This window comes from Macrotis lagotis, chromosome X, assembly GCF_037893015.1.
Source record: "Macrotis lagotis isolate mMagLag1 chromosome X, bilby.v1.9.chrom.fasta, whole genome shotgun sequence".
NCBI classification, from domain to species: domain Eukaryota; kingdom Metazoa; phylum Chordata; class Mammalia; order Peramelemorphia; family Peramelidae; genus Macrotis; species Macrotis lagotis.
In genome coordinates this window covers 386,414,244-386,558,422 of record NC_133666.1, presented here as the reverse complement: position 1 = coordinate 386,558,422, position 144,179 = coordinate 386,414,244, and the positions used below count along the sequence as shown (strand labels likewise).

At 35.2% G+C, this 144,179-nt stretch overlaps 2 protein-coding genes and 1 long non-coding RNA gene across 5 annotated transcripts; 2 read left to right on the top strand and 1 right to left on the bottom strand.

Moving 5' to 3' along the window:
- Window positions 1–53,570: 53,570 nt before the first annotated feature.
- CA3 (carbonic anhydrase 3) lies at window positions 53,571–72,745 on the top strand. The gene is made up of 7 exons (XM_074208713.1): window positions 53,571–53,703; window positions 54,373–54,570; window positions 60,877–60,995; window positions 63,700–63,792; window positions 66,132–66,194; window positions 68,783–68,938; window positions 71,767–72,745. Exons 1-7 carry the CDS (start codon window positions 53,670–53,672, stop codon window positions 71,884–71,886), a joined length of 783 nt encoding a protein of 260 aa, XP_074064814.1. The 5' UTR covers window positions 53,571–53,669; the 3' UTR covers window positions 71,887–72,745.
- A 16,656-nt stretch (window positions 72,746–89,401) lies between these two features.
- Window positions 89,402–101,158, bottom strand: LOC141503343 (uncharacterized). The gene is made up of 3 exons (XR_012472813.1): window positions 101,073–101,158; window positions 91,031–91,175; window positions 89,402–89,513 (listed from the first exon to the last, which is right to left on the bottom strand). It is a non-coding gene; the product is annotated as an uncharacterized LOC141503343 (long non-coding RNA).
- Window positions 101,159–102,951: 1,793 nt separating this feature from the next.
- Window positions 102,952–127,074, top strand: LOC141503342 (carbonic anhydrase 2-like). Of its 3 annotated transcripts, none has more exons than XM_074208572.1 (7): window positions 102,952–103,129; window positions 104,553–104,750; window positions 116,005–116,126; window positions 118,895–118,987; window positions 121,495–121,557; window positions 122,167–122,325; window positions 126,541–127,074. In XM_074208572.1, exons 1-7 carry the CDS (start codon window positions 102,967–102,969, stop codon window positions 126,661–126,663), a joined length of 921 nt encoding a protein of 306 aa, XP_074064673.1. In that variant the 5' UTR covers window positions 102,952–102,966; the 3' UTR covers window positions 126,664–127,074. The 3 variants fall into 3 exon arrangements, with proteins under 3 accessions (XP_074064673.1, XP_074064674.1, XP_074064675.1); XM_074208573.1 differs by lacking the exon at window positions 126,541–127,074 and adding an exon at window positions 123,392–123,456; XM_074208574.1 differs by lacking the exon at window positions 102,952–103,129 and adding an exon at window positions 103,236–103,589.
- Window positions 127,075–144,179: the final 17,105 nt, after the last annotated feature.

Sequence of the window (144,179 nt, the reverse complement as noted above, 5' to 3'; positions counted from 1 at the left end):
TCCAGATGCAGAACTAGCAGAAGCAGGCAAAGTTGTGGAAAGGTAGATTTCAGTTTGACACAAACAAAAAATTTTCTGACAATTAGAATGTCTACAATAAAATGTGCAGCCTTGGAAATCTTGGAGTGGATTCTATCTTTTGTCAGAAATAGTATAAAAATTCGCTCTTCTTTAGGAATAGGTTAAGATGAAGAATTTAGAAAACTTTATAAACTAAAAAGAGTAAAACGATACAAACAGGAGAAAAATAATAATACAGCTTTGAAGTCTTTAAGAACCATGATCAATATAAGAACTATTCATGATTTCCAAAGAACTACAATAATAGCTAATAGCATTTTTAGAATGCTTATTATGTACCTGTCACTATGCCTAGTCTTGCACAAAAAACTATCTCATTTTATTATCACAACCTTGGGAGGTAGATTCTATTATTATTCCAATTTTGCAAAAGAGGAAATTGAATTATACAGAGTTCAGTGACTTACCTGGGGTCTCACAGTAAGAATCTAAGACTGATTTGAATTCAGGTGTTCCTCACCTGTCACCTATCCATGATGCCTGTTGATGAAACATCTTATGTATTATAGTGAAGTGACAGATTTAGGATACAGAATTATATCAATAGCTATGTCATCTACTGTTATATCTATATCTAATCCATGTATACAGCTATTCAGAGAATTTGTTTTGCATTATTAAGCCTCTTTGTTATAAGAAAATTTTCATTCTTTTCCTTTTTTTTCTCTCAGTGAAGTGAAGAGTGGAGGGAGAGAAAAGAAATTCCTATTATTTTCTTTGTGAGGTTGGGAGGGGAAGCTACATATGTGAAATGTTTTATGCACTTTCAGATGAAGTTATGGCATTATTGGTTTTACTTGACTGTTTTACCTTGTTACAGGAGACCTCTCATAAATGGGAGCAATCTGTAAATGTATGTAACATAAAACACATCAATAAAACTTTTTTTTAAAAAAACAGAAAGGTTACTTCCAAATCTGAAATTTTATAATTTTGAAATATTTCTTTCTAGCTGAAAAAGCAAAAAAAATATTAAGGAATGCCAGAATACAATCCTAGCTTAGAAAAGCAGAGATAATTTATACAAACACACATAATGTGCATACACATACATAACACTAATGCCTCTGTATGCCTATGTGTACATATATATATACATATATATATATATGTGTGTGTATATACACACACACACACACACACACACACACACACATATATATATATACATGTTTTTCACTTGTAACCCTGCTTCTACATCCTGGCTCCTGTTTCATTTCTCCTCATCTTCCCTTCTTATTGCAGATGGTTTCAAATTCATGTGAACTTTTTTTTCCCTCATCATCTCTGTCTAGCTCAGAGTCACCTTCTTCAGTTTGTTAATGACAAAGTTTGGATGAGTTACCCAGGATCACTTAGCCTGTATATGTAGGAAACTAGATTTGAACCCAGAACTTCTGGTCATTAAAGCTAATTCTCTATTCACCACTCTACAATGTCTTTTTTATTATTTGTCATGAAATCTCACAGTTGCCAAGACTAATGCTAACCTACAGTCAGTTACCTTGATGAGCTTTCTTAGCAAAATGTGAGAGTGGGCCTATCATTTCCTTCTATAATGACCCTTCAAACTTAGCATTATCTAATCCATAATCTCAATTAAAGCTATCATTATTAATATAGAAGTCATTATTTGAAATTTAAATGTACAATTCCAAACAAAAACAAAAATACAAGAGATTTGACCAAGACACATACAGGATGGAGGCTGGAACATAAATGGTATTATAGTGAGTCCATCCCATAGGGTGTTGTGTTTCTCCTATAGGACTTCTTGTACAATTAACATTGAATTCTTTGGAATTGTCTTTAATAATTGTATTGCTGAGAAGACCTAGTTGACCTAGCTGAGAAGATAGTTGATCACTGCACAATGTAGCTGGCCCTATATATAATGTTCTCCTGGTTCTGTTCACTTCATTTTTCATTAATTCATGTAAGGATTTTTTTCCAGGATTTTTGAATTTTGAATTTTGTAGGATTCCTTTGAAATTCCCCTTTCAAGGGTGGCTGGGTGGCGCAATAGATAGAGCACTGGCCCTGGAGTCAGGAGTACCTGAGTTCAAATCTGGCCTCAGACACTTAATAATTGCCTAATTGAGTGGTCTTAACCCCATTGCCTTGCAAAAACCTAAAAAAAGAAAGAAAGAAATTCCCCTGTTCATCATTTTTTATAGTCAACTAGTATTCCATTACATTCATATATCACAACTTATTCAGGCATTAAATAAGTCTTTGGATAAGGTACTTTTCCAAGTAGTTCTCAAATAATATCATGCTGGTGAACATAGCCCATGAACATGAGAGTCTGCTGCACATGCATAATAAATTTATTGTGTAAATTGTACAGACATAATAAATAATTGAATTGAACTGAAGAAATGAATTTCAGTTGGGTTGATAGTTAGAGTTATTTGAATTTAAATCATTTCTCTAACACTAGATCACAGAGCATAAGCAAGTACTTTAACATCAGAAGAAACTCAGTTTTTTCCATCTATAAAATAGGGAGACCAATAACCTCCTCTCATGAGGTATTTATGGGGGACAAAATTTATAATCATAAAATATTATTGTTGAATTCATATAATCATTAACTATTATGATTATTTTTCCACTTACAAGTGATTGGCCCTGATCAGGCCAGTGACTTCTAAAAGAAATAAAAGGGATTATAGATCCTTTCATTTGTGATCAAAGAACTCATCTTCACCTTTGTTTAAGCAAAAACTGAAGAACTGGGACTCATATCTTTAAAAAAGTTAACAGTATTTTGTTTTTTCCAATTACATGTAAAAACAACTTTAATTTTCATTACATGTGAAATTTTGAGTTCCATATTTTCTCCTTCCTTCCATAAGATGGTAAGTAATTTGATATAGGTTATATGTGCACAACCATGTAAAATATATTTCCATTCAAGTCACCTTGTAAAAGAAAAAAAAACAGAACTTAAAAGAACTATGAAAAAATAAAGTGAAAATAGTGTGTTTCAATCTGGATTCAGATTCCATCAGTTTTTCCCCTCTGGATGTGTATAACATTTTCTATCATGAATCTTTTAGAATTGTCTTGAATCATCATATTACTGAAAGAGTTAAGACAATCATAGTAGATCATTGTGTATTGTTGCTGTTACTCTCTCTCTCTCTCTCTCTCTCTCTCTCTCTCTCTCTCTCTCTCTCTCTATATATATATATATATATATATATATATATATATATAATGATCTCTTGGTTTTGTTCACTTCACTTTTTACTAGTTCTATGTAAGTCTTACCAGATTTTCTGAAATCCTCCTGCTTGTCCATTACATTCCATTTTTCATGTCAGCCATTCCCTAGCTGATAGGTATCCCCTCAGTTTCTAATCCTTTGTCACCAGAAAAATTACTATGAATATTTTTGTATATGTAGGTCCTTTCCTCTTTTTTTTATGATCTCTTTGGGATACAGACCTATCAGTATTGCCTCATATCTTTTTAATGATAACAAATCCAAACATGTAGAATCTCTTCTCTTTTCTTTAATCTAGGATAACACAATTCTGATATCCTGCATGAAGGAGAAGTTTGAAATAATGCTTATCATTTGGCAACTTCTCTTGGTAGAAACTGTCCCTTTTGTGTTTTGCAATGTTTGTTCATTATTATCAGAACACAGTCTTCCTTTAGTAATTTTTATTATGGCCATAAAGAAAAACAATTTTTCCAAGTCATCATTTTTAGTCACCTAAAAATTTTATAATCTTTTCCTTCAGTACTGAAATAGCCTTGTTTATTCATAAATAAGTAGTTTTCATTTTGTTTAATCAATTCAAATGTCAATAAGGCTTCAAATCTTTAAGCCTACTCATGAGATAACTTTTAAAAGTAAGTAGCCACATTCTTTTATTTGTGGTATAACTTTTACAGCTAGTTTCTTGAGAGCAGAAACTGTGACTTATTTATCTTTTATCGCTTCTAATGTCTAGGATAGTGTATATGTGGTAGATGCTTATTAATATTCTTTTAAAAATGAATTGTGAATGAACAAATAACATTAAAAAATAAAAAATAGATATCTTTTTCAGATTTCTCACTTTTCACTGTGGAAAAACTACTTCTACCAAGTCAAGATCTTATGGGAAATAGTAAATTTCCTTTTAGCAAAAAAAAATGTTTTAAAAAATTGTCATATTATGCTTTTTACTTACTAAGTTTTTAAAAAAAATAATAGAATGGAAGCAGCTAGGTGGTGCAGTGGATAGAGCATTGGCCCTGGAGGATCTGAGTTCAAATCAGGTCTCAGACACTTAATAATCACCTAGCTGTGTGATCTTGGGCAAATTACTTAACCTGATTGCCTTGCAAAAAAAAAAAACTAAAACAAAAAATAGAATGGTATCAAATTGTCAAAGAGATAAGGGGAAGAAGTAATATTGGAGACTAGGGGAAAATAGTTATGCTGTTGTACTGTTTTTTGTTTTTTCAAGGTAATGGGGCTAAGTGACTTGCCCAAGGTCACACAGCTAGGTAATTATTATTAAGTGTCTGAGAATGGATTTGAACTCAGGTACTCCTGACTCCAGGGCCGGTGCTCTGTCCACTGCACCACCTAGTCGCCCCATGCTATTATACTGTTAAGAGAACTGCAAACTGATCCAACAATTCTTAAAATGATTTGAAATTATTTGAAAATTCATATTGTTTCATACAGTAAACCTACTACTGGACATTTATCTTTAGTTCAGATAGGAAAAAAAAGTTTCCATGTATGGTAAAACAATCATTGTAGCACTCTTTTTTTTTTTGATGGCAGCATAAAGTGGAAACAAAGTTGATGCCCACCAAATGGAGAAATGTTAAACAAATTATGGTATGTAAATTTTTTAATGGAATAATATTATGCTATAAGAAAGACTAAGGAATTCAGAGAAAACTAGGAAGAATTGTAAAAATCAAAGCAGAGCAAAGAAAAAAGAACCAGGACAAGAGTTTGTACAATTACTTCAATACCATAAATCAAAATGACACAAAAAGTCAGCTAAAATCTACTTAATTTCAATGAAAAATCTTGGTCCTAGAAGAAAGATAAGGAAATCTATTTTTTTCCTTTTTGTAGACTGTCAGGGAACTATAAAAATGGAATGTTGCATATGGTGTTAGACATTAGTTTTGCTTCACTTTTTCTTATTACAGAAAGCACATAATGTTGAAATACATCATGGTGGTATAAAAAGCAAAAGAAATCAATGAAACTTAAAAGTATATTTATTTCTTGATCTCTTTCTCTCCCCCTCTTTCTCACCCTCCTCCCCTTATCTAGCTACCATAGAAATGGATTATCTAAGATATTGTTGTGATGCAAACGTTTTATCTACAGCAAATGTAGATAACCAAGGTCTATGGATCAAAATGTTGTTTTGGAATGCATGTGATCTGGTCAGTATGATCTCCATGGAATATAGATGACTTTAAATTTTTTTGTAGAAAATTCCTAGGAAAGTCTATTAGAAAAAAAATTGACTGACTGAATTTCCTATGTTGTGTATTAAAATTTACTGCTAATTCTGAGTAAAATAGGGCTTGTCAGATGGAATTCCATAGGATTTCATAATCTCAAGGTTTGTGTCTTTTTAGAAGGACATAGGGATGAAGAACTGCAGAATTTGTCCTCAATCACTGACTTGTTTCATGGAGGATCAGGCTGTTCTTTTCTGTGGACTTATCTTTTTGCTTTTCTTTTATGCATACACAACAGCATGATTGCTATCCAAGAAATATCAAGAAATATAATCTACTTGGAACATCTCATGTCTTGATCAAATGCTTTGCTACATGTTCTATGTGTTCCTCCAAAGAATTTGTATTCCTAATTGGTCTGTGGAAGATGATGCCAGTAGATATGATTTGTAGCAATCATGTTTACACTAGGAATCTCCTTATCTGGGTACTCTGTCCCTAGATGCCTTAGCTGTCTCTTGTATTATGTTTCTCAGAAAGTATCATGAGTTTTTCTTTGCATTGGTGGGTTGCCCCAGTACTCTTGGATACTACACCTTAGCCCAAGGAAGCCAGTAAGATCCAGTGATTGAGAAAAACTTGAGTGATGAAAGACCAAGAGGAGGGGGAGGCATAGAAGAGGTAGGGACCTAGTGGGAAGGATAGAAGATACAATCCCAAAAGCCAGGACAGGTGAACTTCTTATATTATTTGCAGAGTACTGAAATTCTAAGGGTTGAAACAAAGGGTTAAAAACATTGTCACATTATTTCAGTATGAGTGAAACTCAAGTTGATTAGGAAGTATCAGGAGTTCACACTTTGTCCAACTCAACCTGATCCTTTAAAAGTTGATGCCCCTTTGGGGAATGGTTTGTGTGTTCTCTGCCTACTGATGCTGACATATGGTCATGGATAGGACTTGCCTTGCCTCTTTCTGAATCATTTTCCCTACTGAGTAGAATCTTTATAACAGGGATCAAAGTTAATATCTGTTCCTGGGGTATGGCCATGTAAGATATCAATGTAATATACCTTTACATTCATATTTGACTTTAACACAACCAAAATCGTTAAGTAGAAGTTTGTTCAGTATATTTTTTGCTTCTTGATTTCTCTCCTCTCTTTTTCCCCCTTTCCTTTTTGCCTTCTCTCCTTTTAGAACCTTTGCTGCCATTGAATCATTTCAGTAATATCTGGCTCTCATTGATGCCATTTGGGGTTTTCTTGGCAGGCAAGAAATTGGAGTGGTTTGCCATTTCCTTTTCCAGTTTATTTTACAATTGAGGAAACAAGATAAAGTAACATAACAAAGGTTGAATAATTAGTTGAGTAATCTAAGATTAAATTTGAACTCAGGTCTTTCTAATTCCAGGCCTGCATTCTATCCACTTCACTACCTAGTTACTTTCCTATTCTGTTTTCAAATTCTTCCTTATTATCAATCTAGAAAAAGTTCTAAGAATATTATTACACAATCAGACCAATGCATTATTAATTCTCCCAGGTAATTTGCATTATACCTTATTGAAGTAAATAAAACTGCATCACTCAATGTTATGTTTTGTGATCAAATCTACTTAAAACAATATTTTTATTAGTTGTATAAAAATTGTTTGGAAAAATGGTTGTGTGATTCAGAGATCTTCCTCTCTCAACCAAGTGTCCTAATTTGACTCAAGAAGTCTGGGTCTTATACATGCTTATCACACTGCTTCAATTAATTAGAAATTACCTCATACCATAGGATTTTCATTAAAGTTACAAATAAAAATACAATGTCAAATGGAAAGACAAGAAAATCAAAATTTTGGTGGCAGATCTTAATAAATATTTTCTTTCAAGTACTGAGATGAGATAAAGATGTTGCAAATCACAGAAATTTAAACAGTAGTTTTAAGAGAACAAGCTAGTTTTTCTGTGGTCATATAAAATGTTAGTAATTTTTTATGTAGCATATTCTAGCTTTTGCATGTGGCCATATTAATTTGATTAATGGTTAGTAGTTTTTTAAACATGGGGAAGGATGAGGTCTAATAAATTTTAGTAAGCCTTATACATTCTTTAATTTAAATTATCTACACATATGAAATTCTAATATTTTGCTTTCACAATCTCTAATTGTGAAATGAAATACTTTTGATGCAGAGATTTGATGCAGAGAATTATAAATATAGGAAATTTGTAATTAGAAACAAATTTTTGTAATTCTTTATATTGTTAAATTTTCCTCTTTGTCTCTGTCTCCAACAGTCTTGCCTAGTCAGTTGTTATGCACTTCTGTCTTCAAAGTGCCTCTTATTTTTCTAGGAGGAGAAAAGTTTTTAATCTATATACTTTGTAAGCCTTCTATAATAAATCCTGAGCAGTTTTAAACCCCAGGGATTATGTGAATTCATTCACTTTTCACTAACTCTCAGGATATATTGAAGACACTGAATCTCCCACAATACTTTCTTGGAATTTCATACAATTACAGGAGAATTACTTTTTAAGAGATTCATTGGAAAGTTTGATAACTTTTCTTTATCTTGAAGTATATTCCTGAAGATAAAATGAACTTAGTTACTTTAGGAAGTCTGAGGGATAAAGTGATTAAGAAAAGATATTAGATTATAATTCCTCCCATACTTTCCCTTCTCTTCCCTTTACTTGAATGCCTTCTCTTTTATCCTTTTGCTCCAAGACTCCCAGAGGTTATAACCTATTCCATTGCTTATCTCCTATCCCTTACACTATCACTCCCTTTTTTTTGTTCACTGTAGGGAATTGTTATTCTTGTATTTATCTATCATCACAATATCAACCTTAAAGAGATAGGCTTTTGGTAGCAATAAGTTATTTTGAATCAATGAAAGTGCTGCAGAAATGGCTTCTCAATTTATACCTCCATTCCTAACTTTTCTCCTGGGTTTCACATCTCACTTTCCAGTCTCTGACTACACATTTCCAACTGGGAGGAGGAAGAGGAAGAAAAGAAGGAAGATAAGTCAGTAACTCTTTGAAGACTCAATCTATGGTTATTATGAGAATTAGGAAAGTGGCCCCAAAAGAAGTACTTCTTTGATACTAGAGATTGATCTATGTTCAAATCAAATTGAATGCTCCCCATTTCCTTAGATAATTTAATTCTATTCAATTCAACAAATTTATTAAGTAGTTTCTATGTGCAAAGCACTGTAGCACATTCTCTAAACACACTACAGTTTCTATGCCACTGGTCATGTTCTATTAAACAAGTGAAAGTTACTTTTCTTCCAAATAATAAGCCTTAGGTTTCAAGTACTAATATTAGAAAAATCTTGGGGAAAGAAATTGCTTCCTGGAAATGGCATCATAGATTTCTGGCCTTTCCCAGAAATTAAAAAGCTCCAAAGACCCTGCTGCCTGGGATGCCCTCTCCCTATTACAGCTTATTGAAATGCTATCTCTCTCTCTTTAAGGTCCAAATCAAATGCCAAGGTCCTCAAGAAACCTTCCCAGTCTCTCCACCTGGAAATAATCTTTCCCTCATCCTACAGTACTTTGCTTTTTTATTCTCCAACTACCCACAGTCTTTATCTCATCTACTAGATTTCAAGCTCCTAGAAGAGAGGAACCCTGTCTTAGCCATTATTATATTCTGAACAGCACATAACACGGTGATTTACACATGGGAGACACTCTTTATAAGTCTTTTTAATGAATGAATGAATTAAGGGTGATCAAATTCCATTAGGAAACCTTTATTAAGTGTTCATTCTTTGTCCTCTGTTAAGTGGAGATAAAGATGAAGGAAAAAAATATCATTTGCCCTCAAGGAATGTTTATTTTTCTGGAGAGAAGCATCACATGCACACAAATTATGCAAAGTTATTTTTAGGGGAAGAGAGTACTAATATTTTGAACTCCTTAATCTCAATGAGAAAGCAATAACTTTATATGAAGTAACCTTAACTTACCTACTAGTAGCTTAGTTAACATCACAGTTATGCATAGTTCATTGGTTGGTTGGTTCTTATCATGTTAGTAGATAGCATATTGCATTTTTGATCAAACATTTATCCCTATGTTGTAAGCAGGATCTATGGAATTTTTTAATTTCTGGGAAAGGACCAGAATTTTTTAGTGCCACTTTCAGGAAGCAATTTCTTTTCCCAAGATTTTTCTAATCTTAGTACCTGAAATCTGAGGCTTTCTATTTGGAAGATAAGTACCTTTCCCTTGTTAATAGATCATAGCTGTAACAGAGATGAGGGTATTGAATTAGCTGAGGCATTAGCTATCCTGTGGTGCCAGTCAGAGGGGGTACAGAAGAAGAGGTGGCATGTCAGCAGGGAGGTGGGTGCTGGACTTTTGGTAGTAACAGCTGTGACTTTGGCATACAGGTCCTCCTCACTCCCTGTTACCAAGGGGTGTCTGGGGCAAAAGAAAATGATCCCTGGTAGCCCAAATGGCAGTAAGGGAAACCAGTTACGACTAGGGATAAGGAAAAAGAAGGACTTAGGACACAGGACCAGGAGCTATCTATACCAGAAATGACTACCTGGTAGGGCATCATTTGGGATTTGCATAGGGGATTGTTTATCTCCAAATTAAATTAATATATCTATTTGGGGAGTACAAGAAAGGGAATTAAAATATTTTGCAATTCTAGAATTGAAATAATTCAGGGAAACTTAAGAGATGTCTCACTCTGTGATAGTTAGACAATTGTTGGGTATCAACAGAGAAACTTTGTCTCAATATTAAAGAATAATGAGAACAGAATTCAGGCAGGCAAAACTTTCCTTGGCCTGATAAACTACAATTAAAAAAAAATCTTGCTTAGATACACCCATCTTCTCTAATGTTATTACTGTAAAAGGAATCTCCTACATTGCAAATTTCGGAACCAAACATGGTAGCCTTGTTACAGTGTTCTGAATCAATATGTGGATAACACTTTTATTTTAAAATTAGCTTTGGAAGAGATTAGTAAATTACTATGTTCTGCTTGTGACTTTATAAACTTGTAGGAAACATTCACAGTTTGGAAATTTGGGATGAAAAATGTTAAGTTTTTGATTTTTTAAAACTTTTTTTTTCCAATTTCATAATCAATTATGCCATTTTCTACACAGCAGCAAAACTGATCATTCTAAAGTCATGAAACCATTTTTTGAAAAAGTTCTCTATTTCCCCTTGGATAAAAGGCAAACTCTTTTTTTTTTTAAACTTTAAACAGCTTTATAATATCTCCAACCTACCTTGAGGTGCTCTCTTTCATTAACCCTATGTTCTAACCAAGGAGGCCTGCTACCTGTTCAAAAACTACATTCCCTTTTCCATCTTTTTGCCTTTGAATAGTCTGATTCCCATGCCCAAAATGAAATCCCTTCTCAACTATTCCTTTTAATAAGATAAGGTTTCCTAAGGGTTTAGCTTAACTACAACTTCTTGTTATATGAGTATGTAAGGTAAGCTACTTTAGGGAAAGGAATGTTTCTTTTTAGTTTTCATATCCCAATTATTTTTTTATAATAGTGTCTGGTCCAGAGAAGGTGCTTAGTCATTCATTGATGTTTTATTTACCCTTGTGAAGGCCAGCACATCAGTTAGATAGCTTTTCTTGTCCTATTTTTATGATTCTATCTTAAATAATGGGAAAATTTGACCTTTACATAAGTCAGGGGTTCTTAACATGGAAATCTATGAACTTGGTTTGTTCCCTATCTTTGTCTCTCTCAAAAAAAAAAGTTTAAGAATAGTTGCCCCAAGTTCATAATTCAGTTTTTGCTGTGGTCTCTACCCATATTGAAAGAATTAAAAATACATGTAATGAAACTGCCAAGGAATTCCAACTTAAATATTCAGGACTTGCTCTCACCAGTCAATTTTAATTTATAAACCGTCACACAAGGATCTCTCCTCAGCAGGAGTAAGACCGTGTTTTTACTCCTTGTGTCAGTCTGGGCCAATTTTCATGATGCTTAGCCAATATTAGAGAGTTTGAATGATGCATTTTCTAGTGGTAAACCTTTTTGGAAGCATGGTTATAAATAAAAGGGTATATTATACAATTTAAATTTTTGTATTTAAATTTCCTTTGAGATAGCAACTTGTAGGCCAGGGCATCTAAATTTGATTTCTGGGTTATTCCACAACCTTGTATCCTTCCTCTGAACTTTTCTCATCCATTTAATTTCTTATTATGAGTGAACTGACCATCATAAACTTGTACACTTCTTTTGGATGCCAATTTAGAATTAGTTATTGACTTTGAAAAGTCTCTATTCTTACTAAGTAGAGAAAAGTGTTCAAGTTTCACCCTAGACAAAGCAATGATGCATTTTGTCTTTAGTCTCCCACCTCTCTCTGACATTTTTCTCCTTCGCCATGGTGCCTTTCATCTCCAGAGACCCAGAGCTATAGTATGCCAGTGATTGCACAGGGCATCATATCTTTCAGTTTACTTAGAGTTAACTTCCCTGGAAAATGATGCAAGTCCTAAGCTTTTCATTCCATCCTACCTATTCCTCCATGCCAATAAAAATGCAGTTATGCTGTGTTCAATTTCTTTAAGGAATATAGTTACTGAGTGTCCCCTGCAAATAATCTTGTAAACAAATTAATGCTAGCATAATGAAGGCTAACTGTTATTCAGAAAGTTGCCTATTCAAATATTTCTAAATATTCAAATTTTCCTAAAATTGTGCCATGATTTATGTCACTCACCTGGCCAAAGACCTCCAGTTACTCCTCTATTTCTTCTAGGATAGGTTACCAACCCTCTGTTTTTTTTAACACTTTCACAGTCTGGTTTAGACATGTTATTCCCCTTCATGTCCTCTACACAGTTCTTCTGACAACTTGCCCTTCTTGATTTCCCTCACACACGGCACCCCCATCCCCCATCCAAGTCTTTGTTTTTTTACATATAATGTATAATGCATTTTCTCCTCCCTGCATATCTCAAAGTTACAAGTTTCCATCAAAGCTCAATTCAAGTAAGCATCTCAGGAAGTCTCTCACAATTGCACCCTCTGCTAGAGGTTCCCCTTTATTACCTAGTACAAGTTGTTTCCCTTGATAAATTTCAAGTCCATTGAAGATAAAAACTGTTTAATTTTTGTTTCTATATCTAGAATCTAACAAAGTGTCTGGCATATACAGGGATCTTAAAAATGTTTGGTGATCAATTGTTCAATTGATTAATTGACTGATATAATTAGAAAGTAAAGAAGACAAAAGATTCATGAATACTGGAGAGCGAATAACTCAGTAGAGGGTAAAAATGAATAAATAGGGAAGGAAGTGAGGTCAATATTTGATAGTTGAGAATATGACAAAATAAGGAAGTACTGAGGCCAGGAAAGTCATAATGAGAATGAAAGTAATTATAAGAAAAATAAAAGTGAAAGAGAATAGAAGAACAAGAGATATGACTACAGAGAAGGAATTTCTAGTTTGAGGTATATATGCCTGAGCTCCTCAGTCCAATATATTATAACAGAAACAGTTAAGCATGTCTAATATAAGTTCTTTAAAATTCACATTCCCTTGCCATTAAAAGGAAACAATTGTATTTAATACTAACACACAAGAGTTTTATTGACTATTCAACATGTTAATCAAGTCTTCTTTTCTAATCTACATTTCATACAAGCAGAAAAGATAACTTTCCCTAGAATATTTTTCTTACTTTATTATCTTTAATGGTTTCTGCAACATTGTGCTGCAAAATGTTTTGGGCTCATTCCTTGTGTCCTTCATTTTTGTCAGAGTTTTCTTTAGTATAGTTTTTATTTTAAAGGTATAGAAGTATCTTTATTTGAATTTTGAATATAAATTAAATATAAACTTCATATGTTTATAAATTGGGGAAATGTCCAAATATATGACTCTATTTAAAGTTTATAATGTGATAAAACACATTACCATGGGAAATTGTTATAACAAATTTTATTTCATTGCCTTTTTTTTCTGGATTTATTTTTCTCTATTTAACCCATTTCTTTTACTTTCTTATGGTACTTTAGCAAAAAATTATTTCATTTTGTCAGCTTCTTATTGAGATTCTGATTTTAATAAAGTTTTAAAAAATTTTAAAAGGCATGAAAAATAGTTGAAAAGTAAACGTATCTAGAGAATATTCAAACTGGATGAGCCCTTATGAAAGTGAGAACTATAATACTTTGTGAATATCTTCCTGTGTCTGGCACCCTGGAAAGAGTATGGAATGAATAATCAGAAAGTATGTGTTTGAGCTCCAGGTCTGCTAGTTGCTTGTTTAGTGATCTTGAACAAGCAATTTACCTTCCCTGAAGGTTAGTGCTCTTATTTATAAAAAGAAATAATTATTTTTTTAGGCACAGTGGATAGAGCATGAAATCTGGAATCAGGACTACAAAATATGACCACAGAAGCTTACTGACTTTGTGACTTTTTGCCTCAGTTTCCTCATCTGTAAAAATGATCTGGAGACTATAATGGCAAACCATTTCAGTATCTTTGCCAAGAAAACTTCAAAAGGGGTCACAAAGAGTCAGACAGAACTGAAAAATTGACTAAAGAAAAATAATAAAACTTTTGTGGTAAAAAGAGTGATTTAGAAACTTTCAAGCATTACATATTTAATCTAATTCATAATTGTACCAGTTAAGAAGTATAATGTGAAATTATATTTTAAAAGTTGATATAATCCTATGAAAATCTAAGTATTCTCTATTAAACTGAAGAGAAATGAGAATATTGAAAGTCAGGCTTCCAAATAACTCTCACTATTCTAATTTTGACAGCTAACAATCCTTCACTTGTTTTCTAGAATTTGCTCTTAAATATAGTGCTATAACTCTGAAGAAAGGTTTCACACTGGATTATTCTTTTTAATGCACATTGTGAAGATCCATTTGTGACTATCACTCAAAATACAGGAGACTTAATGGAGAGTTTTAAAATCCTTATTGTGGATGATGACATTTCTCTCTGAAGACTTATGACTCCATCTGAAATTTAAGTCAAGCTTCTAATTAAACATGACAACCAGTATCACATGTCTTTCTCTTTCTTGTACCCTAAGAATTTTAGAATATTAAAAAATTATATTTGGGATTTACTTAAAACTCAAGGAAAGAAGAACTAAAAGTAATTGATTAAATTTATTTCAATAGAAAAAGTGGATTGAGGTAACCCAAAAGATAATTTTTAATAGATTTTGCCCTTTTCTATTTAAAGGGTTATAAATTCTTAGTCACTTTCATTGCTATCAGCTACTGTCAACATCTTCGTGACATGATCAGGAGAGGGGTTGCATAAAATAGTGATTACATGCCAGAATGGGAGTAATAGAAATGATGCCAAGATATCTGTGTATGTGTGTGTGTGTGTATCTGTGTGTCTATTTTGTTGAAATATAGTTTGCAGATATAATATTTAATTTAGAATGAAATCTTTCAACAAGAAGTATCAACTTTAGGGCGTCTAGGTGCTGTAGTGGATAAAGCACTGGCCCTGGAGTCAGGAGTGCCTGGGTTCAAATCTAGTCTCAGACACTTAATAATTACCTAGCTGTGTGGCCTTGGGCAAGCCACTTAACCCCATTTGCCTTATAAAAAAACCTAAAAAAAAAAAAAGAAGTATGAACTTTGAAAGATGAAATTCAATGAATTCTGATTTTGTTCATTTGAAAATCCAATTATTTTCATGTAATTCTCTATTTCTAACATGTTCAAAGATTTTGAAGTAATCATACTTATTACTATTTGAATCTGAGCCTATGGTTTTATCATATAGAAAATTACTAGTAGGAAAAAAGTTATTTTTGTTCAAATGATGTAATTAATCCATAAGTTATAGTGTTATAGAGCTTCCTAGGGCATTGAGAATTAAGCGACCTGCCCATGGTCAAGAATTTGTTTCAGACTTAAGATTTAAATTTATCTCTTTCTGACTCAAGGTTAGTCCTCTGATCCACTGTACCATGCCTTCCCTATTTTGTTACTTCACTTGAAAATGAAATATGGAATATTACTTATATAAATTAATATGTCCTTGTATTTAGTTGCAAAATATATAAAGAGTATGAAGTATATATGTGTGTGTGTGTGTGTGTATACACACAGATAAAGAATAATGAAATACTGAAAGAATTAAGCACAATTATTTGGAACTTCCAAAGGTTTTCACAATAGGAATGGGACAGAAACTCCAGAGAGGTTAGCACAAACAGGACCTACCCAAATGATCCAAGAGTGAAGGAGGGAGGGAAGTCTAACCCCAGCAAAAAAATTCCAGTTCAAGAACTAAGACTGCAGAGATGAGTAAACAGAAGAAAACTTTTAAAAATATGAAGAAATATTGTGAGGTAAGACAAATCCAAGGTAATTAGAACAGCAAAAGAGAATACCTCCACAGCAATCCCTAAAGATTCAAAGAAAGCCTTGGAGAAATTACAAGATGGAAAAAAGGAAATTAGAGTGATACTGGTAAATAAATTAGAAGTCAACAATCATTTATTAAACACTTACTATATATTTGGCACCATGCTAAATACTGAGAAGAAAAATATGAGGAAGAAAAATTGACCCTGCCCACAATGAACTTACATTCTAATGGGAGAAGACAAACATTTGCATAATATATATATATATATATATATATATATATATATATATATGAAAATTGAAAGGGGGAGAGTGGACAGTCATGGGATGGAATGCTAGATAAAGTCAAGAGAATCAGGAATGAATACTGGAAAGGAATAAAGGTAGGACAGGCTTGGATATTTTTCTTACAACAGAGGTTCTGGAAGGAACAAGACAATCAAAGAAAAGGTACAAAGAAATTTTGTGGCACAGTGGATAGAACACTGGCCATGATATCAGTAGGACCTGAGTTCAAATCCAATTTCAGACACTAACTGGGCAAGTCATTTGTTTACTTAAGTTTCCTCCTCTGTAGAATGAGCTATAGAAGGAAATGGCAAGTCATTCCAGTAACTTTGCAAGAAAACCTAAAATGAAGTCATGGAGAGTCAGATATCACTGAAAAGATGCAACAAAAACAACATAAAGAAACTTAGAATAGAAAGTAGAAAATCTAGTAGTAGATTTTCTATAACTAGAATATAAAAAACAAAATGCAATAATTCCATTAGATAACAAAGGACAGAAAATCAAATATATAAAGTATCTATAATCAAAAATAGATAGGAAAAAATGGCAAGGAGCTATAATCAGAGTATTAGTGGACTTTCTAAAACCCACAAACAAATAAAAAAAGACTTGGATGCCATTTTTTAAATCAGTCACCAAAAAAACTGGCCGGATCCTTTAGGAGCAGACAACAAAATACAAAGAGACAAAATCTTGAACCCTCTTGAAAGAAACTCCAAACCAAAATCATTTAGGAATGTCATAGTCAAAATTCAGAACTTTCAGGTCAAAGAAATTATTTCAAGGATTCTGGAAAAAAAGAATTCACCTATCAAGTATTCAGTCAGTTTCATTCAGACTATATTGCAATTGCTTTAAGGAAGACAAATTCATGGAATACAATATTCCAAAATGCAAAACAGAAAGGCTTACAAAACTGAATATAACCCCAAAGGGAAAAGTGGAATATGAGCCTTTCAGTCATTCTTTTTAAAAAATTTATGTATTAAGGGTGGCTAGGTGGCATAGTGGATAAAGCACCGGCCCTGGAGTCAGGAGTACCTGGGTTCAAATCCGGTCTCAGACACTTAGTAATTACCTAGCTGTGTGGCCTTGGGCAAGCCACTTAACCCTATTTGCCTTGCAAAAACCTAAAAAAAAATAAAATTTTTTATGTATTTATGTAATAAATCAAGCCTTTTTCATATAATAAATTATAATAAAAAAGATGATTGCACATGAAATTGCCAATTTATTATGTACACCTTGCTATTACTTTTAAATATATAATAAAGTTTCATGGAAATTTCTTTTTTTCCTTTTTGCCCCACCCCGAGATAGCTATATTAGACAAATATATATATTTGTGTGTGTGTGTGTGTGTGTACGTGTGTATACACATACACACATATATGTGTATGTGTGCATATTTAAAATCATTCTTAGTATACTTCAATTTATTAGTTCTTTCTCTGGATACAGATAGTGTCTTCCTTCATGTGTCCTTTATAGTTAACAAGCATTTTTAAGTCAAATTGACTTATTCACTCAAAATGTTCTTTAAAAAATATTGAAATATTGCTATTACCTCATACAATGTTCTTTTGGTTCTGCTTAATTTGCTCTTCATTATTTCATACAGTTATATCCATGTTTTTTCTAAGATGAGTGAGCTCATCATTTCTTATAGTATAGTAGTCTTCCTTCTTAATTGTATATCACAACTTGTTCAACCATTCCCCAATTTATGGTGTCCTCTGCAATTTCAAATTCTTTGCCACTACAGAGATAGCTGCTGTAAGTTTTTAATTTAATTCTTCATTAAGAGATGGGATCTAGGTAGAGTCTTTGAAATACAAATATAGAAGACAATAGTAACTGACATAAGTAAATTCATTTGAGCAATTAGTTTATTGAAAATGAAATGTTTATATTATAATAGAAGAAATATGTCATTTTAGAATCCCACTATATCAAGGGTTGTAAGTGAACTACTGAGAACAGTTTTGTTTCATATCATTGGTTTTAAGAAAGGAAATAAGATAGAGGGGAAAAATAATTCCCTATAGAAGAAAGGGAAGTAATTTACTATTTTTCATAATTGGGGTACATAGGAAGAATATAGAAATACAGAAAAAAAATAGGGGAAGAGAAAGTATGGATTTCAAGTACCCAGTCTCATTTGAATGAAGCAAGAATTTAATACATAAAAAGAGCTTGGCAAAGAATTGTACTAAATTCAACAAGAAAACAAGCAGAGAAAGGGAGAAAATAGCAGAGGAAGATTAAGGGGGAAATCATTCAGGATAGCCAAAGACATAGAACATAAGCTTCCTTATCCAAAGGAGTCAGGGCTAGCCCAACATAATCATTTCCCAAGAGATAAATGGTCAAATGTTATGAACACAATATTCTCAGAAGAATTATTTTCTATTAACAATCATATAATGGTGGCTAGGTTGCGCAGTGGAGAGAGCACTGGCCCTGGAGTCAGGAGTACCTGAGTTCAAGTCTGACCTCAGAGACTTAATAATTACCTAGCTGTGTGGCCTTGGGCAAGCCACTTAACCCCATTGCCTTGCAAAAAAAATATCACTTGTTATGTAAGATGACTCTCTGGGAGAGCATGAAGAGGGATATCGATGAAATTGAGACAATACAAAAAGTAAAGAACATAGTAAAAAATTTTTAAAATAAATTAATCATAGAAAATACAAAATATTTGGAACTCTGACTATGAGTCCAAACCTAAGAACAAATATACAATACAAATATACACTATATATAAATAAAGACAAACCTAAATAATAAGGGAAACATTAATTATTCATGATCAGGAGGTAATATATACCAAATAACAACATATTTAATTTAATATATTTATCCAGTGGCATATTACTGGAGAATAATTTTATAAAGTAAGGAAAATATAAATAACATTCACTTGGAAGAATGAAAGTTCAAAATAAAGATGACAAAAAAAGGAAGATTATATTTGTTGGAGGTTCTATGGGAAAAAAGATTGAACCATTGGTAGAGCTGTGAATTGCTCAACAATTTCTGGAAAGCTATTTGGCAACATAAGCCCAAATTTCATTGAATTTTTATGCCTTTTGACAATACTTTTTCCTACCTTGAGATACTACTATGAGGTTAATATAATTTTGAAAAACTTTAGGACTCTGATAAACACAGTGATTTGCCATAATTCCAAAGGACTCATGATGAAATATGCTGCTAAGAGAGAGATGATAGACTCAGAGTACATACATTTTTAGATTTGGACAATGCAGGAATTTGTTCTGCTTGACTATGTATATTGGTTAAAAGGTTTTGTTTTTCTTTTTTTTAATGTTGGGTGTAGGTGACAGGGAGTAAAAAGGAATTTATTATTTAATAAAATAAAAACTGAACAAAAAAAGAAATAAAAAAAGAATGGATAGACTTTCAGAGAAATGGGAAGATTTTTAGGAATTGATATGGAGTGAAGTGAGCAGAACTAGGAGGACAATGTATAGAATAATAGCATCAATATAAACACAAACCACTTTGAAAGACACAAGAACTATAATAATTGCAATGTCCAGCAATGATTTCAGATTACTGATGATGAAGAATGTTACCACCTCTTTATCTTGAGATGATAGTCCCAAGATGTATAAGAGACATATATAGCAATCTGATTTATTGCTATAAAACCTAAGCAAATCATTTTGAGCAAAGGCAAAAACAAATCCACAAGATGGAAGAAGCAAAGCTGAAAATGGCACCAGGTTCTATAGTGAATGAATGGACAAGCTACAGGTACAGCATACTTCCACAGGATACTTACAAAAAAGATAGAGCGAATAGCAAATCTTTAGGATACAACCCATGCAGAGCAAAAGAAATAATAACAATAATGAGAATTTATATGGTATTTAATCAAGAAGACCAGGTATTGTGCTATGTGATTTAGAATTATTACCTCATTTGATCCTTACAATAACCCTGGGAATGCTACTAAGGCAAAAAGTCATTAAATTTCATGCCCATGATCATCTGGTTAGTAAATGTCTGAGTTCAGATTTGAACTCAAATCTTCCTGACTCCAGAACTCTTTCTACTCACCTATTTAGTTGTATAGATGGATACATCAGAGGAAATATATTTAAATAAAATCTCTGCCACTTCTAGTCATATGTAGATTGGTTGAAGGAAATGAAAATGTTTAATCTAGATAAGAGTACTTGACAAATTATCACATTAAGGAGGGATTTATGACCTTTTTTGTTTGCCCACAGAAGGAAGAATCAAGAAAGATAGAAGATGCAAAGAAACAAACTTAGCTTTGGTATCAGGAAAAACTTACTAATTCATACAACTTCCCATTAAGTAGGATATATCATTTTGGGTTGAACTTCATGGTAGCTTCATCCAAGAAAGACTCCAAGCAAAGGCAAATCGATCACTCAGTAAGTGTATTTTAGTTGATATTCTATTGGGGGCATGGATTAGAATTAGAATGGATTAGAATTCTCTTGCCATTCTGAAATTGTCATTTTCTGTCATTTCATAAATTCTGTTATTCTGTATGTGTAATGTATATACCCCACTATGATAGAGGATAAAAGTAATTTTGGATTCAGAAGATTTGATTAAAACCCTAGATTCTTTCATTTACTACTTGTGCAATCTTGGCATATCATTTAACCTCTCTGTTCCTCAATTTCTTTATATGTAAAAAGGGAAGGAGGCTTGAACTAGATGATATTGAAGTTCTCTTCCATCCCTAAATTTGTGATCTGATGACTTTCTAGTTTCTCAACCTGAGTGTCCTCATCTGTGAAAGGGGGATATTTGGCTAGATAATTTTTGGAACTTCTCTCATCTATGATCTTAAGATACAATAAGTAGTCATTTAAAGGTAAAAGTAAAATGCTGTGATGCCTAAATTTAGAATGGAAAGGATCATTGAAATATCTATTTTATTCACTGTACATATGTCTGTTCTGGCACTTTGAGAATTTGTGTTTAGTCTAACTTTTTAATTTACATTTCAGGATAATTATTACATAGTGTTTTTGCAGCTATCATAATCAGCACCAATTTTGTTTTCATGAACCATATGTATTTCCACATGTCATATCCTTTTTCTTCTTCCATTCTAGGAGAGACCATCTTAACACCAGAAATATACCTCTATATGAAGAGACTAAATATACCATCAAGCTCAATTCCATAAAAGCATCAGTTTATCTACTTCCTTTCCATCCAGTTTCCCCCAGTCCTATTGTCTGTCATTCATCTTTTCTAATTCCATGTTTTCGTGTTGTCCTGGATATCTCATAAAAATAAAGAGGAATGGGATTAGATAAATGAATGAGAGTTATATTTAAGATGAGTGGTGAATGAACAGAGTCATGGAAGAGAGGGAAAGAAGGATGTGAAATAAAGAAGCGAGGTCTTTTGAGATTTCAGCTTTGAATTGGAGATATGAATTTCTATTAACAGGAGTGACTGTGCTGAAGCATTTAAATTGACCTTATTGATTGTCCTTCATTTCAAATATGACCAATGAGGTTGAGGGGTGATGTCCTGACTTCATCATGAATTGGATTTAAGTGAGTTAGAGTTGCACAAAGTTGTCAGGCTCCATTTCTCTTCTAGATTCTGGGGACTCAGTAGATGATCTTGATGTCTAACCAAGCTCTAGGCACTCCAAAGCCCCTACTTTAACTGCCTTTGTGGCATTTAGAACAAATTGTTCACATCTGCTCATTCTCTGAGGACTACTAATTACCCTCAACTTGTCTTATCTTGTCTGTCAAGATGGTTTTACCAGAGTGTGTCCAATGCTCATGCTACAGTTTCTTGGAGCTACTGGTAAGTGTTGAGTGAAGGTGAACATCAAAAGTTGATGAGCAATCCTGAAAAGGGTAAGCCCTTACATCAGAGGTCCTAGTACTACCTTAACAGTCCATTATACTCCAAATTGACCTTTTGGCTTTATAATTGTTTGTGTGTGTGTGTGTGTGTGTGTGTGTGTGTGTGTGTGTGTGTGTGTGTGTGTGTGTGTGTGTGTGTGTGGAGAGGGGGGAGTGGGGGAGAATAGAGAGAGTAATAAACAGATGATCTTGCAAAGGAGCTATAAAAGTAGTAGGAGAATCAGGAAACAGGAGTGTCACAAAACCATTAAGAGGAGAGAATACTCAGGAGAAGCTGGTCATCAACAGTTTCAAATATAAGAGCTGAGAGAAGACCATCAAATTTAGATATTAAGAGATCACTGATCACTTTAAAGAAACTATCTTTCAATAGTGATGAGAAAAAATGAGAATAAGGTGAGATAAAAGGAGACTAATCAGCTCCCCCCCCCCCCCAGGGGTCTGACTTTGAAAGGAAAAGAGATAAAAGTGATGATAGCTTGAGGGGATGATAAGGTCAAGAGTTTTCCAAGGATGTGGAATATCTAAGTTTGTAAACAGTAGTGAAGGAGTCATAAATTCATTAAAAAAGAATTTATTATGTGCCTACTCTGTGTTGGACATTGTTATCTTCTAAGGAACACAATGGAACACAAATCAAAACAAAACAAAGAGCCCTTACTTTCAGGTGTTCAGTCCAATGAGGGAGACAACACTCAAATATGATGTATAAGCATGATATAAGTAGGCTTAATTGGAGATAATCAACAGAGAACTAATATAAAGGAAATTCAGAAAAGACTTCTTGTAGAACACTGCATTCTAGATGGGACTTGATGATCAGGGAGACCAGAAGAATATGAAGAGGGAGAGAATTCCAGGCATGGGGGTCAGGTGGGAAAATTACTTGATTGGGCAATGGGAGGAGCAAGAGACCAATGTCCTTGGAGATCACAAGGTATGTTAGTGGGATAAGGGGGAAGGGTTATAGTAAGACTGGATACACTGAAGAGAGCAAGGTTTAAAAGAATTTGAACATCAAACAGAATTTTTAAATTGCATCTTGGAGATGATTCAGAGTCACTGGAAATGATTGGACAGGGAAATGAATTAGTCAGACTTGCACTTTAGAAGGCCAACTTGATAGCTGAGTAGGGGGACAAACAAGAAGTCAGTTGCAATGGAGAGACTGAGGATTAGAGAGATTTGGGGTAGGTTACTGGGACAAGTTCTAAAAGAAGACAGGTGAAGATGGGATCAAGAGGACATGTAGTGAGGTAAGAAATTTCATCAATGAATTGGAATGAGATGAATATTGAGATCACTTCCAACTTTTAACTAATTTGCTATATGTATAGAATTAGAAAGATCAGACTTCAAAGGTTAAGCTTTCTTCTAAAGTAGTTTGCAAAGAGTGTGCTGGGCATAAAGAAACAGGCGTGTACTCTAGGAAGCATCCCTGCACAGTGGATCCAAGAGACTTCAAGAATAACTACTTGGAAAAGGACTGAAGCTGCCAGTACTGGAGAATATTCAGAACGAACCTCAGCAGGTTGCCAAAGTCTGAGTAGATTTTCAACAATAGCACTGCTGGAGAAAAAAGTAGCAGAGAGAATCATCCAACTGTGCTGATGCCTGGCCACAAGAGATCCTGTGAATTGAGGACACGGTCCTTCCTGAGGCACATCATGCTGAATAGGAGGGCTCCTAGCAAATGAGAATGATATAATTTTAATCAGTTCTCTTTTTACTAACATTACAGTGAAAAATAGGTCAGATCTAAAAAACTATAATGATCCAAGTGATTCTGGTGAAAAAAAAGAAACCACTATTATTTCATCAAACCATATTATCATAAGAATACGTTTGGTACAGTGGATGGAGTTACAGAATCAGAGAATTTGAATTGGAAAGGACTTCTGCAGTTTGCCCCAAAAATCCCATTGTAACTTATTCTGGTCTTTGCTTGAAGACTTCCAGTGATGCTGAACTCCTCCAAACAGCCCATCTCAATTTTAGGAAGCTCTAATTGTCAATAAGTTTGTCCAGACACTGAGCTTCAATACTTTTCCTTGCAATTTCTACTGGTTCTTAATTTTGTCCTTTGTTTAAATTGTTGTTTTTGTCCTTTGTTCTTGAAAAGGACCAATGATGTCCTGAAAAGGACCAAAGGGTGAGGACTTGCATATGAATGGGATTTGAGAGAAGCAGAGCTGTTCAAAGTCATTAGCCCTACTCTCTTTAGAGTCCTGTGGCAAGACAAAGGTCAAGATGACCCAGAAGCTGTCTCTTGAACTTTTTAAACACCACACTGCTAAATTCCTTTTACAACACAAATATGATGCTGATACCTAAACAAGAAACCAGAGCAATCGGAGAAAGAGAATAGACCAATTTCCTGAGTGAATATTCCGCAAAGTCTTTAAAAAAAACACTAGCAAGGAAATTTCAGCAATTTATTACAAAATCATGGAATTTATATTAGAAATGCAAGGCTGGTTCAGTATTAGAAAAACTATCAGCATAATTGATTATATCAATAACCAAACTAATTAATTGAATTATTTTCTTTCACAACATAACTAATACAGAAAAGCTTTGCATGATTGCACATGTATAATCTATATCATGTTAGTTGCCATCTCAGGGAGGGGGAAGGGGACAGAAAGTAGGAAAGAATTTGGAAATCAAAATAAAAAAATGTTAAAATTGTTTTCATGCAATTAGAAAAAATAAAATATTGTTTAGAAAAAGAAATAATAGAGAATATCTGGGAAATGTATTCTTATAAACCCTTTTCAGAGTTTTATAGATTGATATATGTTGTAAAAGATAACTTGTATTAATTATAAAATTGTGTCCAAATATTTTCATTAATTATTATAATTGATAATTCAGGAACTTACAGATAATAGGCAGGCAGATAACATATATTTATTAAGACCTTGTTATGTGTCAGGCACTATACTAAATGTGGGATAAAGAGAGAAACAAATAACAGCCTTTGTCCTCAGGGAGCTTACAATCTAATGGTGGGGGGAGAAGATGGAGGTAACCATGCAAGTAAATGCAGGGATGTATTGGGAAATCAGAAACACAGCTGGTAGTGATTTAGGAATTTTGTTAAATTGCACTGGTATATATTACACTGTATTATAGTGAATGGATAATAAACATCCTTTGGGAATGTGTAATTATATTTATCTAGCATTATAGGATCCTAGGATTTCAAAAATGGAAGGGGCATTAGAATACAATAAATCAACAAGTTTTATTATGTGCATCTTAGGGTGCAGACACTAAGTCAGAAGTAATATAGTCTCTGCCTTCAAAGAACTTACTGTGTTCTATTTGGGGATGTAATAAGTTTACAGATAAGTAAATATAAAATGAGAACAAAGTGAAAACAATATGATTTGTAGGGGGGGGAGAAGAAGAACTAACACCTTGGGCAATGAAGAAAGGGCACCTCGAAAGAGGTCCCATTTGAGTTGAATCTAGAATAAGGCTAATGTTCCAAGAAGAACAAGCCCCTACTTAATAGAAAGTGGGTACACAGTCCCTCTTCAATATTTCTGACATGAAGTCAGTGAACATTTACTTTAAGACACTGGTGATGGAAGTTCACTTGATATCTGAGGCATCCAATTCAACTTCTCAACACTTCTAATTGTTAGGTTTCCCCTTGATTCCATCTGAAATTTACTTTTCTACAATTTCCATCAACTTTCTTCATTTTATTCTCCAAGATCAAGCAAAGCATTACCAAATCTAGACTAAATCTCTAGTTCTTTAAAACAACATTAAATCATAGAATTTTAGATTAAAATAATTGAAAATGCTTCCTGTTTTTGTTGTCTTTCTTTGTATATATTCCCCCATATAGATGAATGTCTTTCTCAAACTATGACACCTAAGAAACAAACACAATAATCCAGATGTCCTGACAAGGGCACAGGTCAGGACAGTTTTCACCCCTGCCATTCTGAATATTAAATCACTTTATATACAACCTAAGATTTTATATGTTTTCTGATTGCCATGACAAGTTGTGAGCTTATAGTCTTTTAAAGCCTTCAAGTCTTCATATTGATTGATGTTGAACAACATTATTCTCAGTGATTAATCTTTTAAGGATTTAAAAATATATTTTCATGCCCCTCTCTTTTTAGAAAAATAAAAAATTATCACTTTGCTACCTCACCCCTTTAACCCTGAGAAACAAAGTGGGAAAGAGCCCTTGAAATAAATAAGTGCAGTCAAGCAATATGAATCCACCCAGTGACCATATCCAAAAAATGTTTGGATTTTTCCAAACCATATATTCATTAGTTTTCTATCAGGAGATGGACAACATTTTATCATGACTTTTCTGGAGACCCAGTTAGCTATTGCATTGATCAGAAAAAAAAGCTGTTTTTCTTTGCCATAGTTCTATCATCACATAAATTATTTTCTTTCTCTATATATTATTTTTCCTTCATTACATGTTAAGAAAGTTATTTTTAATTTCTTTTTTAAAAAAAAATTTAAGTTCCAAAATTCTATTCCTCTCATCTTTCTTCCCTGAGATGGTAAGTAATCAGATATAGGTCATACATGTTAAAAATATTTCCATATTAGTCATATTATGAAAGAAGAACCAAAACAAATGGGGGAAAACAATGAGAGGGAAAACATAAAGCACAAAATGCATTTTAAAAATTGAAAATAGTCTGTTTTGGTCAACCTTCACACTCCATAGTTCCATCTCTGCATGTGGATGGTATTTTCCATCACAAGTCCTTTAGTCTTTGATCATTGTACTGCTGAGAACATGTCCATCATGGCTGGTCATCATACAATGTTGTTGTTAATGTGTACAATGTTCCTCTGGCTCTATTCACTTCACTCCCATCAGCTCATGCAGGTCTTTCTAGGCTTTTCTGAAGTCTGATTGATTATGATAACTTAAAGAACAATAGCACTCCTTTACATTCATATGCAACAATTTGTTCAGCCATTCCCCGACTGATGGACATTCTCTCAATTTCCAATTCTTTGCTACTACAAAAAGAGCTACTGTAAATATTTTTGCATATATGGGTCTTTTCCCCTCGTTTTTTTTTTTAATCTCTGGGTTACAGATCTGGAAATGGTATTGCTGGATCAAAGAGTTTGCAAAGTTTTCTTGCCCTTTAGGCATAGTTCCAAATTGCTCTCCAGAATGATTGGCTCAGTTTACAACTCCACCAACAATTCATTGGTGTCTCAGTTTTCCTCACATCTTCTCCAATATTAATCATTTTCCTTTTTTGTCCTATCCAATCTGATAGATATGAGGTGATACATCAGTGTTATTTTAATTTACATTTCTTTATAGGTTTTTGCAAGGCAAACAGGGTTAAGTGGCTTTCCCAAGGCCACACAGCTAGGTAATTATTAAGTGTCTGAGGTCAGATTTGAGCTCAGGGACTCCTGACTCCAGGGCAGATGCTCTATCCACTGTGCCACCTAGCTGCCCAATTTACATTTTTCTAATCAATAATGATTTGAAGTATTTTTTGTGACTATGGATAGCTTTAATTTCTGCATCCAAAACCTACCTTTTCACATCCTTTAACCATTTATAAAATGAGTAATTAATTCCTAAAGAGCTTTTAATTGGTTTTTAATCTCTTGCTTCATTTTTTTATGCAATCCTTATGGAAATTCATATTTACTTTGTGTCTTTGCTAGGAAATGTTTTAGAGTTACTTTTGCTTTTGGAGGAATCTTAATATTAGCAGTAATTTTTGATACTGGTCAGTTTTTTCTTTGATTTACTCATCTCTTTGGCTTTATTTCTGGAATCTTGGAGCTCCTAAATGGCTGGGCTATTGATGTTTGAATCTTGCCATGTTGTACTTGTCACCACTTCTTCCCAGCAATGCCACCATGAATTTATAAGCTTCCTGTGACATTCTCTGAGGAATCCTGTCTTTTGTAGATTCCAGATAGACTGTCTTGCAAGCTACCTATGTTTCTGTTCCATTCTTTGGTTCCTGGGAGTATTTGCCTATACTGACATTGATTTTTCTAATGGCTTCCTTTCCTTTTGCTGGTGGACTACTGACTGACTTTTTTATAGTTCTGGTGTAGAAGAAGTAATTGTAGTTTGTCTCTGGATTTCTGGATCAATATTTGATTTGTTGTCTGCCTTTGTTGTCTGCCTTGACTGGAAATTCTTAAGAATGAATATTGAACTATAAAGGACAAAATACAGATCAGTAGTAGGGAGTTGAAACCAAAGGTAATCGGAGAGATAATCTGAATGGCAAGGAGACAGATGTCTTTGCTGAGTTCATGTCACTAGTCCTAGATGTCATATATTCCTAGGTAATGAAAGTATAGGCAAATGTGACTATTTTTTTAGATTTTTTGCAAGGCAATGGGGTTAAGTGGCTTGCCCAAGGCCACACAGCTAGGTAATTATTAAGTCTCTGAGGCCAGATTTGAACTCAAGTACTCCTGACTCCAGGGCCGGTGCTGTATCTACTGTGCCATCTAGCCGCCCTAAAATGTGACTTCTTTTTTTTTTTAATTAAAGATATTATTTGAGTTTTACAATTTCCCCCTAATCTTACTTCCCTGCCCCCACCCCAGAAAGCAATCTGTCAGTCTTTACTTTGAAAATGTGACTTCTAAAGTAATTTCAGAGCTTTTTGAAATTTTGTGGAGAAAAGCATCAGGAAGATAGCTGAATGCTATCCTACATTCTTCCACACACATCTAGAAAATGTGCCAGATCAAGTCCTAACTCAAGGAAAAAAAATCACATTGAGTCATTTTTCCAGTATAGGTTGGCATTGGAAGACAAAGAGACCTGCCGGTATTGTGGACAGGGTGTCGTCAGGAATTTTTGTGCAGAGCATTCTGGTGCATAAAGAAGTAAGACACAAAGTCAAGAAGTGGCCCCACATTCGGTATAAAGGGACTTGATGTTGTGCATGATACAGGGACAGGTGGAACATGGTAACTATTTCTTGCTCCAGCAGATCCAGAGTACTGAGGGATGGGATTCCAGGGCTGAGAGGAGTCACAGACCCAAGGCTATGTTCAGAACAAGATGAAATTCAGAAGCAAGTAGTATCTGTGTGACTCTGACCTCAGCAAGGTCTCAGTTTTAGCCTCTAGTCCAGCCTGAAACCAGAGTAGAAATCTCATATCAAAAGGGAGCATATAGTTCTAAACTAGAAGATGTTTCCAGCTGGCTGATAGTGACTGAGCCCAGGAATCATCTATAGGAACTCCATCTAGATTTTATTCTGGATCAGGAAGCAAAGTTTGTAGGTCCCCAAATCGAGCTATTCCTAAGTTCCTGGGAAAAAAAATCAATACTTAGGCATCCCTTGATTAAGTGTACTGAACCTAAGCCAAATATCAAGTCCAAAATTTAGAAGTAGAATAAAGAACAAATAAACAATAACTAAAAAGGAATCCCACCATAACCATCTGGTGATGGTTAAGATATTTAAGACACAAATCCAGAAAAAGAAAATTACTCCAAAAATAAGCAAAGAGTCAAAGAAAAACACAGCTTGGGCAGAAACTCAACTAGAAGCAAGAATTTTATTCTCTTAAGAGCTAAATTGTTTTTTTAATAAGTAAAATGACAGTTCTGGGGGTGGGAGTGAGGAATGGATATTAGAACTCTGGAAGAAAGAATTAGAAAGGGAATTTGCAACTTGTACAAAAATAGTATAAAACTTATCCAAGAAACAAACTATTTAAAAATTAGAATGGACCAAGTATAAACCAATGACTTTCTAGAATAGTCCATTTACCCTCTTGTGTCCTTAACCAATTTTTTAAACCTATATATTCTTATTCTGGTTTACAAAACTACATACTTAGCAGGTCCTTTCAGAACTGCAATTGTATAATATTTCAAATCGAACTTCTTTTCTTGTCCTTTCTAGGTTAGGAGAGAAGTTTCTGGAAATAAATTTTCACCTAGAAGAATGAAAGGGTGGATGCTTTTTTTTTAAACTCTTGTAAGTCAACCTGAGTGGAAGCTCTCTCTAGCTAAATTTAAGCCAGACAAGGGGAATCCTGGAAGCACAATGGAATTTTTTCCATCTTAAAAAAGCAATTAGGAAATGGAGTATATCTGAATTTCCAGCTAAGTGAATATTCCTGGGAGTAAAACAAAGAATGGTAAGCCTGAATGCTTTAAACCATGAGTAAGGCCTATAATTGAAACTCTGATTTCATGGCAGCTGGGAAGAGAGGTGTGGCAGGGAGCTGAGTTTCAAAAGAATACTGCACATTCCTTTTGTCTCAGGATACACCTCTATAATTTAAGCTGAGTGGCTATCAGTCCCATAGAATTGAGCTAAGGTAATAGGGAAAAAAGTCTTGGATTAAAAATGAATTGTGAAGAGCTTAATATAAATCAATAAAGATAATGTTTTAGACTGATGACCAGAAAAATCTTTTAAAGGGCTTTGAGCTAAAGCTTCATTGGATCCTCCAAACCATTCTTTGAATATTCCACCCACTATAGCCATGTTAAATGCTACAAGGTTTTGCAACAGATAATTCCCAAATCTTGTGTTAAGTATTTTTAATAACCAAAATAAGTCTAATAGTTGAAATATAAATAGCATGTTAAGGTTTCTAAAATGCTTTATATACCTAGTCCTTCTGTACATAACATCCTTATGAGTTAAATAGCACATTTTCAATCTATTTTAAAGATGAGGAACCTGAGGTTCAAAAATGTTATTGTCTTTTTTGACACATCTAATAGATACCATAGGCAGGATTTGAATCCACTATTCTACCATTCTAAGATTACCAAACACTCTATCTGTTATAGCACACTATCTCTGTTGTTTGGTAGGAACCATGATTCATTGGTAGAGGATTGCTTTTTTTAAAAACATGTTAAGAATTACTAGGGAAATTGAGAAATTTGATGATAAATGTTAGAATGGATGTGAGAAAACTGGGTCACTAATGTACTGTTGGTGATTTGTGAATTAATCCGACCATTTTGGAGAATAATTTGGAACTTAGCTCAAAGGACTATAAAACTATGCATATCCTTTGATTCTACAGCACTACTATTAGATCTTATCCCAAAGAGATCATAAAAAAGGGGGAAAGGCCTACATGTTCAAAAATATTCAACGTAAATTTTTGTGTTGGCAAAGAAAATTGAAATTTGAGAGGTGCCCATCAATTGGGGAATGACTGAACAGCTTGTGATCTATGAATGCAATGGAATATTATTGTTCTATAAGAGATGATGAATAGAAAGACTGAAAAGAATTAGATGAACTGATGCTAAGTGAAGTGAACCGAACCAGGAGAATATTGTACACAGAGAGGGCACCACTGTGTGATGATCAAGTATGATAGACTTAATTAGCAATGTAGTGATCAAAGACAATTCTAAAAGACATGTGATGGAAAATGTCATCTACATTCAAAGAAAGAACTGTGTAGTATGAATGCATTTCAAAACATACTCTTCACTTTTTTAAATTTGTTTTTTCCTTCTCATAATTTTTCCCCTTTTGTTCTGATTCTTTCACAGTGTGATTAATAAGGAAATATGAGTAATATGACTTTGCAAGTATAATCTGATTCACATTACTTGCTATCTTAGAGTGGAGGAAGGAAAAAAATAGTAGGAGGGAGAAAAAGTTATAAAAAGTTTACAATTTAAATTGAGATATTTGAGGTATATGTTCTTGAACATCATATATTTTAAAAAACTATACTTCTAACTTCAGACTTTTGTACCAATAATCCAAATGCCCCCCAAATCTGTGACCTACCTCCCCCTACTGTTAGCAGTGGCACACTTTTTACTACTACTACTACTACTACTACTACTACTACTACTACTACTACTACTACTACTACTACTACTATACTACTACTACTACTATTACTACCCCAAAGTGGGTAATTCCATTAGATATACTGTTCTTTTTATATGTGACATTGAGAATATTTCCAAGTCTCTGGTTGAGCACATGACTCTCTCAATATTTCGCTCAAGTCAAGTAATTATTTTAAGCTCCCACAATAAGAAATTCTGAGGGCACAAAGATGAAAAATCATTCTGACTCTAATGTCAAAGAATATATATAATTGTTGCAAATTTAATGTGCTATTTAATTCCAAATAGTTACACAATTTTCTTTTAGTTTCTATTTTGTGTGCAGGGTGTATACTTTTAGTATCTAGTAGGAGTCATGATTCACTGGTAAGGGCATCCTTTACTTATAAAGACAGAGGTTACTGGACACAGATAGCCCTGGAGGAGAAAGTGAGGCTGGTGACTTAGCTTAGTATCCCTACTCCTCCACTCAAATCCAATTCATGTGCATGTCATGGTATCACCTCCCTGATGTTAGGGTCTTTTTCAAGAAGGAAGGGCAAACATCAATCATCATCAGGTAAATATCATCATTTTGTAAATAGACTGGACTGGGAGTCCAAAAGACCTGAGTTCAAAATCCTGGACAATTTTTTAAACTCTTTCAACCTCATTTTCCTTATCTATAAATTGAGGATAATAAATCCATGTGTTTCCTAGGGTAATTGTGAGGATGAAATGGGATGACAAATTGTGTTTCACAAGTTTGTAAATGTTATTTAAATGCTGACTATTCCTACATTGATAAACTATAATTGTTAATAGGAGTTTCCAGCCGTTTTTCTAGGTATGATTATTTATTGTATTTAACCACACACCCTGTTTTGCTAATCCTTTTTCTATCCAAAGGCATATATCTGTGAGATTCAAGAATCACATAGAACATAGAATTGCAAAGGAACTAAGAGATTTCCATTTTTCTGGGAACGAACAGCAATTTGTGCTTATATAGGAATCTCAGCTATAATGCCCCTCTCCCCTAGAGTGGTCACATAAGTTTTATCTGAAGACATCTAAGGAAGGACAATCATATATCATATCTCTTGAAGCAACTAATGCTACTTCTGAATATTATAAAAATTTTCTCTGTATCATGTTTAAATTTGCCGTTTTATAACTTTACTGATTACTCCTAATTTTGTTCTCTAGGGATAAACACAATGAATCTAATCCTTCTTTGACAAAAGAGTTCTCCAAATTTCTAACAACCATCATACCCCCCCCTGATTCTTCAAATGAGTCAGGTATAACACTAACTCCAAGTCATTCAATTTATCTTCCATTACCAAGGGAATTCTTAAGTGTCTCTGTGTGTGTGTGTTTGTGTTTGTGTGTGTGTGTGTGTGTGTGTGTGTGTGTGTGTGTGTGTGTGTATGTGTGTGAGAGAGAGAGATAAATGGTTCTCTATGGACCCCTATCTCAGAAGAATGATTTTAAAAGTATAAAATGTCAGATTAAAAAGGAGCCTAATTATGTTGCAATATACTTTTCAAAATGTGTATTAGATTAATAAAACAAAAAAATTAATGTTCTCTGTGTCTGAACCCCTGATCAATGCTTTTTCAGCTCATCAACTACCTTAAAACTCAATGTTCAGGGCGGCTAGGTGGTGCAGTGGATAGAGCACCGGCCTTGGAGTCAGGAGTACCTGGGTTCAAATCCGACATCAGACACTTAAGAATTACCTAGCCGTGTGGCCTTGGGCAAGCCACTTAACCCCATTGCCTTGAAAAATCTAAAAAGAAAACCCAAAAAACAAAAACTCAGTGTTGCTCATAGTAGTCTGTATATGTTCACACCAGGTCAGTTGACAGAATGTCTATGATTTTCCTAATCCTGGGCTCTCTACCTCTCCAGTAGGGGGCTAAAATATTGTTTGTGGCTTTTGAATATAAAATTAACTGTTTTCTCTGCCTCCAACCAATTGAGGTGATTGGCCCAAACCAGTTTTATAAGTGCATATTGTCATCTCATGTTTGGGGAGCCACCCTTCACCAGGACACATCACACTAAATTGTTGATGAAATAGTACAAGTCCATCCTGTCTTGTCACTAGGGTGTTACCCACCCACTTGCTAATTTGCTACATTTTTCTATCTAGGTTTCCAAAGGGATTTGAAGTGATACTGAAATTAAAAGTGTCAAGGAGCTTTTTTTTTTTAGTGAGGCTCACAAACAAAACCTATTCTACATTTCTGGAGATTTCTGTCTTATTCTTTCTCATCTCAATAAGTTCCATCTATATTTAAGTTGAAATGACTATTTTCAAATAATCTGTCCAATTATGCTAATGAGCTATTTATTCTTTCACTTTTTCACAGAATAACAGAATTTCAGATGCTTAATGGATCCACCAGATTTCAAGACTCTCTTTTGGCCTTTGAAGCTCTTTAGTCAGGTAGACCCCACTACTTCCTAACGCAGTCTATCCTTTTTTTTTTTTGGCAAGGAAGTGGGGTTAAGTGACTTGCCCAAGGTCATACAGTTAGTTAATTGTTAAGCATCTGAGCCCACATTTGAACTCAAGTCCTCCTGACTCCAGGGCAGGGGCTCTATCCATTGTGCCACCTCTCTGTCCTAAGAGTCTATTCTTTTTTTGAAAACCTCTACTCATTTGGATTATATGAAATCTAAATGTATTTTAAAAACAAACAAAATGCAATAACAAAAAACACTTCTACACTTTGCCCTTAGTTCTACTTTCTGAGAGCAAATAAAACAACTCATCATTCTTCCATATAATAAGCCTTTCAATATTTGAACATTGCCATTGTCTTCTCTGAATTTTTTCCAGGATAAAAATTTCCAGATCCTTTAATAAATCTTCTGATATCATGTTCTTTAGACTCTGAACCATTGTTCTTTTCTAGATATTTACCTTTTTCATCATTATCCTTCCTAAATGGGACTTCATTAAGAACTTATACATCCAAATAAATAAAACATAGATCAAATACATATCTACTTGTGTTGGGTTCTGAGAATTTAAAAGTTCTTGATCTCATGGAACTTACATTCTAACAGAATTGTTAAATGAGGGACTAAGTTATAATAAAATCAAATGTGATAGAAGTAGAACAGTATAAACCAAATAATAAGAGATTGGAGGAAGGAGAGATTCTTTCTTGCTGGCACAGGTAAGGCTTCTTGGAAGGAGTAGCACCTAAAGTTTTACAGGATGGGAAGAATTTCCACAGGGGGAGATAGTTTATTTCAAGCATGAGAGTCATTGTGACAACGTACAGAGATGGGAAAAAAAGAGAGAATTAGAAATAGTGTAACTTGGTTTGACCTTAGAGTAGGTAAAGGAGAATAATGTGAGATAAGCCCAGCAGGCAAATTGGAGCCAGATAGAAGAGGGCCTTGCAAGTTAAGGATAAGTAGTTGGACCTTATTTAGTATGTAATGAGGAACCATTTGCAGATTCTTTTTTTTTAGTAGTAAACTAACATATATGCAAGAGGTTATTCTAATCATGTTGTCTATAATGCATTGACAACCAGTTAAAAAATAATGAAACAGCACAAATGAGATGTTAACGAGGATGTGAACTTACGTTATTTAAGTAAGAAAGTAAAAGAAGATGCGAGAGATGTTTTTTATATCAATAGAATATAATTGACTATTGGAGGTAAGGTAGAAAGGAGTCAAATGTTTCTAACTTGGATGACAGAGAACCATGTGTGGCTATCCACAAGGAAAGATGAAATTCAAGGGAAGAGTTGGTTTGAGAGAAAGAGGAATTCAACTTTGTGTAGAAGACAAATGGTTCAGGAGAGTAAATTGAGTAGGTCCAAGTACCTCAAGTAGAGGAAATTCCTGAGAGGACAGGTTTCTATCAGAAGGTACTCATGATATAAGTCAATACCTTTAAGAAGTAAAGGTCATTTGGAATAGCAAATGTCTTTCATGTTGGTAGAGCACATATTCCATAATAAACTCAGTGGAAAGATATTTGATGCAGCTTGGAAACAGGCCAAGTATTCATAGAGGTGTTTGATTTGGAGGAAGAGTGAACAAGAGAAACAAGAATGTTTTATATAGTGCATGGGAACAGGTGCTGGCTGTCAAAGAAAGAAATGGAAAGGGTAGAGGCACAAATGGGAATGAGAAAAGACTGGGTATGCAAATATCCCTAGGAGTTACCAAAATTAAGAAAGAAAAACATGAAGTTTGATAAGATCCAAGAATTTATACTCTTTCCATTATGACATATTGCTTTTTCACACACACACACACACACACACACACACACACACACACACACCCATGAAAAAGAGTGTACGAGTATGATTTCTCAAAAGACCTACTAATAGAAAAATTCCTCTTTATACACCAAAACTGTCAGTCAACTAGCATTTATTAAACTCTTACTTTGTGCCAGTCACTATACTAAGGTCTGAAGATACAAAGAGAATGAACCACAACTTTCCCCATGCCTTCAAAACACACACACACACACACACACACACACACACATATATACATATATCTTCACTCTCAAATTCATATTCTAATAAAAACAACACCCAAAAAACTATGTACATAAGTGATGTGGTAGCTAGAATGCTGAGCCTGGGGTCACAAAGACTTGAGTTTAAATCTGATTTCAGATTCAAGCTATGTGACCCTGAAGAAGTCACTTAATCTTTCTTTGCCTAAGTTTTTTCATCTATAAAATAGGAAAAACTATGGTACCTATCCTCCAGGATTGTTGTGAATATGAAAAAATAATTGTAAAATGCTTAATAGAGGATCTGGAGTACAGTTGTGTCATCTAAATTTTAACTATTAAAAATGCAGATGAATCAGTGGCACAGTGGGGGCACATAGGTGGCACAGTGTGGGCATCTGGATGACACAGTGTGGGTATCTAGATGACACAGTGAGAGACATCTAGGTGGCAAAGTGGGGGCAGTTAGGTGGCAAAGTGGGGGCAGCTAGGTGACACAGTAGGGGGCAGTTAGGTGATGCCAGTCTTGAAATCAGAAGGATCTGTATACAAATCTGGCTTCAGAACCATGGCTTTAATTAGCTATATGGCCCTGGCAAAGTCACTCAACCTCCCCCCCACACACACATACACACTGAACAACCAAAATACATATATGATTTGTACATGTATAATCTAGATCAAATTACTCTCCACAAGGGGAGGGAGGGAGGGAGAAAAATGTGGACCACAAAGTTTTACCAAAAATGGATGTTGAAAATTATCTTTATATGTAATTGGAAAAAAAAGAAAGAAAAATAATTTATGCATGCATACACATATATGCATACATACATACATACATACAAATGGAAAATGGAAGGTAAATTTCAGAGAGAAACCACTTTTATATTATTATTATTTTTTTAGATTTTTCAAGGCAATGGGGTTAAGTGGCTTGCCCAAGGCCACACGGCTAGGTAATTATTAGGTGTCTGAGGTCGGATTTGAACCCAGGATTTGAACTCCTGACTCCAAGGCCGGTGCTCTATTCACTGCACCACCTAGCCACCCCTCCACTTTTATATTATTAAAAATAATTTATTGACTTGGTAGCACAGTGGATACTGTAGCAGCCCTGGAGTCAGAAGGGCCTGAGTTCAAATCCAGGCTCAGCCACTTAATATTTACTTAGCTGTGTAAACTTGGGCAAGTTACTTAACCCTATTGACTGGTAAATCCCCCCTTCCCCCCAAAAAATAGATCAAGAATTCATCTAGAAAGAAAAAAGATATAATTCAGGATATATATATAACTGAAAAAAGATTAGACTTGAAAACAAATTTAAAGATCAGTTAGTCTGACTTAGGTGAAGAAGTTGAGGCCCAGATATGTTCATCTCAAGTAGATGAGCTAGGATGTGATGCAGAGTCCTCTAAGCCTAAATCTCACTTTTTTTTTCTTGCTTCACCACAATGTCTGATGAACTTGTGTTGTAGGGAGAATGAGAGACTCCAAGCCACCTGGAATACTTGAGATATTGATGAGGCAGAGGGAGACCTCTAAGAGGAGACCCTTTTTTAGAAACTTACAGAAAAGTACAGAAAAGAATTGAAGAGAATAAAAAATCATAGTTAGCTGGCATTAAGGTAGTGCTTTAAGATTTGCAAAGTGATGTACATATGATCCTTACAGCAAGTTTGGGAATTAGGGGCTATTTTTATCTTTGAGGAAAACCATTCTGAACAATGACTTGCCCAGAGTCACATGGGGCATGTGTGAGGTAGGATTTAAACTCAGGTCTTCCTCACTTCAAATTCAGCACTCTTACCCTCCATTGCCATAAGTACAGAGGGCTTGTGATCCATGCTGGTGATCCATGCTACATCTGTGAGATCACAAATTCAACCAGGTATTTAGGTCAGGATTTTCTTTAATTAGAGATGATAGACATAACCAAAGAGTAATACAAAAGAGAAGCACTTTTGAGTAAGACAAGAAGAATCAAGCGATACCCTAAAAATATTCTCAGAACTAAAAAAAAGAGCTTTACAGCCATGATCAGAGAAAGAAGACTAAGAAAGGGATAGGTTCATGGGCTTGGAGCATCAGTGTAATGGGCAGAAATGACAGAAAAAAGGAGAAATATTCAATATATTTATCTGATCACATGATTTTTTAAATTGGAAAAACTAAAGCAAATAAAGAGGAATTTGAATCTTGAGATGGGAAGAAGAGCTAATGAATAAATTCTTAGATGCTTTCCATGAGTTTGAGTCTTCAAACTCAGATGAATCTTATCTAATCTTATCTAAGATCATAGAACCATTGGTAGTCTTTGAGAAGTAAAGGAGAAGAAGAAGAAGAAAGTGTTAGACAACTAGAGATGGGCATATATTTCAATGTTCAAAATGCCAGGAAAAAAGTAGAATTCAGAACTTTACACACTGAAGAATTGGCATAGTTCTGACAAAATTCAAGAATATAAATTAAACAGGTTATTTGTGAGAACGTAAAGAAGCAGAACTAGAAGTCAGTAAAAATTTTTTGAAGAATGACTCCAACCTCCAAATTCCTTACATTCCTTAAAGCCTGTGACCTATATACCTTTGTTATATACAAGAATGGGTGTTGCTACCCACCAATGCTCTACTACCCTACTTATCCCATGTCAAACTTCAGATTTTCCTTACCCCTGTTTGCTTTAGCCTTTCCATCCTCTTTATTATTTTGTGCAATCCTTTTCTCTGCCTTTCTGTAACTATTTTCCAAAGAAGCCTTCCATTAGAGGCCTTTTTATTTTCCCCTTTTTTTCTTTTTCTCATGTCTTCTAGGTTCACCTAGACTAGAGTCTCTCCTTCTTTCTACAGATTGAGATCATCAGAGTAGGATGAGTACCTGAGTACTCTTTCCTTATTCTTCAATCTCAACCCATAGTAAGCCATTTTAACACTCATCTATCCTGTGCTTTTAAATCCCCTTCTTACTTATCTCAGTCCTTTTCAGGGATACTCATCTGCCTTTGGGGACCACTTGTCACTTATGTCTCAAGAAGTTGTAGCATGTTCAGTAGCTACATTTTGGTAAACCATCTTGATAGATGGTCTAAATAAAGTTGAAGATACCCAACAGGCCTCCAACCCATCAGTGAAATACCCCAAGAATATGAAGACTTTCCTCAGTGGACTGTTTGTATAAGACAATTTGTTCCAATGATATGAAGACAGCTAAAACAAGGACTTGGAGTGCTTAGAGCCAGGTTAGACATTGAAGATGCCAAGGTCATCCAATGCATCCCAAGGCATTGCCAGTCATCTTGACTTTTGTCCTAATCACAATGACTCAGGAAGAGAGAGTGAGACTGATGACTTCATTCTGACTCATTGAAATCTAATTAACAAGGGAATCAAGACATCACTCCAGGATGTTATTGGTCCTCGTTAAAAACGAAGGACAAACAACAATGATCAACATTTAGACTGGAGCTGCTTAAGCATTGGCATGGTCTCCCACAATTAACTCTCTCTCACATTAGAAGCAAAGACTAGATTTCCTTCAACCAGGGATATTATGGAAGGAATTCCCAAATTAGGCATTGCATTGAACTAGATGGTCTCTAAAATATTTTCTAATGCTGAAGTTCTATGATTATATATTCTACAGCTCTAACATGATAGAAAATCTGAATATTGCTATTCTCTATGAATATCAATTGATATGAAACAAAGCATTCTTTGGACATTCCCCTTTGTTCTATGTGAATTTGAATGTGACAGACAGTTTTTTTAAGGCAATGGGATTCATTTTCCATCTACTTGGAGTCATTCTTTTGTATAATAAATGTTAAATATGTAACATATATATCTATTGAATTGATGATGTTTGTCCTTTGTTCTCAAAGAAGCCATGACATCAGGGAGGTGATGCCATGACAAGTATAAAAATAGGATTTGAGTGGGAGGTACTGTGCTATATCACCAGTCTCACAATCTCCTCCAGAGCCATCTGAATCCAGTGGCCATATATGAATCAGGATGACTAGAGACAACCTTTGATGCAAAGCAGTTAGGGTTAAGTGACTTGCCCATAGATAGGGCAAGTAAGTAAGGGCACATAGATAGTAAGTATTAAATGTCTGAGGCTAAATTTGAACTCCCATCTTCCTCACTCCAAGGCCAGTACTCTATCCACTGCACCATCTGATTGCCCCTAGTTATGGAATTATCAAAAATCTGAATATTCAAAGTCAAAATGATTTGTGGCCTCATGAAGAGTAAATGACTGTTGAATGTAATTTCAGGATAGACACATTCAGTGTTTATAAAAGCAAACGGCTTAGCACACATTTTCATTCTTGGATTATTTTAAGCAAGGTAGTGCCAGAATATATAAAAGCAGATAACTTGGTTTCAGATTTTCATTCCTGAATATGAGATTCAAAATTCATGCCATGTAGGCAGTTGCCTGTGAAAAAACAAGAATAGCAAGTCACTTATAAGAACTACTATTATGTCTGTTGACATATAAGAATATTATTTTGAACACCTTGTCAATTTTCCTTGTATCTATTGTTTCTATGAAAATATATACTTGTGAACCTATTGGCTGGACTACAGTAGCACAACTCTAATTGGAATTCCATTACCACATTTAAAATTTTGAAAGTTAGATCTTCATTTTCAATAACTCTTACCTTGGTTATGGTGGCAAAGTCTGAATGTAAGCTCTGGCATTCAGCACACAAACACACATACATACACACACACACATCACAGACACACAGACACACAGACACAGACACACACACACACACACACACACACACAAAGACACTGACCTGACCTGTATGCAATGTCAATGGGCTTACATAGAAGCCTTTGGAGTTCACTTCCAGATTTCAAGCACTGCCAATAAGCAATAGTAAAGAGTATTTTTGGAATAGTGTGCTTATGATGATAAACATATTTATGAGTACAATGAAAAGTATCACATTATCCACATCATCAAATTAACTACAGCTACTGTTTTAGGGAAGAATGCCAAGAAAGTATCATTCAAGACTGTACTGATAACTGTTGAAGCAAAATATTTAATTCTTAATGGATGAAATCTGTCTTCCACTAAAGAAAGATCCCTCACAGGCTCACCATGTTGCAGAAGTATTCCTGGGTTGTCAATCCTGGGTTGAAGTTCGTGCAGGTCCTACCAAGTTGAAAGACTTTGAAACCAATAATGAACTATGTGTGTATATACATATATATATATATATATATATGTATATACACACATGGTTTACACAAGGTCAAAACAGTTAATAACTAATAGATTAGCCATCGGGTAATGATATGTATATATTCATATATATACTATGTACATATTTATATATATATATATATTTAATAGTTATTCATAATCACCTTGAAGTAATAAAGATATTTCAGTCTGAATTAATGGGAGGAGTATTCATTAATACATTATAGAATCATGGATTTTTAAAAGTATTTACAATATTAACAAAGATAAGAGAATTAGGGAAAGTACTTGAGAGGTTACTGCTCTTTATCCTCACTTTCCTCTCAAACAGGAGAAATTATCTCCCCCTCCTCCCCAACCCGACTGAAACAAACAGATTTCTAACATATTAATTCTGAAAGTTCTCATTAGTTTTGCCTCTTCCCCCAAATATAAGTAGAAATTCAACTCGATATATACAGATATCTTCATATGAAAGTTACAACTTTTTGAGATTTTACATTGCTTCAGCAGAATTATTATTGAAAAATATAATAATTTAATTGGAAAGCCAATTGGAAAATGGATTTCAGGTTCTGCACAGTTTTTCACATTGTAGTTTTACAGTCTCGAAAATAAATGGCATTTTTCTATATATGATGCCTAGGAATAGTAAGTTAGATGTGTTGTTGAATAAGAAGAAATGCATTTGTGCACAATGATGACCTAAAAACCATGAGCTGCATGAAATGGAATGTGACTATCTCAGTTGTTTCTGCCTGTCAGTAAGTGATAAAGAAGCCATTTCTGAGGGATTAACACTTGTGCTAAGGTTTATGAATTAAAGTTTCCACAAGTGTCAGTGATCAACATCTTTCATAAAAGAATGAATTGAGAAGGAATATTTCAAAAATGGAACTTCACATGATAAATACTAGCAAGTCCTTTATAAGTTTTAAATTGCCACATAAATGTGATTTATCATCATCACTGTGTCATAGTCAATTATTCACTAAAAAGAAAAACATTTCTCTGTTTTAAAAAATTTGCAAATTTAAAACCAGATCCAATCAAATAATTCAGTCTACATTTTTTTAACTCTGTCTTTCCTAACAGACCAATGAAATTATTTAAAGGTCACCCAATACTGAGTACTCCCTAGGCAAACAGTGTCAATCTATTTCTAAATTCTTCTAAATAATGAACATTCTAAAGGGCAAGAGAGATGTATAAGAGTCAAAAGCTCACCAGTGTGGAAACCATGAGGTAATGGTTACTCTTGAACCATGAAACTCAACTTTAAGTATTCTTTTTAAGTAGACCTTGTTACCCTTTAAGGATGGTCAGGGAAGGCATGTGCAATGTCAGAATGACACCATGGAGTATCATGTATTTCTTTTGTCATACTCTCCCCCACACTAGCCATGCTGCTAGTTGCAATCTGAGTCTTCAGCTTGGGTCAACAATGCCCATTACTCATCCTCTCAATCAAACATCAATGTAGGAAGTTTGTGACTTAGGCCAAAGATGAAAGGATCTGAACAGCTGTTCCTCTTGGGCTCAGCAATGATCCCAGTGTGAAAAAAAAAAGTAAATGCTTTGGAAAAGTAATTGCAACTCTGCATGCTATAGGCGCCAAATTTGAAGCATTTACCCCCTCTGTTTATTTTGGAAGAGTTATATACACCAGTCTGGCTGTGAGTAAGGTATTCATATCTCTGCTTTTGCCCAACATGGACTGTGAAGTTAGTCCATCCGTCTTGTTCAAATAAGGATATCTCTGTTAAAGGTTTTTATATTCCATTTACCTCATCAGCTGCCTCATAGAAGAATGAACTACCAGTGATACCTTTGATGTCAATAATAGATGTCTAGCATAATAAATTAATAGCGCTATGATAAAAACAAATGGCGAACCTTAAGTCTTTTCTGGATGCCATGCCATGAGGGCTAATAGAGGTTAGAGTAGGGATAGGAAATAATTTTAGAATAAATGACCATTGTGCAATGTTGCCCTAGTTTTCTATCACCCAAAGCATAATGGTTGGATAGATTGAGAGTAGAATTAAAATAGTGTCTAACTCTTGATATTGATCAATTCAGAATGATCCTATATTTACTTCCCTTTTAGTTTTTGTCATTTGAATTCAGGCAAAACTGCTTTTAGGATATAGGAGCAAAAATCTTTTATCTGCAGAAAACAAAACTAGAGTTTTTCTGAACTCAAAGAAGAGAGTAGAACTCATTTGTTCTTAACTGAACATGCAATCAACATCAAACATATAAAAAATACAAACATATTCCTAGAAAGATTTTTTGTTTAAATGTTAATAATTTTAAGAGATCATAATAATATGAAGCATATTGAAATTACCTATTTTATGAGGTTTTTTTAGGCTTTTGCAAGGCAAATGGGGTTAAGTGGCTTGCCCAAGGCCACACAGCTCGGTAATTATTAAATGTCTGAGACTGGATTTGAACCCAGGTACTCCTGACTCCAAGGCTGGTGCTTTATCCACTATGCCACCTAGATGCCCCTTATTTTATGAGATTTTAAAATTACATTTTGCCATTTGGAAATGCCAGGTGTTGAAGAATTCAAACATTCAACAAACATTTACTAAATGTCCACTATATACCAGTCCCTGGAGATTTTAAAAAATAGAATCTATGATTTCTCCATTCTAGGTAGTGCCCAGGCAAGAATTTTCTGTAAAATTACAGAACAGCATGAGAATAGCGGTTGGAAAGACAAGGGACTCGGGGTGGGACACTGAGGGGTTAAGTTATTTGTTGAGAGTCACAGAGCTAATACATGCGATCTGGAACCCAAACTGTCCTGATTCCAAGGTCAGTTCTTATTCATTATTCTACATTGCTTCTTAAGGAGCTCATGTTTTACTGGAGGGAGAGCACATGAAGACAAGTAAGCTAATGCAGAACGTATTTGAAGTAAATGCATAAATCCAAAAATAAAAAAAACTTTTCTGTCAAATTTTCTAGGAAAGAAAAATGAGTGAACATTTTAGGGATGTAAATTTCATTACTGTGAGCATTTCTGAACTTAATTCTCAATTTGTTGACAGTGACTCTTCATATTTCTCATTCAGTCTCAAAGTAGACTATAAATTTTGGAACTTTTAAAGTCTTTAGTCTTAGTAACTGTAACACACATCTGTTCATCTATAACACAAAAGATTTTAAATGGGTGACTTCTATACAAAGCTTGTTCCAGTTCCATTCCACTTTTGACTTATCAGCTTGATCTAGGTCTTTAAAAGTTCAAGGCCTATCCCCCTCCCCTGCATCCAAGGTCATCCCCAGGCATGTTGATCCATATTTGGACCCAGATGTCTCTGGAGGAGAAAGCAGGCTTTGTGATTTTGCACAGTACCCCTTCCCCCCTCACTTAAATCCAATTTACTTGCATACCATAGCATCATCTCCCTAATGTCATGGTCCTCTTTGAGAGTGAAGAACAAACATCATCAAAGTGTCCCAGATATTTTCCTTTCTCCTTTGAGTTTCTATCTGATCTAGATCTTCTTAGGGCTGTAAAGACCACGAATTGGGTAACTTTTCCACTTTTTCATTTTTGAAGATCAATGGCATCATTGGTTAATGTCTTGACTCATACATAAATTGAATTTCAGTGAATCAAAGTTGCCCAGAGTCATTAGCATCACTCTCTCTTTCAGATTCATATAAGTCCAATAAGTCAAGAAAATGATGATGGCTCTGATTCAGTGGATAACTTTGACATCTTCGGTGTCAGACTAAGCTGTTTCAGTTGCTTTTATGACTATTGGAACAAAGTGTTCTATTCACTCTTTCTCATTGGTGGGTTTGATGCTTATTGGTTACCTTCATTTGGTTTAACCCATCTGCCAATGTGGTTTCTCAAGGTATGGTTGAGTATCCTATAGTTCTTGAGCTACAAGTGAGAATTGGGTAACAGATAAGACACCCCAAGTGGTAGCCCTAAAAAAGGAACTCAGTTATAGGGGGTGTTCATGGAGGGTTACGCACCTCTGACAATGTTAGGGCTTGCAGAGCCCTTTTCAGACTGCTCATCTACTTTGTAAAAATCTAATTAAATGTTAAGAGATAACAACATCCTAGATGTTTTGATCTAAATTTTTTACTGAAAAAATTTTTAAATATTAAAAAGCATGTAATATCCCTTCAGCTCCATTATCTTCTGTATGACATTCTAAGATAAATATATATATTAAAAATCAGTATTTTAATTTCTGTATAATGATTTTTACAATCTTTTTTTACCATTTCATAGGATTGTGTATTGAACCTACACATAAATGTGATTGCTCGTAGAATCTTAAGTTTCTCAGTTCTCTCAAATTCATTTGATGTTTCTGGGGTGATGAGAAAAAAATCCTGACATGAGCTTTTAGCATTGAGTCCCTATGAATGACTTGTTCTGACTTGTTTATATAGTAGCCAGACAGGGTTGTTTTAGACAGCATTATAACCATAACTACTGTAGGAGATGATCCAATTCACTTGCTTTTATCAATTGATAACATCACACTTGATATGACTGCCATCTGAGGGCATGTGTATTTAGTAAACCTTATGATTTTCAAGGTCACTGGGAGGTTGGGGGGAAAAAGCAATCAAATGTATACCCCAGTCAAGAAGAGAATTTCAAAGCATATACATTCAAAGGATTTTCTTTATCACTGTTACTTATTACAAGAGACATTTTCAATATGCAAACATTTGCTAATTTGCATCACGTATTCCTTCCATTTCTTCTAATTAAATGAAACCTGGGTTTTGTCATTTTGCCTTCATAGTTCCTGAATTTAACAGTTTTCTTTTAGCTCTAATTCCATGTGCAACAGGATGATTATACCTTATATCACACAAAATGTGCTCCAAGTTATTGGAAATTTCTCTTAATGACCAAAATTTACTGATCTTCTTTTCCTCTTATTTTCTTACTCTACTTGTCACACTAATAAATCTTTAAAGGTAATTTTTCTTTACCATATTGTAATCTTTGTATAAATTATTCTTCTGATTTTGTTCACTTCACTCTGTATCAGTTTTTATAAAGCTTTTCAAGTTTCATTGAATCTATTCCCTTTGTCATTTCTTATGGCACATTAGTATTGTATCATATTTATATACCATAATTTGTTCTTCCATCCTTCAGTTCAATCCCCACTATAAGCAATCTCCCCTTCTTTGCTACTTCAAAAAGAGCTATAAATACGCATGTGCATTCTAGGAGTTTCTTTTGTTTAGAACTAATCCCTTTTGCAATGTACCATCCCTTTAATTTCCTCTTCTTTCTTCTCCCAATGACCTCCTATTTCCCTGTTAAGTGAAATTTGTTTTTGTATGAAACTCTTTGTGAGTATATTCTTTCCTCCTTTGACCAGGTCAAATAAAAATGAAGTTTTATTGTCAGTTGTCTTTGTGCATGCCCTGTTTATATGAAATCATTTCCTCTCATTGTTCCCCCTTCCCTTATTATATTCCTCTTCCTTTCTCTTTATATTTCTTTCATCAAGACCTAATAGAACCCACTTCTCATATCTTCTGTCTAGTTAAGATCCCTCTATGATTCCTGATAATGATAGAATACACAAAAACTACAATGTATCATTTCTTCATATTAGAAAGTAAGCTGTTTACCTTGTTCAGGCTTTTATCATCATTCATTTGTTTTTACCTTTTTATCTTTTTTCTTAATTCCTACATTTGAACTAAATGTTTTTACATAGATCTGGATTTTTCATCAGAAATTCTTGGGTGTCCTCTAATTTATTAAAAATTCACTTTCTACCCAGTAGGCTTATTTTCAGTTTTTCTGGATAAGCAATTCCAGTAAGTAAGATCTATAGCTTTTGCCTTCAGGAATATAACACTCCAAGCTCTGCACTACTTTATAATGCCAAGTCTTATGTGATTCTAACTTTGGCTTTTCAGTATTTAAATTCTTTATTTCTGGCTGCTTGCAATATTTTTTCTATAACCTGGAAACTCCAGATTTTGGCTATAATATTTCTGGAAGTTCTCACTTTAAAATTTCTTTCAGGGGTCAACTATTGGAGTCTTTTGAAGTCTTTGTATTTAAACTTTGCCCTCTGGTTCTAAGAGATCCAGGCAACTATCTTTTTTTTTTTTTTTTTTTTTTTTTTTTTTTTAGGTTTTTGCAAGGCAGTGGGGTTAAGTGGCTTGGCCAAGGACACACAGCTAGGTAATTACTAAGTGTCTGAGGCCACATTTGAACTCAGGTCCTCCAGACTTCAGGGCCAGTGCTGCATCCACTGTGCCACCTAGCCTCCCCACCAGGCAACTCTCTTGAAAGATTTATTGAATTATAATGTTTAGTCTCTTGTTTTTAAGTCATGGCATTTAAATGACTATTAAATTTTTTTTCCCTCAAAAATTTTTTTCTTGCTTGATCTTGAACAAAACCAAAATCAGTTACTTTGACTATGAGATACTTTACATTTTCTTCTTTTCAGTCTTTTGACTTTAATATTCCTTGCTCTCTTATGGAGTCCTTGACTTTTATTTAATCTGTTCTAATTTTCAAATAGTTCATTGTTTGCACAAAGTTTTATACTCTTGTGTCAAACTTTAAATTTCTTTCTAATTCTTTCTTTGTGGGAAAAAGTCAAAATGGTGAAGTAGAGGAAGTACTTCTCTGATCTCTTTCAAAATTCTGCTCCAAAGAACTCTAAAATAGTGACTAAATTAAAAATCTGGAATGGTAGAATCAACAAAAGATTAGGATGACATTCTTCCAGCCTGATACAATTTAAAGGGTTAGGAAGAGAGTTCTGTGACACAGCAGAAAAGACTAATCTAGACTTTCCATGGATGCAAAACCAATGGTCAGGTTAGGTATTGAGGACAGAAGTAGCAGCAAACTTGGGATCTCTCAAGTGAGAGATAGAAAGAGGACCTGGCAACAGGTCAGAAAGAGATTATAGGGGAATCATATGCCAACAATGGAACAGGCCTAGAGGCTGCTTGGCAACTCTATTGCCTATACCAACTTCTGGGTTATAGTTCAAGGACTAAGAGAATTACTTTAGTCAATAGGCAGCAGCAGCCCGGAAAAGCAATATTGCTTCTGATTCCAAGGGAACAGTGACCCTGAGAAACAGTATTAATTTCCAAACCCCCAAAACTAGCTCTGAAAACCACAAAGGAAAAAAGGCTGAAGTTTGGGATAGCTTTCTCCATTTCCCTCCTCTATACTGGAAATAGAACCCAACTTTAACATAAATAAAGATAAATAAATAGGTTAAAAAGAAAATAAACAAAGCAAAATTAGAACATATTCATAAAAAAGCTGGTGACAGAGAAGATTAAGACACAAATTTAGAAGACAATGAAGTCAAAACAGGTACAAACAAAGCCTCGAAGGGAAAAGAAATCAAATAGGGCATAAGCTCAAGAATTCCTAATCCCTTTTGCAATGTACCATCCCTTTAATTTAATTTAATTAATATACCTAATCAAATTGGGCATAAGTTCAAGAATTCCTAGAACTAGATTTTCAAAATCAAATAAAGAAAATAACTCTAGGAAAAGCAAAGTTGGCCAAATGGGGGGAAAAAAGGTACAAAAGCTCACTGAAGAAAATAATTTTTTAAAAATTAGGGGGTGTCTTGGTGGAAGCTAGGTGGTCCAGTGGATAGAGCACTGGCCCTGGAGTCAGGAGTACCTGAGTTCAAATCCGACATCAGACACTTAATAATTACCTAGCTGTGTGGCCTTGGGCAAGCCACTTAACCCCATTTGCCTTGCAAAAACTTAAAAAAAATTAGAACTGAGCAAGTGAAAGCTAGCAATTGCATGAGACATCAAGAAACAATAAAACAATCAAAAGAAGAAAAAGAAGAAGAAAATGTGAACTATCTCTTTGGAAAAATAACTAACTGGAAAATATATGAAGGAGAGATAATTGAAGATTTATTGGACTACCTAAAACCCATGGTCAAAGAAAAGGTCTATACATCATATTTCAAGAAATTATGAAAGAAAACCACTCCAATGTCTTAGATGGAAAGATAGAAATTGAAAGAAACCACAGACCACCTCAAGTTTCCCTTTGATTACTGCTTTTCAGGTATATTAAAATGAGTTGTGGTTGGGCATTATATATCAGTAGCTTTATTCGATAAGAGAGGGTACCAGTTTTGTCCAGGAACAAATGGTTTCAGTGGTACAGTTTCCATATGTTCTATATACATGAGATGCATGAAGGAAGGTTAGCAAATATGCTTTGCATTATGAAAAGAATATCTTTTTAATACTAAAGAAGAAAAAGAAGAAGAGTTATTTAGAGAATTACAGTCTATTGAGATAAATAGAAAAAAAGAATATGAGGAATTTAGGCCAAATATCAGACAATTGAACCACTAAAATTTCTGAGAGATCTATACACATACATATAGTCGTGTATGATATTTACATATATGCATACATAACCACGTCTCTGAAGAAAATTTTTATAAGTTATTTAAAAGTAGTTCTTATTTCTATATTTGAACCATTCTAGAAAATATATCCTAACAGAATGACAATTTTTTCCTTTATATTTCTCCATGTCAAATAGTTATTCTATTTCTAAAAAAGTTTAAAAATATAAAAAGAATTTGCATTTGCATAATAGTTCTTTGTGTTCCACACAAATTTGCATTTGGATGATAGCTTTTTTTGTGTGTTGAGCAACTTTTGAGATTAGAGAGAATTTCTTTGTTAGCTAATTTAACCAAAATAGGTTGTAGTTGGGTGTAGCAACCTCCAAAGATGATGTTAAATAAAGTCTTCTCTGTGCAATGTACAGTTCAAGTGCTCAGAAAAGAGAAAAAAATTACCAGAATGAAATAAATATACAAATTACGTTATGCCTAGGAAGATCTTAATAGAGTTTCTTTTAAAAGTTATGATTAAGTCTCTTCATTCTTTTCTATAATTTCAAAATCCATAAAAATAGGAATTTAAATTTAGGGAATACATGTCCTTAGAAGAACTTAGAAGAGTTCCAAAAGGTTGAGGAGTCCATATTTTATTTTAAATGTTGATTAATGATTTTAAAGATCATCAAAGTGATTATTTTTCTTCCTTTTTATTTCTCTTTTTTTTGACACATTGTGATGTGACAGATTTGTTGCCAGTTCTTGGTGTATTTGTGTTCATGTTCAAGGACTGGTTTTGTGCATAATAAGATAGAAGACTATATCTATAAATATACTAAATTCATTTTTGGTCTTAAAATTTCATTTCTTTTCTATATTACTCTCACAGGAAGTGGTTTCCTGCATTAACTTGTTTAGATGACCATATAATTTTGTGTTATGTAAGCACAAACTATCTCTTATAATAATTATTATTCTTTTGACTAGTTTAATAAGTCAAAATTCCCCTTCAACAGAATGGGGGTGTTGATGTTGAAGTTGACGTTGATCAATACTAGATAATTGTTGGTGATTGCCTTACCAGTATTACCTCAGTATGAACCTAAGACTCTTGGGGGAAAGCAAAGCAACTCCAGATATCTCAAGGTCTTCCTTTAGATCACAATGTCTCTTTTCTCTGTGGTCAAAGAATTTTGCCAGCTATCACTGATAAACTTGTCAAGGATAAATTAACTGAAAGAGGGAGAAGACAATCAGTTTTTTTAAATTTTAAAACAAAATAACTTTTGTGTTCTAAAATTATATAATTTGACTTGAATCTCAGAAAGGGTTCAGTTATTCCTGAGTTAAATTTAAATATCATTTTTTTTGCATTGATACTAGGTAGGAACCATGGGAACCATGATTTTTAAGAGAATTCATCTAGCAATGGAACATATACAGCATTATTTCATTTTTCAAATACTGCCCTCTTTGAGGGGAATAATATGCCATCTGAGAATATTCTTTATTTAAATACAATTTACTATCTTTGTTTGCCCCAATCCCAGCACACATACTCCTATGCACAAATGACAAGAGTTTGTGAATTGACCTTGGGATAAAGATGATATAAAAGAATCTCTAAATTATTACCTTAAATATAATTATGATTCTAATTATATGTACTAGAAAAGAGAATCAAAAAGCTGAATTGAAGAAGTGGTGATGGAAATTATGTGTTATTAATGTCATGGACTTTTAAAACTCTTAATAAAAATGACAAAACACTGCTATTAATCACCTAAGTCAGATTTGTAGTATCAATCACAAGAATTGAGAAAATTTTCTAAACAATTTAGACCCAAAGTGTCTCCAAATTACATATTTCAAGAAATGGTCTTAAAATTTGTGTTGTTAGGATTTTAGTTTATTTTTTTTAGAGGAGTGAGGGTTAGAGAGAAGGATTTGTTTGATGTATCTATTCTGAACAATTCCTTCAGTTCCTGATATCCCTTTGGTAATGTAGACTTGAATCTCTAACTCTTTAGCTGTGGTATAAATATCCTACCCCCAAGATTGGCAGTCTATGTGAATGTGGTAATAACATTCTGCATATCTTGGAGATGAAATATCTTTTCCATGCTGGGATTTAATTTCCTTTTTAACTTTTGTGTTCTCCAAATAAGTATGCACTATATGCAGTATATGTCAAACTCAGGGAGAATTATCTTTTGCAGCCATGTGGCAAATAGTTTTAACCTTAGATTACTTTTTCAAGGTTGCCTTATTTGCTACTTGTCGATCTAAAACTCAGAGGAAGACATTGAAATCAGTTCCGGCAGTGTCTGCACTCTCTCAATTTTGCATCTTCCTCTTTCGCCTATTGTAAATTTCACTTTAACTTTTCTTTTTAAGTTTTCTATTTCTATTTATGAGCAAAATGCACAAGTAATTAACAGTCCTCCTTGCATTTTGGTTAAGAAAACAGACTGCCTCAGCGCTCTCTTCAGTTCCAGTGTCTCGCTGAATAGATGTGGGGCAATGAGATATTGAAATAACCCCGCTCCAGTCCAGGCTACGCGCTTGTTCTTCCCATGTCTCTGCGCCTTCCCCAAGTTCCCCTGGCCTCAGAGAACTAACGGGGAACTGACTTTGGCAGCTCTGGCCGCGCGTTGGCTTGCAAACCACGTCGTTCCACAGCCGCTCCTTCTCACACTTAGTGAAGCCCTTTCCAACCCGTAGGATGGAGAAACCCTGTCCAAGGCTGTTCTTTATCTCTGGGCAATGGTTGCAGAATGGGGTCTTCAGGCATAAGGCTGACAAAGGAGTTCTCCTCTCCTCTCCTCTCCTCTCGATCCTTCCTATTTTCCCTAGCTTCCCTGCTCAGGGGTGCACGAAAGGAAGCCTCCTGCCTGCTCTTCGCAGAGAAATCTTAGGGAAGGAGTATAATAAGCCCTTGGAGGATTCCCGAAGCTGACGCCCAGATCCGAGTCTGGCTGTGGGTGTAGGATTTGAACGTAGGGGTTGGAAGGACCACTCTTTTCGGTCTTCTGGTAAGAGAGATAATAAAAAAGTGTCTCCTTGTTCCTAAACCTTCATCTTCTCAATAATGATAATAAATATGGGGGTGGAGGGGGAGAGGGTAAGGGAAGGAATACAGAGGAAAAAAAGAATTATAAAGACTTAATGTCCGAGCTTCCAGTTAGCTCCCCACCGCCCAACTTTTTGCAGAAGTTGCTAGAAAGGGTGCGTGGCTTTAGGAATTCTATATTTTCCCCCAGCTGCCCAGAGCCAGCTGCAGGGCCAAGGCAGAGGGAGCAAGAGGGTGGAGGTGGAGGTGGACGTGGGGGGCAGAGGTTAGAGCTGAAGTCAATGCCTTTCCCCCACCCCCCATGCTATCAGTCAAAGTGTCAGAAGTTCTGCCCTCCCATCCCTCCTCTTTCACTCCTAAACAGGAGTCAGGTCCTTATCATCCAGCCCCCTGCTCCACCCTCCCTCCTTGGTCTAATAGGGACATGGTATTGGCGGGCACTTATAAAAGTCCCTGGCTTAGACGGACACAGAAGGACAATCTGCAGAAGAGACTAGGAGGCAGCAAGTCCTGAGAAAGAAGACCATGGCCAAGGAGTGGGGCTACGCCAGCCACAATGGTGAGTGAAGGCATAAGCTGTCTTGTCCGATGGGACCAGAAAGATCTCATATTTTTCAAGTTCATTCCTTCGGAAGGAAGTCAGCTTTCGACAGAATTTGGGAGTACCTCCTATCTTCTTTTCCATATTGCTGAGATTTTAGTTTTGCAAGTCTTTATGATTACTGGTCAGCAGTCAGTTAGTCTTAGATGGGAATTAGCACAAATGGGTTCTTCCTCTCTTCCACTTACTGATTTTATCACCCTTGAAGAAGTTGATGTCTAGAAGGCTTAAATGTCTGGTCTATAAAATATACTTATGTTGCTCAGGGTTGTTGTGAAATTTAATCGAGACAATTTATGGGAATCCTTCTTGAAAACTGTAAGGGTATTATCCAAATGTGAAACATTTTTTGCATCTATTTATTAGTCTTTACCAGAAAACATCCTCCACTCTTTAAGTCACTTTGCTAAAATTACATAGAAATTTAATTTTAACTTATGCCTTCCATACTATCCCTGAGACAGAATAGGTGGAATGAGATTTCTTCTCAGCAAACTCTACTGGAGGACCACTTTTAAAACATGTAGTTCTCCCATTATGAGTTTTTTTTTTTAGTTCACCTACTACAAACTAGTGGCATTAGAGAATTGCCAGTGACTAACTTTTCTGACTTTTTCTTTCCCCTAGGACCTGATCATTGGCATGAAATGTACCCAATTGCTAAGGGTGACAATCAGTCCCCTATTGAACTTCATACCAAAGACATCAAGCATGATCCTTCTCTGCAGCCTTGGTCTGCCTCTTATGACCCAGGTTCTGCAAAAACCATTTTGAACAATGGAAAAACCTGCAGAGTTGTGTTTGATGACACCTATGATAGATCAAGTAAGTCTAAGTTCTTGAAAGCTTTTGCATCCATTCTCAATAGGTAAATCTGTATATTTTCAGTGTAAGTTGAAAGAAACTGAGCTGAAGGGACTTTGTTACATAGTAGATCTAATGATGAAAAGAAGCAACTCACCTCTAGATTCAAGGAAACATTTATGCAATGAAGTAAAACTGTCTTGCTCTCCAAGTTCAGACAGTGCTGTGAGATGTGTCCTTATATCTAAAAGGGTGCTTGGCTAAGGCAAAACAAACATGCATAGTGTCCACTTGGATCTTCTCCCAGTACTGTTGGACTGTTGCCATGATGTCCCTCCCTGCAACAGCTCTGCTTTGCCACTTCTAAATGTTGGCAGTAAATCTGGTTAGTAGCTTGTGCTAAGAATCCTAAAAGGAGACAAAATAGGAGATTTCTTCCTCTTGTTTCATGGAAGCATGTCAAGAGACCCTAAATAATCTTCTTATTGTTTGATTCCAGACTTGCTTTCTTCATCAGTCAGGAAACATTTATTAAGCCACTATCATGTCCCAGCTCTGTGCTATGAAATTCATCACTTCCAACACAATTTTTTTGTTTTACTTCAGCACTTATGAAAACTAATTCCTCATACTTAATAGGTGCTTAAAATACTTGAATTGATTAATTGCTGGAATGAGCATTGAGTTTCTCATGAAATTTCTACTTCAATAAAATCCTTTATGAGAAATCAGAAAATCTTCCATCAAAAGCCCCCCCTCCCAATTTTCCTACATCTTTAGGCCAATCACTGAATTATAAGAAGATTGGGAGAAAGATTTAGATTTGCTATCTGTAATGTTAGTGAAAATCATATCACCACCACATCTATTACCTGATGCAACACAATTTCTAAAAGCATGCCAAACACCAGATTGAATGCCTAGCTGTAATAAAAGCTTACTTATAATTTTATAGCTAATAAACACAAAGATTCTCAGAGAATCTGATAATAATAATAATCTAGTAATACTAATAATGTAATAGAGAGTGAGAGGTACAATTTTTGTGTTCCATGTTATATGTAGAGACTGTTAGAATTTAAAAAATTTCCTTTTAATCCATTTTTTATTTTTTAAATTGCATTTTTTATAAAAATTAATCCATTTGAAAGTATTTCTTTATGTTGTACATGCTGGATCAATATTTCCACACAATCAAGATATCCTCCTTAATATTCTGCTGAGTACTTATATAGAAAAACCAGATCACAGCAGGTAAGTTAAGGAATTTGGGCTACTCTGGTCAATTATATAAACAGAATTATTTTGTTCAACCTAGTGTAGCTTTCATGTTTGTGAAATACTTTCTTAATCACCTCTGAATGGTCATTCCTCATTTTATACCAATTTTTATTTTAATCTTCCTTCATTTAATTTCCCTGGTAAAAGATGATCTTCAAATAAACATAGTGGTACTGTGTTTGGTGCAGCAGGAGGGAAAGGATTTGGAGACAGAGTATCTGAAGGGGAATCCTGGCTCTGCCATTTACTACCTGTATGAGTTTTGGAAAGTCTCTAGAGTTCTCTTGGCCTCAGGTTGTTGTTGTTCAGTCATTTTTTCAGTTATATCTGATACTTCATAGCCTCATTTTGGGGTTTTCTTGGTAAAAAATACTAGTTTGCCATTTTCTTCTCCTGATTATTTTACAAATGAAGAAAATGAGGCAAACAGGATTTATTGATTTGTTTAGGGATATACAGCTACAAAGTATCTGAGTTGATCTGAACTCAGGTCATCCTGACTCCAGGCTTGGCATTCTATACACTCTGTTATCTAGGGCCTCAGTTTACTCTTCAGTAAAAAGAGGGGACTAAGAATGGAGGACACTTTAAGATTCCTCTTAACTCTTGATTACATGAAACAACCTGCCAGGCTTTGGTAGTTAATCAGATCATTCAGACCTAGGCTAAAACTAATAAGTAAGTTTTGAGGTGTGAATTACCCAAGTTAGTTAACTGTATTGAATGAATTTATTTAGAAACTTCCTGAACCTTGAATTTCTTCTTGTTTACTCAAGCAGAATCCAAATTAGACTTGAATGAAAATGTTTGCAGAAGTCTAAGAGGGAGGATAACTGGAAGCATCTTGATTAAAGACCCAACCTCCTTCTCTTTTATTTTGACTTTACTCATTGTGCTAGGCCCTGATTTTTTATGAATGTTAAATTAATATTTTAAAGAAATCAGAGGGGGAAATATTTAGTTTGGATTCATTACCTCAGGAATCCATTTTCATGAGCAAAAGGTGGTGAATGTGGTTAAGGGTGGCATTATCCACTAAGTCTGCAACTAGTTTTTAGGGGAAGTCTCATAATGTACCAATACCATCCCCCCCAATATTCTTCACCATTTCCCTGATACCAAAATTTTTTTAATGGAAGACAAAGCACTTTATTCCATAATTAGAAACAAGGATGAATAAACAAATACTCCTGAGAGAGTTAGCAAATTAACTTTAATTCATAAGTTCAACTGGTTTAAAAATGCTTTTTTTTTTGAGAACTAGTTTGATAAAGAATAAGTCAGAGGGAGAGAGAAAGGAGTGTACAGGGTACCTGAAAGTGTATAGTTTGTAGGATTAGAGGTTAGAGGGATCACACAATGGAAAAGGAGAAAGGATGTAGAAAGAAGAGGCTGGAGGTTGCAAAGACAATTTTTCCCACTTCCAAATTTTGTCAAAAGCAAGTTAATCCTGATTGACACAACAACAATACCATAAATTTGGCCTGACAATGATTAAGTAATGTCTCGAAGACAACATGTCTAAATATGGCTGAAAAATATTTGGAAAGAACACCTCCCTTAAAATGAAAACAATTTTAATGAATGTGTTTTAGTCTTTGTCAGGAGTTACTGGCTATAATTTCTTCATGTGATGATACTTGGCCACATGTTCCACACGTGCAATTCTAAGAATATAATTTTGACTTCTCTGTAGAGGGTAAGAGAAGAAGAGAATTAAGGTAACTGGGGACAATAAGGCAGTTTCATATACAAGATGAACCTGAAAACATTGCAGAGAACATCAGTTTCCTTTTATGGGTGAGAAACTGAAGTCTAAAAATTAAAATGGCCTGCTCGTTGTCACTCAGAAAGCAGAGTCAGAATTTGAACTCATACCCCTTGGCTCCAAATCTTGCTCTCTTTTTAAATTTTTGCCTCATCATATTAAGGGAAAGAAAAGGACCATAGAGGAATGTATTCCCAACACATATCAGATATTTCGTAGATCCCCAACTCTATTTTCCTGGATTTGAATAAAATATTTGGCCTATTTTCTAATCTTAGTCCCCATTTTCTCGTTACTTTCTGCTTTTTACTTCCAAAGGGAAAAGTCAGCTCCTAGTTTTCCAGTAATATAGATTTCAAAATATGCTTTTAAAAACATATTCCTAATAGCACCTTTGTGCTTGCTCCATTTATATAAAGCTTCAAACTATGCCCATTTGTTTTCTTCTTGCTTTTTTTCCAAATAGACTAGTACTCTAATTTTGTCCAGTACTCATTACAAATGTTCACCTATGATATCAGCTACATGCTCTAAAACTCTGCTCCAACAGTTTACTTAATGTGTCTTATTTTCCATCATCAACAGTACTGTACTAGTTATTTCAAAGAAATGTTACAAAGAAATTTGTGATGGACATTTAAAAAAAATGACTTTGTAGATCATAATGTTCTTAAAGGAGATGTTCTTGTGAAGCAGATATGCTATAGATGGGAAGTGCCACACCCTATTGTTCCTTCATATTAGATCAATGCCAAGAAAGAGCAAAGTTATATTTTGATAGGATTTGTCCTTGTCTTCCACTATACTGATGTTTTGGAAAAATGTTAATGATGGATTTTCAACACCCTGCATTTCAACAGATGGTACTTTATACCTCCTTAATATTTGCTCATCAGAGTCTCTAAGTTCACATGGATAAGTTTTTCAAGCCTTAGGAAAATGCAGTATGAAATCCAAATATTAATCTATAGCTTTATCTCCTTAGTGCAGGCCATTAACATAATGCACTCTCATTTGATTCTCATCAGAAATCCATTACTATCTATTATTATCTTAGTGTCCTGACTATATATTCTTTGCTGAGACAGTATTCACATGCCAAACCAACATCTATTATGATTGAATCCATTTTCCTGAACTCATAACATCTGAGGTTAAATTGTGTTGACCAATTGATATTCTTACTGAATAGTTAAGACAATTGCAATAACCTACTTGTGGTTCAGTTTTTGGTTCATTGTTTAGAACTGATGAAATCAATTTTTCAATGATCCACTTCAATTAAGAGGCAATGTGGTGCAGTGGAAAGATAGCTGGTCTAAGAGTTGGAAGGAATTTGGTCCAAACTCTACTTCTGACCCATTCTACCCCAAGCAAGTCACCGAACTTTTCAATCCACTAGATTACTTGCTAAGACTCAAATTTACAGAAATGAGGACCTGCATTGATAGAAGGAGAATCCTCATCCAGAATTCCTTTTATCAATGAAACCACAGATCCATTTCCTCACCTTATCTTGTCACTCTGTAATAGAGCTGAGCATATTTTAATCTCTAAGCAGGACTATGCAGATTACTGACTCAGATGGATTAAATAAACATTTATAAACTTTTAGTATTCCACTGAACCCTAAAGATTCAAAGATGAAACTTATTATTTCTTTACTCTCAAGGAGAGAACAGTTTAGTAGGAGTAAAATTTGTGTATGAAAAATGCTATAATGTAAATTATGGTGGTGTGAAAGACCTGAGAGGGAGGAATCATAGATGAAGGACAAAACAGGTGAAAGAAAGCTTCAAGCTAATGCTTCACCTTAAAGGGAGGGATTTCAACATGGGAAGAAAGTTCAGACATAGGGATGGACCATGTACAAAAGCCCAGAGGTGGGAGTGAGCAAAACAAAATCGAGGAATGAAGCTGTTCAGTTTGGCTTAAATATAGAGTAAATGAGAGTAAGGTGGAATAAAGAGAGATAGGTGAGAGCCAGATTGTGAAGGATTGGAATGCTAGGCTCATTAGTTTGTATTTTATCCTATAGACAATGACTTAGTACATTTTATGGTTAAAGCACTAACTTTTTCTTTTCACTTAGTATTCTATAGCAGCTTTTACAGCATTTTTTTCCCCCTCACGATCATGAGGACATACATTAAATAATGTCTTGGAATTTCTTAGCACAAGAAGGATTAAATTTTTTTATATTTGTAATGGAATCCTTTCCCCAAGAAAAATGACTTTTGGAATAAATTATACAGAGGAAAGTATCAATATTTTGAAATTAAATAAGAGTTAAAATTATCCTATTTACAAAAGACAAGCCAAGTTTTTCATCTATCCATCTGGGTATGTGGCTGTGTACACAGGAGGTGTGACTAGAAGTAATCTTTCTAAACATGGATTGCAAAATTAGTTTATTTTAGAATTACATCTCTTATATGTATGTATATATGTATGTATCTATCTATCTATATACAATACCTACAAATGTACAATATTTCTCACTTAGATGGATTAGGAGTTCCTCAAGGGCAGGGACTGTTTCATGTTTTGTCTTTTTTCTTAGTATCCAAGACAATGTCTGGCATAAAGGTGCCTAAGCAATGCTTGTTGATTCATGTTCTCATGTGTAATTTTGTAGCTCTGAAAGGCTGCTGTGGATAGTATTTTTTCCAACTGACTTACATAACTCATATACTCTTCACCAGTAAACAAGCTGTGATGTCTTAGGACTCTTAGAGGAAAATATTTCAGAGTCTATGTGAGGTATCAAAAGGGTCTCTAGCATTCCGTGGCACTGTGGATGATGCCCATCAATCAAGTCCTTGGCAAGATATAGAGAGGGCTTTGAAAGATATGGTTAGGAAAATAGATTAGTGCCTCTGAGCATTGGACTAGCAGATGAGAGACTGACTTTTCCCTACACACACACACACACACACACACACACACACACACACACACCCCCACACACAAACACTAAAAAAAAACCCAACCAAAAAAAAAATTAAGTGCTGCTAGAGGAGAGGATAGAAGAGGAGGAAAAGCAACACCTCATAAATACTATGCAGGGCTGCAATTTAGGAAAGAAAATAAGACATCTTTCAGTAGAAACCACACCATGCATTTTGGCTAGACTTTGGGGTTTTGTAGTCACAGGAATCTGGAGCCTACTGGGCTCTGTTTCTGAATCTGGTCTCCTAAAAATGCAGAAATATTTGTTTAGTAGGCGGCTTGTGAAGCTAAGTGAATTCATTATTAACCCAAAGTTATCCTTGCAGTGCTGAGAGGGGGGCCACTCAGTGGACCCTATCGACTGCGCCAGTTTCACCTTCACTGGGGCTCCTCTGATGATCACGGCTCAGAGCATACCGTGGATGGAGTGAAATATGCTGCTGAGGTAGGAACTGCCTTTGAGCCCCTCACAGATGTGTGCACAGAAACATTAAATATTTTCATTTTTCCTCCTCTTTGCAGAAAGATGGGTGCAAGCCAAGGTTATACTTACACATAGATCAAGCTTGTGTGATTTGGTGGATTCTGGGAATTTATGTGCTCAAATAGAATAGAATTTTAGAGGTGGGAAATCATCAACTCCTTTAATATGTTAAAAAAAAAAAGGGAAGCAAAGGCCTGAAGTTCCTTATCTCCAAATTGTTGTTGTTCAGTCTTCTCAGTCATGTCCAACTCTTCATGATCCCATTTAGGGTTTTCTTGGCAGAGATACTGGAGTATTTTGCCATTATCTTCTCCAGCTCATTTTATAGGTGAGAAAAGTAGGGCAAACTAGGTTTAGTGATTGGCCTAGGGTCACACAGCTAGGGAGTATGTACACCAGGTTTGAACTCAGCAATATGAGTCTTCTTTACTCTAGGCCCTCTGCTCTGTGCTGTGGTGCTATTTAGTTACCTGAAACCCCAACTATCCTATTAGAATTAGAATGTGAATTCCTTGAGGATAGAGATTTAGGTATATACCACATATGAAATGCTAAATACTGGCAAAGTTAGGCCTAGAATCCAGATCTCCAAATCTAAGACTGAAAGGAACCTTAGACATCTCTTCATTTTATACATGAAGAAACTGAGGTTCTTTACTTCAAGTGATTAGGAGGCACAGTTGATAGAGTGCCTACCCTGGAGTCAGTAAGGTCTGATTTCAAATCTGGTCTTAAACACTTATGAGCTAAGTGACACTTGCCAGTCAATTAATCTTGTTTGCCTCAGTTTCCTCATCTATAAAATTGGCTGGAAAAGGAACTAGCAAATCATTCTTAGAAGCAAGACAACTTAGTCCATCAAGTAAATTTTAATTAAGAGAAGATGAAGATATTGATTAAGAGTAGGTTACTATTTAGAGAGGGAAAACCTACTAACATGTAGGTGGGTGTTTGATATACTGAAGGGAAAGGCAGAAAGATTTGACAAAAGGGAGAAAATCTTAAAAGAAAAAAAAAGAATGCCTATAGTGAAGCCATTTTTTCTTTTTATAAACTAATATAAATATTTTTATAAAAAGCATTTTGTGATATAATTTGTGTTTATAACTGAAAAAGTAATAGTTCCTTTAAAACTAGAGAGAGAAAAAGTATGAGAGCAAGGGAGAGTATGGTTTGCTATGGAGGTAATTTAATGAATATTTTATTCCAGTATACCCAACTAATTTATTGATTAGGGCAGTTAGAAAGAAATATTTTAAGACTTGAGAAATAAGTGACAAATAAGTGACATGTTGCTGATGTAAATGCAACCAAAATTTCTGTGATTTTTCTCTTTCAGTAGTTCTATGGATTTTAAATGCAGTTTCTATAAGTTAGGACATAGAGAAAGCATGTAAGGTAGGTGGTAAGAAGTCGTATTTATTACTAGTGAATAAGAAAACTCTTTCTAGGGAAGATTAAGCAAAAAAAAAATGCTAAAGAGATCATAATACCTAGTAAAGCTGGCAGAAGTCTCAAAGCCAAGACAAAGTCTAGGAGAATCTAACTCCAGGTTAAAAGATTTGGAGTAAATTCTATTCTATTACAGGAAAAGATAAGATTAGCTCAAACTTTGGTTAAGGCCATGTAAAAATGTAGGAAATCAAACAAAGGTTTGCTGGTTTGTTTTCCTTTCAATATTTTCTTCAACAAATACATGAAAATCACATGAGTATATTGTGCCTCAAGCCAGTTTATTGACTTCAGATTTGGACATACTATGCAATTTTATCTTTTTCTGCCCATAAAATATTGTTGTGTGATTATGCTCATAATTGATATAAGGTAAGGCACTCCTACCAAACAAGAAAAGTTTTTATATTAATGAAAAATTTTACTATTGTAGGATAGCATGCACTCTTCTCATTTTATATATATATATATATATGTATATATATACATATATATATATAAATTTAATAGGAAGCTTTTGACATTTTGAATCTAGTATTCAAGTTTAAAATATCTATGAATTTAATTGTTTTGGTACCTCTCATCTTTTTCCTCAAAACTATAATTACTGAATTCTTTTAGGCTGAAAATTGTCATAACTGAAAAGCAAAAGAATTTTTTCCTTCATTTTCCACTTCTACTTCTTTTATCATTTGATTTCATAGTCTTAGATGTACTTTTCCAAGTCGATGAGAGAAATAATTTCAAACCAATTAATCCATCACATGAACTGTGTCTTTGGGATATGGTTTCTCCAGGAAATGTCATTTCTACTTGCCATTGTGTAATTAGAAATATAAAATTATTAATTTCAAATCTTTGTCAAAATTTTAAGTAATTTTAATTATCTTGAAAATCTTCATCTTCTCCTCCCAATATACCATTCATTCTTAGATGAGGGAGAAAGGAAAAATACTTGACAGTATTCACAATTCAATGATTTAGAGTTGGAAGGAACCTTAGAGACAATCTAGTTGGGTATCCTCATTTTGTAGATGAGGAGTTTAGAGGTCCAAAAAGTTAAGGAACTTCCCCATGGTCACAAATATAAGGAAATATTTCTTGGCTTAAAGGGTCCATTGCTCTGTGAATGTAGTGGAGTAGTAATGCATTTGGTTGCTGTACATTTGTATTCTTGCTTATTTACTGCATATTTTTTATTGTGTTGTTTCAGCTTCACCTGGTTCACTGGAACCCCAAATATGGCACTTTTGGAGAAGCTTTGAAGCAACATGATGGAATTGCTGTTGTTGGCATTTTTCTGAAGGTCTGATAAATAATAACCATACTGTTTTCTTTAAATGTCTTATCAATGAATTGCCTTTGCCCTTTCTTATTGCCAAGAAGGAAAAAGGAACTCTCACAGTCCTTCATCCTGCTTCAGTTCAGTATTCATCCCACATATCAAGTTATTTCTTAAATTAAAAAAAATACTTGTCATTCTAAACATCAAATCAGGGTCAGTTCCATCTACAAAGAAGAATAGAAACAGAGGGCAGTATATAAAACCGTGATCAAATTAAACTATGGATTTAAGTTGTCAACCAAGGTCAGACCAAGAAGTGTTTTGTTTTGTTTTGTTTTGTTATTTTCTGCCCACAAAGACTTGCCTGTGCCAGGGTACACCCTAGTCTCTCATACACTTCTCAGTTATAAGACATTAGTATGTGAGTGTGGTGTATAATTGTTGACATTCAGAAACATTAGGGATATTTACTCATTGGACCTTCTTGTTACTCCATTAGTTTCCCTGAAAACTGAAAGATCAACACTTTGATCTCTAATCTCTGGCTTGAGATTCACTCAGCCCAGACTAGCCACCATGCATATTAGGCTATGCCAAGATAACTACCCGGAATGCTTGTGTTGTTGAGCCAACCCTGGTTTAATGAGTACTTAAGTGTCATTCTCACATGAATGTAGTAGTAACACAATCCAGAGTTTAAACCAGAGGTGAAAATCTTGCTTCTTTTTTTTTCTTCTTGAATGACCAAATTTGTGCTGTGCTATAAATTCAGTAGATAATTTTTAATGCTAGACACAGAAGGGCAAAACTATTACATTATTAAGGAGCTGCTTTGTTACTATTTTGTAAAGTCTGTCAATGAGAGGATGAAGCACATGTTTATCAGGAAGAGGCTGTAGGCCAGGAAGCATTAGCTCTGAAACAGGATATGTACTAAATTGGTTAGGCATAAATTTTAAGAAATTTTTTTTTTCAGGAGGACATGAAAATGTGAACAATCTATGATTTCTTTAGTGTTGGAATGTCCTAATAAGAAAACTCTCCCCCTCCTCCTCTCAACACTAGGCCTTCACTAGGATGTAGTGTTACAAATTGCCTCAGCCACAGACTAAGAGAATTTGCCCAGATTAAAGAGTCAGATAGCAGAATTGGCATCTGAATGCAGTTGACCTGGATATAAAGGCAGAGATGTGTTGGTGGATATTTAATAATAGGGTCACTAGAGAATGGGTGGGATATACCCTAGAAACACTTTTGAGTTTAATCTCTATTAACATTTTCTCTACAACACTTTCTAGCCCTTGTTTGGGACATCTAACTATAAATGTTCAAACTGCAGATTTCACCATTAGCTTTCCCAACTTGGTTTGAGAGGGCTCCAGTCCACCAAAACTTCAAACCTATCTGCTATATCACAGATTTTCTTGTTATAAGAATACTTTATAATAAATTATAAGAGCTTTCAATAGAATTTGGTAGTCATGATAGCTCAGGTTGTATAGTAGAACAAGTGCCAGACTTTTAAGTTTGGAGCAACCTAGGTTCAAATCCTATTTTTTTATTACATACTGTCTCAGTGACCCTAGATAAAAACTTGTCTGAGCTCAGTAATCTCAAATACAAAATGTAGATGACCATTCCTATAACACCCACACCAGAGTTAGTATGCAGATTAAAATGAAACAATGTTCTTAAAATGCTTTGTAGATCTCAAAACACTATATAGCCATTTACTACAAATGCCCTTGTAGATATATCATTACAGTAAAGTTGTTAACATGTTCACAATAATTTTGACTGAATGTTTCTGGGAAATTGTCAAATAAAGGACAGCTGCTTGGTAGTCACCATATTTGTTCAATTATCATTTAGAGAGGTTCTTTTATTTTTTAGGTTTTTTTTTTTTGCAAGGCAAATGAGGTTAAGTGGCTTGCCCAAGGCCACACAGCTAGGTAATTATTAAGTGTCTGAGATCGGATTTGAACCCAGGTACTCCTGACTCCAAGGCCGGTGCTTTATCCACTGCGCCACCTAGCCGCCCTAGAGAGGTTCTTGAGAAAGATAGAAATAAATGTAAATGGGTAGCATGGATATAACCTGACCATAGCACTCCACGTCACCAATAAAGCCATGGAACAGATTTGAGCAGAAGCCCAAAGCAAAAAGGCCTATAATTTTGTGCCTGTTGCATTTTCAAAGACTTGAAATTCAAATTTAGATCAAGAAAACCATATAATTCAAAATCATGGTTGAAGGGAGACGAGTTACATTTTAATTCTAAAAAAAAGAAGTTTTGTCAGATTCAGCTTTTGCAAACAATCAAATTTCATAACTATTGATTTTTTCCCTCTGCATTACAGATAGGACGTGAGAAAGGGGAATTTCAGATCCTTCTTGATGCATTGGACAAAATTAAGACTAAGGTAAAAAAAAATCTTCTCTCCTTTAAATATAATGTAGATTTCCAATTTTAAAAATGCATTTTCAAAGTCCCTTCAAGTCTATTTCTTTGTCTGAGAGAAATGTCAAGAATACATATCTTCAATCAATATCTATTAACTAATGCCTCTACACCAGGCATAGTACTATACACATATTGAGGATTAAAAAAACAAGAATAAGGAGTTTAAATATTATAAACTTGACAACTGGTCATTTTTAATTTTAAAAGTTAATTTTAAATTCTATTTTAGAATATTTTCATAAATAATTTTATCTTAGATTAAATATCAAATATAAATGGAATAATGTTTATTTTTCATTAGAAATCTTACACTAAATGCATTCTTATATGAAATAATACAAATGTTTTAGTGTATAGATTTTCTGCTTCCTACGATCTGGGCTATCAAGGAAATTAAATAAATATTTTGGTTGGGAATATATCTATGTAATTTATTATAAGAAGTGGGTCTTAATGTCCAAACTTAATTTTAAGAAATATTTTTGTAACCATGGAATCATAATTATCTGACTATAAACATGCTCCCCAAATGTCCCTCCCTTTCAGTTTAAAGAATGTAGCCAAAGAACTATATTGAATTTGTTCAGATATACTACACAACAACTACTCCTACTTCCACTACTCCCACTACTCCCACTACTCCCACTCCTCCCACTCCTCCTCCTCCTCCTCCTACTTTCACTCTACTACCACTACTACATAATTTCCACTATCACTACCACTACACTACCACTGTATTATCACTATGACCACTATTACTACTACCACTACTACTAATCCTTCCTTTGGCTTTTCTACTCCATTCATCTACTCTCATATTCTTTGCTCACTTTTATTGCCAAACTACTTGAAAAATTTACTTCTACTGCTATTTCCATTTCCTTTCTATTTATTCTCTTCTTAGACTTCTGCAACTGTATTCTACCCCTCCTTCCCCCATTCCACTCAAACCACTCTCTCAAAGGTAATCACTATTCAAAAAAAAGTTGCATTGAAATTTTATACACTCTGTCACCTTTAACCTCTCTGAAAACTGCAAAACAACTGTAATGTAATGTAAGTGTGTCCCTAAAGTTATTTTCTGCCAATATTCTTTCAAACTACATTATCTCTTTAGTCAATAGTCACTGGACTTCAACCACCACTCTTATGCCAATGACTCTTCACTCTCTGTCTCTAAATTTGAACTAGATTTTGAGCTCTAGGTCCAAATCTCCAACCATTTACAAGACTGCTACATTTAGATGTCCTAGCTGGCCTATCAAATTCACTATGTGTAAAACCAAGCTTATCATCTTTCTCTCTAAATCTGATCTTTCTAATTTCACTATTTTAACAGTAGAACCAACATTTATGTTATCTATCTTTTATGTTCAAAACTTTGAGGTTTTCTTTCCATCTATTACACTTCAACATATCTAATCCCTTGCTAAGTTCTATAGACTTTACAACATTTCTTGGATTTCCTTCCTCATCTCTATTCCACTGCCATTATAGGACTCCATTCTTCTTTCTGGGCAATCGCATTAGCTTTTTTTCTTTTCTTTTCTTTTTTTTGCAAGGCAAATGGAGTTAAGTGGCTTGTCCAAGGCCACACAGCTAGGTAATTTTAAGTGTCTGAGGTCGGATTTAAACCCAGGTACTCCTGACTCCAAGGCCGGTGCTCTATCCACTGTACCACCTAGCCACCCTCACAATAGCTTTTTAACAGTTACTGATGCCTCTACTCTCTCTTTTTCTATTGAGCTTTCATATTGTGCCAGAATTTTATGCACACATGCACACACACACACACACACACACACACACACACACACACAAATGTATATGCACATATGTAGATATGGTCAAGCTACTCCTTAAAAAAACACCAGTGGATCCTTGTTTCATGATGAGTAAATTTGGTGACATTAAGTTACTTCCATAGTTTGTCAGTATTCTTTGATCCTATCCTACTAGGCCCCTCTGCTCTTCATGCTCTATATTTTTACTGAGTCTGTATCTAGAATATCCTTTCTAGTCTTCTGTGCTTGTTGAATTGTTACCCAGACTTTGGATCCAAAATGAAATATAATTTCTGTGAAATCTCCCCTGACCCACTGAGCTGTTTCCTTTTGATCTCATAAAAACCTTTGTGCTGCAGTTTCAAGTATTCTTATGATATAACATTATATCTTTTAAATTATCAAGTCTTTCCCACTTCCTAGACTATGTGATCAAAGTTTGTTCCTTATTTAAATCTTGTAGTTTTCCCTACCCATCACAAATGATATTTAGTAAATGCTTATTGATTGAATTACTGAGTTGTTATTAAAATTATATTTGTCTCTAAAAGGATAACTTTTCTTTTTTAAAAATGATAAATTCATAGCAGGTGATGATTTTATGAAAATGCTTCTACTCATTAAAATTTGCTTTCCTTGACATTTTGAAGAAAATATGTTCATGGTTTAAAATAAGTATTCTAAATAATGATTGAGTGTGTACATTTTGATACAAAGATGTGCATTTACACATGGCTAATTGGTCTCACTGAATCTCTTTTAGGGCAAAGATGCTCCTTTCACACACTTTGACCCATCCTGTCTTTTTCCTGCTTGTCGGGATTATTGGACTTACCATGGCTCCTTCACCACCCCTCCATGTGAAGAGTGCATCGTCTGGCTTCTTCTGAAGGAACCAATAACTGTGAGCTCTGACCAGGTAAATTTCAACAATCTAAGAAAAATTTTAAGGGTAGCTATTTCTTGCTTATAAGCAAGATTTGCTGGTGATTTGCGTTTGACAAAAGACAGATGATTAATAAATTAGTATTTTGGTTCAGTTAATCATCTTCAATCTGTTTGAATGGAGAGAGAGAGAGAGAGAGAGAGAGAGAGAGAGAGAGAGAGAGAGAGAGAATGGAAAATAATTTATTAAGGGCTTACAATTTGCTAAGCTCAGGAAATAGGTAGAAAATATTAGATAGACCCTATTTTTCACATTCAGAGACTTCCAGGAGAATAAACAGTATCACTTCTATTTTAAAGTACTTAATAATTGCTAGAATTCTAATACCCAGAATAAGGCAAATGAGAATCCACCTGCATTCTTCCCTCCAGATCACACCTGGAACATTCTTCTCAGTTCTGGGCATCACATTTTGGAAGGACATTAGCAATGTAGATAATATTCTGTCCAGAGGAAGATAACCAGAAGGGGTTGAGGGTATTTATTATATTTATATGGAACATTAGAAGGAATGGGGCAAATTTCATTCAGAGAATAGGCATGTTAGCTGCCATTAAGAGAATATGAAGAGTTCTCATATCTAAGGGAATTTTTTGCTGTACTCCAGTAGGCAAAGCTAGCATGAAGGCTGAAAGTTATAAAAATGTACATTTCTTTCATACAAGGAAACTAGGTCTTATCAATTAGGGCTGTTAATAAGTGGAATGAAATGTTTGGGGAGGTTATGAGCTCTCCAGCATTGGAGGGGTCTCAAGTGGAGGTCAAATTGTACAACCTACATTTGTTGAGGATGTTGAAGATGGGAATGAAATCCTAAAATCAGATGAGATAACCTCTGAGGGTTCTTTCAATCATGAAATACAATATGATGATGATGATTTTTTAACACAAGACTTGAAGAACAGCATGGGGGATAGGGATTGCTTTAGGGAACTGTTAAGGAATCTCATTCTACAATGAATATGGGCAGCTGTTCTACAACTTCAAGTCTGAGAGTTGGCTAGGGAAAACTACAAAGTTGTCCTTGGCCCAGGTCACAGACCAGTTTGTATATATATCTATATCTATATCTATATCTATATCTATCTATCTATCTATCTATCTATCTATCTATCTATCTATCTATATACATGTATATGTATATGTATATGCAGTCTAATCTTCTTTACTCTGCGTTCAGCTCTCTATCCATTATGACACATTGGCTCCCAACATTCTAATTTGGAAATAGCTGAAATGTATATAGAACTTTGTGGTATTTAATATTTCACACATTATTTATGTAAGAATCCCATAAAGTAAATAATATATTTTTATAGAGAAGGAATCTGAGTTGAGAAATTAAGTGACTTGCAGAGTGCCTGGCACATAGTAAATACTTAATCAAATTTTATTCATTGATTGATTCATTGATTGATTGACTTGCTTAGGGCCAAACAAGTTAGTGGTAGAGTCATGATTCAAACCCAAGCTTTCTGACTAGAGGTCCAATCTCATTCTACTATACCATGTTTATTGAGACTTTATTAACCCCACCCCTAGAAAAAATGAATCAAGAAGAAAAAATGTAGACTGTAATAAAATTTAAATTTCTTCTTGTTCTTGTTCAAAAGAAAGTGAAATTGAAGCCATTTTTCGATTATAGAAGTAAAGTGGAAAGGCTACTGGGCTTAGAATTAGTAAATGGGTTCAAATGCTATCTTAATCATTTATTTGTTTTATATATGCAACTTTAGGCAACTCATTTAGTCTATCTGACCCTAAATTTTTTCTTTTCTTGAAAATAAGAGGAGCAGCTATGAGGCACATTGTTTAGAATACTGGGCCTGAAGTCAAAAAGACTCTTCTTATTGAATTCAAATATGACCCTAGGCACTTACTATTGTGGCCTTGGGCAAGTCATTTAACTTTGTCTCATTTTCTCATCTGTAAAATGGTATGGAGAATGAAATGACAGATCACTCCAGTGTCTTTGTCACATTGGTCACAAATTAAATAATTGAACAACAATATACAAAAGTGTTCAGATTGTTGTGAATACCCAATAAAATAATTGTGTAAAGTGTTTTTAAATTAAAGGCAACTAGGTGACAGAGGTGACCCAACACTGGACCTAAAGTTAGGAACACCTAAATTCAAACCTAACTTCAGATATTAGATCAGCAATGCTGGGTGAGTCACTTAACTTAGAATCTACTTCAATTTCTTCATCTATAAAATGGGGATACTACTACTTCTAATAGCATCCATCATCCAGGCTGTTGTTAGGAGAAAATGAAATAATATTTTTAAAACATTCTGTAAAACTTAGTGTCATAGAAATGCTAGGTATTATAACTAAAAATAAAGAGAAATTGGTATGCAATTGTAGTTAATATTACTATGTCTCATTACTTACACTATTAATTGTATCATCACATTATCATTAATGAGCAAGAATGCCATCAATACCTACATATATTTTGTGCCTCCCCTAGAATCCATATTCCAAGTTTATAGAGCTACAAATATCTAGATAATTCAAGGGGAAATGTATTTTAGCAAGAGTCCAGGGATATCTTATATTACAGTGAAGCAGAGAATTGGGCCAAAAGCTGATCATTCATTTAAAAATTCTTTTATATACCTACCAAGACAGGTTAGTTAGCGAGAACTGAATTACCAACTAGATAACGAAAAACATGTGCGTGTGTATGTGTGTGTGTTGCTGAAATGTACTATTTCATGAGATGACCTGTTTCATGAGATGTAGCAAAGTGGTCTACAGATCATGTTAACATTGAATGTGTGGACTCTTACAGATGGCCAAGCTGCGAAGCCTGTATTTCAGTGCTGAAAATGAGCCTCCTGTGCCCATGGTGGGTAATTGGCGCCCTCCTCAGCCTCAGAAGGGCAGAATTGTGAGAGCCTCCTTCAAGTAGGGCCATCTTTGAAGTGGCTGGAAAACAAGGGAATCAATCCCATAAGCAAAGCTTAGTTAAGTGTGCACCTATTACTGCTCTACACTCAAAGCAGATTTTCTTTTTCCATACGTAAAACTGAGCAAAGAAATATCACAAGTCACTGTCATGATCTAAAGAACGATAAGTTAAAACCTGCAATCTCTAACCTTAAAATGAAAAAAAGAAAGTAAAGTTCACGTCTAATTCTCTGTAACAATGGTCTAACAATACATCTAGAAATGTTTTAAGGAAGAGGAGAAAGGAAAGAGAAGTTGTAATTGATGACTGGTTAAATAACTTCCTACCAGTCCTTAATTTTGTTTTCAGTTTTACTATTTCCATACTATGAGTTTCCAGTCTTCACAGAAGTAATGAGTAATCTACCTTGTAAAAACAGCAGCATGTGGAGAACAAATCATCACAAAATGCCAGTTAAATTAAATTGGTACAAAATGGAACAATGTTATAAAGTTTTAAAAGAAATAAAAGAGAAACATAAATCAGAAGGAGAAAAAAATGTTAGCAGCTACTATAATTGACATAGACTTAATTATCAAAAGAAATGGAAATACTTGATTTAAATCCAAGATTATTTGCAATGCTGTTTCTTCTTCATAATGGTGAATGATTCCTATATAGACTTTCGGCCCAGCATGAGGGTCATGGAACTTTACTTCTATCTGTATCTTTGCATGCCTATCACAGCTGACTATAATAGACTTCTGGATTCTGTTGGACTCACTGATCTCCTGATTGCACCATACAGGACTGTATGATTGTGCCTGGAAGAATAACAATGTCACTGAGTGCCAACCCAAATAAAAACTCATATTGACAATGATGATGTCAATTGCCTATTTTTTTAAACAGATGGTCAAAATGAGAATAAGGAAAACTAGACAAAAAATTCACTTAATCTCTTTTATAATTGAGATACATAGATTACTCCCAATCTTTTAAATTTGGTTTTTCCCTTGATTCAATTGACTCTAATTTAACAAATACTTATTAAGTTACTACTGTGTAGACATTGTGCTAGGTACTAAGAATGTGAAGGTGGAAAAAACAGAATCAAGCTTATGCTTCCTCCAAGGAACTTAGAGGCTAAATTGAAAATAAGCAATCAATCACATGCATTTACTGTGCATCCACTCTGTGCAGTCACTTAGGAGTTTGAGGACTAAAATAATAAATAAAAAATAAAAATGAGGACAAGTAAATGTAAGATATTGTCTTCTCCATTAAGGTTTTTAAATGCTGAAAGTCATTACTATACTTAAGCATAAGCCTTATAAAATATCACTACAAAAGAATATTTATCAGCATTGGTAAACATAAGCTTATTGTTTCAAACTACGTAATTTTAGGGTAATTTAAAAGCTAATTAAAGAATGCAGTGATAAAATGGTATGGAAATAATCAGTACTTCTTGAATAGGTTATATATGAGAAGCATAACCCTTGGCTTTACCATTGTTACCCTAGGGTAAGATTGAAAAAACTCCAAAGTAGGTATAGCATTTTGACACTATTCCATCAGACTATATAGATTTAGAGTTGGGAAAGACAAATTTAGGAGCACATTGCCTCAAGTAGCGAAAACCCAAGTTTAAATCTGGTCTCAGGCACTTACTAGCTGTGTGAACCTGGACAATCCTGTTTGCCTCTGTTCTTCATCTATAAAAATGAACCAGAGAAGAAAATGGCAAATTACTCTACTAGCTTTTTCAAGAAAATCCCAAATGGGGTCACAAAGAATAGGATGTGACTGAAACAAAAAAAACCTCAACAAGAAGAGTCTTAATTCCTTCTTTCTTACTTCATCTATTTCAATGGTCTTCTAACTGAACCTCATTTCTTAAATCTCTTCTCTTAAACTCTAAAACATCCTATTTGTATTTGCCAAGTGGATGTTCCTTATGTAGAGGTCTGACCATATTACACAAAACTCCAAGAGATTGTAGGATAAATACACATTCTATCATTTAAAGCTCTTCCCAATCTTGTTTCAGTTTAAATTTACATTTGCTCTGATATACTCTATATTCCAGTTATACTGACCTATATGGTGTTAAATATATATAACATATTATCTTCTGTCTCTGCCTTTTCGCAGACTGTTTCCTTGCATGAAACCCAATCCACCAAATCTCAGGTCTGAGGAACCATATTTCCCTTTAAAGCCAAGTTCCTATTTCAATTTCTATAGAAAGAAGGTTTCTTAGCCTTCCCATGGCTACTGACCTGTTCTCTAACCCCAAATTACTTTATTTTACTTTTTTAATATTTTGAACTTGTCTCTAGTCATGTTTTTTTCCAAATAAAATGTAAATTTCTTGAGGGCAGGGTCTGTTTTGTTTTGTACACCATAGGGTCTAAGCACCTGTATGTGATAGCCACTTAACAAATGCTACTTAAAAGTTATTTCCTGAATAAATGAATAAAGCAATAGCAGATGGGACATTTGACTATCTTTCAGAATACGACAATAATATGCATGCTTCAGTAAAATTGCCTGAGTCAATTGATCTTATTCCTGTGAAAGTGTGTTGGCATACTATCAACAGAACTTTAACATCCTCACAGAATAGTATAACATGCCTTGAAATGGTCTCCCTTTCATCACCAATTGGTATGTCAACCCTCTGCTTTTAAAATGGAAAAAATTAGTTTCATTGCCCCAGGGAATGAGAATAATAATGGGTCAGAAGAGTCCTGAGAGGCCCTGAAGTTAAATCTGGTGATAGATTCCTATGAGGCTTAAGTCATTTAATAGATTACCTTCCACTTGGGTGAAGTGAAACCAGGTTGGTCAGTGTGAAATCGGATGTCTTAATTAAATCCCTTGAAATTAGTAGGTGTGGAACTTTCATCATTAGTGCTAATTTGTGGAAAGCTAATTCTCCTCTTGTGATACTTAAATTCCCATTATTGATTGTGGGGGAAGCAATGAACATGCAGGGTACTTTAAAAAACATTTGGGTAATTATACATTCTATTGCATAAGCATAGGTGTTGATATCAGTCTTAAAATAGATATAGTTTTATATTTATAGGGAATATCTCTACCAATATAAATTAAAACCTTCTCTGAAGTTTATAATTTTAGAGAGTTACTTGGTAGTGGTGGTGGGGGAGATGGGGAGGTTAAGGTTTTGTCCATAGTCACACAAGCAATATGTGTCAAGAAGGATTTGAATTAGGGTCTTCTGGACTGAGGTTAACTGTCTATTACAATGGTGTCTTTCATAAATTGATTATTTCCAACTTTTTCTGTCTTTCTCTTGTATGTTGTCTGTTCCATTAAACTCCTTAGGAGCTGAGATTGTCTTTTGCCTTTTCTTTTATACCTTCGACACAGAGCACTGTATGGGCACATAGTGGATGCTTAATAAATATTTGTTGACTGACTTACTTCTGACCAGGGCAGGAAAGGTTACAGATAGTAGGATGGAAACCATGGAGGTCTAGGCTTTTGTTTAGGCAATGAGCCTAATAGTTGAAGAACTGACTGGACTCCTAAATTAGGGTGTGGATTTGAGCTACAAATCACAGCTCATCTAATGTCAGGAGAATTTACTTGCTTTTCCAGAGACACTAAAGCTATGGCTTACATTTTCAAAGTTTAAAAAGTTGTCATGGCAACGATTAACAAGTTAAAGGATATTTAGGGAATACCAACTGCCTTTGTATACTATTTTGTGGTGATGTTAACATTGTAGTGACATTAGAAGAAGACACTTTTGGATAGATTAGACAAAATGGCACATACCCACTTAAATTCAGTCCAGAGAATATTAGATTAGAAGTCTATAGTCCTGTGTTCTAGGACTGACTCAATACATTCAGCTATGAGTTTGGGGAAGCTTTGTCTCTCTTAGTTAGTGTTCTCACAGTTATGCTAGAGCTCTGTGCTAGATGCTAGGCCTTGGGGGGAGAGAAAAATGTAGATAAAATAAAGACCCTGTGCTTATGGAATTTTGAGGCGAAAATGGTAATCTCTGCTAACTTCAAGTAGTTGTTCCTAGGATCAAAACGAATAATATGCAAAAACTGCAAAGAAAGTGAATAAAAATAATAGCAACAATAGTAAGGATATCTCTATCTCTATCTCTATCTCTATCTCTATCTCTATCTCTATCTCTATATCAGCTATATACAGAGAGAGAGAGAGAGAGAGAGAGAGAGAGAGAGAGAGAGAGAGAGTGTTTTAAGGTATGCAAAGCAATCTAACTTAGTCCTCTCAACCCTGAGAGGTAGGTGCTGTACTTCCCATCTGCATTTGAGGAAACTGAGGTTTAGAGAAGATGTTACATGACTTGCTCAGGATCACACAGCTAGTAAGTATATGAGATGACATTTGGACTCAGGTTTCTTCTTGACGTCAAGTTCAAAACCCAATGCAAATATGCTACCTAGTTGCCTTAATGGTATTATGATTATACAGTATCATGGAAATAGATAATGAGCAAATAGTTTGTATCTATGGAGCTTCAATATTTTGTCTTCTTGAGCAACAGGATAGGTGATAGTTACAAATGATTTGACTCAGAAATTTGGGTTGGAATTCTCCTGAAAGTATTCTATTTGGACAAAAGTGATGACTCAAAGATAATACTTATCTACCTGAATCTAACTCATTGGACTCTAACCATTTTTTTGATCATATATGAGTTAATTTTTTTCAGTACAAATCATTAATATATGTATAATTATTTATGACATGTTAGAAAGAATGCTGAACTTGGGAGTGCAAATCTTATCCCTGACATTATGTGCCCTTGGGTAAATCACTTTGACAATCCAGGTCTTACTAATTTTTAAAGGGAAGACCATCCCAGGTCTTTATCTATGATCCTATGACCCAGTGCTATATGTTTATAATAATGCACAAAATAGAAATTAAAAGGATGAGATCAAAATGAATTTAATATTTTAAGAAATTTAATATATTTGTAATAGTACATAACCTTTGCTGTCATTACTATAGGATTATGAAAATATTATTAATAATGTTTTAAGTTTGAATATTATAATTTGACTCTGCTCCATTATTTTTTAAAATATTGGTTAAACTATTTGTGATACAATCATTTGACTATATGATTATAAGTTCAATTTCTTTAGATACTTTGTTTTAATAGTTGTTAAAGCTGAAAAAGATAGCATGTCAAGATATATAGAACTAAATGGAAGAAGTTGATTCAACATTCAATAAATCATGAGAATCATGTTTAAATGTCATTTACCATCAGAAGGTATAAAAGTTTTGTTGAAATCTGATTAGTAAATTTCTACCCCCAGATACCAATTAATTGTTCCTGGGAACTACTGCATTTTAATATTTTAATCAAAATCCATTGAAATCATTCATTTGGAATACTTTTTAGCAGGTTAGAAAATTCAGTTTCCATGTTTTTACAGTATATTTTAAAATGATCTTCTTAAAGCTTTTAGAGACTTTAAATGAGACTTTTTTATATTTACTTCATTTTTAGCAACAAAGCTTATTTTCTAGATGAATTTTGAGGCCTATATAATGTCATCAGGCACAATATATGTATATATGATAAAGTTTATTATTAATGAGTCACTGTAAATTCATATTTAAGATAATATTGATCATTTTGAAATTTTCTTGCTCATTTCTTTTTAGATCAGATCAGATTATCACTATTTTTACCTCATAATGTGAATAGATAAGGAATGTGTACTAGGAGGAAGAGCAGGGTTAGGCCTGCCATTTTCTTATTATTTAATTACCCTATTGTTATTGGTATTATCTTCCATCAATGTTTTCTTTGCAGTAATTCTTTAGCTCCACTTGCCTATTTTGTGGGACATTATAGTTTAAAGTAGGGATTCTTAATCTGTGGTCCCTGCACTTAATCTTTTTTTTTGATAACTATATTTAGCTAATTTCCTTTGTGATCAAATATATTTTATGCATTTAAGAACTTTATTCTCAGAAGCAATCCATAGACTTTTCCAGGATGCTTTGGGGGTCCATCACACAAAAAAGGTTAATAATCTCTGAATAAAGCATGAGAATGTAATCTGTATTTTCACTTAAACAGACACATGCTAAAATAATACTTTGCAATATGCTGAAAGTGAATGTGAGATTGCCGCTATCAACCTCTGCTGTCAACTTCCACTCGAACTCTCACTTTTCCTTCATAAATACCTTAACTAAAGTTAAGACACCGGAGTCAATTCTTACTGGGATAGAAAAAGTCTTAGTTAATTAAAACAGTTACCCTGTATAGAATATAAGAGAAGCTTAATTTCTTCTTCTTTTAAAAAAATCAATAGAAGTTCTGGGTGGCACAGTGGCTAGAGAACTGGCCCTGGAGTCAGGAGGACCAGAGTTCGCATCTGGCCTCAGACACTTAATAACTGCTTAGCTGTGTGACTTTGAGCAAGTCACTTAACCCCATTAATTTAAATAAGCAAAATATAATAAATATTATAATATAATAAAATATAATAACAAATAATAAATAATATAATAAGAAATGAGAAAAATATAATAAATATAAAATATACTAAAAAATATCTTATTCCTATATCCAATAGATAAACCTGTGTACCATCTGGGATATGTGCATCCCACTCTAGAAATTACTGATCTAAAGGAGACCCTGAACAATGTGATGTGACTTCATCAGAATTAGGATTAAACCCAATGTTAAAATAAATGCAATTGCTTTTTTAAAATGAATTCTTTTTACTTCAATTATCTGTAATTTCATTGGTGTGGGGCTCCCCTCTATCTACCCTAGTCCTGTCTCACAGTCTTTTAGCATCTTTCTAACAAATCTTCATGGAAACCTCAACCCCCCTGTAGTCAGTCTTGTGCTGATCCTGTCCTCATTTACCTAGACTGGTCCTTGAAAAATAGTCTATCCTTAGTCAGTGAGTCCATGCTTGAAGCCTTTCTAGCTTGGTAACACCTTCAAGAGCTTGTACTTCCCTGGTGTAGCCTTTGAGAATTGAGAGTTGTCTTAATATCGTGATCAATGTGAGACAAATGTAATGAAAAGTTTGCATGTTGTTTGCTATATAAAATGGTATTTCTATCTTTTGCACCCAGGGATACATTTAGGATATATACATACTTGCACCCCTTGAAGGATACCAAGTTTGAGTCATGTCCCCATTCCAAAACCATTTGCTTATGAGCCACGATTGATGCATTTATTTTGCCAGGTAACCAAAAGACACATTAGTTCAAAGCAAAAGATACAAACAGAATAGTAAAATTAGTGATGGAAATGTTCCTGCCATACACATACAGGTATATTTTCCTACGTGTTACTAAATCTGGGGGTACCTCTTGCTTCTACAGTCTCTGCCTCCAATGTTATAATTTGCTTCCCTAAAGAGCTATGAGGGCCCCTGGTGATGCCACCATTCTTCCACTTAATGATATCTTCTTTTTTTTGCTGTGAGATTTTTCCAAGTACAGTTATCTACACTGAACTTTTTTTCCTGCTGCCATCTTCTGGTCTTTTTATTAAAATGCAACTGCATTTTAGTGCTATTTTGATGCATAGCCCCTGTGCTATTCTTTTCTCTCCCTTCCCACCCAATTCCAGACCTTCAAACTGGCTCCCAGTTAGCAGACAAAAACATACCTTAGTCAGCATATTCATCATTTTTAAAAACTGAAATACTCTGCCACCAGAGGATTCTTTCATTTTATATGTTTAACCTATTCATGAATATATATCCATACATAGGCATATATATTTGTTTATATATTTTATATATATCTATGTTTCTATATATGTTTCTATATTTTATATATATTTGTTTTATTCCTGGTAATAGTCCATATTCCTGCAAATTCCCCAGATTTCCACATATCAAAACTACAAAGGAAAAGGATGAACCTGTGATCAAGACATTCTATGATACATGTCCATGATACAATCACCTTAGGACCAAGACTAGAAAAGTCTGCTTTCCTTCATTTCACTCAGAAACCAAATATTGTTCTCTAGGTATCATCAGAATTTTAAAAAAACATTTCAGTAAAACAAAAATAGAGATAACATGTTGGACAATATTTATAATCGCAGGTATGGATTAAAAGTAAAAACCTCTAAGCCCTTATGCACCTTTTATAACTCAATGGAAATTTAGCTGGGAATGTTTCTATAGCCTGAAGTTGCCTTAACACAAAGGTCCTACTGAGAGATTAAATATAAATAATTAAAAATCTGACACATAATAAAATCACATTTATATACAGTTACATTGCAGAGGCAGATAGATGGAGTCAGGAAGACTTTAGTTTGAATCCTGCCTCAGAACTGACTGAGCCTGGGTAAGTCATCTGAACACTATCAGCCCTCTTTTTTTAAAAGGTTATTGTGAGGGTCAAATGAATTGATATATACAAAATACTTTGAAACCTTAAAACATTATATGATTTCTAACAATGATGATGACCTTCAAATTATAACTAAAAATAGATATTTAATGGGTATTAATAATAGATTTAACTTAATAGACAGAAATAATAATAAATCATTATTGGAGAAATAAGTATTAATTACCATATCATAATTCTAGAAATGGTGGATACACAATGAAAAAGATCAGAATCTGATGATGAAATGTCTTGTCCAAGGAACATCAAGGAGCCTAATTCATTATATCATAGAATACACATGGGAAGGGAAGTAAGGTGTGAGAAGATTGGAAAGATAGAAAAGGAGGCTAAAAAACTCTAAAAGTTAGGAGATTTTATATTTTTATCCTGGAGACAATAGAAATTACTAAAGTTTATTTAACGATTATGTGTGAGGAAGAGAGAGAGAGAGAGAGAGAGAGAGAGAGAGAGAGAGAGAGAGAGAGAGAGAGAGAGAGAGAGAGAGAGCACTGAGGCTGGAGTTTGAAGGATTGCTGGAATCCTGGTGGTGCTCTTTCCAGTAATAGGAAATTTAAGAAGAAGAGATGTTTGAGCACAAAGATAATGAGTTAAATTTTGGATATGTTAATTTTAGGATATCTAGGGAACATATAATTTGAATGTTCAACAAGCAGTTAAAAATGTGAGACTGATGGTCAGGGGAGAGTTTAGGACTGGATAACTAGTTGAGAAGCCAAAGGATGATAACTGAATCTATGGAAGTTGATGAGATTACTAAGTGAAATATGGAAGGAGAAAAGGAATCCCAGGACTTTGCCTTTCAGGATATGGATGATTAGTTAGCAGGTGCAACTTGTATGAAGATCAAGCAAAGGAATATCAAAAAAGAATGGTCAGATTGATAGGGGGAGAATTGGGAGAGAGCAGTATCATTAAAACCCAGAGAGAAGATCAAGGAGAAGGCCTACAGTGTCATAGATTGTAGAAAGGACAAGGAGGGATGAGGACTGGAAAAAAAAGTCCATTAAATTTGGCAATTAAAAGAACAGTGCTAACCTGGGAGCGTGTCATTTCAGTTGAATAGCATGCCTGAAAATCAGAATAAAGTGGGGTGGCTAGGGGGCACAGTGGATAGAGCACCAGCCCTGGAGTCAGGAGTACCTGAGTTCAAATCTGGCCTGAGATACCTAGCTAAACCACTTAATCTCATTGCCTTGCAAAAACTGAAAAAAAGATCAGATTAAAGTGCTCTAAGAAGAGATGCACTGGATGGAAAGAGTTTAATTACATAATGGAGGTGAGATATAGCAGGTGGGAATGGACTGATCAGATGAGGATCTTTTTGAAGAAGGGGAGACATGGGCGCGCACACACACACACACACACACACACACACACACATATTCCACAGGGAAACAAACAGTAAACAGGGAGAGAGGAAAGATTAATGAGAGAATGAGGATGATAGACTTGGAAATCTACTGGAGCAGATGGGATGAATGAGATAATTTGCACACTTGAGTGACATAAGATGAAGAGAAGGGGACTAGAGGGAGCTCTTCACAAATGGCTTCATTCTTTCCCCAATAGGCAAGCTCCTCAACTGAGATGATGGGTGAAAGGGGAGCCATGAGACATTTAAGAAGAAAAAAAGCTTTGGGTGGGTGGGGTAGTTGTAATGATTATGGAGGTGTAAAAGACATTGCCTTACTGTAGCAAGAGCCCAATTGACATTACATAACATAAATCTAAAGGGGACCTAATTAGAAGAGTCATGATTTTCTCCAAAAGTCAAGAGGGGTAAGCATAACCAGAACAAGGTGTGTGTATGGGGCGGGGTGCAGGGAGGGGGAGAATAGTCTGAGAAGGAGCTTAAAGATGAAGCAATTGAAGATCATGGTGAGACTGAAGAACAAGGTTAGGAACTGCAAAGCAGAAAGAGAAATGGCATGCTAAGAGATGATCAGACAAAGGAATTCCAGAGTTTATGTACATGGAAATGTGGGTACTGTAAGATCAAGGGTCTGCATATTTTTATGAGTAGTTGTGGCAGAGTGGAATAGTAGTAGTAATGGAAAATAAGCAAATTGAGGAACTGGGAGGTTAAGATGTTGAGGGAAGCTCAACATACATATTGAAGACCCCTAGAATCAAGACAGGAGTTGAGATAGAAAACCATGAACCAGACACTGAACTCATTGAGAAAGGTAAGGGAGGATTCTAGAGGGAGGTAAATAATAACCACCAAAATCTTGATTGGGATTGAATTGAATAGTTGATTGAATAAACCTCAAAGGAGGAGAAATTACTCAGTGCTGATGTCAACCTGTAAGTGGCAATAGAGACAAGGAATATTCCAGCTCTTCCCATTCTGACCAGTAAGTCAAGTAAAGGAAATAAGAGTGAAAGTACAATCAGTTCTGGAAAGAGAATGCTGTATCTATCATCCATTGAGAGGAAGTCAGAAAATTAGCACAGGAAGATTGAAGGAGAAAGGAAAAAGCTTATGGTGAAAACAAGTTTGATACTTAGAATAAAGTATGTTTATAAATAAAGTATGGAGATGTTTAGCTCGAGGAAGAAAACTTAGCTTGAAGGGAGATATGAAAGCTGCCCTTCACATAACTGAGGGACTGGCACATGAGAGAGGAATTAAATTTGTTAAATTTCCCTCCAAAGAACAGAGCTACTAAAAAAGGAGAGTTGCAAAGAAATAAGTTTAGGTTTAATTTTAGGGGAGGAAAAAAACTTAGCAACTATTGGAGCTGTCCAAATATGGACTACCTAGAGAGGCAGTTGGTTTCCCCTTCATTGGTCACATTTAAACAAAGCTCAGATGACCTCTTTTTGTATATATATATATATGTATATATATATATGTATATATATATATACATATATATATCACAAATATATATCACATATATATATGATATCACAAAAGTCTTTGTGTAGTTTTAAGCTATTAAAGTTTAAGACTATATTAAGATTTGGAAGACACTATTTTAGAGAAGATTATTGGTCAAGTATAATTTTGAACTTGTAAGCTTTTAAGGTCCCACCTATTACTAGCTCTGCTCTTTGGGGCCAAGCTTAACAGCAAAGTCTGAGATTATATGGGTTGGGGAGCAACAGAATGAAATATGGATAGTTCAGGGAGGAATATAAATCATGAGAAATAGATTCATGTTGGACTTACATAACAAGGGAAAGAATAAGATAAGGCTTATATACCTCTGTCTGCTGTTTTCACATAGGACAGTAGATGGCAGCAAAATAATTTTGAATTGATAGTTCATAACCTGGCACAGTTGAAATCAATGAATCCACCTTAACCCCGCCCCCCCACAAAAACAAATCCCACCAAACAAACTCCCAAATTAAAAACGGCATATATTTATATACATAAATACATGCATACACAAAAGCAAACACAATAAAAACAAGGTATTTAATGGAAGGGGGAGGTAAAGATAAAAGGAACAAGCATCTGGAAAACACATAATGTTTATCCTTCATTCTTGAAGACCATGACAACAAGGAAGTGATGCTATGACAAGCACATCAATTGGATTTGAGTGAGGGAGGTGCTGTGCTAAGTCACTAGACTCACTTTCTCCTCTAGAGCCATCTGGGTCCAGTGACCAGATGAAGTAGTGCCTGAAATGAGTTTTGAAGGAAACAAGATAGAATTGGTTAATCTATAAAAGCAGATTTGACAGAAAAATTGGGAGGAATAAGCATATCATTTTAGAGTTCCATAAGGAGCAAAAGAGAAAGATATAACCTGAGACACAACCCATATTTTAGGATAGCAAATTTCAAAGCATTTAGAGATAAGCTTTGTCTATTGAGCCACCCAGCTGCCCATAATAGATAGCAAATTGGACTTCTAGTAGAGCTGAAGGAATTCAAAGGTTGTGCATTTGAGTCCCACCATGATCATGGGAGTTAGGGCCTGAGGGAACTTTCAAGATCACTTTTTCCCTCCATTTTCTTTGTCAAGCAGAGTGCTCCTCAGCCTGGGAAATATTAGAATGAAAATGACTAAAAGGCAATTGAAAAGCAAAATTTTAGGCTGCAAGTATGGTGGAAAGACTATTAGCTGTAGTCAGAAGATGAAGTTCAATCTCCAGCTTTGGCATTTTTACTTGTATGATCTTAGACAAATCACTCAACCTTCAAGGTTTTCATTTCCTCATTTATAAAATGAGGAAGCTGGATGAGAAGCCCCTTGAAGCCCCTCTAGAGCTATGAGCTAGATGCTCTTGATGACTTCAAACTATCAGTTCTAAACAAACTTCATTCCAGATTACTAAGAGAAATGGACCATATAGTTGCTCAACTTTTTGTTTTTCTTTGTCAAAGATCATGGTGAATTGGAGAGGTGCTACAGAACCTAAAAATGGAAAATATTTTCGCCTTCCTCTTACCCTTCTTTAAAAAAATAAAAGTATGTCTACAAAAAATAAGTCAATGACTGTAATGTTGATTCCTGACAATATTTGAGTTAGCATGACTTGGGTCTTGCAAAAAATTTACCAAAAAAAAAGTTAGTGGAGGAAAACACCTGAAAAAAGGGAACCAACCAAGAAGCCATGAAGTAGAAAGAACATTGAATTTAGAAGCATAAGACCTGAGTTCTAGTTCTACCTCCTACTTTGATTTTTTTCAAGCCCAGCTTTCAGGAAGACATTTGACAAAGGTCCTTATGATATTGTTGTGGACAAGATGTGGTGAGCTTGTTTTATAGTAATATTAAGTATACTTACAATTGGTTGAACAAACAAATAATGTTTGAATGAGGGAAGTTTGAAATGAGTATGACTGTCTTTATCTTTGGCCCAGTTTTGTTCTTAGTACAGATATTAATATACCCATTTTACAGATGAGGAAGCCCTGGCACAGCAATGAAATTAAATAGGCCTGTCTGTCAAATGTTTGATTAAACAATGGCTATTTATTGCCACCAACTTTAAATATAAAATCCTCTGCCCTCATCTCCCACCACAATTCAGTAGCTTTCTTTCTATTCTTCACACAAAACACTCTGTCTCCTGACTCAACATTTTCACTGACTATCCCCTATGTCTGAAATTCTCTCCTCATTCCCCCTTCTTGGCTTCCCTGATTTTCCTCAGATTTCAGCTAAAATTCTGTCTTCTCTCAAAAACTTCCCTTTATCCTCCTTAATCTTCAGGCTTTCTCCTCTAAGTCTGCTCCAATATCTCTGCCCTAATACCTACCCCTGAAGACTCCCTAGGAGAAAGTGAGACTGGTGATTTTGTATAGCTCTCCATCACTTAAATCCATTTCACTTGCATATCATGGCATTACCTCCCAGATGTCATGGTCCCCTTGAAGAAGAAAAAGGACAAACCACAACAGCCCCAATATCTATTCTGAATGTTGCTGGTTTGCTTATGGTTGGTTGAAAATTGTTTCTCTTATTGGATTGTGATTTCCTTGAGAGCAGTTTCACTTAACTTTCCTTGTTTAACACAGTACTGGCACTTTGGAAGCCTTAATCAATACAAGTTAACTAGCTAGTTGGCATTTTTATTGATGACTTCAGTGAAGTTATATAGCTTAAATAAAGTTATAGATATTGTGCTTGTTATATATACAGATGACATGAAGTTGGGAGGGATAGGTGACACATTGCATGTCAGAATTGGGACTGAAGGCAATTTGTTCAGGTGGGGTGATATATTTAGTTCAGTAAGAGATGGGATAGGAACTGGAACCATGACTTCATAGGTTCCAGAAACTTCCAGGTAGGGAAATTTCCTTTATTAATACAATTTGGCATCTTAGAGTTGTTCAGAGCACTAAGAGGGTAAGTGACCTACACAGGATCACATAAATACTGTGTCATAATGGGGAATTGAGCCTGTCTTTCTAGAGTTGAAACTAGTTCTACCCACAAAGACAAATTGCCTCTCCTAGTTTACTAAGATCAATTTAATAGGAATAAACAATGCATGTACTCAGATAAAAAAAATCAACTGTCTAAGTATTGCCCAGATAAAGGATATTATAACCTTGGTTATTCCCTCGGGATGGCTCTATGGAGTCTATGGAGACATGGATTAGAATTACAAAGATGAGTAGGCATGGATTGAGCTATTCCCAAATTGAAGAGATCAGAGATCAATCAAAATATCAAATTATTACAAAAACCTTCTCAACAATTAAAGCAGAATGAAATATCTCACAACACATTGGATTACCTATCACCATAGGTCTTTAAATGGAGGGCTCCTTGTTGGATAGGTTATGCCCTCTAGGATTCCTGCTTAGGCTGGGTTAAAGAAGATGACCTTAAAGGTCCCTTCCAACTTGGAGGTTCTATAATTGTAGACATTACATTTTAAACTGACATTCTTTTCCCTCCATTCAAGCATATGCTATTCTATTATTTGTACTTTTTAGTTGGCAACTAAGTGGAACAGTTTATAGAAAGCTGGACTTGGAATCAAGAACACCTGAGTTCAAATACTGCCTCATACAATTACTTAGTTGTGTGACCCTGGGAAAGTCAAAGCCTCTTTCTGCCTCAGTTTTTCACATCTGAAAATGAGGGTCAAATGAGAGAATATATGTGAAGTACTTTGCAAACTTTAAATTACTCTGTAGATGTTAAGCTGTTATCATTATCTCCAAATGATATTTACATACTTAATGAGAATATTTATATACTTTGTGAGATCTAAGTGTCATTAATCCCAAATAAATAAATTTAGTGGAAGATTTAAAATGGATAAACTAGTCAGAAAATTTAGTGTAATGGAAGGTATGATAGGGAATTAGCAGATATTTCAGGTTCTTTCTTTGCTATTCATTACCTGTAACCTCTGACAAGCCATTTCCTCTCTCTCTGGGCCTCAGTTTCCTTATCTGTAAAGTTGGATGATCTTTAAGACCTCTTCCATTTCTTAATCTTATGCATATTTTTATAGCTCTGCTAAATTTCACATTTCTTATGCTACAATTAGAGTCTTTGTGTGTTATGGAATTAGGAACAATGGGTGGAAGTTTCAGAGGCAAATTTTGACTTGATCTGTGAAAAAATGCTTTAACAATGAGAAGGATTTAAGTTGAATGGGTTGGGCTACTGTGGAGCATCTTGTGTCTCCATTATAGCAGTTCTTCATGTAGAGGTTGGAAAACTACATGTCAGGAATGTCACAGAGGAAATTCTATTTCCTTCCTTCAAGGTCCTTGCTAGAATTTTTTCCTTATTAAATTAAAAAGGTGAGTATGCTGTCCCAATATATGAACAGAATCTCTGTCCTTTAAGTGAAATAAAATGCTAAAGCATTTTTGAAGGTAGAAACTATAATTGTATATATATATATATATATATATATATATACACATGTGTATGTATGTATGCATATGCTTTCATATGTATCTTCAGGGTTTAGTAGAAGACTTTAGCAGAAAGGAAGTACTTAATACTTTTTCATGTTTTATTCCTGAAAGATTGATTACAGATTATATAAGTGGAATCATAGATAGCGCATGGTTTAACAAAGAGGGTATTAGAGTTGGAGTTAGGAAGATATGAGTCATCTCCTTTTTCAAGCACTTATTAGGTTTGTGATCTCAAACAAGTCACTACTCTATGCTTCATTTTCCTAATCCATAAATTGAGGAGGCTTCAATAGATAACTTTTAAGGTTATTTATACTCTAAATTTATGCTCCTATTCTTTCTTTCCAAGTGGATCATGTCCTTTCCTTTGGAAAACAGCATCTTTATGTACAAGAATGTCTCATATAGATATTTTCATTTGTTTTAAATAGTTTCTCTCCTTTGCCTATTCTGACTTATCTCTGGGTCATCACCAGTCATCTTGACTTATATCTTGTTATTGGACTCCAGTGACTTTGGAAGAGTAAGGGAAGCTGAGTACATTATGCAACTCTAACTCACTTAAATACAATTTACTTGCAAGTCAAGATATTACCTTACTGATGTCATTGGTCCTCCTTGAGAAGAGACAATTTTCCTGACTTATCTCATTCAAAATCTGACTTGATGGACCTGATTGTCTCTTCCATCTCCAAATTTATGACTCCCTGAACCTAAATCCTCTGAAGCTTACATGCAGTCCTCTTTCCATTCCACTCTGGTAGGCTTTCTAATCTCTAGAACCTATAAAACTTTGATCTTTCACATGGCAGGACCAAAAGTAAGTATTAGCTTCAAAGGGCAGTCACAAGAGAACAACATTTCACTAAGGCAGGATGTCATGCTTGGGTAAAACCTAATTTTTTCCAGGAAAGAGTGAAGTCTTTAGAGGAAAGTAAATATGGATCCAGATCCTCCCCAGTGCTTAAGTCACTTACTGGTAGCAAACTCAATGCTCAGAGAGACCCTTTCAAGCCATTAGGTTTTGATATACTCTGTAACAACATGCCCACAAATTTCTTTCCTGTCCATTCCACTTATTTGGAGTTTGGACAAATTCAAGGACATTTGTTTAAGGGTAATTGTTCCCCTAAGGGCACCTGAGTGCATAAGAAATTAAAAGACAAATAAGTATTGGGAAAAATAACGTGAATCAGTATTACCTCAATTTATGAGCTCTGCTCCTGACTTTGCCACTAAAGAACTCAATGGCACTTTGCAAATCAGTTACCCCATCTGGGCCTATTCCTTTATTGTATAATGACAAAGTAGAGCTAGAAGACTTTTATGGTCCCTTCCAGAAGTATGTGTGACTTTGGGCAAGTTTGTGGTTTCTTCTACTCTAAAGTAGTGATCATAATTCATGGTGGCACAGCACTCAAAAGTTTGCAATAGACAGAAAAACATGCAGAGTTAATATCAAGGATTTTGAAAAAAATCTTAGGTCCTTAGAACAGTTCAACAGGCAACTGAGACTTGACTAGGGAAACTTTGTGACTTCCTGACAGACTTTCAAAACCATAACTACTGAGAAAGCAGAAAATCGCCCCTATTTAGTACCTTAGTGCTATGCAAAGAGATTGCTTAGGCTTAGATAGTTACTATGGGAAGGGTAATATGGTTTTAAACAAGAAATAAAATAAATCATATACAGACATCAGAAGTTAGCTCACCCAAGACCCATCAGGGATGGGGTAGGCATGGATGTGGCAGTAAAAAAGAGTCTATTGGAAAAGTCAGTCTTCAAGTCAGAATAGCTTCAAAGTTATTGTTTCTCATATTCAACCAGTCAGATAGGAGTTTTCCTGTTGAAAAATAGCAAAACTGAGACTGGAATGGGCAAAAACACATTGGAAAAAGGAAATCTTTTGGTTATATAAAGAACCATTCTTCACTTAAGAAAAGGGGAGGGGGGCGGCTAGGTGGCTTAGTGGATAAAGCACTGGCCTTGGAATCAGGAGTACCTGGGTTCAAATCCAGTCTCAGACACTTTAATAATTACCTAGTTGTGTGGCCTTGGGCAAGCCACTTAACCCCATTTCCCCATTTGCCTTGAAAAAAACCTTAAAAAAAAAAGAAAAGGGGAGGAAGGGGAAAGGCTTGAATAACTCAAATGCTTATAAAAAGATGAAGAGATAAAGGACCTACCTCTAGGGCACAGATCATATTCATTATTTTTGTCTCTAACAATTCATGTATATAAGACCACAATAAGTACCCAGGAATGGAAACTGGTTTTTATCAGGAATCATCACTATAAGCAAAAGGGGAGTCATTTACTGGGTGAGCAGTGTCAGAAATCAAGGAGGATTGTTGAACAAGAGGGTTTGAACTTCTTTCTATTCCAGCTTGGAGGAGACATTTGTCAGAGCTGAAAGAGTATAGTGGTCAATCAGTTAATGAACATTTATTAAACATCTGTGGTACAAGGGAGTGTGTTAAGACCTCGAAATGCAAAGGGCAAAAGACAGTCCCTGCTCTCAAGGTGTTTACTATATAATGGGAGAAACAACAATTATGTACAAACAAGCTACATAAAGGATAAATGAAAAATAATTAGTAGAGGGAAGGCACTAGAATTAAAAGAGATCATGATCCCTTTTTCTTGTAGAAGGTAGGATTTTGGCTGGGATTTTAAAGAAGCCAAGGAATCCAGGAGGCAAACCAAGATCCAGTGCCTGTAAGGTATAAGAAGACTAGAGAGGTGGTGGGAGATTTGAACACCAGATAGAAGTTTTGTATTTGATCCTAGGAGAGCTAGGGTGTCACTACATTTACTGAGTAGGGGATTGTAACATGGTCAGATGTGTGCTTTAGGAAGATCATTTTGACCTGGAGCAAAGAGACCTTTGTGGCAGAGAAACTAAACAGTAAAGAGGTGATGAGAGCTTAAACCATCACTGCACTTATAAGTGGCAGTGTCAGAGATGCAAGAGATGCTATTAAGGTAAAATCTGCAGGCCTTAGCAACAGAGTGAATATGGGGAGTTGAGAGAAAGGGAAGAGTCAAAGATTACACCTAGGTTGTGGCACTGGGCAAATGGAAGGTGAGAGGTATGTGTTATCAGTAGTAATAGGGAAATTAGGAAGAGAGTTTGAGGGAGAAAATAATGAGCATACTTTTCAATGTGGTGAGTTTGAGATGTTCAGTAGATGGTTGGAGATGTGACATTGAAGGTCAGTAGAAAGAATAGAGTTAAATAAGTAAATTTTAGCACCATTAACACAGAGACCTAGGTGAGAGGTGGGGTGAGAGGGAAATCAGTTTCACAGCTTAACTCAATTCCTATATAGCATAATTCCTATAAATTCAAAGTCCCACCTTTCACCCCAGGGTCTGGTCCTGGCACTCTGGCTTCTCAGAGTTTTGCTGTGAGACTGGCAGCACACTTGGCTTGGATTTTTCTATTAGACTTCAAGGTCACCATGGCTTGAATTTCTGGGTTCAGTAATTCTACTGCCTGAACCTGGAAATGGAATGGACAAACAAAAGAAACTCAATCCCCAAGCCCAATTCTTGATCTCACAAGAACACTGTAACACCATGGCCAAGGAGAGCATAAAATTAATCATTAAGTATTCAGTGGCTGAATTTGGTCAAAGACTTCAATGGCACATCAAAGACTGAGTGCAGGGAGTCCAGTGGGTTGATTGATCCAGAAAAGATGTCATATGTTAAGAAGAATCCAGTAGCTGAGTCACCTTTCTCAGTGTGGGAATACCTAGCCCAATGGTTAAGCCATCTGCCTGGTCTAGATGATCAGAAACTGCCCAGAGGAAAATCAGTGCTGGAGTTCATCATAGAAGAAGCTGAATCCAAGGAGGAACCAATTCAGGAAGCGAGAAACCTGACCCAGTCCAGGAGAATTCTGACCTATTTGATTAAGATTTGGCAGCCTGTGAAAAGCAACTCCAATTGAGCTTCAAGTACAGCAGAAATGGTTTACACTGAATGGAGCTAGTCCATTTAGCCAGCACTATGAAGCACTATATCACTATATATATATATTATATATATATGTATATATATATATTATATATATAAAATATGGATCCCCTCTCCCTGCTGAGAAAGAAAAGACACCATGGCTCTATATTTCTGAAATTGGTTGTTCCCTATAAAGTCCCTCACTACCTCATATTTTAAGTTTTTACCTCTTTTTCCCTCCATATGAGAAAGATGTCCAAGGTTTTGGAGAGAAATGATTTATGACTAGTATTCTTGACATTCTAAAAGACATAATCTAAAAGATTATGCTATTTGAGTAAAGGTCTTTCTAAATAATTGAGTCTACTCATGATTTGTTAAGGGAAAGCACACCAGTGGGGGCCTTTGGGCTATATATAGGATAGCTCAGTGTTTTTCCAAAATCCTAAATGTAATAGAAGTTATCCCCCTGGGAACTCAAACTGCCAGTGCCAATGTGTCTGGGGAATAAATGTTAATTGATCAATCAAACTATCAACAAGTACTTGCTAAGTGATTATGTTGTTCTAGGCGATTTACTAAACAATGGCAATATAAAGAAAAAGTGAACCTTTCTTAGGGAGTTTATATTCTAATGGGATAGACTACATGAGTAGATTTAAACAATACAGATTATCTTCAAAATAGATATAAAATAATTTGGGGGGTAAAATAAGAGCAATTGGGGGGTCAGGAAAGGTCTCACGTAGAAGGTAGTCTGCACTGAATTTTGCAGGATCAAGCCTAATATGGGGGAATAAATGAATCACCTTATTAAGGGGATCTCTTCTCAGAAATATTCATTGGGTCTCTAGTGGCCAATCCTGTGCTGATAAAATATTGTGAATTTTGTTTGTCCAGTGTATAACTGACAGACATAAAACTCATGCCTAGAAACCTACTTGGAACCTTCCCAACTTGGGTTTGTACTCTACTGGCTTAACCTCACAAGAGTTTACCTCCAAGTCACAACAATGCATTTTTAAAATCCAGAATTCCAAAAAAATGTTTTAAAAGGAGAATCATGTAGTAGAAAAGAAAATTTTATTTTCAACTCTACTTTTCATTTATCAAAATGTATATTTATGTAGTAGAACTTATTAATCATCTTGGGTCTTAGGTCTATGTGAATGAAAGTCAGTCTAGATAATTCAGTTCTTTCCTTTATTATTTTAATCCCACCTTCATTTTCAATAGCAGTCCCATTATCTTAAATTTCTTTTTTAACCTGTTTCTTCATTTGTAAACTAGGGATTCCAACAGCATCTACCTTATAAGTATGAGACTAAGATGAGATAATGTGATTATAATTGCATATATAATGCACTTCACAAACTTTAAAATGCTCTAGAATTCCAGTTAGTATATTCTGTATAATTAAATAAAATTTTGTCTGTCTTTATCTCTTTTCCCTTCCCCTCTTCTCCCTTCTCCTCTTCTCTCCTTTCCTCTTCAATTATCTGAAACTGAATTTAGGGAGGTGATAAGAATTGTTTTAAAATCATCCACAAGGTGTTTCACTAGGGGTTAGTAAGTACTTCAAAAGTTAAACTGAGGTCTTATTTGAGAGAGAAATTTCATGGCAATTTATAAGAACTCAACATGAATATCATGAAGAACATGTTGATATTTTCCTTTCAAATTATATTTTTAAAGATTATTTTGTCAGAAAGAGTTATCATTTTCCCCCTTTAATTTGTTTGCTCTAACAACGGTTTTGTTGTTAGGTTGGGGAGGTATAAGAAGTCTCTTAACAGCTTAATTGATATGAAACATTGATTAGGCCTTCTGAGGGATGGAGAGTTCCAGAGGAATTATGAAATAACCACTGAGTTTATAAGAGGACATTTGCAACTAGAGGCTCTGGCTTGAGCTAGGCAAAAAAGTATGTTGGATGGTTGATGATTAAATTTAAGGAAGTACATGCAGTCTGACAATAGAACTAATTTTTGATGACTTGAGCCTGGTCTAAATTCTTACATGTTGATAAATAAAGCGCAACAAAAATATACCAAAGATTACATGTAACAAAGAATCAGAAAGAAAATAAATATTCCAATACATTATCCAAGAGAAAATGTATAAGAGTTAAAAAGGTGAAGGATTATCAAAATTAAGCGAAGTACCTAGCATAATGGATATTTAAAATATGCTAAATTTACATGTACTATGACAGGAAAAGGGGAAACAAAAAAGTGTAAACTGATGTGAATATGAGAATTACACCTGTGCTCTCACTGTCAGCTACATTGTGTTAGCATTAGCTAGTGTAGGTAGTTCAGGGGAGTTATAAGGGTAAACTCATGGGTTAGATCCCAATGTGATTCATTTAGATTTGATTTATTCAAGTGATTCATTGAGAATGCATTAAACATCTCTGATTTGGCAGGGTTGCCAAGTGTTGGGGATAAAAAAAATTTCATTCAAAAATGAAAATAGATCCTGTTCTTAAGAAGTTTACAATCTGTTGGGGGAAAATGTATATAGATAAGCAAAAACAAAGTAATGTTGGAAGAGGGGTAAAACCATAAATCTAGTTATTATAAATTAAGCTATAAGGGAGTTATTATTGACATAGTAGTTGTGAATAGATTGCACTATTTTCCCCTGGATCTTGGTTTCTTCTTTGTAAATTGAGGGGTGGACTAAATGACTTCTGAGTTTTTTTCCCCACATCTACTATAATCCCAAGATTCTTTCAATTCTGTAGGCAGGCTTTCAAAGATGATAAGATTTTTTTTTTAAAATCATCCTATTGCAACCAAATTCATGATGACTTAGCTTGATTGGTCCTCAGAGGACAAATATTTGATCTATTTGGGGTCTGAACTTGAATCTTTTTGAACTTGATAGGATACATCAGATTTTGTGTTTTGCTGCAAAAGTCTTTGAGAATTCTTGACCAAGCCTTTGAAGTATTAATGCATCATGCAATAAGACATAAGAGCAAGAGAGGTGGAAACAAAGTGGTAAGTGACACATTAAACTTTTTTCCAATTACATGTAAAAACCATTTTAAACTTATTTTTCATAATTGTGAGTTCCAAATTCTCTCCTATCCTACCTCCTCTCAAGCCTCATTGAGAAAGCAAGCAATTTGATAAATGTTATACATGTGTAGTTATGCAAAACAAAGAAGTACATTTTATTATCAAGTCTTCATATGTGACTGATGGGGCTAGCAAGAAGAAAAAAAATTGCCATTAGAAACTGTATTGGTCCTATGATTAAAAACAATACTTTCCCTTTTTCTTGGAAGGGAGCTAAATTTCTTTTTTTTTTTTTTTTTTTTTTAGGTTTTTGCAAGGCAAATGAGGTTAAGTGGCTTGCCCAAGGCCACACAGCTAGGTCATTATTAAGTGTCTGAGACCGCATTTGAACTCAGGTACCCTGACTCCAGGGCCAGTGCTTTATCTACTTCACCACCTAGCTGCCCCTAGGAGCTAAATTTCTTAATGAAACAAGCTAATCGTTCCTCCAAAAATCCCTTCAAAATATAATCCTTCCCAAATTGTTCATCAAAACTATATAAAAAAGGGGGCGGCTAGATGATGCAGTGGATAGAGCACCGGCCCTGGAGTCAGGAGTACCTGAGTTCAAATCTGGCCTCAGACACTTAATAATGACCTAGCTGTGTGGCCTTGGGCAAGCCACTTAACCTAATTGCCTTGCAAAAACCTAAAAAAAAAATAATATATATAAAATAACTGATTAGAACATGCAAGTGTTCATTTTCATTATTTCCTATTTGTTAAAAAGTTAAATATTTTAATATATAATTCTATTACATATTCTATAGGTTCTATAGATCAGTCAATATACATTTATTAAATACTTATTATGTGATAAACAACAGGGAAATAAAGATCAGTGAGGGACTGGAAAGCACTGACATCTGTTCTGATGTTTTTGACATTATTTTCAATTAGCAGTGAATGCAGTCATAAGGGTTCAATTGTAGAGCTTCCCTATATACTCTAGTCAAGTCATAGCCTGTGTAGGCATCAGTTTCCTGTAAAATGAAAGAACTAGATATAGACATGTGTTGGAACCAACTTGAACCTGCCCAAGCTGATTGTCCAATTTTTTATTATGAGCATTTATGCCTCAGAAATCAGCAAATGCTACAAATCAGGGCTTGATTTATTATTTTGTTGATTTTCTAAAATTTTGTAAATTTTGTAAATTTTCAAATTCAAATTCAAACTCAACATATGCATTCCTGCTGGTACCTAGTGGCCTAGAAAAGTAGATTATTAGCATTAGCTTTGTTTTGTTCTATTAAAAGTGATGGAGAAAAAAATAAAATATAAAATTTAAAAATAGAGAAAATGTTGATGATGCACACATTGAAACAAAACGTGTCATTCATACACTTTTTTTCAGGAGAGTTAAACACTCTTGATTGGATGATTACTAGGATATTTTCTAACTTTATTATACTGTCTCAAATTGTGTGTTTGTTGTTGCTTTTTATTCATGTATAATTCTTCATGATCCCATTTTGGGATTTTCTTGGCAGAGATACTGGAGTGATTTGATAATTCCTTCTCAGTTAATTTTACAAATGACAAAAGCAGGACAAGCAGAATTAAAGACTTACCCAGAGTCACACAACTAGTAAAGAATCTAAGACTAAATTTGAACTCAGGAACTTCAGGCCCAACAAAACTAACCACTGTACTATTATGTATCATATTTTTTCATTTTTTTCTTTTAGCAGTAATATTAAAAGTAATATGACACAATTAACTTGATCCTTTAAGTAAACATTTTCCCTGCACATAAGCATTCTGATTAATGTAATTTGTTTTATTTTGTAAGGAATGATTTTTGGAAACATGTATACACAATACATCTGGAAAGCTCTTCTGCCTCCTCTTTTTTGTCTCTTGGATTCAGAGTCATCTTTTAGAGTATCACCCCAGTGCCTCCTTTCACAAAGTCTTCTTTGATCATTCAGTTCCTATAGAGCACTTTGCTTTGCACCAGTCTCATGGAATTATAGTGTAATAGATGTAGAGCGAGATAAGACTTTAAAAGTCATCTGATCCAACCCCCCCCCCCTTTTTAATAGATGAGGAAAAGGAGGCCAAGAGAATTGAATGAACCTGACATCTACATAGTTAGCAGCATCAGTGAGTTTGATTTCATGTCTAGGATGTCTCCTGCCACAATTTTACTGCTTACCCTATAATATTTCATAAAGAAATTAAATCAGATCCTTGTGAATCTCCAGAAAAAAGACTATAACAAAGGAATGTTCATCTTTGGATTCTAAATTCAAGATAAATTTGAAACAAAATTTAGGAAATTTTAATGTTAACATATCCTAATATATTTAGGAGGTGGTGTGTATAGCTGGAGTCAGGAAGATATCTTCCTCTAAAACAGCCTCAGATACTTCCTAGCTGTGTGACCCTTAACCCTGTTTGCATCAGTTTTCTCATTTATAAAATGAACTGGAGAAGAAATTGGTAAATCATTCCAGTGTCTTTGCCAAATGAGATCACAAAGGGTCAGACACAATGGAAAATGTCTCAACAACAACAACAACAGCAACAAAGAACTGCTTGTTTTTGTTTGGTTTCAAGCTGTTATATTTAACCACCTGGGGTAGCTGAGTGTCACAAGTGGATACTTTCTGAGTTTAAATTGTACTAGAGGCATTGAACTTCAGCGTACTACATAGCCTCCTCAAGGAAATTCACTGCCATTGAAAGAGATTAGACTAATGACAAACACTGAAAAACAAAGTAGAAGAAAAATGCATATTGAGCAGATTGATCCACGCTGTTGGATAGCCAACCCACTGAGTTAGTCTATCGAAGTCTTAGACAAATGTTGCAAATGGACAAGGAGCCAGACCCAGGACTGATGAAGAAGAGAGTAAACTGTGTATACACCATATCACTTTGATATCAAGGTTTTTTTATGCCAAAGTCAATTTTTAATTGTTCTTAGTGATTTTATATGACTACAAATCATGTAACACAATAATCTCAGAATAATTAAAATTGAAAGGTGTCAACAGAACAAAATGAAATGGAAAAATCTGTGTTGGGTACAAATGGACTGTATCACATTATGAGTAATTATTTGAACAGAAAAAGGATATTCAAAGATGTCATTAAGAATACATATGACCAGAAATGAGGGACGGTTAGATAGGAACTGAGTCAATAAATGAATATGCATTTATTACGTATCTATCATATTACAAGTATTATGAAGGATAATGACTGGGTAGCCCAAGTATTGGACTTGGAGCCAAGAGTTCAGATTCTACTTCTGTCATTTATTATTGATTGGTCAATTTATATTTTTTAATCACTTAATCTGTCCTAGACTGTGTTCTAAGCATTGTGTTTACTATGTAACAAATTATTTAAACTTTTTAAGTCTCAGCCCTCATCTGGAAAATTTGGGGGCTAAACAATGGTGGAACTCCAGGTGTGAAGTCAGTAAGACCTGAGTTCAAATTCAGCCTCAGTCACTTTCTAAATGAATGACTTTGGGCAATTCTGCCTACCTTAATTTCCTCAACTGTAAAATGGGAAAAATAACACCTACTTCCCAGGGTTGTTATGATCAAATGAGATAGTTTAAAGTACTTAGCACAGTTTGCCAGTAAATATCAGCTTATTGTTATTTGAAGATCTCCCAGATAAATAGCTGTCAGAATCTGGATTTGAACCCAAATCCTCTGTCTCCATATAGATGCATTTTCCACTTAATTATGGTATCTTCCTGATATCTGATCACATTTTTCTAAGTAGGTTTGATATCTTGTTATTGTCCCTTCCTCCCTCAATTTCATTATTTGCTTGTTTTTGTGAGGCAATGAGGTTGTGACTTAACCAAGGTCACAATGCTAGTAAGTAACAAGTTTCTGAGAGTCCTCCAGACAGGGTGGGTACACCTAGCTGTCCCCCCCCATTTACATTTTTTAAAACAAAGCTTTTATTTTATTATTTTTTTCTAATCACACAAAAATAATTTTCAACATTAATCCTTTATCAAGTTTTTAGGTTCCATTTTTCTGCCACCCTCCCTTTCTCTACCCTCCCCATAACTGCAAAAATCAGATATGTGTTTAGAATATTTCTATATTAGTTATGTTGTGATAAAAAGAACTAGAATGAAAGGGTAAAAAAAATAAGAAAAGAAACAACTTAAAAAATAAGAAAAGAAGCAACTTAAGTTTTAAAAAGAGAACATAGTATGCTTTGCTCTGCATTCAGACTCCAAGTTTTCTCTCTGTATATGGATGAAAGGTCTTTCAGCATAGTCCTTCTCAAAGAACTGCTGGGAAGAACTTCATCCATCATAGATGATCATCTCACAATGTTGCCTTTAATGTGTATAATGTTCTCTTCTACTCCATTTATTTACATTTCTTGAAAATGTGTTAAATTATTTTATCTATTCTGAGTCAAAGAAAGGATTTGGAGATAGAAGATAGGACAATGGCACATTTGTTATGTAGTCACTTTCTATATGCTAAATAGTTCTCACTACAGAAGGCTTTCATGTTTTATACCCAATAAATTTCATGATTGTTCATGCTATATTAGTTGAATTTATCCTAAATGCACAAATCATCTTGGGTAGGGAGAATTTCACTCCACACACACACTGGAACAATCTCTACCACATTTACTGTCTTGTATAACTTCACATCATGATGTGATTGGAAGTCATTTCTAAAACCCTCCCAAATGGGAATAAAGTGAAGTAAACCTCTCTGCACTTATGTATCTTGATCTCTAAATTAATGCACTTGGAAGAAATGATCTCTGAGGTCCCTTCTAAACTTTAAGCTATTTTATAGAGTTCCTCCTTTTCTTCATTTAAAAAATATGTATTTTACATAGTTGGTTTAGAAAACATGTTTACATGTAAACATTTTATACATGTTACACACTCAATCCTGTTAATTATTTTAAAAACAGATTATTTTTTTAAGTTTTTGCAAGGCAAATGGGGTTAAGTGGCTTGCCCAAGGCCACACAGCTAGGTAATTAATTATTAAGTGTCTGAGACCAGATTTGAACCCAGGTACTCCTGACTCCAAGGCCGGTGCTCTATCCACTGCACCACCTAGCCGCCCCTCCCTCCATAATATTTTGCAGATTTTATATTAGGGCTCATTTATCTTTAACAAAAGCTTTTGTGTGGTTATCCCCTTAGCATCAAGGTGAGAAAGTTAATTGTTCCTTCACAAAATGATTTACTTTTTGAACTTTAGTGTCCATAATGAAACTAACTCATTTGTTCACAACTCTGAAAACTTGTGACCAGTGCTTCCCTTTGACTGCAGAATCTTTACTCCTTCTGATTTTGTTCAATGATCTTTATATACGTAGTTTTAGCTGAGACAGTAGAACACTGTCACTGGATACAAATAGCTCATATTTAGAGGAACAACAGTTAATCTGATATTTGTAGGTGCTCTAAAATGTTATGATCACTAGCTAAGTTCTTTTTCCCACACCACTTCAATATTCCCATTATGAAAGAGGAAGGAAACATACCGGATTGAGGATCATTTTCTATTATAATTCACTTTACAGATTACCAAATTTAAAGACTTCATAACCTTGTGGACAGCCTTTAGGTGATGAATCTCTCAAACTCCAATCATTTGATTCTCAGAAAGGAGACTCAGTTTATTACTAAGTCATATTCTCAGTCTTTCCAGCTTGGTAGATTCTGGAAAAAACTAGTGTTCAGCTGGCACACTTTTTAAACTTGGGGTAATACTACTGCGATGGGGGAAAAGGAACAGGGTTTTGTGGAATGGATTTTTTTTTCATTTCACAGAATGTTTCTTTCTACCTAACATTACATACAAATAACCCCTGTTTTAAAAAGAACAAAAGATGCTTCTTAGGCTTTAGAAATATTAATGAGGTTCCTTAGAACCCATTAATTGCAAAAATATATTTTAATTATGCTTCTGAAAAAATAACTTCTAATATGGGCATTATACAAAAAACACTATGAAATCTGACCTAGGAAAATTCCAACTAGATTCTGAAATATGAAAAAAACAAAAACAAAAACTATTGAACACTCTTCTATCCCTCCTGGAATACTCAGGCTTGAGCCAAATTTTCTCCTCCACTAAGCATGTGACTCCTATTGCTATCTTGATTCTGGAAGAACCACTCTGCACATATCTAAGAATTTAGCTCAAAGAAATTGAGAGGGAAAGAGAAATAGGAAAACAGTGAAAATAGTTATCTGATTAGAATTTCATTAAGGGAACTACTTTTTCAGTAGTTTGGGAAGCTATCTTCTAAAATTTTAATGGGAAAAAATGTTCTTGGTATACATTTGAATCTCCTCAATGAATGAATATTTATGAAGGAAGCTGAAGAGTTTCACTAACCTTAATATTTTTTTAGTAAGCAGTTATTATCCAGTTCCACAGCAATTAGAGGTATAAGGATTTCACACCAATCCAAGAGCATGGACACTATGGGAATTGTGAAAGTATATAAAATTGAAGGGAAATAAAATATTAAAATTTTAAAATGCTTATATACTATGTCTATGCCTATATATACTAAAACATAAAACAAAATTTTGAACTTGGTTATTTGATTTCAGAATAAATTTTAAATTATATAAATCATTTCACTTATTCTGAGCTCCCTTTGACACCACAAACTCCAAGAAGACAGGGATAATTATGTTTTCATCCCTGTTTCCTCAGACCACCCCTTTCTCTCCTAAGTCAGTGATGAACACATAATAAGCAAATTTGTGTGAGCTTGTTCAACTGCTTCACTGTGACATTGGAAAATATAATGCATTAATAATACAGCAAGGTACACATACTTTTCTGGAGAGACATTTGAGTGGAACCAAAAAACTACCCTAAATCATAATGTGATTTAATTAAAGTGACAATTGATAGAGTTATCTATCTATCTAGAATTTTAAGGGACTGTAGAGGTATTATATTCCTTTATTTTATGGATGAGGAACTGAGGCTTAGACAAGTTAGGAGACTTGTTTTGATAAACTATGTTGCTTTAGTATATCAAGGTTGTGTTGTTGCTTTAAATTATCATTTCAGTAGTCAGTATCTTTTTTCAAGACCTAATTTCAGCATGAAAAACTTTTGAGCACAGTTGTTTTAGATTACTCTTCACAGAAGCAAATATGAAACCAGATTCAAGATTTTGAGAACAAAAACTTTTATTGTTTGCCTTATATCAATTACATTTTTTTTGTGGTTGGACCCATATATCAAATTCTGTCATAAGGAGGGAAACAAAACATTTTCTCTTCTACAGTCTCATTCTTTTAACTGGATCTGGGAAATTTAGATTCTTGTTGTCCATATATATTTGTATATATTTAGATTCTCCCTATACATTTCCATATATCGGGAGAATCTAAATATATACATATATATAGACAACAAGAATCTAAATTTCCCAGATGTGTGTGTGTGTATATATGTATATAAATTCTCCATTATATATATATTTAGATTCTTCCGATATAAGGAAATTATATATATATATATAATTTATATGTATATATCTGGGAAATTTAGATTGTTGTTGTCCATATATATTTAGATTCTCCCTACACATACATAAAAATATATAGGGAGAATTTACATATGTGTGTGTGTGTGTGTGTGTGTGTGTGTGTGTGTGTGTATTTATGGGAATTGGTTTTAACCACTAAAAACAAGTGCTCTAAATATTCCTGTCTCTGTCAAGTCACTGTCTTTCCCTCAGGGCAACAAAAATGAACCATTATGTGCAAATCCATATGGAATAGTTCTGGGAGTCAGGGGCCAGGCTCCAACAGAGCGGCTGACGCTTCCTGGCTTTGTGACCGAGGCAAGTCTCTTACCTCTCTGGGCTTTGACCCAGGCCTCTATTTGCATTCGCAATCACCCGTCTGAATAAAAACAGCAAAACCCCCCAAAATAAATGTGGAAGACACAAACACACCCCAAATCCTGCTCTAAAGGGGTTTACCAGGTAGAAATGTCGGTGGGGGGCACAAGAGTATTTTACAAGCGCTCTGCCGCGGGTGAGGTGAAGCGGGCGCGGGGAGCCGCGGAGTCCAAGCAAGCACCGGTCCAAAAGAAGCCGGGGTGCGAGCAGGTGGGAAGCGGCGCTGGAGTCCGGGGTCCCGGGGCGCGCTCGCCTCCGGATCCCCGGGCCGCCCAGCAGGTGGCAGCGCGGCGCTGCTCCCCACATGCCCCAAGGTCACGGCGCTCCTAACCGCTCTCCGGGCCCGGGGCCGCGGGGAGAATGCGGCTCCCCTCCCGGCCGTGCCGCCCCGGCCCCCGGACTGGGGAGAGGAGCGGGTCCGGGCCGGCAAGGACCATGTTACAGCGGGTTTCTGAGCGCAGGGAAATAAAGCCGGAGGTGTACCGGGTCTGGAGCAGAGGCTGGCAGGGCCCGGCGGGGGATGGTGAGCGCCTAGGGGCTCCCCTGCGGGTGCTCCCCGGCTGCCTCTGCCGCGGGGTCCCGGGTGCCCGAGGCGGGCCGGACGTGTCAGCACGGCCAGGGAGCCTGACGCGCCGGGACCCTACGGGGGATCTTGGCACGCCTTCCCCCTCCCAGCCCGCCCAGAGCAGGCTCAGCCCCGCAGATAACATCCCAGCCGCTGCCCGCTCCCTCCCTCCCCCCTCCCCCCAGTCCAACCTGTGGCCCCCACCCCCACTTTCCACATCTCCTCCCCCTCTCCCCCCACCTTCCCAATCGCAAAGGGACTTGGAGTTGGCGGGAGCCTATAAAAGCCCATCCCAGAAGGAGCCGGGCAGAGGCCGGCTGTCACCGGGGCGGAGGTGCGGTCCCACAGCTAATTCCCAAACCCGCACCAGCTGGCAAGGCCATGTCTAGCTCCTGGGGATACGGGCCGGGTCCTCAAGGTGAGTGAAAGCGTCCGGGGAGGAGGCGCGGCTTCCTCCCCGGCTCCTTTCCCCTTCCACCGTCCTCTGCCCCAAATCCCCAGTTGCCTGTCACGAGCCGGCGAGGATGGCGAGGGTGGCGAGGGTGGCGAGGGTGGCGAGGGTGGCGAGTGGCGAGGGTGGCGAGGCGGCCGCTCCGCACTGCACCTGCTGTTTACCGCAGCTCCCGGCTCAGGTGCGCGCGGGGAGCTCCCGAGCGCGCCCCGCTTCCCCAGCCTCCCCCCCCGCTCCCATTCTCCCGTCTCCCCGGGCACCCCGGGTGGGTCCTGTCCAGGCATCCCGCCGCCGCCCCCTCCCCGCTTCCTGCCGGATCCCCGCGGGTGGGAGAAGTTCCCCTCCTCGGAAGGAGCGTGGGGCATTGTCTCGGCCGGGAGGCATAGAGACCGCCGGCGCGTCCTCGGCTGTCTGTGACTCACAGGCCTTTTCCCGGGGACTGTCCCATCCCTCGGAGTGGCGTGGGTTCCCGTTAGTGGCCTTTCGGAGAGTTTTCTTTTCTCCTCCACCCCCTGGGAAGGTAAGGGCTCATCAAGAAGCCCGATGAACCGGCACCTGTCTTTGGGAAGCTTTGGGGGGGTTAGAGAGGGGTCTGGAGGGGGAGTGGGGGGTGGGGGGCAGTGCCTCCAGGTAAAGGAACCCAAACCGGGCCCGTGGGTTGTCACCCTGCCACTCATTCATTCATTCATTCATTACCAAAAGAGGTCCCCTACGTGAAAGAAAACTCTGAGAGAACTCTCCAACATTTCTGGAGGGGCGTGCAAATGTGGCTCCCTCCCCTCATGACCAAATCACACAGTGTCCCATGTTCGCAGGGGGCGGATCTCCCATCTCGCTTCCCCAAGCTGACCTCCCGGTCTGGACTGCGACGGGGGTGGCCTCGGGGCCGCATTGACTCAACCCCGCCACGCGCCTCTTCTCCCCACTCAGGGCCAGAAGACTGGTACAAGATCTTCCCCATTGCCCAAGGAAACCGACAGTCCCCCGTGGAAATCGACACTAGCGAAGCGAACTACGACTCCGCCTTGACGCCGCTCAAGTTCAGCTACGAGGGCTGCACGGCCAAGAGGATCGTCAACAACGGCCATGCCTTCAACGTCGAGTTCGAGGACTGCTCCGACATGGCAGGTGAGGCTCTGAGGAGCGCCTGCTACCTGGAGAGGAGTGGGGAGAGAGTGGAGAGGGCAGGGAGCTTCCAGCCCTAGACAGCTCTGGGGAGGGAGGTCCCTAGAAGGGAGCTTGGTCTGCCTTTTTTTTTTTTTCATCTGAGGTCATAGTGTTATTCTAGCTACTTTTTTTACATTCTATTTATTAACACTGTTTCCCAATTATATACACTAGTAGTATGTACCTATCATTTTTTGTAAGGTTTTGAATTTTACAATCTCCCCCCACCCAACCTTCCCTCCCCTCTTGGTCAGCCTTCTAAGGGGAAGCCTTTAACTGCACCAAGCACTATTCAGAGTGACCCCAAAGAACTCAAATCAATTAATAATGTTTAGTTTGGTTGATCTCCTGAGTAGTTAGCACTCATACTTTTAAAACGAGTATATTTGGACATGTCTTTCCAATCCCCTCCCCCAGACTAACCTACTTAGAGGTCAGACTGTGGTTTGTTTTTAGTTAGTTTGTCTTTGTGACTCCAATACTTATGCGGAGCTGGCCTTGCACATAATAGTGGAATGATAAATATCAGTTGGTTTAGATTGGATAATTGTGACCTTTGGCATTGTTTTCCTGCCAAAGAAAATGTGTTTCTTTCAAATAACCACAAAATATAAATTAATGACATTAGCATATTAAGTCTTAGGATGTATATTTAGAACTATTGAAGAATTTCTATTATCTTAGCTAAAGTTCATTGAGAATGCATGATAATCATAGCAAACTAGCTATGAGAAGAAAGGACACTGATTATGTAGTAAATTTCAGAATTCTTGGAAAACAGTATATGTCAATAAGTGTGGGTCCTGGTCTTGACTGATAAAAAGTAGCAGGACTCCAATCACATGTCCAGATCACTTACAACTAAACCTAGATAATCTTTATATATGGGAGGAAACATAGATATATTGGATGCTACTGACAAAACAGCTATTACATTTTCTTTGTAGCATAGATCTTTCATTTATATAAAATGAATAATTTTAATTTATAATTTGTATTTCTTAGCAGTTTTCAAATACACAAACATAGGTGCTTAATAAATTTGTTTAATCTAGAATCGACAATTGTGATTCTTTATGAGACATTCTTTCTTTCTAGCTCCTTTCTTTCTCTTCTCTTCCTCCTTTTCCCTCCTTTCTCTTCCTTTCTCCCTCCCTTTCTTCCTTTTTTCTCTCTGCCCCTTTTCTTTTCTCTCTCTCTCCTCTAATTCTCCCTACATCCCCTTTCTTCTCTTTTTGTAGAAACAGGGAAACAATCCAATTTAGAGAGACAGTGGCAGCCTTATGTGACTACAGACTGATTTAACTTGTCAGTGTCCTACTTTCCTAAATTGTTTTGTGTTGTCATCTAGCAAATGTTTCAAAACAAATTATCTGTGCTTAGAATCACTTTTTTTAAATGGATAAGTGAAGGGGGTGGAGAAAGGAGGAAGATTGGGAAAAGGCACATTCCCTCCTCCACTACTTCACAATGTATCTATCTATCCATTGTATGTAGATATAGGTACACTCTTAGTGATTTAAGCTATTACTTCACAGTGTCTGTTTAATGACCAGACTTTATTTTTCTAGGTACATTTTATATTCACCATGAAAAGCTCTGAATTAAAAAAAAACACTTTTTAAAAATAGGATTCTTCAGACATTTTGCATTTAAGTGGGCTTGGTAAAGTAGGATTTTAATTGAAAATGAATTTTGAAGAAAGAAGACTTTTTATTGCTAGGTAAAGAAAGCTTTTCAGTTAGGAAAAATAATAGAGATAGAAAGCCTACTATGAAATTTCATGATAAAATTGTCTGGAAATGTTACATTTAAGTACTATGGAATAGTCTCAAATATCCTATTGAGTTGCCTCAAAGATACCTAAATAATGACAAGAGGTAAGCATAGAAATATTTGCTAGAACTCTATAAAACTCATTTTTTGCTAGTTAGAAATGTCATTTACAACATGCTCATATATGCATACAAACATATACACATACATACACACCTCCTGATATGCCCCCCCCCTTAGGTTATGCTTATCACGCCTTTTGTTTTTAATGCTATACCAGCACAGCTTGGTGGGAAGGGCATTCCATTTTGGAGCAGGGAATCTAGGGGTTTAAATTGGGTATTCTAATTCTTACTAGTTTTGTGTGACATTAGAAGCAGGTCAATTTTATTTCTCTGAGCTTTTGTAAAAATGAGACATTTGGACTATAATAATAGCTAACATTTCCATTGCCTCTATTGCTGTATCTCATTTTAGGTAATCTCCTAGATCTCTTTTGACTATAAATTCTACTATATATGCATACTAAATTAGATGTTAATCCTTCACTGTGTTCTTCAAACAGCTAGTCATAGCACATATTGTCTATAATTCATGTGGAATATGCACCTTCCTGAAAGGTGCAGGGTCATACATATTTGACAGACTCTCAGAAGATCAGAGTAAGAAGTTAGAGAACCATTCACACATATTCAAATTTTAATGATGAAAATTTTGCATTTGTATATGTGTTATCCTGAGTTAGCAGGTAAGAAATATTAAGCTTGCCCAAATAGATTATTTTTAAATGCTAATCAAACTATGGACTCTATAAAGGAATCTATTGTTTTTAATTTGCCAGTTGTCTGGGAATAAAAACAGGAAATGATTTGGGGGTCGTACTGCTATACTACCAAGTGCCTGGTCACATTTGAACCCAGGATGTCCTGACCAGATATCCACTGAGTTTCCTAGTTGCCCCCAACTTTCTGTATACAATAATTAATAGTCTTAAAGCGTTGTTTGGGGAAACTAAATTTAACTGGCTTATCCGTGTGTCACACAGTTAATATGTGTCAAAAGCAGCACTTGAATCAAGTTCTTCCCAACTCAAAGATTGGCTCTCTTTTTCACTACATCATTTTTCATTTATATAAAGCACTTATCAATTGTCTGCCCAATTTAGTCTTTTAAATCACAAAAAAGTTGCTGACATACTTTAGGTATTGATTATTGCACTTTTGATTCAAAGCTAAACTCACTGGATATCTAAAAGATTCATGCTAAAAAAGCAATAATTAATAAATATTAGCAGTAAACTCAAAAACATTCTGCAAAGAATATGCATCAGTAGTTAACCAATGATCTATGTCAAAATTACATGATTAATTTAGAACTCATAATTATTTTTTGAAATAAATGCATCAGATATTAACAATTGACTATTTTACTATTTTATAAAGATAATAATTTATTGGTTGTACTTAATAATAGGGTAGCTTTACCACTTTTACGAGATGAGATCAGGTGTGTTCAGGTTCATATGGTTATAGACTGTCCCATTTAGGACTAACATCACTATGAGGAAAAAAAAATAGGTGTCTGCGTATCAGAAGGCAAAAAGGAATCAAAGTCCATCAAAGTAAGTCAATCATGCCACAAATGGAATGGTTTCCTTATATGTGAGGTGGGCTTTGTATGGTACTTCTGGAGATCTCTAGGAAATTCCTGTCCAACAATGAATTACTGCATAATATTTGAGTAAAACTGTGTTGTAAAAGTGACATTCTTAGATTCATCTGAATCATGTTAAAGTTTGCATACGGCCCTAAGGCTAACTTTAAATATGTTTTTAAATTAATAATAATTGTTTTAACTGTTCATAAATATTTGTTGTGTGTATGTGTTACCCAAATGGGATAAATTTTTTAATCGCTTTACATATATGTTTTAGACAATTGAATTATTAAAAAACTTCAAAGTTTTAAAGCAGTTTCAATAATTTATTTTGTTTTGACCAGATGACATTACTTTTTTTAAATACCACAACCCATTATAAACATCCCTTTTGTTAAAAGGGTTTTTTTAATGGTATGTTAATATTTTTAGATTTCCTGTAGAATTTCATTTCCTGCATTTAGAAACTCTATTTCACTTACTTTATCATGTCATCTCCTCACTTCATTTTCACAGTAACATTTCAAATTTCGAGAACTTTTCAGTGGTTCCAATTTTTCACTATTCTATAAACATTGCATTCTGAAACACCAGAGGCTAAAACGAACTAATGTGACTGAGGGTTGAAATAAAACTGAATTTTTAGGCATCTTTATTATGGGGTTTAGCTTGTTTTTTTTAACTGTGGAATTAATAAGCTTTAATCAAAAGTTCTAGTTAAAACTTATTACTCAGTAATCTTATAAACTTTTTAAAAAACAAGTTAATGAAAAATTGCTAATCCAGTTAATGACTTTTAAAACTCTTGAAAATGATTCCACCACATCTGAGATCTTTTAAGTTTGGTTTTGGAGAAAATCACAGTTTGTTAATAATGTAAAAACACATTTTAATTGCAAGCCAAATGCTAATCTTGTAAAATGATGTTGTCCATGTTATTGAGTCAAAATGGGTGTTTCTTTTAGTCTCATGAGAATGCCTTTGACTCAAAACTTTTAATTATTTTAGCCAGGTGATCTATTTTTCAAGGGGAAGAGAAAAATAAAATTTAAAAAGTCATTTTTATGAGAGTCAGCATAAAGAGACACTCTTCTACTGGTTAGAACAGGCACTAGTCAATGTTCCAAATTTATCATTGTATATTTCCAAACTTGTTCTGAACTGTTGATTGTTTCCTGTCAAATATCTCATTGAATCATTCAGGTTTAATAAGGAAAGAAGTTCCGAAATACCTGAAACCTGAGGTACAAACATTAATATGGGGTACATATACAATAATTTGTATTCATCATAGCACCCTAACCAGATGGCTCATTATGCCCATATCAAAGACTTTTTACATATGTATAAAACAGTATTTAAATTATGACCTTTTTAAATTTTTTTAAAATTATGATTGTTGTTTTTGTAATGAGATTGCCAGGCTAATGTTTCACTGCTATAAAAACTTCAGTTCAAGTCATTAATATATTTTTCATTTATTATATATCTCTCTTGAGTAATTTAATTTAAAAAAATCACTATATACTTAGTCTGACAAAACAAAACCCTACAGCAACCATACATAATATACAAACATTATATATATATATATATATATGTATATAGGTATGTATCTCCTTCATTCTTTCCAGAGATGATATTCCACATACATATGTTAAGTAGCTAACTACTATAACGGCACCAAATTCATAATGTCAGAGATATATCTATACCAAACACTTGGTATATTCTGGTTATCACTTGGTGTTATCACTTAAGACCAGACTTCTGACATTTTTTTACAAAATTTCCCTTATTCTCCAGAAAACATTTCCTGATTTGTTTTTTTAAATGATTTTCCTAAAGATTGCTGTCCAAATAGCAAAACAAAAACTCATTGCTTTGGTGAATAATTTAAGTACAACTTTATATTTCTTGGTAGTATTGTCTATTTGTTTAAGAAGTCATAATTCCCTGTATTAACATTTTTTAATTAACTATTCACAGATATTTTCTTGGAGTGTTGGATCTGAGGGACAGACAATTAGCATTCACATTTATAATTTGTTAGAGCCTCCTCTCCCCATATGTACTAAAATGTAAACATAGGCATGAGGAGAGTGGAATGGGAGAACCAACTCAAAAGCAGTTACACTCCCTCAAGCTATGTTGTTCAATTGCTTATAAATTAACTCCCATAGAGAAAATAAAACAAAATTCACCTCAGCCCTTTTGGGTTTTTTGAATATTGTAATAATGACTTGCTTATTTTTTAGAGCAAGTTCACTTTTAGAATATCATTTGATTAATTTAGACATGTAAATTGGTGTTAGATTCAAAGGTCTCTGCAAGAGACCTTAGTTGAGATGCACAGAGGCTAAAAGGGACTTGTCAACAGTTATTAGTAGAGCCCCAACTTTTTTTTTTTACTCTTAAGTTCAGTGCTCTTCTGTCATACCATTCTTTAGAAATTAAAATTAAATAATAGCTTAATAAACATGATGAAAATTGAATTTTATTTACAAAGGCCTTTAGGCCTCAGTGTATTTTCCATTAATTTCTGAAGATTTCTTTGGCTTTATCATTTATAACAAATTTTGTTCTATCCTCAGAATATCATTAGGATAGTCTATTTATTTTTGAATATGCGTATTTATAAAAACCTTATCCATGAATTCCCCAAACCAGAAAAATTTTTTTATCTGCAAATTTTTTCTCACTTTCTTGTGTAGTTATTGTATATTTGCTCTTCTGTAGCAGAAAACTGAGGAAAATATGCAAGGAAACAAACAGAACTTTAGTTTTCACTTTTTGTTTATTTTGACAGCTTAGGTTTTTTTTAGACTTCAGATACTATTACTTGTAAGACATTAATTTGTACTCTTGGTAGGAGATGCATATAATTTCCTTATATACTAAGATCCTTTATATGTAGAAATAAATATGCTTTCTTGGACTTAACTGATTACTTAAAATGTGTAGCATGTCTAAATGTCAACCTTAGGTCAAAATGCTTTGTTGGACTTAGTACTTTAAATGTACAGTATATCTAAGTATCAACCTTAGGTCAGCTGGAGCTTTTAAAAGTGTTTTAATTTGCATTAAGTTTTGAGATTGTTTCATTCCTTTGTAAGGTAAGAAAGTCATTCCCTTTTCCACATCCCTCCTAGGGAGCGCATTTGTATTCCTGTTTTGATTTTGTAGTTTTTTTACTAGACCCCTTAGATTTTATTGTTAAATAGACATAGAATCTCTTTATTTTTTCTCTCTTCCCTCAAGGAAATCATCTATGAAATAACAATAGTTTAGAAAATGTTCAACATGTGGCCAGAATAGTATTTTTTGTTATTAAAATGGACAAACACCTGCTTTGGGCATGATTGCCTTTAACCCAAATACTCTTTTCTCTTTTTTAAATGAAAAGACTTGCACTTTAAAGTGAATTTGAGGATTTATGTTAATTTACCTTTAGAAGCATTCAAGGCATGCTTTGGCTACCCAGGCTGCTGTTCATTCAGTGCCAAGCTTAAAAACAGTTTCTAAGAAACAATCTATTGAATAAAAAGCAGAAGTACAAACTCTTGCACCAATTAAATTATATGCTTTTGTTTGTGGCTCTTAGTTGCAAAAAAGTCTTTTAAGACTGGAGAGAATTTTCTAACTCAGAGCAACTTGTTCTGAAAATAATTCCTGGTTACAACAAACAGATAAGCACAGAAAAATGTTTAATTATTAAATCTGATTGGTTGCTTTAAGATATTAGTCAATTCTGAATTGATATCACCTACTTTTTAGTTTTTTTAAATGGAAAAGGATTTGAAAATCACACGCAAAAAGTTAAAAAACTTAAGGGGTATTCAGTTTAGAACCTAAGATTGACAGGATTCACCCAAAGGGGAAAATAAGTCTTAGATTAATTAGGAAGATTGAGTCAGCTGCTTGGCATGATCTCATTTGATTCATTTGGACATGTCAGTCTGCCATCCAAGTGTGTTAGTTTCATGGGGGTAACATGAAGATGTTTATAAAACAGTATCTTGACCATTATATAATATATGTACAATCCATTAGTTTAAAAGCAAACATATTATTGTGATGTATATTTTTAACACTAACTTTTAAGTAATTTAAAAATATATTGCATGTTATGAAATAATTGTATTGTTTTTGTTTTTAGTTTGAAGAATAGTTGATGCTGAGGCATAAGCATAATGACTTCTTTATAGGCCTGTCCTATTATATAATAGACTTTTGTTTGTAGTTGTTTTGTTTGGAGAGATACAATTTGAACAGAATATATCAAATTCTTTTTTTTATAAAGAACTCCAACAGTGTCAGCATCTGAGGGCTTGGATTATCAGAATGAGTGATTTCATTCTTGTAGGATATTGCCATCTTAAAAACTTTCTCAACATTATGATGATAATTTCCCCATTTAGAGACTGGTTTGGGAGAGGGGGTACTGGGAAGTTGTGGTGTTCCAAGTCATGGAGGGCAGCTAAGTGGTGCAGTGGATAGAGCAGAGCACCAGCCCTGGAGTCAGGAGGACCTGAGTTCAAATTTGACCACAGACACACAATATCCTGATATTTACTGGCTGTGTGATCTTGGGCAAGTCACTTACCCCCATTGCAAAAGAGAGAGAGAGAGAGAGAGAGAGAGAGAGAGAGAGAGAGAGAGAGAGAGAGAGAGAGAGAGAGAGAGAACCAGAGAGCACTTGGTGGGGAAAATTTTCATTGAATTATGAATAAATTGCCCCAGTTAAAATGCAAATTTTCCTGTAAGAGAATGGGGTTCAACACTTTCAGTCAATTAGCATGTCACATATCCTATTTGTAACTGACCCATAGTAGAGCAATTTGAGCTTGTTTTGGTCTAATCAGCCCCAGTGGAGCATTTTGTAACTTGGTTCTAATAGAATGACTTCATTTTGGTCTCCTAGAAAAAGAAGACTATCCACCAACTGACCTGTGCTAAGCTCCAGGGATACAAAGAAAAGCTAGAACCTTAAAGCTTGGTTAATGTAATAATAATGATCCCTTACCTAATAATGTATAGTTCATAACAAACTGTTCAAGGCTCCCAGAACAGAGGCAATGGATAAGTTTTGCCTTGGGAGAGAATGATCTGAGGGAATAAAGAGTTAAGGTCTGCCTCTTAAGTCAGGGACCTGAAAGTCTGAGGACCTTGATGCTGAATGTTAAGGGAAAGAGGGCAAGGGGTGGAAGAAGGGCTTAGAGGACAAAAATGTATATCGTTAGCTCTTTTTTTAGGTTTTTGCAAGGCAAATGGGGTTAAGTGGTTTGCCCAAGGCCACTTAGCTAGGCAATTATTAAGTGTCTGAGACAAGATTTGAACCCAGGTACTCCTGACTTCAGGTCCAGTGCTCTATCCACTGCACCACCTACCTTGGCTACCCCTATCCTTAACTTTGAACTGTTTGGATTTATACTCAGAAATTCCATCCAGTTCTTCAAAATGACTTTGCATGCTCATTCCCTATGGTCTCTTTCTTCCTTAGGTCAATTCCAGCTCTACCTGTTCTCCAGATCAACATTTCTTTAGTCTTACTTCAGGACCTTCTTCCTCTGCCAAGGGAATCCTCTTTCAATACCTTACAGAAAATTTGTTTAGGTCTGCCAAATCCAAATCAACTTCCTTTTTCACATCTCTATCCCACTGTGACTTTACAACCCCCCACACTTTAAATTCAGTTCATTTACATGTACTGGCATCAGCTCCCTAATATCCTGGTCCTCTTAGAGAAAGAGTACAAACAACAATCTTATTTCTTTCCTGCCAAATTTCTGGAAAAAAATTTTACTCTTATTTCTACCTCTGTTATCTTCTCAACCACTTACAATGTAGCTTCTTTTCCAATTACTTGATTGAGATGTCTCTAATGAGACATTTGTGATCATGAGAAATGAGATTTGTAAAGTACTTGGCACAGTGCCAAGCAACACAGTAGGGGTTAGTATAATGTGTATTCTCCTAGTGTCAAATCCAGTGGTGCTTTTTTTTGACCTCATTGTCCCAGACCTCTGCTACTGGACGCTGGGTCTCTTCTCTTAGTTTCAGATGCATCCTTTTCTGGTTTTCCTTTTTCCTCTTAATTGCTTTCTCTGTTCCTTTACAGATTTGATCCTCTTCCTGACCCTTTACAAAAGGGTATTCTCCAAGACACTCCTTGACCTCTCTTCTAGATCTCCTTTGGTAATCTTATTCACTCTTAGAGGCTTCAACTCCTTATAGCTCCATTTTGTGAATTCCCAAATCTTTTATCTCTAGAAATTTCCTCTTTTCTCTTCTCCAGACCCACTTTTCAAATGCCTCTAGAATCTCCCTATCTGGGGTTTACTTTCTTTTGAAATATAGGCTATCTTTTGTTTTGAAATACTTACTTTGGGAGTGTAACTGAAATAACCTGAAGGAATGTGTGCTTGGTAAAACTGGTCAAAACAGTCAATGACCTGGGGTACTGTCCTATGTTAGGAGGTATATCAAATGATTTTCCTCACCACTCATCTCCACCCCCCCCACTCCTGGCAACTCTAGAGTGATCCCAAGACAGCCCTATCTAGTACATCTTTTGTTTTTTCTTGTTTTGCAAGACCATGCTAAGATTCTCAGTCATGATGTTTTATATTTACATGCTTAAACAGTAGTGGAACCAATGATAGAAGAAGATACAGCTTCACTATAATTGGAAAGACTCTTCATTAGATTCAGTGTAGAGATGAATTTTTCAGTTACAGTTGTCCTTAGAGCTGGTTTGGGATCTACATCTGAGAATAGCCTTAACAATAAAATCATTGGTCCTTTTAACACTCTTGATTTGAACCAGGAATATCATTTGATGCAAAATTTTTATTACAGTTTTACTTTGAAAAAAATTTCCATCCTATCTGCATTCTCTTTGCTTTATGGATAAAGAAATATATTTTGTCAATCAAATAGAGTTTGATAACTTTCAAGGTATTCTTATATTCCAATCATTGCTTAGCAATTCAGATCAAGTAAGATGCTCTCCTACCAATGAAAAATTATATTTAAATTCCACGAAAGTAGATAAGATGACAAAAAATGTTGTAATAACTATTTAAGTGTTTGAAGAAGGTTTAGTGCCTTATTGGTATTATAGTAAATTCTCTGCAAAAAATACAGTTGATGAAGGGAAAGAATATTAATACTAATATGTATTCTGTGTTTAGGGACCAATTTTTCAGAAACAATTTTATTTGATGTAACATTAATTTATACTCAAATGATTTTCTAGCATGGAGAGAGATATCCAAACTGGCATAATCTCCTCATATCCTCAGGTAATACAGATATCTTGAACAAGAAAAAGATAAAATTAAAATATAGCCTGGGATAACATCCCAGAATTGGTCAAACAAATATTTTGTCCCCTCCTTCCTATTACCACCTTCCTTGAGGAATCTATGGGATTCCTCCCAAAGATCTAGAAAACAAAACAAAAATCAGAATGGGATAAATTGAAAAATTAGTGTAATTCACTTGATTTACTAATATAACAATTAAGTAGGGGAAAATTGGTCAACTGGTTCCATTTTTAATACAGGTATAACTTTAAATAATTGTATCCTATATGAAAATAATTTGAGTGATATCTTTTAAAAAAGCATTAATTCAGTATATAGAACAAATCAGTGTCCGAATTTCTTGTTCACTGAGTTTAATCATTACTAACAAATAAATCTTGCACTATTTCCTCCAATCCAGGCATGGGGAATTTTATTATGGGCAATAACATGATGTTTTCTTTGAATTTCAGTGCTAAGTGGAGGACCCCTGGAGTGTAACTACAGATTGATCCAGTTACATTTTCACTGGGGTGGCAGTGACAACCCAAAAGGCAGTGAGCATATTGTGGATGGAAACAAATATGCAGCTGAGGTAGGAAAGTCTTTCTTTTCTTTTAATCTATGAATTTTTATGAAATGACTCAAAATCTTTTTTAAAAAATTATATTTCCATACTTCAATGCATCCAAGATGGTTCATTAGAGAAAACTCTTAGTATTGTCTTGTGAATCATCCCCCAAATCTATCAACTGTCCTAGGGAGTTGTAGGATGGAAGAGGATGTGGAATTCCTTTAAATCTTTCGACACCATGTAAGGAAGCAAGCAGCACCCACTATCCATATTTCTCATTACTCTTGATTAGTTCACTTAATTTCATAAATTTTTCCAACCTCACCCTTCCAAATCTTCTCTTACAAAAGACCTTCACATCAGATGAATGAGCTTCCTCCTTATTAACAAATAAATTAAAAAAATTGTGACAGCACAGTGAGAAGCTGAAATACTTTAAATTATTTCACAAAGCTTGAGGAAGCCTGAAACTGGGTTAGCTAGACTGAAGCAGCCACATGCAAAGGGAAGAAATGCTATACTTGGAGTCAGGAAGAGATGAGTTCAAATCTTGCCTCAGATGTGACAATTAAAAAATTCCAAGGGACTTGAATTTCTGGGTAAATTAAAATCAGCTTTATTGACTGTCTCAAACAGTTAAATTAAAACAAAAACAAACAACAACAAAAACAAAACACTTCCCAGACCAGTCTGAGTGAACATAATGAGCAGGAATACAACCATTAACCTAAAATTAGAATTTCCTTTACTGACTACTTAGATTTAGGCCTGGGTAAATCCCTCCCTGATTGATTTCTGGGTGAGAAAGTAGTAAAGGGGAAAAAAAAACTTGGGTCTTGATTCAATAACTAATCATTAAATATAAAAGAGAAATACTAATTTTTCTCATACATTCACTAACTGTGATTCAGATTCGTTTTATCTTAAATTTCCTCATCTATAAAATGCCATATGCCTCTCAAACTGTTACAAGGATTAAGTCAGATAATATGTAAAAGTGACTTTACAACCAGATAACCTGGGTTTGAATCCTGCTTTGCTTTTCACTATTTCTCACCATGTATCCTAATCTTTCTGGGCCTTTGTTTCCCTTTCTATAAAAAGAAAAGTTGGTTGGCCTTTCAGATATCTTGAACTAGATTTTCGAGGAGTCATCTTAAATTCAACATGTCCAATACTGAATTCATTATCTTTGCTTCTAAAACTTCCTTCCAGACCACTTCCCTATTACTATGGAGGGCAACACCATCCTCCTAGTCTTTCAGGATTACATTTGTACATGCATACACACACACACACACATAGGTATATACATATACCTACATACGTACAACCTAAGAATTATCATGTACTCTTCATTCCTCCTCACTCTCCCTCCCCTGTCCCTCTCCCCATCCAATCTCTTGCCAAGGCCTTTTGAGTTTACTTTTGTAGCATCTATCAAACATGTACCATCTCTCCTTTGATAGTGCTACCACTTTAGTGCAAAACTTTATCACCTCACTTCTGGACTTATTTTTTAAGCTCTGCTAGGATCTCTGAGCCTCAAGTTAGAGTCTTCCCACTCTGATCTATTCTCCAGTCAGCCACTGAAGTTATTTTCCTAAAACTGAGTCTGGACCAGGTCACACTTTTACTCAATAAATCCAGTGACTCCCTATTGTCTCCTGCATCAACTCTATGAAATGCTCTGTTTGGCATTCATAACCAACCAACCCAATTTTCATACACTTTAGTCACTGGTAGATATACCCTTTTTTTTAATCCAGTGACACTGGCTTTTTTTTTTTTAAGGTTTTTGCAAGGCAAATGGAGTTAAGTGGCTTGCCCAAGGGCACACAGCTAGGTAATTATTAAGTGTCTGAGGTCTCATTTGAACTCAGGTACTCCTGACTTCAGGACCTGTGCTCTATCCATTACACCACTTAGCCGCCCCAACACTGGTCTTCTTTCTTTCAGTTCTGGGCATTTTCTTTAGCTATCTAGAATATTCTCCTTCTTACCTTCCATAAGTCCTGATTAAAAATCCTTTTCACTGGAAATCTTCTCTAACCCCTCTTAATTTTGGTGCCTTCCCTCTAATTTTTTCCTATTTATCCTAAATATGGTTTGCACTCTTTCATTCATCCATACATGTGTGCATACATACATATTTGCATGTTGTCTCCCTCTGTAGATTATAAGCTCTTTGAGAACAGGGACTGCCATATCTCTAGCACTTAGTACATTGTAAACACTTAATATTTGTTAAATATTAACTTATTGATTGATTAAATATTTTGTACAGTTCTTACATTATATCCAAAGTGTTTTGATTCTCTTCATTATTCTATTGATAAAATTTGTTTTTATAAAAGAACAAGTAGGAAATTAATTTAATATAAGTTCTTTCCTTGTTCTCCAAATTATTTGTGCCCTCCTCTCTGGAATTATTGTGCATTTACTTAGACTGTATTTTAGATTAATCCTCCCTCTGCCCTCATCCCTAAATTATCTGTATCTCATTTGGGCAAGAACTGTTAGCTTTTTGGTCTTTGAATTCTCAGTGCCTAATAAAGGGCCTGACACATAATAGTTCCTATTAAATTAGGTATTTTTAAATGCTATATTGAGTAAATGAATGAATTACTAAATGACTACCAAGAACAATTTTAATATATATGTGTTTTCCATACCATTTCTCTCTTTAAATATTGTTTTACATAGTCTAAAAATAAAATGATAAAGAAAAATACTGAATATGATCATTTTGCTAACTTTTGTGTTTTCATGTTCTTTGATAATTTTAGCTTCACTTGGTTCATTGGAATACAAAATATGATGATTTCCAGGTTGCTGTGACCAAGGATGATGGATTGGCTGTTGTTGGGGTCTTTTTAGAGGTAAAGTGCTTTGTTCAATGATCTTGAAATATATTGAATCATGAAATATAAAGGAGGCATTTTGGAGAGATTAGGACATTTATGAAAATATTTGAGAAATGCTTTAAATATTGTTATTGTGCCCTTTAATTCCCTTCAATACTTCAAAAGATCTGTGATTTCATTAGTTGAATGTTCCCCCTTCTAAGATGGATTACAACCTTTTTCCTCTGCTTTAGTAGACAGTCTTTGAAAGTTGCTAGGGCTGGACATACCTGGAGATCAGTCTTGAATGATAAATCATTCTTAGAAATGGCATTCTTGTAGCAGAAGACCATTAATCTTGGAATTTTGAAGACCAGGGTGTAAATTAAGGCTCTCCATATTCTAGTTTTGTTTGTTTTTGTTTAGGATTGGCAAATCAGACTTTTACCTTATCTGTATGATGCATGTTAGAATATATATTCTGCATTGGATGCTATACATTATCTACCTCACAAGATTGTCTTGAAGAAAGTGCATTGTAAAGCATTAAAATTCTCTATAGATGTGAGTTATAATTATTAACCAAATTAGACTTCAAATAGTATACATTTAATAGAAAAGAGTGAAATTTGTCACTTCTGTTGCTCAAGTTTACAACTCATGTATCTTCAATTTCTCAGTCTCTTCATATCCAATTTGTTACCAAGGCCTGTTGAACTCTTAGATAGTTCCCCCATCTGTCCTCTATTGCTGCCACCTTGAGACAGGCATTTATCACTTCACATTTAACTTTTGCCATAGTCTACTGGTCTCCTGCACCAAATCTCTCATTCAGCTGCCAAAAGTAGGTCTGACTGTTCTCCTCCCCAATTTAATAAGCCCTACTGGCTCCCTTATCACTTCAACAATCAAATACCAAATCCTCTTTGACATTCAGAGCCCTTTTTAATCCACTCCTTTCTCCTGTCCCACCTCTTCAGGCTCTCCTCACCATGTATTCAATATTTAATATTCAGCTACATGGATCTCCTTTGCTTCACCTATGAACAGGATATTCCATCTCTTGGCTCTGGTAATTTTTTCTGGCTGTCTTCAATGCCTGGAATGTTCTCCCATCTCTTCCCCTTCCTCCTCCTCTTTCTCTTCTTTCATATTAATTTATTTCTCAATTACATGTGAAACAATTTTTAACATTCATTTTTTAGTTCCAAACTCCCTCCCTTTCCTCCACCCTCCTTGAAGGCGAGCACTTTGATACAGAATATTCATATTCAGTATACATTTTTATTACTTGACTTCCTTCAAATTACACATAAAATTCCATCTTCTACAGTCAACTTTCCCAGTCCCTTCATTCTAGTGCCTTCCCTCTGTTAATTCCTGTTTATTCTGTTAATAGTTTTTGCATAATTGTTTACCTGTTTTTTCCACCACTAGACTGTGAGCTCCTTGAGGGCAGGGGACAGTCTTTTGCCTCTTTTTGTATCCTTAGTACTAGCCACAAAGCTCAATAAATATGTGCTTAATGAGCACTTATTGACTGACCAGAGATCCATATGCTTAGGGAGAGCTTGTTCTACTGAGGCATAGCCTTCAAAAATCCAGTGTCATCTCCGCAGCATAGTGCATCAAAGTATTACTTCAATGGAAGGGAAACAGGTGCACATTTAAGAAGAGCTTTTTGCCTTCATTCCAGAATTTTTTTAATATCTGAATTGATGGTTTGATTCAGGATTGCCTTTGTATTCAATATCATGAAACATAAATAGAATTGAGAGTTAAGAGATTATCTTGGCTAGGGTATTCTTTTTCCCAAAAGTCACCCCCATGGAATAAATCACAGATCTTTTCATTCCTTCCACCGTAACCTATTGCTTGGAGTTCTATCAAGTTGTTTAAGTGATTCTCTTGATAATTAATATAATTCAGACTTTAAAGTAGCAGTTATGCTATAGACTCTGTCTCTCTCTTGCTGATGTTTGGAATCATATAGTTGTCCATAGAGAGAGCTTGAAACCCTGACATAAATTCCTTTTTCTGCCCAATATTGGCTCTGGGACAGAGAGCAAATCACACATGACCTCACTCTCTTTAAGATTCGCAGAGATGGAACTGACCTGTATGATTAAGGGAGTTTTCTTATCCATGATGCAATCACAAGTCTCTTCTCTTACCCTACTTGTGTAGAAACATTTTAATGCCCCCAAATCAATTACTGACTTTCTATCCAAACCATCCAAAATATAGAAAAATTTTATCAAGTTCACAGGATAATTTCATTAGAATATTTCACCACAGTGGACAATTTAGGATGGAAAATAAATTCTTAAATTTAATTGTATAATTGACTGATCTCTATTTCACTTTGGGCTGTTTAAACAAAGGCCACATTTGTTTGCTCATAAAAGGCAACATGAAACTACAGTTAAAAAAATATCAGGTCTGATATTCTATGACTCTTAAATTTTCTCCATTATATTTACCTGGGAAGTTGAGTCTGGAAATAAAACAAACTATATTCTCTTGTATGTGTCATATTACAGATTGGAAGTGATAACCAAGGAATGCAGAAAATTGTTGAGTCTCTGAATAAAATTCAAACAAAGGTAAGATGATCTTTTGTTTACAACATTAATATTTGTTGGTACCCCATTAGATTGTTTTTCTGTCCCATCTGGTTTCAGAAAAATCCCCAAATAATTCACTTTATCTGTTTTAGATATAACACTTAGGGTTTTGGTCAATTAAAATAAAAGTACAGTCTTCACTTAAAAACTTTAATTCCCAAAATTCAGTGACCAATTTTTCTTTATCTCAAGGACCTAGTATGTTCTAATTCATGAAAGGTGACTATTCACTAATAGTCACCACTGTGATTCATTCCATCTTGAATTTTGCCTAAAAGATAAGCATGGCTACTGTTCTCACTATTACTTTAGTCTTTTATACTTAAATGTCTTAAGGGCATAGGTATTAAATGAATTCTGCTTGATAAACCAGTGGTAAAGATAATAGGTTATTTTAGAGGGCTAGATATGATGACAGTCTTCTCAAAAATCATGCTTTTAAAATTTGATCTCTCCATATTTTCAAATCCTGTTCAATTTCTTTGTTTTTCAGTCAAGATGATTTTACCCTTAATATGAGCTTCATTGCTAAAGAAGAGATCTGTATTTATGAATATGCTCCTGAAATATTTTGTTTTGCTTTTAAAGGGTGAAAATTCAGTCTTCCAAGACTTTAATCCACTTTGTCTTCTTCCTGAGTCTTTGGAATGTTATTATACTTATCCTGGTTCATTGACAACTCCTCCTCTCTTGGAATGTGTGACCTGGATTGTCTTAAAGGACCCCATTGCTGTGAGCCATGATCAAGTATGTTGGTTTATTAATAGATTTGCCTTATAATCAAGTTAACTACAGTTTTATTGATAAACAATAAACAGTGCTCTTAAGAAAGTTCATAGTTTTGATCTAGAGAAGTAGCTTACAAAAAGAATTGAAAAAGATAACAAAATTGTTAACTTTACAAAAGACTGATACAGATTTTAAGATAATCTTGGAAGTTATATACATAATATTTACTATTTTAGGACCAGAGCATGTAATCATTATAGAATACAAAAAAAAATCATCCATTTTATACAAGATTCATTAGATTTGGGCTAGTTTAGATTGTCAGGAGCAATACATATTTAATTTTTTGGCACTCACTCCTTGTAAATGTTTTAAAATTTTATAGTCCCAAGCATCTTATTGTTTCTAATATTTTGTATCTAATATTCTGAAGTGATTCTGCTTTCTTTAATACTCCTATAGTGTGGAGTAATGTTTACTAACAATATACATAATGTTTTCTTTGATAGAATGGAAGCACACAGAGGTTAGGAGCTAATACTTAAGTTTTGTTTTTGTAAGGTCCTTGCTAAATAAGGAGCTAGACATATCATAGTTATTTATTAAATGTGCGAATGCTTATGGATTGGTAGATAATTAGAAGACTGATAAATGAGGTTATTTCTGTTGTTACAGTCCTCAAGGTATCTTTTTGATGATTTTGTCATAAGCATAGGAACATTGTGGGAGGAAGATCTTGATGGTAGCATTTTGCTCTACTAAAATAGAACACTATTTTGTAGTCAACAACAACAATAAAAAAAAGCACAGTGGATTCTTGTATGGTCTACAACTTTCATTTAATTGTATGACCATAAATGTGAGAAATGTAATAAATACAAATGATAACATTTTACATTGCCTAGTTTCTTTCTTCTCATGTCTTCATCAGATTTGTCTTATTATAGACAGATCAGATCAACTATATCACCAGTTTGTTTGTGTTCCCTGTAGTTTTCTTCATAATCTTCTGCTGATCTCTCTGACTTGAATCTGGGGCCTTTTATTCCTGTTAATTTTTGGTACCTTGGCCCTCTTTTCTTAGTTGGATAAATTCCTACTCCAACGATTGTTCTAATAAGCAGCACATCTTGGCCACCTCCTAAGACAGAAGGTATTTTTTCCTATCTTTTCTTTAAGGAGCTTAGATCCCTTTCATATAGCATAGTTGTTAAGTCCTGTGACCTACTAACCTTCAATTTATAACCACCCTGGTCTTTATTATAACAGAATTACTTTGAAACTGTTCTTTTTTCTACTACTGTTAATTATGAATGGGCAGGAAGAATATGTCATTCAGGCTTTCTGGTGAAGCCACTGTGATAATAGAAAAATGCTTGATTTGAAACAAGGGGCCTGAGGCTTGAATCTTAGCTCTGTCATTGTGTGTGTGATCTTGGCTATGCCACATAACTCCTCTTATGTAACTCAGTTATGTTATCTGTGAAATAAAGAACTAGATGATATATAAGATCTCCTCCAACTTTAAGTCTATGATCTTAGGATTTTTGATTCATTGAAGTGATGTAAATGACTCTACTGGGCAAGGAGTGAGTAGGCACAATTGCCTTTCCCCAAACTGCATATATTCTTTCTACTAATGTAACACTACAATGTTATTTGACAGGAAAGCTGTGGTCTTGGGTTCATATTCGTAACTATGAACTAAATAAGAGGATGGATCTGTGTCAAAGCCATTAAATTGGCAGGAGGCAGAGTTTGGTATGGGAGGGATAGGATGAGGAATGTAGCTTCTTTTAAAAGGGTCCAGAAGGATAGTTAGAAAAATTTTCAGTTTGCTGATACTTCCTGTATCTTGCTGCTTGAATCCAGTGCTGATAATCCCTTTGAATTTCTTACTTCTGACTTCCTGGTTCAGATCAATCCCTTAGATTTTGATGATCTAGAGAAATCCAGGTTTCTGACCTATCCTGGCTTTTACACTTGTTTTGATGATGACCACTTTCTATAGATGACTCTATAGAAAGAGTATGTCACCATCTCCATATCATCCCCTGTTGCTTTGCGAAATCTGATGAAGACATGAGAAGAAAGAAACTAGGCAGTGTAAAATATTATCATTTGTATTTATTACATTTATGGTCATACAATTAATTGAAAGATGTAGACCATATAAGAATCCACTGGTAGCCCATGCAAAGGATACAATAAGCAGAAAATTTATTTTTAGAAAAACAAGAGTTTTTTTTTAAATATAAAGAAGTAAACACAAAATAAACTGGACAGGAATCAGTCAAGTGGTGACTCAGCCTCTTAGAAATTCATCAAAAATAAAGTTGGGCAAAAAAAAAGACAAAAGTACTTGAATAGATGAGCCCTAGAAATTATGGTAAATGAATATGGATAAAAAATGACCAATCATGGCTTTCTGTGAGCAAGAGCCAAGAGATAATAGCAAAATGTGGGGTGTTCTCTGACTAAACCTTATATAACAGGTTTGACCCTTAATGGAAAGGAATTGTTTTTTTTCATCAGAAATTCCCTTCCTTCACCTTTGAAATCACAGGTTTGGATCAAGCCATGTGATTGATGATGATGAGGGAAATTTAAACTTGAAATTCAGAAAGTAGACTTGAGACCCATAGAGAAAGGAATCCTGGTTCTCTAGAGATTTCTTGAGCTCAGTCTGAACTGGGTGTAGGAGGGTAAAATAGCAAGAAAGCCTAATGAATGCTTTTGAATCATTTTAAGAAAAATCCATTTATACCTATACTTTCAAGTGTTTTTAATAGAAATAAGTGTTGTATTTCATTAAAAGCTTTTTCTTGACCTATTGATAGAATACTAAGATTTTTCTTTTATTATCAATACAATCATATAATAGTTTTCCTTATATTAAACCATTCCTGGGTTCCTGATATAAAACCATTTGGAGCTAGAGAATTACAGAATTATTGATTCAGAGCTACAAAGGGACTTTAGAGGTCATCTAATTTGACACCTTTATTTTCTGATAAGGCAACTGAAGACCAGAGCAGTGGTTGCCTGGTAATGTCAGACAGGTAGGATATAGCAGTTCTCAAGTTCTCTGACTTTGAGGGCAGGTCCTTCTCCCCCATTATTTCATAGATTTGACAAAGTTCTTTATATTTTTGAGATGAGCCTTTTATCTGAAAAACTATAAAATTTCCCCCAATTTTCTGCTTTCCTCCTGATCTTGTCTACATTTAATGTAATTTGTTGTTTTTTCATACCTTACTCTGCTCTATATCTTTTGCCTATTTATAAATTGCTTGCCTATCCATAAGTCTGATAAGTAATATATTCCATGTTCTTAAAATTTTCTTGTTAAGTTCTATATGTAGCTCATGTATTCATTTTGACTTTTATTTTGGTAAATGGTGGATATGTAAATATGGATCTATGCCCAAATTCTGCCATATTGCTTTCTTGTTTCCTGAGACATTTAATTTCAAAATAAAAAAAATCACTTAAGGCTTTGGTCTTAAATGATACCTGGAATGATATGGGATGCAAGAAGGTAGATGATGAAACTTATGACCCATATCTTGATAGAGAGGTAGTGACCTCAAGATGTAGAATGAGATATGCATTCTCATACATGACATGGCCTATGTGTTTGTTTTGCTTGAAAAAAAATATATACATATAAAAGGACTTCGGGAGTTTTGGATTAGTTTGTAGTAACAAGATATAAAAAAGTATCAATGAAGCATCTTTTAAATGCATGCAAAAAAAGTGCAGAAGGACATTTTATTTTGCCTTCATATGTATATATTTCTTTTCTTTCTTTTTTTTTTTTAGGTTTTTTTGCAAGGCAATGGGGTTAAGTGGTTTGCCCAAGGCCACACAGCTAGGCAATTAAGTGTCTGAGGCCAGATTTGAACTCAGGTACTCCTGACTCCAGGGCCGGTGCTCTATCCACTGTGCTACCTAGCCACCCCTATGTATTTCTTTAAAAGCAAACTAATAAGTTTCACAAACTGATAAAGTTTTAAGTCCACATTACAAATTTAATTAAAAAAAATCATATTAAGTAGCTACTAAGAACAAGGCAGTGTGCCTAGGTGCTGGGGATTGTGTAGTTACTGGCCGAAGTTCTGAAGCCTATGGCAATTGGACACTCTAAATATGGTAGCCCAATTTGTTCTTGAAGTATATCATGGACACTTAGCTGAACGTTAATAAGAATGCTTTCTTTTTGTTTTCTAGCTATCGACTTTCTATGACCTTTCTTTCACTGCTGCTGATGAATGTCCTCCGAAAAGCATGCAAAACAACTGGCGCCCTGTTCAACCCCTCTGTGGCAGGACTATTAGAAAGTCTTTCCAATAATCCAAGAAACTAAATACAGATTAGTCTGTACACTGGCAGCATCTCCATTAGTCTCAGTCCTTTTGTATCCATCTTGATCTTCTTCCTCATAACATATAAAAAGGTTGTAGACCAAGTTGAAATGTTCTTAATGTGTGAACCCAATAAATAAGTGCAGACCCATGTGCAATGCTTAGCAAGGTGACATTGACCCTGGTGCTTTGGTGATAGCAATGCTTTTTCTGTGATAAGGAATGGATGATAAAGAGTAGTAGAATTTACTCCTTCCTTCCCCAGTAAAATGCACATGAGTGAATTAGAACTACAAACCCTAAAGCTGTTTTTAAAATATAGCAAAGCAGAAATGTTGAAAACAAACCTCCAATAAGTGATTATGTATCAATATAAAGTAAAAGAAGGCAAAATTCATAATAGTGATTTCAAGAGATTCATTGAAGATATTGAAATATAATTTTTAAAAATTCTTATATGTTTGTAGCCATGTAATCTTTAAACATGATGTTTTTGTGAATTTTGAATTAAGTATTATCTATAAAAACATTTAATTATAGTTATAATACAGATTATATTTCCATTCAGAGATATATATATACTCTTAACTTAAAAAATTAATATTGTATTTTAGATATATGTTGGCTAATAAAATAAATAAATGTATTTTGGCTTTTAATTTTCTTTCTGCTCGGGAGAAGATGGGTAAAAAGGAAGTGTTTATATGCTACACTTAAAAACTAAAGGTATTTTCCTGAATAGAAGAACAAAAAAATCAGAAAAAGATCTGATTAAAACAAAAGGAGAGAGGGAGAACCTTCACATCCAATCAACTAGGTTCATGAAAGAGGAATGGGTGGGGGTGGGGTGGGGTGGCAAGTTGAGGGTGATGTAGTGGATAGAGCACCTGAGTTCAAATTCAGCCTCAGACAATATTTTACCTAGTTGTGTGCCTTTAGGCAAGTCACTTCACCTTTGCTTGCAAAGAAAACAAAAAACAGAAAAGAGGAATAGGCCAATGCATACATTTGGTAAGGAAATTCTAATGATTCTGAAAAGCAAAAAAAGGAAAAAATTAACCACATACAGAAATGCTAGAATGATAGCTATTTAGTATGTACTTTGTTTCCTAGGTGACAGTGATTGGTGACGTACATAGTCATGAGCTTGTCCTCATTGAGATAAAGTACATACTAGAAAGAGGATATTGGTATTCTCTAATTGAAAATCTCAGAATTGGGAAGGATCTCATAAGTCCAAGGATCTAGATTCAAATTCTGATTTCAGATAATTTACTTAATATCTCTGGGCCTCACTGGGCAATTTTTTAGGTCCCTTCCAGTTGTAAAGTTTGTGATTTTAAGAGTTAGCCTGATCTGTATTTGAGTAGGAATTCCTTTACAAGATCTGTGATAAGGTTATCTTGTTCCATTTGAAAACTCACCACCTATTGAGACAGCCATTCTACTATGGAACAATTCTAATGATTAGGAAGTTATTCCTTGTAGCAAACCCCCAAACTACCCTAGCTGTTAACTGAGATCTATTTCTTCTCTCTTCTGAGCCCAGGCAAAATAACTGATCTCTTTTCTACCTTTCCTGTATTTGATATCCTGATCTAGGCTTAAACTAATTCACTTTCAGTGTTCAAGTGCAATGAGATGTTCAGGGATCACATTAGGCAATAAAAAATGACTTTACCTAGGATAATGGGACACTATAAAGTTCAAAAGAGCACATTAGATAAAAAATTTTTTCCTTTGTTTCATCTTTCACCATAGCAACCCAGCCATTCTGGATTAGAAAGATGTAGTGGGAATTCAGCTAAGACCATCTATACTGATTCCCCCAACTACCTATAGACTTGGGCCTCTTAGGCATCAGATAACAAGGAAGCCAAATGACCTCCCCATCCCTTTAAATGACCAGTTCAGTGTACAGAGCAAGTGTCCTTCCTTCCACACTTGCAGACAGAAATTATGCTTTCCTTAGGTTTTCTCCAGTTTAACTTCCACCTTCTTTGTGCAATTCCTTCCACTTTGCCTTGTATGACAAGTTTTGCATCCTCTTGTATCCTGTTCATCCTGTTTTGGAAGCTCTAGAGCTTGCAATTTCTAAAATGCATATAACTGAATACATCAGTACAGATGTTTTCTGGTTAGGGTGGGGCAGCAAGGTGGCATAGTGGACAGAACTCTGAATCTGGAGTCAGGAAGACCCAAATTCAAATTGACCTCGGACACTACCTGTGTGACCCTGGGAAAGTCACTTAACCCTGCTTTGTTTCAGTTTTCTCATCTATAAATGAGGTAGGGAAGCAAATGAAAACCAGTTTCTTTGCCAAGAAAACCTAAATGAGGGTCACAAATAGACATGATTGAAACAACTGGTTTAGGGGATGACTAAGGATCACTCTCCTTGTGCTCTACAATATTTCTATGAATGTGATTCAAGGTTAAATGAGTTATTTTTGGGGGGGGACTGGAGGCTGTCTAGCAAAAACTCACAGGCAGTGCATAATCTGCTAAAACACTTAGCCTTTTATTATACAAGAATTACCATTCATACTTCTCTTGTTATGTATCTAATGTTTATACTTCATTTTCAAAGAAGACTATAACATCAAGGAGATGATGCCATGTCAAGCACGTGAATTGAATTTGAGTGACGGGAGCTGTGCTAAATCACCAGCCTCACTTTCTCCTTCCGATTCATCTCTGGTCCAGTGGTCAGATATGAATCAGGATGACTGGAGATAGCCATCAGGGTTAAGTGACTTGCCCAAGATCACACAATGAGTCAAGTGTCTGGGGCCAAATTCAAACTGTCATTCTCCTGCCTCCAAGGTCAGTGTTCTGTCCACTGTACCACCTGTGTGCTATGCTAAGTAGGACAAAGTATCTTCTTGTGCCAGACCCTAAGGGCAAGCAAAGTTGAATAAAGGAGAAATTAGTATGAAATGGAGAAACCCAAAAAGTCTGTACAGAGAAAGTCTAGTGATCTGGAATTGAATGCATAGACAAGGCAACGGACTTTTATTAATCTTGTGCTGTGTGTTAAGGACTAGGTAAAGATAGTCCTTCCCCTCAAGAACTTACATTCTAATGGGAGACACAAGCCATAACAGAAAAGTGAAAGGTGAGAGATACAGGAAGAATGAATCCAGACATGATGGCAAAGGCTATATAATCACAAGTAAAACCGGGGCCGGGGGAGGAGGGGATGAAGCATGGCCAGACCATTCCCAAAGTGGATGCCCTCAAAAGAATTCACCATTAGAAGTGGATGAACCTGAGAGAGATATGTTCCAGGGTAAGAAGGCAGCTAAATTATGGTGGCAAAGTCTGGATAGAAAGACAACAGGGCGGAGAAAGGGAGCAAGGGATAGCTGAGTATCAAGGTAAAGAGATAACTGAGTAGAGGTAAAGAAACTTGGAATAAATTCTTCATATGTAAACATCAAAAATAAGTCATATTATGCCACATAGTAGGATATAGATAAAAACAAAATAAATGGTTAGAAACTAAGTAAAGGTAAAGGAACTTGGGAGAATAATTTCTTTTGATGCAAACACCAAAATTAGTTATATTATGCTACACAGTGGATTATACAGTAGAATGTACATTCTACACTGTTAATAAAAAAATTTTAAATGGTTACAAAAGAAACTGAGTATGGAGGTAAATGAACTTGGGATAATTTCTTCTGAGGCAAACACTTGTCAAAAGTCATGTTATACTACACGGTAGGCTACACTGTTGCACACACACACACACACACACAAACATTCTGTACTTTGTTATAGACAAAAATGGTTCTAAAAGATGTTCAAATTTACCACTTCCATAAAAACACAAAAGTCTGAATAGAAGGCATCAAACTCATCCATCTTTTGATCAATTCATTGACAAATATTTATTAAATGTCTACCATGTGTCAGACATCATGCTAGAATTTGGGTATTTAAAGTCAAAAAGGAAATAATTATTGCCTTGGAGTTTTCATCCTATCAGGGAAGACAACATATATCAGTATATATATAGGATAAACATACACACAGAGTACTTTAGGGAGGGAGAGAAAGAAGGAAGGGAGGGCAGGAGGAGTTGAAGAGAACAGTAAAATCTTCATGTAGAGGATAATGCTTTAGCAGGGTCTTCAAGTAAGGGATTGTATACAGCTGTAGTGAAGGAGGATTTCATGGAGAGCTGGCATGTCCTGTGTGTGGAACTGCAAGTTGGGTTAACCAATAAAATATGAAACCAATCATGTATGCCAGTTACCCTAGTAGGCAAGAGAATTTAAAAAAGCAAAAATGAAACAAAAGTATATCGTAGTTAAATACAAGGTATGGGGTGGGGGGGTGGGGGAGAATTAGCATTTGAGGAGACTAGAAGAGAGTCCATGTACAAAGTGGTGTGTGGGCTGAATCTTGGAGAAAGTGAGAGATGAGTGCACTCCAGGGATGGGAAAAAGTAGTGCCAAGGCAACTCTGCTTCAGATATTTTTCCTAGAGAGAGGAGATTGATGGAATGTGAGAAAAAGGGCAACAGTTTGAACCACAAAAGTGGAGAAGGGGGGAGTAAAATAATGAGATTAGAAATTTAACTTCAACATTAAATGTCAAAGGATTTTTTTTTTATTTCTTAACCCTAGAGACAATAGGGAATTAGTGGAATTTGAATAGAGGAGTGACATTGTCAGATATGTGCTTAAGAAAAATAATTTTGGTAGCTATGTGAAGGATGACTTAAAGAGCATGAGATTTTACAGGATTATAGATTTAGAACTATAAGGGAACTCTGAGGTTTCATCTCCAACTCCTTCCTTTTACTGAGGAGATAACTGAAACCCAGAGAGGTTAAGTGACTTCACAAGAGTTACACAACTGGTAAATATCGGAGGCAGTATTTGAACAGGTCTTTCTCCAACTTGTACTGCTGCTCCCTTGTTGAGACAGGGAGACCATTTCAGTAAGATGTTATTTCAGTAATTCATTCAAAAAGTGAGGAGATCCTGAACCAAAGTGGTGGGTATGAGAGTATAGAGAAAGGAAATGGAATTGAGAGATATCCCTGGAAACTGATGGATGTGGGGTGAAGGTGTGAGAGATGAATGAAGAGAATGAGGTTTCAAGACTGGAAAACTGGAAGGATTGTTGTGTTTGCAGTAGCTTCAGTGTTATAACGTATAATCATTGACATTCATTACAATGGTTATAAAGACATTTGACATTAATAACATGGTTATAAAAGCATACCCAGAACTTCAAGTCCATTTGGCATAATCAATCACATTTTCTGGTGTATGTATATTGTATGCATATATAAATGTCGGTGTGTATGTGTGTGCAGTTTGAAAGAGAGGTATGGTTTTATGATTGTATTTTTAATGATCTGTATATATCATGCATTGTAAGAGAATGTCATAATATTTTTCTATTTTCCAACAATGATATAGCCCTTTAACTTTGCAAAGCTCTTTACATATGTTAACTCATTTGTTCCTTATAACATTACTTCATCCCTTGAAGCATGCAGAATTTCATTAGTATGCTAACAACTCTTTCAGGACAAAATCACCTACCCTTCCCATCTTAGTAGACAGTTTCATGAGTCCCTCTGGTGATGGACTTTATAAATTTAGCTAAGCAACGTCTTTTTCTTTTCTTTTCTTTCTTTTTTTCTTTTTTTAAGGTTTTTGCAAGGCAAATTGGGTTAAGTGGCTTGCCCAAAGCCACACAGCTAGGTAATTGTTAAGTGTCTGAGGTCGCATTTGAACTCAGGTACTCCTGACTCCAAGGCCAGTGCTCTATCCACTAGCTGGCCCCTAAGCAGCTTCTTAAAGGATGAATAGAAAGATATGTATTTAAGGTCCTTCCATGTTGGCAGGTTCATAGAATCATGAGGATCTTAATGACAAGATTCTAAGTTGGGAAGTTCAGAGAGTAGCAATCCCTCTCCATTATCTAGAGGAAGAAGCTGAGGTCCAAAACAAAGAAGTGATTTACCTAAGATCACTCAGGTAGTGAGAAGCAGAGTAGGAATTTGAACTTAGATGATTGGGTTCCAGACCTAATACTCTTTCTTTGGTCAAAACCTTAAACAATCCAGAAATTTGTTATATTCTGAGATCTTGAGAAAGTCTCAACGTCTGTAGTCCAGGCAACTTTCTAAGATAATAAGCTATGGAGGAGGCTGGAGACAGCCAGGTACAGAAGGGATAGAACATTGGTCCTGGAGACAGAAGGACCTGAGTTCAACTCTAGCTCCAGACCCTAGGTACATGACCTTGGGAAGGTCACTTAACCCCAATTATCTCCCCCCCCAAAAATAGAGTTCATTTGCATTAATAGAGGTAGTTTATTCACTGGAAGTTCTCTATGCCAATGAAATAATTGTTTCAGTCCAACAAAAAATAGGAATTCAGGATCATCTCCAAACCACGATGAGGTGGCTGAGTGTTTCAGTGGATAGAGTGAAAGACTTTGACTCAAAAAAAAAAACAACCAAAACCCAGTTTAACTGGTGCCTTAAACACTTCCTTGGGTAAGTCACTTAATCTCTCCAGGACTGGATTTCCTTATCTGTAAAAAAAAAATGACGATATAACATGTAAAGCACTTTGCAAACCTCAAAGCATTATATATTAGTAAATTTAGTTTGAAAAAAATTGACATCTGTTATACAAGGAAACATGAGCACAGAATAAGAGGATTACATTATTCTGGGAGTCCTACCTACATTTTCCCTTGTATTGGAAGCCCTTACAAACATTCTGCTCTATACCTAACAGGCCCGGCTAAGGAAGAGGGAGTCCCCATTTTCTCTTTTAATTTTTATATACATCTCACTCTTCTCTTTAAAAATCTCAATAGTCTACCTCACAGCTTCTAACCTGTAGCATTTAAATATATTATCTTCTAAGATGCTTATTGAGAGAATTATGCACTGCCTTTTCTACCTATGTAGATTTCTAGTTCCAAAAATTGCATGAAATAGTTAAAATAATGCAACAAATTCTTTATTATTTCTGACTGGAGTCCTTACTTTAGATTCCAGGCCACTTGACAATAGACCAGTCGGAAATGAGGGCTAGCCTGGCATAAGGAAGATAAGATAGTCTTGAGATGTCTGAGAAAAGACAGGAAGTTTGCAAAACATAAATTCAGCTTCATCCTCAGCTGAAAACTCCTGAAACCTCAAGGAAGAATCTGAACTTCAGAGGGAGAAGAATGGAAGAGGAAGCAAAAAAAAAATGTTAATTCAAACTGGTAATTGAATTCCTAGAGGACAGTTTCTTTTTCCATTAATGTTTGGCAGAAATGTGCTAATTGCAACTGAGTGAGATACAGCCATTATTCAGAAAAGGGAAGAATTCACCGAAAACACAACAACTAAGAAATTCTTGACCTGTCCTAATGATCCTTCCATTTCTCAAAATTAAAAAAAAATAATTAGGGCAACTGATCTTCTGCATATGAGAAGGAGCAGCTGGTTGAAGAACTAGAAATGATGAGACATTTTGGGGTTGTGCGAGATCTTGAAATCTGTTATAGAGCAGAAGAAAATCTTGGACAGAACATTTTGCTTTCATTTTGAGAGTAAAAAAAAATGTGTTCAGAGAAAGAGTAAGTAGAATAGATGAGTAGAATTCCAAGAGGGAAAAGAAACTCCCAAGAAGGAAATTCTAAAGATAAACTAAAATTATTTGTATGAGGAGAAATGATAATACTACATTTTATGATAATGAATGATAATTTTATGATAATGAAATGATAATACTACATAATAACTAACATTTCTATAGTACTGTGCTAAGCACTTTACAATGCTTATTTTGTTTAATCCTTTTAAAAAATAAAATGTGTTCAGAGAAAGAGTATAGGATAGAATGACTTGCAATTCTAGATAGGAAAATGGTCCAAGAGGGAGAAGAAACTTCCAAGAATTAAATTCTAAAGAGTAACGATTATCATCTGAATGAGAAGAAATAATAATCATAACATTTATATGGTGCTAAGTACCTTATAATGCTTATTTTATTTAATCCTTTCAATAATAGGTAAGTGCTATTATTCCTAATTTACTGATGAGGAAAGCTTGTTTGAGGTCACATAGCTATAGTGAATGACTAGACTTGATCTTCTGTCCTTTCCTCCCTGACAAATCACCAAGAGTATGTGAATTTTTTAAAATGTCTCTTCAGGGTTTGCTAGGTGGCACAGTGGATAGAGCACTGGCTCTGGAGTCAGGAGTATCTGAGTTCAAATCTGACCTTAGACACTTAATAATTACCTAGCTGTGTGGCCTTTGGCAAGCCACTTAACTCCATTGCCTTGCAAAAAACCTAAAAAAAAAAGTCTCTTCAACTAATGTGGTTCCATAGAGTTCAATGACCAATTCATATTTTAAAATGTCATTTTTGAGGTGGCAGCAAAGCCGAATTATTGAGGATAAAAAACAAACAAATAAAAAAGTAATAAGACTAGTGAGAGAATAGAAAGGTATCTTGGTGAAATTCTCTAGAGTCAGAAAAACCTAAATTAAAATCCTGCCTGTATAAGATACTGGCTATGTGACCCTTAGCAAGCTATTTCACCTCTAAGTGCCCCTGGGCAACTTGCTTAGACTGTACATTGCACTTCAGATTGTCATTGAATTGGTGGAAGGAGTTTCCTATTACGATTTTCATATGCCAATAAAACCAGAGGTTCAGTTCACAAAAATTGATTTCAGGAGCATTGCAACCCTAAATGATCTGAGATGAGTAATTCATTCTAAATAATAACAAAAAAAAATCTTTTTTTTTAAAAGCCACATTGGGGCATAAGGTAAAAGAAAGAAAGAACAGCTCAGGAAAAGTACAGTGAACAGTGTGGAAGAGAATGACAGGTAGAACTATCCCACTCTGGTTTTTCTTCTGTTTTCTTTTCCGGAGATTAAATAGGATAGAACAATAATTCACAAGGGCATCTAATGGGTACAACGTTGGACCTAAAATCAGATCAAATCCAACCTCAAAGAACTGCTAGTTGAGTGACCCTGGTCAAGTCATTTAACCTCCATCTACCTTGCCTCTCTAATTTGAAAATTGGAGATAATATAGGTCCCTACCTTTTAGGATAGTTGTGAGGATCAAAAGAAATAAAATTAATTTGTAAAGCATTTTGCAAACTTCATAGCAATGCATAAATGCTAACTATATTTATCATTATGAACAAAGAAAACTAGTTAGTAAGATAAGATGATAAATATCTAACTATCCTTGATGAATTCAAGTCATCTAACCTACATAAACTTCACAAAGTCAAATCTGGGTATTGAAAGGACTGGAAGATACAATAAATGACTCACTGTGATCTTTGAAGACTTGAGAATGGGAGAGTTGCCACAAGACTGAAATGGGGTGGGGTGAGGTTGGGGGATCATTTTTAGAAAAAAAAAACAAAGTTAGATTCTACAAAACAAATCCTGGCAAAATTATAGAATGTATTATTATAAAATGAGTGATTTGTGATGATTCAAAAAGTAAAGCCAGCATCATTTAACAACCAATAAAACTTCAACAAAAATGGGCCATGTCAAAATATGTTTTACATGAATTCACATGAATAACACATCAAATTTCTTTCCTTCTCAGTGATGGGGGTGGTGAAGGGAACAAGAGAATTTGGAACTCAAAATTTAAAAAAAATGTTAAAATTGCTTTACATGTATTTGGGAAAAATAAGATTAAAAAAAAGGAATGCACCATATCAAGTTAATTCATTTGTTTTTGTCAGGGTAGATAGGCTGGTAGATGAGGGCAAAGTTGTGAACAGTGTAGCTAGAAATTTCTGCAGAACATTTAATAAAATCTCTCATGCCATCCTTAAAAACCAATGGAGGGGTGGCTAGGTGGCACAGTAGATAAAGCACTGGCCCTGGAGTCAGGAGTACCTGGGTTCAAATCCGGTCTCAGATACATAATAATTATCTAGCTGTGTGGCCTTGGGCAAGCCACTTAACTCCATTTGCCTTACCAAAAAAAAGAAACCAATGGAGATATGAAGTTACAGTACAATTAAGTAGATTCAAACTTGGTTTAATGGGTCATACCCAATAGACCAATGTCAACTATATAGAAGTGACCAGTGAAGTGTATTTCAGGTATCTGTCCTTGACTCTTTACCCACAGGTCAATGAAGTGAATGACCTTGAATTTTCCAAATTAGGATTTTGATGACTGGAGGAGAGCTTGTGAGGCTGACCACTTTGCTGACCACCCTTGTGATGTCATTGGTTTTCTTCAAGAATGAAGAACGAACAACAACCAAATGGTTCAATACTTTAATGGCAGATGAAGGTGTATGGGATAAAAATCCACTTAAAAAATATAGAGACTCCTCTGAGCAAAAAAAGGAAAGTTTATTTTGACTTTTCTCGAGAAAAGGGCATTTCCAAGTCTCACAAAGGTAGTGAATATCAAGGAGCTGCCCCAAGGTGACAGCCAATTAAGATTATTTGGCATAGCGTAATTCTTCCCTCCCTAGCCCTCTCTCTTTCAACATGATTGGTTAAGCTTTTCAGAGTTACAATCCTTATGCGAAAAATCTACCCAGCAACAAAGAGAAGAATAAAAGGTTTTCATAAAATATTACCTTCACCATGCAGATGGCAAGGGTATCAGAAGAAAATTTCTAATGACCTTCTGTTAATGTCTAAATATGCAAGGTCTTCCAAGGGACTCTGCTAGCACTTATCAAATAAAAAAAGACAGGCTACTGTTCTCACAATACATTATCAAACAGGTGGCTAACTAAGACTGCAAGGTCTGTTCTCTGGAAGTTTTCCACTATTTCCCTCCCTAACAGAATCAATGCAAGGTATTTCTGGAAATAGTCCAGTTTTACTCCCTATGAGAATAGGGAGGGTGTCTGACTGGGAATGAAAGGCCTCCTGTACCTCTTCTAAGAATAGTCTAAGGGTACTTGTCTTTGTTTTAATGATTTTTTAACCCTGAGATGACTTCACTAAGAATATTAACTCTTAAGAGGGAATATTCCACTCAAAGACATAGATAAAATGTCACATTTACATATAGCATAAAGTTGAGAGAAACGGTTAGCATATTGGATGATAAAATCAAGATCCAAAAAAGACCACAAACTTTGGAAGAAAGGCTTCTAAAAACAAAAATCTATTTTATTAATAATTTTCAAATCAGTATTCTCAAACACTTTTGATTTGCTTGATTCCTTTCTTCCTCCACTGAACTTAAGAAATATCTATCACTGTCAATGGTGACATGCCAAGCAAAACATGCTTTATCCTGGGTATCGTATGTGTGATGTAGTTTTTGAATCAGATAATGGGATTTCATTTTGGAAGGAATCTAATAGATTACTCAGTGAAATCTCATTTTACACCTGAGAGACCTAAGGTCCAAAGAGTCTATGTAAATTGTTCCAGGTTATTGAAGTTAATAAAAAGTAGAGTAAGGATTTAAATCTAGGTCCTTTCATTTTTGTCAGGCACATTATCTAATGAATCTTCCTTTTCTGCATCCTGCAGGTTGTTTCTTCACTCAAACTTGTGAATGAAGCAGTTGACACTAGCAAGATGCAAAGCAGACATTTTCAATATTTTTTCCTAGCAAATACCTGCCTTTCTTCCCATGATGGCCTTGTCTGTCACTGAAGAGTCAACCAATCCAGAGGTAACTTGCAAATGAAACTCAATATTTCTCTGTTGCAACTTCTCTGAAAAATAAACAGATTCTGAATATTGTTTGGAGTGAGGCTTTTTTTTTAGAGGAAGTTGGTGAATGCTCATTCCTGTTCAGTGAACTGTATAGAGGACTTTTTTAGTTCTTTGACCAATCTTTAGAGAGTTCACATTGGGGATAATCCCTAAACAGGCTGGAATTCAGACTTATTTTCCTAACTGATCATTTTTTTTTGGAAATAATTTATCCCAGAGAACAATATTCTCATCCTAAATTGGACCACTGAAAGAACAGTTGAAGTAATTTGCACTCTTAAGGACTGAAGAGTTTATTTAAAGCATAAAAACCTTAAATTACTAAGGAGATAAAAAAGATTTTTACCTGGGACCTAGTGGCCTTGTCCCAAAGTAACCTGTGAATATCTCAGATAGTACACAATATACTAATTGTCAGCCAGAGTAGGGTGAAGGGGACTAGTTAGAAATAAGGCTGAGAATATAGGTAGGAACAAAAGGATCTTAACTGGTATGAATAAAGACTAGATTTGGACTTCGACTGGGATCAGGGTTGTAATTCCATTTCTGTCCCTTTTTATCCATATGATCATGGACAAGTCAGTTAAACTGTATAGTTTTTTGTTTCTTCCTCTATAATGTGAATGTCTTAGGGATGTCTTAGGGTTCTTTGATCTCTAAATCTCTAAGTGTTGAAAATGTCAGATTAAAGAATTTGTATTTTATTCTAGGTATGATGGGGAGCCACTGAAGGTTAAATCAACTTATGCCTTAGAAGTTTCACAGATGGTTGCTACTTATAAGAGGCTGTGGGTATTGAGGGGAAAGCATTGGAAGGAGGCAAAGTTCTGTGGTAGAAAGGAAAGAGGACTTCAAACCCTTACTCAGTTACCTTCTTCCTTCATCCTTATGGTCCCCCTCTCCCATCATTGACTGATTTTCAGAAACTCCTAACAAAGGGGGTGACTCCCCTTCCCCGGGACCCATATTCAGGTCTCTTAAATGTTCTCTTTTCCTCATCAGAATATAATTTGCTTGTGGACTTGGTCTTTCTATTTATGTATTTTTTTATATTTTTTTTTTTGCAAGACAAATGGGGGTTAAGTGGCCTGCCCAAGACCACACAGCTAGGTAATTATTAAGTGTCTAAGACTGGATTTGAACCCAGGTACTCCTGACTCCAAGGCTGGTGCTTTATCCACTACACCACCTAGCCACCCCCTATTTATGTCTTTCTTAGCACAGTTCATAAAACCTAGTAAGAACTTTTGCTGATTTGAGGTTAAATAACTTGGTTCTAAATCCTAGTTCTGCTAACTCCAGCACTGCACAAAAATTTCTACATCTATGAATTAAGTTGGTTGAAATGTTCTCTAAGGTCATCTCTAGTTCTACATCCTATATCATTAAAAACAAATAATGGATTTATTGAGTCTCTTCAACATAAAATCTAAACACTGAGGCCAAACCCAGTGAAAAGCACTGTAGCATTATATCTGAAGTTAAATAACCCTGGATTTAAATGTCTCCTCAGATGCATCCTAACTATATTTTATATGATGCCACCTAAACCTCAGTTTTCTCATTGGTAGAATGAATAGTAATATCTTTCTCATAGACATTGCAAGACACCTTACAGACATATACCACGAGATAATGTATGGACAGTATTTTGCAAAACTCTGAAAATCTCAACTGAAACAGACTGGATAATTGATTCAGTATTTTCATTCATTATTATTCACTGATTGTCCTCTGTGAATTGAATTGACTATATAGAGGGCTAAATCAACTGTTAAGATGACTAACTGGAGATATAAAGGCAGCCAGGTTTCTTCTAGGAACCCAGCCATGCCTGAATCTAAGTCAGTTGGGAATACTGCTGCTTCCCGGAACTGCACTGAGCCTTTCCACTTTCATACTTGTAGGTCACCTAATATGGAGGGTTCAAGGTGGACCAGCACCTCTAGGTGGGCTGCTCATCCACCATTGGTGTCTACCGGTCACTCACCTCTCACCTGTCTCCAAGAAACTGTAGCATATATAATGGTCACATCCCAGTAAAACCATCTTGGTAGATGGGCTAAACCAGGTGGAGGTTATCTAACAGGTATCAAATCCCTTGATGAGTTAGGGAGATATCTACCCCAAACATGTAAAGATGTCCCCCCAGTGGAATGGGTGACCATGTCTTCATGTCTGACCATGAAGGTGACTGAAGCAGGAATTGTAGAATGCTTAGAGTTTGGTCAGACATTGAAGATACCAAGGTTCTTCACTACATATGGGTCATTGCCAGTAATCTTGACTTTTGTTTTGTGATTGGACTTCAGTTATTCAGGAAAGAGTGAGTTTGACCACTGTGTGACACTGACTCATTTCAATCCAGTTTCCCTGAGAGACAACACATCACCCCATGATGTCATTTGAAAATCAAGAATGAACAAGGTAGATCACCCCATGTTTAGAATAGAAGGGATGACTGATGGAGGTTATTCAGGGAGCACTCATGTCTACGTCACTGCAGGTGGGGGTGAGAGTTAAGAAAGCTTCAATAGATAGTTTTCCTTTAAGAAGAACTGTTATGTATACTGTAACACAGACTAGTATGGGGAGAATTTGGAGAGACATTCTGGTGTCAGCATAATCCTTGGAGTGGAGATGGAGATGTCAGCTGCTGACAGCCCCGCCTCTCTTCATATAATTCACTCTGCAGAGCTGTGGCATCACTCTATGATCTCAGACTTGCATTTTTCCCAAGTGGCTCAGCCTTTTATTTACACTGCAGAAAGCCCTCCAATCTGTTTGTTAAGCTCTCTATTGCATACCTCTTAGGTAAATTTACAAGAAGTTATCAAGTGGTTGCTATAGCTAGATTGTCATGACATGTTTTGAAATGTATTCATAAGGAAAGCTCAGATTTAATATTATGGAAGCCTCATGGCTTCCTCTCCCTCTCCATCTGTGCCTTTTAAAATTCTTCCTTTTTTTTTTGCAAAATTCAGATCAGAAACCAATATCTTCTGCTGCCTTGGACAGAAATGATATCTCCCTCTTTGAATCTCCTACAGCACTTTGAAGCTTTCCTGTGCATTTCTACATTTTTTTGTTTTCTTTTCTTGCCCCCATTAATAGATTATAAACCCCTAAGGGCAGGGATGGACTTAATTATTCAGTTTTGTGTGTTCAATATCTAAATGGAGTATAAAACAATAATTTTTTGAATTTAATTTAATGTAATTGAGTTTCTGCAACCTCATACATTCATTCTGCACCACTGATTTCTTGTACAAGTAAAGTTTCCAGAGGATTATTGGGCTGGCACCAAACTGAAAACATAATCATTAATGAAACTATGCTCATATCATTCATGACTCTGTTGTCAAAGCCAATTTTGTTAATGCTCAATCTGAGTCAGGCGATAAAGGTCTTCTATGTATAACCCACATTTCTCTGACTTCCTTATTTATGCTGAGGCCATAATTATGTCACAATTTTTAATAGAGAAGGACAAAGTAATTCTTCTAGAAAGCAGGTTGCAACTCATCACAATCAGCCTATTTTTTCCAATAATCAATCAAAGGGATATCACAGAACACAAAACTGCTTGTTAGCTACTGGATACTATATATTTTGTAATTTATATGATAAAGATAGCTGGTGAATGAATTAGGCTTCCTCCTTCATATAGAGAGGCCATCTTAAAATATAAAGCAAAATGGTAGAACTCCCTTGGTGTTCCACAAACAAGTGTTGTAGGCATCTATGATAAAAAACATTTTACAACTAGTTTTCTTTGTGTTACCAGACCATAGAGAGGCCAATTTTCAAAGTCCCTTTGGAAATAGGATCCAGGAGGCAGCAACAGAAGATGTCACATGGAAAAAGGACTTGACTTGTCATACTTTACTCCCTGTGGAAGAATGGGGAGCAATGGGTGGAAGTTACAAAGAGTCAAATTTTAGCTAAATATAAGGAAAAACTGCACATAGAGATACCTCGAAAGGGGAATGAACTGTCTCATGAACTAATGAGTTCTTTTTCTCCTCCATTTCAAGAATATCTTATGGATAGTTTCTCTTAGGAATGAAACCTCTTTCATTAAGAAATCTGGAGTCAAGTTCAAGTTTCTGCTCAGTTGCTGGTGCAATAGCTAAGTCTCTGAATTTCAGGATACTTATCTTCAAAATGGGGATAATATTCATAAAATATGCCTTTTTGAATTGATACGAAGAAAGGTCTTTCTTACCTATACATTTTTGCATAAATATCATATATCAGGTAGATTTAGATTAATGGCCTCTACAATGTTTTAGATCATGAATTTTCTTGGTAAAATTTTTTTAGTATATACCCATTATGTTTATGTTTACTTACTTATGAATTACATAATATACTTCTGTACTATTATTTATATTATAAAATATCAAAAATAATAATTTTAAAAAAGGATGAGATAACAGATAAAATGATATTTCATCCTAAAGTCAATAAAAAGTCACTGGATTTTTTTGAGTCCAGGCAAGAGGGATGAGACCCTGATCATGATCATGGGATTAGAGAGAAAAGAACAATTGTTAGAGATGTTGGGTATGTAAAATCAATAAAATTTTACACCTGATTGGATATCTGGGGTGATGGAAGTAAATTCTTGAAAGTTGTGAATCTGGGAGACTTGAAAGGATGGTGACTTTCAGTAAAGATAAGAAAGTTTAGAAGAGAAGGAAAATTTTGGAGGAAAGATAATATAATGTGTTCTTCAAAAAAGAGCATATTTAACTAATTCTGTTGCACCCAAAACAAAAGGAGGGGAGGCAAGGTTCTTATTGGTCACTGCCTCAGACTAAAATCCAATTACTAAGGGGTACTTGTGGCCCCCATGAGGTTATCTTGATAATGGAAAATACTGGGGGTAGGACAAGGAATTTTATCTACCTGCTCTTAATGTATGAGGAATGGTTTAGTTGTTACTTCTCCAAGGGATCAGTGATGGTCATCGAAAAGCTACAAGTGAAAGGAGGCTGAATGGGAGATTATTGAGCTATAATGTATAAAGGGAGTGGTGTAGGTTTTGGAAATGAGCCCAAGATTTACTATTGTGTGAAGATGTCCACCCTTTGATTGATTGATCACACACCCTTTGGGATAATGTCATGGGTCTCCAGCAGGTCTCCAATGACACTTCCCCTTTTTATCAAGAGTGAAGCAACAATTGTTATAGTAATTTTTAAAATAATGTTTATATGCACACAACTAAAAAATTTCCAGATGATAGCATTGTCAAGCCATTTCTCTCTGTTTCCCATCCTTTACTAGAAATAGAATGAAAACAAATGTTCCGTAATGAAGGTATTTCAGCTAAGATTCTGTAGCATTTCATCATTCATAGAAGAAATTCACAGCACATATAATGAGCTGGAAGCTTGTTTGGGAATCAATATAAGACTAATTGTAGCCCCTGGTCCATAGATTTATTTTCTACCTCTTCCTCAGAAATCAATCACCATTTCTAGAATATGTGTTAATGATCTTTCTATCATCCTGAATTTTCAGTTTCTAGATTTTTTAAACTGCAACAACTTCCATTTCCATCCAACTCCAGCCACTCACCATCATGCCTATACCCTGGACCTTTTTCCTCATTTGATATTGAAGATCCTAAGATCTAGTCATATCTTTTCAAAGTCTCCTGTCCTCTTATCACTTTTGCTCCCTCACTTCCTTTAAATCTGCTCTAAGTCATCATGATACCCTCTGGTTCCTCAACTCCTCCCTGAACTCCCAACTCATCACATTTAGAA

Coding starts and splice junctions, on each gene's coding strand:
- CA3 (XM_074208713.1), top strand. CDS start 53,670: ATGGCCAAGGAGTGGGGCTACGCCAGCCACAATG. Junction 53,704..54,372: donor GGGCTACGCCAGCCACAATG/GTGAGTGAAGGC, acceptor TCTTTCCCCTAG/GACCTGATCATTGGCATGAA. Junction 66,195..68,782: donor TGGACAAAATTAAGACTAAG/GTAAAAAAAAAT, acceptor AATCTCTTTTAG/GGCAAAGATGCTCCTTTCAC.
- LOC141503342 (XM_074208572.1), top strand. CDS start 102,967: ATGCGGCTCCCCTCCCGGCCGTGCCGCCCCGGCCCCCGGACTGGGGAG. Junction 103,130..104,552: donor GCAGGGCCCGGCGGGGGATG/GTGAGCGCCTAG, acceptor CTCCCCACTCAG/GGCCAGAAGACTGGTACAAG. Junction 104,751..116,004: donor GGACTGCTCCGACATGGCAG/GTGAGGCTCTGA, acceptor TTTGAATTTCAG/TGCTAAGTGGAGGACCCCTG.